This window comes from Panicum virgatum, chromosome 5K (assembly GCF_016808335.1).
Source record: "Panicum virgatum strain AP13 chromosome 5K, P.virgatum_v5, whole genome shotgun sequence".
NCBI classification, from domain to species: Eukaryota; Viridiplantae; Streptophyta; class Magnoliopsida; order Poales; family Poaceae; genus Panicum; species Panicum virgatum.
Window position 1 is genome coordinate 43926632 of NC_053140.1, and position 101177 is coordinate 44027808.

Below are 101177 nucleotides of genomic sequence, written 5' to 3' on the forward strand. Positions count from 1 at the left end.
CAGTACAATGCTTATGGGTCCGCCTACTGGGAGGTCGATGTCAGTCATGAGTAGTCGTGGGTCGGTCCAGTTGTGGGGGGTGGGGTTGATGTTTACCTATATGCCTATCGGAAGAAGTAGCGGTTTCGTGTCAGCTTAATTACCGTAGTCGTTGTCAGCTTAGATATGGTGTAGTTGGTTATGGAGTCCAAACTCATTACATTATGCTATCTGTGATGCTATAATCATTCCACCCGTGGTGCTATTTTCAATTCTCATGCTGCCTGTAATTCTACTCTGGTGCTGCCTGTGGTTGCCACTTGCTGCTGTTATGACGTCTGCTAGTTATTGTCTACCGTGATCGATCAGCTGGCATGCGATGGTGCCATTCTGTAGCTATATGATAGCATTGGCTTATTTTAGTTTTTTTTTTTGAGCCGAATTGGCTTATTTTAGTTGATCATGGTGCTGCCAGTTCTCTCAGTTTTTACTTTACTGCCTGAAGTTTTGGCAGACAATCCCACACACATATGCCTGAAATTTCGCATGGTCTATGTTGTTGGAGAATGCAAATGCTATGAATACTAGTAATAAGTATGAATATGATACGTCAATACGGTATGATGTTTAGATATCTATTGGTGTTTAAATATGATACGTAGCTCCAATCGGATCGGATCCATCCCCCTCAGGTATGTAAATGTAATATTGAATTGGATACCATATATATACCCAAAAAAATATCTACATACATGTCAGTACATATATATGAGATAAGATATTTGAATTAAGAGATACATATATACTCGACTCAATAGGCTCCAATGTTCCTCTTTTCTGAATGAACCAAAACAAAAATGATGTAAATGTTATAGCAATAGACAATGTTCCTCCTTTCTGAACATGTTCAATTGTATTCATTGAAATGACGGTCTAATGAAAAAGATCCACATGTACAGTTTTCTGAATATGTTCAATTATATTTTGGGTGGATGGCATATATAGATAGCATTTTCAGGATATTTTGGGTACGGTTTTCACATAACATGTGCCATCTCCGGCAAGTAGTTCTTAGGGCCAACCTTCTGCACAAAATACAAGCATGATAGATGAGCTGACTGCTACTAATTGCTGCTGCAACTGCTATGCTAGTGAACACAATTCAGATAGAGATACCTACCTGGATGCCTGCATACTGTCATTTGTACTATTCGATCTAATCATCTGTGGTGACAGTACTAGTTTTAACTCCTCATTCTAGATTGTTTTATCTGGAAGGAGCTCTGATCTCTGAGCAAACAATAACAACAACATAGCCTTTTTTTCCCCAAGCAAGTCGGGGTAGGCTAGAGATGAAACCCGAAAGAAATAAGTCCATGTTAGTCTGTAATACCACCACTAACAACAATTAAAATACATTTGCAAGAAAAATAGAATACTGATTTATGCCTCAGTGCAATACACAAGTTGACCCTTCAGTTAACTATGACCTCACCATTCCTAGCATTATCGTCCAAAAATGATCAGATGAACGATTATATGCATGTGCCTCTTCTCCCCACCATCATGATTGCAGAAACATGACAGGGCCACCAAATGATCAAAGATGGGTTAATATTACACCTCAAGTACAAAGGGTTTTCTGCAGGCTGCATCTATTGCTATTAGGCCTCAACCATTGCCAGAATGATACATCACAAGATGACCTAGCGATGGATTGAGTACCCTTACAATTTACGAACTGCAGACTCTAGTCAAATCCCTCCAATTAAAGTCGCATTCCAATGATAAATGCAATCCTAATAACAGGAATTCAAGCGGACAACCCCAAATTAGAGAATTGCAATCCTATATCTACAAATTAGGGTAAAAACACACGAACCTAATCTGAATTACCAGGAATGACCAACCTCAACACTGAACACAAATTGGCGACAGGGGAGGGGGGATCGAGGAACGAACCTAGCATAGCACCCGGTGAGCGATGGGCGGTAGCCGAGGTGGGGACGTCCTCACCTGCGCTTCCGTGGATCCGTCCTCCCTGATCTGTGAGGCTCGGAGGAATCATCCTCTCGCAGCCGGAGCCGCCGCCTTGGCCTCCTGGGCCTTCCGCAGCAGATCACCCCTGGCGCCGCGAGTCCGCCACCGCAGATGCCCCTGGGCCTTTCGCGAGTACGCCGCCGTCGCCGCCATCGCCTGATCCACGCGCCGCGACATGGTGGCCAGAGAAACCATGCTGGACAGGCGCGCGGAGGGGAGGGATGAGGGGATTTTATTGTAGGATGGCGCGAACCCTCGGCGGCAAAGGATTTCCGCGAGCACGCGCAGCGGATCCGTGCCTCCGTCGCCGAGCCGCATCGCCTCCGACAACGCTCGCGCTGCTCGTCGATATGCGTTGGAGCACGCGCCCGAGCCGGCGACGAGCGAGACGACAGCGGGGCTCTCTCTCCTAACTGCGCGCCGCGGGGGTTTTTTTTTTTGGCAAAAGCAAAATAGCGTCCCTGAACTTTTGCCAAAGGGTCAAATTGGCCCTGTACTTTTATTTGGGCTAGTTTAATCCTCCAGTTATTAAATTTGGGTTCAGTTATATCCCTCATCCAAATTGCTGTTAGTAACACTCGGACAATTGGAAAAGACCATTTGCCCTCCTTCCAGCGCCCCCTCCCCCATCGTCAAAAAAAAAAAGAAGGCACGGACGGAGGCATCTTATCAGCCCGTCGCCACCACGCCAGTTCGAAGGGCCTCCGCCGCTAGCTCCGAGGGCATCCACCGCCGCCAGCTCCGTGGGCCGCCGCCGCCGCCGCCAGATGGTAGGGGGCCGCCGGTAGCCCAGTCAGAAGCCGCCGGCCCTCCATCCTCGGCCACGCCACAGCACTCCATCCTCAGCCATGCCGCAGCTGGGGCCATCGTCGAGCTCCCGGTCGACAGGTCCGCCGAGGGGGAGAAGGTCGCCGCTGTTGTCATTGAGACAAGTGCAGGCCATCCCACCTCATCTGCGAGAGCAGTGGCGGACCCAGATTGTGAATGGAGCCTGGGCCAATACAAGGTAGCTGTCTGTTCTCGGCTCTGGAAGAACACAGGAATGATAGATTTTACAGCTAGTGTCTTGTGATTGTTGCTTCGGGAGCCCGGGCCGGTGCCCAGGGTCGCCGGGCCCTGGGTCTGCCCATGTGCGGGAGCAACCATCAATGTTACAGGCGGTCGTGCAACTGCAGAGATTAAATCTACTTCTACTGCACGAGGAGGACAGAAAAAATCAGGATGATAGCATCCTGTATTATTTGAGATCATGCATGTAGTGACTTCCAATTTGTAATGGCTTTGGTTTAAACATGAGACGAGTGTTTATTATCTCCTACTTTGAACATGAGACGTGTTTTATTATCAGGTAGTTTGAACATGAGACATGTAGTGACTTCTAATTCGTAATGGCTTTTATTGTTTTGTGAAAGTAATGTCTTTTATTTGATCATGAGATATTTCTTTTATTATCTGCTAATTTGTAATGGTCCCTGCATACGGATTATGGGAAGAAAAAGAAAAAAAATGCTAACATGTACATATATTGGGGTCCCTGCGTGACTGAACATGGAGACATGCATGACTGACGAGTGGCTAACGGTCCCTGCATACTTGATGCACCTGCTGGTTTTTAGCCTCTCCGTCCGGGGGAAGGGGGTGCTGGAAGGAGGGCAAATGGGTCTTTTTCCCATTGTCTGTCAGTTGATTTAACGGTGTTCTAACAACAGTTTGGATGAGGGATATAACTGAACTCAAGTTTGATAGTTGGAGGACTAAATTGGTTCAAATAAAAGTACATATACCAGCTGACCCTTTGCCAAAAGTTCAGAGACGATTTTGACTATTTTGCCTTTACAAAAATACTTTGCATGTCGACGGGTGGGCTGTGCGTTGTACATGCCCTTAATCAAACCTTTTGCTTAAGTTGTAATTAATTCAACCAGTTATAGAGGCCTGGAAGAGTGGACCATCGAGAAAAAAGTGGACCATTGAGAAGAAAGACAAGTAAGACCAATTTCAGTGGAAGTGTCATAAGAGTGTCATTGACATTAAATTTGCTAATATATATTAATAGTATGAGGAGAGAGAAGAGAGGAGTCTCATGAAATGTGAGAAGAGTGTCATCACTATGATACTCCACTGGCACAGTTCTTAAGATTCCACTCTAAGTAACTGTGTCGATAATACTCCCACTGAGACTGGCCTAATAAATCCTAAGGTTTAGAAATAGCCATAGTTCTTTTGTAAAAAGAAGAAGAATAGTTTTAGTTCTCGCCGTCCCGCCAGCGGCGGCTGTATCGAGTATATGAGTGAGAATTATTCTCCGTTCAGTCAATTGCAGCGACTCCTACTCTCGAATCCTTGTGTTCTTGGCTAGAATCCTCAATCTTTGTTTGCTGTCATTTCAGTTCCTGAAAATTAGCATCCAAAGTCATCGGTCCTCACACTACTATAAAAACGATTTGTAGCAACATTCCAATTTGTTTTAAGGGACGGACTAAAATGTCATCTGTTGCTACAAATAGAATGGAATTAATGTAGCATCCGATCGCCCCTAGATAAAGTATTTTTAGGGGTGGGTCACCTCCTCATCAGCTCCTAAAAACAGACGGCATTTTTAGGGGCGGTTCATGGCGTCACCCGCCCCTAAAAAGAGCATTTCTAGGGGCGGGTGAGGCCACGAACCGCCCCTAAAAATGGTGGCATTTGTAATGGAGGGTCATGGCCTCAATCGTCCCTACAAATGTATTTTTAGAGGCGGGTGATGGCATGATCCGCCCCTACAAATGGTTCCACGCAAAAAATTATAACTTTTTCAATGACCACGGATGAAGTCAAATTTTATGTCAAATTGTAGAGAATGATGAGATCTAAAACTTTGTAGTTGATATTTTTTCATTTGAAATCATCTAATGGTTCAAAAAAATATTATAAACTCTCTATAGTATCTCATATAATTCAAGTTAGACCATGTTTAGTTGGTGAAAAGTTGTTGGTTTTGGTACTGTAGTAGATTTCGTTGTTACTTGACAAATAATATCCAATTATGAACTAATTAGTCTTAAAAGATTCAACTCGTGCTAATCAGTTAGACTGTGGAATTAGTTATTTTTTAAACTGCATTTAATGCTCGATGCATGTGTCCGAACATTCGATGTGACGAGTACTGTAATTTTTTTTTGAAAACTAAGCAGGGCTTTATACTTCGAGGTTTTCGCAATCTTAACATTTATATACACTGAAATATATTTGTCATATTTTTTTATTCTATTGTTCACAATAACCATAGTGTAAAAGTTTCACATTTTTTAATTTATTTTGCTATATATATAAACAATTAAATGAATTTTCCGATAAAATAGAAAACTATTTTTAGGGGCGGGTGGTGGCATCACCCGCCCCTATAAATTAATTTCAGAATTAATATAAAAGAATAGCATACTCCATTGAGTCACAAGTGACTATGTAGTGTGGTGGTAAGGAAGGTACGCGCGAGGCTTGAGGTAGGCGGTTCGAACGGTTTACACAAATGTGCATATCTCGTCAAAAAAATGCACCTCGATAATAGAGGGGCTTCTGGTGGTGGCCGGTTAGTAGGAATAATTTTTCTTTTACTATTTTAGAGTTTTTTTTTCTAATTTTTTCATGTTCTAAAAAATGATTTGTAGGGGCGAGTCATGGGCTCACTCGTTGCTACAAATCGATTTGTAGTAACGGATCAAGGGCTCACCCGTTGCTACAAATTATTTGTAGGGGCGGTCATGTTACCCGTTCGTATAAATCCGATTTTTAGCTACGAAAATTAGAAGCGGGTAGCACATCTGTTCCTAAAAATAGGTTTTTACCTGTCCCTAAAAATATTTTTTTAATAGTGTCAGGAAGAGTACAAAATTCCACAGCTAATTCTTTGATTTCAATCCGATAGGCACCGTGGGAGATGGTTGCGGGTCACCCATGTTAAATTCCACCCTCCCACCTGGAAGCAAGGAAAACAACCCCAAAATTCCTGTTGTAGCGACGACAGGTACTCGCGCAAAGTTCTGGCGTCACTTCCGTGTATCGGGCTGCAGTAGAATTGATTCGCAGATCTGTCTGGGGAGAGCTTGCACAAACCAAATCTACTGGTGCAGAATACGGTGAATGTTGATGAACCTGAAGAAACTGCATGTCACAGCCGCTGAAGTGGATGGCATCGGCCGGACTGGATTCTTTAATGAAGGAAGAAGAGCATAATGACCTGGTTCAAGAATTTCGATAATCTTATGTTAAACTGAAGGTTCACTCCGATGGCTTTAGGGTTTAAGGTTCACTCCGATGGCCAGTGCAGCTTGAGAAATGCATGAACTTCCAACAGCAAAACGCCCAGACACCATATAACACAAGCAAAGCTTGTGCACAAGCTTTTGAATTGGACCAATTATAAAGTTAATACATAGCGTCATATATGAAAATAATCTATCTCAGACCTAATAACCTGCTAGGCATAAAAAAAGGGGGGCAAAATTTGCAGGTTATAATCTTCATACGCTTCATATGCTGCACTGAAGATTAGGTCAAGGTTTCATACTATATATATACCTAAATATATTAATGGCTGTGCAAACAAAACGGGTTGTCCCAGTCTTGTCACTTTCAACTGATCGATCACATTCTCGAGCATCTATTGAAGAACGTGAAGCTACCGAGCTCTTCTTATGCTATTGCGCCTGATCCCATCAAGAATTGAGACATCATCATGCAAGGTGAATGGTGCACTGAAAAATGAACCAAAAATACTTGGTTAGGACTTGGGAGCAAGACATGCTAATTTGGAGGGAGCAACAGTTTTGAATTTTGATAGACAGAGACATACCAGTTGAAGTCGAAACCTGCGAAATTTGAGTCCTCTGAAATCTCAATTTCTACCCTTGCTTTTTTGGATGCCTGCTCAACGATAAACGTGGTTACTACTTAAAAGACAACCAAAGATGTCCAGCACAAGTTATTACAATTAATCTTCTTGTTTAGTGTTATGACAGGAAGATACTATCAAAGGCGCAAGAAGAAAGAAAGGAAGGATACAGGGGCGCACGATGCAGGGGATTAGTTTCCTTGTAATCAAAATATTTAATTAGGAAGTACGATATTGTTTAGCTTAAATAGGAATTGGTATACTCGTGAGAACTTCAAGCAATGAATTAAGTCTAGCTTCCCCCTATCCCTGCTTCCCGTCTCCTTCCTCCATCAGCATCACGTTCGACCTTGCCGACGGCGCCCAAACGCCGGGGCCCGGGTCCTCGCCCTCCAACTTCACACGACTACACCCTTCGTCAAGTCCCTCCGTCCAATATCCCACCACGTGACAATCTGGTATCAGATTGCTCAGGTCCTTCGTCCATGGCCACCATGGACACCGTGTTGAAGGCGCTGGAAGACATGAAGACCACGATGACTCAGATGAACTCCACCATTGAAACCTTGGCACCGTTGGCCCTGAGTGTTGCCGATCTGGCGGCCCTGCCAGGCAAGGTTGCTGACCTGCAGAAGAGCATGCGTGATGCGGGAGATCAGCTCCAATCAGTCAGCGTCGCGGTCAAGCGGTTGGAATCCGGCGACCAGTCCTCAGGCTCAAGCAACCAGAATTACCGGCCGCCGCCGCTTCGGGACCCAAAGCAGAAAGGGGCCGCTGATGACGACGGCATCCTGCCGCCGCCGCCGTTCTCCTCGCCAACGATCCCACATGGATACCAGCAGCGCGTGGAGCAGTACGAGGATGATCCTTTCCTCAAACCCAAGATGTTGTTCCCGACATTCGACGGCATGGGCAATCCTCTCCCATGGTTGAACCGTTGTGAGTTGTACTTTCGGGGCCACAACACACCGGAACACCGCAAGGTCTGGATGGCATCTCTCCACATGAAAGAGGCAGCTCAGCTTTGGTACTACCACCTGGAGACGGTCAACGGGGAGCCTGAATGGCGGCGCTTCAAACACTTGCTGCATAGGCGTTTCAGCCCTGGTCTCACTGAATCGCCGCTGGGCGAGATGGCTACACTCCGCCGCACAGGGTCCGTGGAAGATTACTCCAGGCAGTTCATGTCGCTGGCATGTCGCGACGTTGAACTATCGGAGAAGCAGCAGGTCCAGCTTTTCACAACTGGCCTTACTAATCCGTTGAAGACGAACGTGGCTATCCACTCGCCGCAGACGTTGGACGAGGCCATCCGTCTCGCTCGAGCATATGAGCAGCGCCTTGTTCTAGAAATGGCCCAGGGCCGATATTAGAGTATATTTGGTAGTTGTAGATATATGTATCGTAGACTGCCATATGTATCCCGGGGAGTCTTGCCCCCCAAGTCATGTACTCTTATATATATATCGGCCGAAGCCTCAATGCAATACAATAATCCATCAATTACACCAATCTTATTATTCTACATGGTATCACGAGACTAGAGTTCCTAATCCTAGACCTAGCTTCCGCCGCCGCCGCCACCGCCGCGCGCCCCCGGGGAGATCCATCTCCGCCAGGGGCAGCATCCTCCTAGATGCGCGACCGGTCCCTCTGACCGCTGTGTTCGTCATCGTCCTCGAGTCTGCGGTGGATCCATCTGATCCCGCTGCCTGTCATCGTGTCGTCAAGCTCCAGCACATCGAAGACCTCATCGCTGTGCCGCCGGTCGCGCCCCTCCTTCACGCCGCTGGCTGGGCCCTCCCTTCCGCGCAGCCGTCGTGGTGGCGGCTGCACTCCTCGCCGCCGATGCAGCGCGCCACCGTGGTGGTGGCCGCACCCTTAGTCGTGGTGGAGGAGGCCTGGACGGGTCCTCTTCGCCGATGGCCGTCGCTCCGTCCTATCCGCGTCGCTCCACCGTCGCTTCGCCTGATCCGCGCCACCCCGTCGTCCGCCCACGGACCAGCGCCCTGTCGCCTTCCCGATCAGTTGCTGCTGTTGTTTTCTTATTCCCGATCTGTGATCGGGTTTGCGTCCCCATCGCCCACCGCCGTCGACTCGCGCATCATCGACATCGGCTTCGACAACACCGACTTCCTCATCTCCTTCGACTGTGTTGCCGGCGTGGCCTGCGGCGTAACCGGAACGTCTGCCTGTGCCGCGCCCCCTCGTCTGCACGTCGACCTACGTCGGCTCGTCTTCGCCCCGCACGCCGTCGGCCTGATCAACCGATCGCGCGAACCACCCTCCTGAGACGTTTGTCGTCTATCGCGCGATGCTTCGCCAAGCAAGAGGGCTGCCGCTGCGTCGCCTCCTCGGGCAGCAGCGTCGCCGCCTATCGTCGTCCTCGCCGTTGCATCTACATGCTGTCGACTCTATCGGTGCGCGTCTTTCCCGCATGGTCTTCGTCAAGCTGTACGAGTTCTTCGCCGTCTCCTTCGAGCTCCACCGCCCGTCATCCGGATCACTCGGCCTTGTGCTAGAAAGTCTGGATTCCCCTCATCGCTTCGTCTAGCAGAACTACGTCGCCAGCGTCGCCATCTCGTCCCCGACTACTTCGTCTACTCCAGCAACAGCAGGCGTTGGCACCTTCTACCTCGCCTTCTTCTGCGCCTGCGACCGCCATGGAGGCCTTCTATGCTGGTCCCCCTCGGCGACGGCGTCTGGTTGTGCATCCTCCCTTGCACGTCCGGTATTGGCAACACCGGTGCGTGCCCATCGTCCCCGATGCGTTCCCGAGCCTGGCAAACTCGGGCATGTGTCGCCCGATGGCCTGACTGCATCGACTTTGGCATTGCTCCCTCTACGATTGCCTCGACGCGTCGCCATCTTCGTCTCCGGCGTCTTCTCCATTACGCCACCACCATGGCGCCTCCTCGTGCGCCTGCGGCTTCATGTGCGGCTACCTCGTCTTCGGCAACTTCGACAGCTCTACGTCGACCACGGCTACTCTACGCACGGCATCTTCGACCATGGCTCCTTCAGCTCGGCTATCTCGACATCGGCACAAAGGGCTACCATCCGCATGAGTTACTCGCCGGTTTTCTCTCTAGTCGCAGCATCCGCACCACACCGACATTATGAATGCGGGGGGATGTTAGTCCGTTGGCTACTGCTTTCGGCTTCTTCTCCAGTCTCACCGTTTGCGGTGCTCCCGCTGTGACTGTCATATGTATCCCGGGGAGTCTTGCCCCCCAAGTCATGTACTCTTATATATACCGGCCGAAGCCTCAATGCAATACAACAATCCATCAATTACACCAATCTTATTATTCTACAGCCGAATGGGAGGCCGCCCTCTGTTCTGGCCGCCAGGACCGCAGGCTGCCGCTCCAGCCCAAGGGGCCATGTCGACGCCTCCCGCATCGTTGGCTGCGCGACCACCGGCTGCAGCTCTCATTGCCGCCCTACCACGTCGGCAACTCACCAACCGAGATGGTGCAGCGCCGGGCAAACGGCCTCTGCTTCAATTGCCCCGAGAAGTTTTTTGCGGGTCATAAGTGCAAGCAAGTTGCAGTCATCGAGATTGTGCCGGACACTACAGATTGGGATTATTCGGGCACCAGCAATGAAGATACAGAGTTACATTGCTTCTATGCTCCACCGGCCCCCCAGTCATCAGATGGACATACAACGTCCATCTCCCTCCATGCCTTGACCGGAATTGAGCCGCCTGACGTCCCAACTATGAAGGTTTGGGTGTTTTTGTGTTTCCGCCGCCTCACAGCTATTCTTGATTCTGGGTCATCCAAGACATTTATTAACACTCGCGTGGCGGAGGAATTGGGTATTCCATTGTACCCTGAGCAGGCCCTGCAGGTCACAGTCGGCAATGGGGACTAGGTGCGCAGTCCTGGGCGGCTAACAGACGTCCGTGGCAGGGTGGGGGTGACTACTTTTGGTTCGACTCCCATTCGCTGCCCATTGGGTCGTTGGACATGGTCATTGGCGTAAGCTGGGCGAGTCAGCTTGGCGATATTAGTTGGAATTTCAGTGAGCAGACATTTGGATTTCGTGTGGTTGAGAAGAGGATCATGTGGTGTGGCATCAATAAACGGGGACCTACATTTTTCGCTCCCTGTCCCCAGAAGCTGGCCAACTCCTACCTGAACTACTCATGGAATTTCAGGGCCTCTTCCTTGAACCACATGGCATGCCTCCACAGCGAGCGATTGAGCACAAAATTCGACTAAAACCCGGCACCGATGCAGTTGCGGTCCGGCCTTATCGCTATGCTCATCTTCAGAAGGACGAGCTGGAAAAACAGTGTGCGGATCTCCTCAAGCAAGGCATTATCCAGCCCAGTTCCTCGACATTTTCTTCGCCGGCCTTGTTGGTCCGAAAATCAGACAACTCCTGGCGCCTTTATATTGATTATCGGGCACTTAATGCTTGCACAGTGAAGGACAAATTTCCGAACCCAGTCGTAGAGGAGCTCTTGGATGAGCTGCGAGGCACCAAGTACTTCACCAAGCTGGATCTCCGGTCAGGGTACCATCAGGTGCGCATGTGTGCTGAGGACGTGGACAAGACCGCGTTCCGGACGCACCAAGGTTTATTTGAATTTTTGGTGATGCCTTTCGGCCTCACGAACGCGCCAGCAACCTTCCAGGCGTTGATGAACACGGTCTTGAAGCCGTTTTTGCGCCGTTTCGTGTTGGTTTTCTTCGACGACATTTTGATTTACAATAAATTTTGGGCTGAACACTTGTTGCATATCCAGGCAGTTTTTGAGGCGTTGCAGCAGCATGCTTTGTTTTTGAAGAAATCCAAGTACTCCTTTGGGGAAACATCTGTTGGTTATTTGGGGCACGTCATCTCTGCCCAAGGAGTCGCTATGGTTGAGAGCAAGGTCCGAGCAGTACTCACTTGGCCGGTTCCCAAATCAGTCCGAGCAGTCAGAGGTTTCCTCGGTCTTGCGGGATATTATCGGCGCTTCATCAAAGATTATGGGCTCATTGCAGCGCCACTCACCCGTTTGCTGAAGGAGAGTTTCCTATGGGATGATGCAGCTCTCGCAGCGTTCTGGGCGCTCCAAACAGCTTTGTCCACAGCGCCGGTTCTTCATCTACCAGATTTCAGCGCTCCTTTCATTGTGGAATGCGACGCCTCCGGATCATGGTTTGGAGCAGTTTTGCATCAGGGAAGTGGACCCATCGCTTTCTTCAGTCGGCCCATCGCACAGGGCCATGCTAAGCTCGCTGTGTACGAGAGGGAATTAATTGGGTTGGTTCAGGTTGTGAAGCATTGGCGGCCTTATCTCTGGGGCCGGGAATTCCTTGTCCGCACGGATCATCATAGCTTGAAGTTTTTGCTGGATCAACGCTTGTCTGCAATCCCTCAGCATCATTGGGCCGCCAAGCTGCTTGGGTATGATTTTCGCGTTGAGTACAAACCGGGCACAGCGAATATTGTAGCGGATGCATTATCACGCCGGGAGGGTCAGTCCGCGGAACTGACAGCTCTGTCTACACCTGAATTTTCATTTTTTGATAACTTACGTCAACAATTGGCGGCTGATGTTGATCTCGTGACCATTCGTGACAAGGCAGCTCGTGGGGAGGATGGCTGCTCAAGGATGGTAAGATTTTTGTGTCATCATCTTATGCTGCTGTCTCTTCATTGTTGGAGTTTGCGCATGGGATGGGCCATGAAGGTATTCAGAAGACACTTCACCGCCTGCTCAGATTTTTATATCCAAGGTGATCGTCGCCTGGTTCTCGACTTTGTCTGTAATTGCGAAGTTTGCCAGAGGAACAAGACCGAACATCTCCGGCCTGGGGTTTTATTGCAGCCGTTGGACATTCCATCGGCCGTGTGGGCTGATATAGCCATGGATTTCATAGAGGCTCTTCCCCGTGTTAATGGTAAGACCGTCATACTCACTGTGGTGCACAGATTTTCTAAGTATGCGCACTTCATTCCATTGAGTCATCCCTATATTGCGGCGTCAGTAGCCAAAGCTTTCTTTCATGATATTGTCCGTCTCCATGGTATGCCATCTTCCATCGTCAGTGATAGAGACCCGGTTTTCACCAGCACATTTTGGAAGGAGTTGTTTGCTTTGGTGGGTGTCCAACTCCATTTCACATCGGCCTTCCACCCTCAGTCAGAGGCCACTAACAAAATTATTGCAATGTACTTGCGCTGTTTGACTGGCGATCGACCACGTCAATGGGTCCGTTGGTTACCTTGGGCAGAATTTTGCTACAACTCATCCTATCAAGCTTCTCTGAAAACATCCCCTTTCCGCGTGGTTTATGGTCGTGATCCGCCAATTCTCCGGGCTTATGAGCAGGGTGAAGCCAGGCTTCCAGCAGTGGAACAGCAATTGCTTGAACGGGATGAGTTTTTGGCCGAGGTCAGGGATCAGCTTGAACAGGCGCAGCAATATGCCAAAGTACAGTATGATAAAAAGCATCGTGAGTTGTCATTTGAAGTAGGACAGTGGGTCTGGCTTCGACTGCTGCATAGACCGATTGCTTCTATGGGAGTACAAGGCAGAGGCAAGTTGGGGCCTCGTTATTTTGGCCCCTATAAGGTGACAGAACGAGTTGGTGAGGTGGCATACAGATTAGCACTTCTGGTGGGGGCTCGACTGCACAATGTTTTCCATGTTGGGTTAGAGCCCGTTTAGTTCCTAAAAATTTTCACGCGCTATAGTAACTTGCAACATTTGACCACTAATTTGGAGTATTAAATGTGGATAACTGACAAAACCCATTCCATAACCCCCAGGTGAAATCGCGAGACGAATCTAATGAACCTAATTATGCAATGATTAGACAATGTTGTGCTACAGTAACCAATCTCTAATGATAGATTAATTAGCCTTAATAGATTCGCCTCGCGATTTCCCGTCCATCCGTGTAATTAGTTTTATAATTAATCTATATTTAATACTTCTAATTAGTGGTCAAACGCCCCCAAAAATTTTTGCCCCAAAATTTTTTGGGAACTAAACGGCCCCTTACTGAAGCCATTTAGGGGCACAACGCCGGATGCTCCACCAGCCCTCCCTCCAGTTCAAAATGGGTGTGCTTGTCCACTTCCGGTAAAGGTGCTGCGGGGACACCTTGCCCGTGGTCGTTATGAAGTGCTGGTCCAATGGCTTGATCAAGATGCTGCTTCCGCTTCATGGATGTCTCTCGATGACTTTCGGCGCTCTTATCCTGAATTCTAGCTCGCGGACGAGCTGTTGCAATGGGGGGGGAGAGATGTTATGACGGGAAGATACTATCAAAGGCGCAAGAAGAAAGAAAGGAAGGATACAGGGGCACACGATGCAGGGGATTAGTTTCCTTGTAATCAAAATATTTAATTAGGAAGTACGATATTGTTTAGCTTAAATAGGAATTGGGGTACTCGTGAGAACTTCAAGCAATGAATGAAGTCTAGCTTCCCCCTATCCCTTCTTCCTGTCTCCTTCCTCCATCAGCATCACGTTCGACCTTGCCGACGGCGCCCAAACGCCGAGGCCCGGGTCCTCGCCCTCCAACTTCACACGACTACGCCCTTCGTCAAGTCCCTCCGTCCAATATCCCACCACGTGACATTTAGTAAACATGAGGGGTGAATCCTTTCAATTGTGTAACTCAAGGAGTTGTGTGCTACTAGACGCCACCAAGTAGCAGTGGGTATGTAATTTGCTTTGAGATGTGTTGAGAAGCAAAGTAAGAAGTATCAGATTCATCTCCTGCTTGGTGTGTTCTCGCGTGCGTTGTTTTTCACTGTGTATACTTGCGCTGGCATTTGTAAATCCTAACTTCTGAACAACACAAGTTACAACCATTTTAGATGACAAGATTGTACTGTTCCTATATATGAGATCATGCAATAAAATTGAAATAGTGACATAGTGTACCATCTAAAGTAGTACCTAATCACTAGTAGTTATACTAATCTGCATTTGAAAGGTAGCTGGTAGCATCTTTGCAGATACAAACAAGTCTAAACCAGACCATCCAACTCAACCATCTATAATGGAACATTTGAAACATGCAATGAAACAAGTCTGGACAAAACCATATAAGTCAACCATAGTTAGTAGAACACTTGAAACATGTACAATACTTACAGCCAGATGTTACAGCTGAGTTGCTAGTGACTTGGAGGCTATGATACGCGGATACTTCGCAAAACTCACGTACCGGTATCGGATACCCGTACTCCACGGATACTCCCGGATACGTATCCCGTAAGTATCGGACTATTTAGGTATTTTCAAATAATAAAAATAAATCAGATACTCGTGGGATACCTGTGGATACCTGTCCGATACCTTCAAACCCTAACAACACCACTCAATCGCTTCGTATAAAGGTCCTCCGTTCAGCTGTGCCACCCTCTCATCCCCACTCGCGCAGCCGCAGGCCCGCAGCAGCCTCGCACGGCTCCCTTGCTGTCACCGCCGCTCGGCCACCCGCCCACGCCTCCTCCTGCTCCTTTCCCGCTGCTCATCGCTCCCTTGCCGTCACTGCCGCCCGGCCACCCGCCCGTGCCTCCTCCTGCTCCTTCCCCATCGCTTGTCGCTCCCTTGCCGTCACCTCCGCCCGCCCGCCCGTGCCTTCTACTGCTCCAGCGGCTGCGCGGCCTGTCTAGACAGAGGCCCGCACATCTGTTAAAGCACTATTTAAGGTGGTGCTGCGCTGCTGGAGCTCGCCGCTGGCAGGCCGCCACGGCCGCCGGAGCGCTCCTCTAGCCCGCGCGGCCGCTTGAGAGGGAGAGGATGAGCCGCGGCCTCCGGAGAGGGAGAGGAGGAGCCGCGGCCGCCGGAGTTGGCCGCTACACAGAGAAAGAGAGAGAGAGAGAGAGTGCCGGAGGTTGGGGAAGAAGACGACCGACATCCATTCGTGGAACAGACGAACAGGTAAGATATGGTTGGTTCTTTTTTCCTTTGCCCCTTCCCTTTTCTAATAATTATAGAACATATGAATATATGAGTTTATGGTGCATTATAGTCCCTGGAACTTCTATTTTCTCATATTCTAGTTCCTGAAACTTTTATTTGTTTTTTTATATATATTGGCGTATCCCCGTATCCTTGTTTTTGGAAAAATGACATATCGGAGTATCCCCGTATCGCGTACCGGTATCCGTATCCGCGTATCCGGGCAACATAGCTTGGAGGGCAAGTATTTTCGACAGTTGCAGATCAAGAAAAATACCTTGACCAATAAGAATGGAAGGCAGATACCATTCGCACTCTCTGCTGGTCTCTGTAGTACCTGGTTGCGAAACTTGATATTCTGGAGGTCATCAAACTTGAAATACACAAAAAGGAATCATCAGACAATAATAACTACACCAGTTATAAAGAAGTGGCTATATCTCTGTACGGAAGCAAAGAAGAGGTATTGCTAGATTCGCAGACAACTTACCTGTTTTTCAATTTCCTGGAGAAGTTTCTTCTTGTTCTTAATCCTGGCTGTGAGTTCTTTGTGAGCCTCCTTTAAAATTGAACATGACAGCAATCATATCACAAATCATAATCAATTATTATTCATCTGTCTGAAAAGCATAAATACTGACCTCCAATTTCTTCATCTTTTCATATCTGAAATTAGAAAGGCCCGTCCACTTTATTTCCTTTTTGTCTTTTGCAATAACTCGTAGTGCAATTAGCATGCTAAAAACATCATACACTCTCCTCCTAATATTCTTATCATCAAACTACAAAGACAAATTTATTTTCTTTAGATCAACATGTTTTGGTGGGGAAAGTACACAAGCAGATCAGCTTAATATATGAAGTAACCTCTTGACCATTAAACGTCAACTTTAGCTCCGCACAAATTTCATCTGCAACCTGGAATGTACAATAACTAGTTGAGGTAGCTAACAACCCAAAATGGGAAAGAAAACATAATCACATTCGAGGGCTATGTATCAAGGGGGAAAAAAAACTTTACACTAAACTACCAATGTAATACGATGGAGATGCCTTTCAGCATTTATCAAAGAATTATCTTTTGATAACAATACTTTAGCAAACTACCAGTGTAATATTATTGTTACTACTGAATTTTTATATTCATTTGAGATTTGTTTCTGTTGGTGGCTTGTGTTGGGTTTTATCTATAGCCTACCCAACTTGCTTGGGACTCAATGGCTTTGTTCCTCTTTTTGTTGTTTGTAGCCTTCTTTATGAATCATGGTCCGTTACTATTAGTGAGAGTTTGAGGGACACACATAAGAGAATACCTCATTACAAGTAGTCCGTCCTTTGGTCTCAACTTTTTTAGAAACTGCAATGTCAAATCAAATGCTGATTACATCATAGTATCAGGTTGGCAAGTTAGTTTACATCGTGAAGATATGTTAAGCATAAAACATCTATGTTTGCTTCACGTTTATCCTATTCTATTATACTACCGCTTATGTCCAAGCTTGTAAACTGAAAGAACCCCAGTGGTTGAATAATGTTGCACATACAACATTTGCACCAAAAGATGCCTGCACCGCCCAACAAGGAATGCCCCATATGCAACCTCTACATAGTCAAAACATTCACCTGTATTATGCCCCAAGGAATAGAAATTATCCTGTTAACCACACTAACAAAACTTGTTTCAGCAGAATCGAATTAATTTCAGTGCTGAAATCTGCCCAAGAAAGTGACATTCACCAAAGAAGAATGCATATGCATCACACATGTGGAGGGCAGTAGCATCGACGCCAACCAAAGGGACACCAAATTTCAAGATGGAAAACCGTCCAAAGCAGTGTAGAAACAAGACCCAGGGCCTGTTTGGTTACCACACAAGCCACAAATGTGGCGCGCCACAGTTTTTGTGGCGGGACATGGCCACATGAGCAAGAACTGTGTTAGTACTTGGCAAGAAAATGAGTCATTGACAGTAGGGTCCCAGTGAAGAGAATGGCACGGCTAAGTTGTACCTGCCACGGTTGGTGTGGCTGCCTAAGGTGTACCATTGTGCGTGCCGGCCAAATCTTTTATATTCCCGTGGGATTACAACAAGTTATTCTCTAAAAAAAGACTAGAGGCTCACACACATCAAGATTTCACAATCTTTAAAGATGTAGGGGCTGCTAGCTTAGGGTTTAGATTTTTCCCATCACATGAGGACCATTTCGCACAATTCCAAACAGCTAGATCAATACCGGAGCAAGTAGAAAATTTGCTCCCCAGCGGTTACCCCTAACGCTCAATGTCACACTCCCACGCCCTCTATCAAGAACACAAGCCACAAATAGTCTTTCGGCGAGGCGAGGCGTCTCACCTATCTTGCTGCACTCGCGGAGCCCCCACCGGGCGATCCGCTGCGCCCCGGCCGTCTCCTTCCTCGCCTTATTGCTCTTATCGCCCTCCTCCTCCCTATCGGCCGCATTGCCGCCGCCGCCGCTGCATCAACAAAACCCCCAAACTCAAAACCCTCGCTTGAAGGCTGACACAAAAAGTTCGTCAAGGAATCCAAAGTGCGATACAGATTATGGTCGGTACCGTCTGGGAAGCGGAGGTAACCCGGCTCCATCGGCATCGCCGCAGGGGGCCGCCATTGCGGTGCGCTATCGTAGGGAGAGAGAAGCACAGAGTAAAGGCCTCTTTGGGACGGCTCGAGCTTCGGCTCCGTGCTACAGGAATTAATACTGTGCTCCACTGTAGCGATGAAAAAAAGAGCTCCGGCTCCTTGCTACATTTGCCTGGGCAGCAGGAGCAGCCGGAGCTGCATTTCGCTGGCTAGCCGAAGCCGGAGGGAGCCCGGCCAAACGGGGACTAAAAAGAGGTTTGGACAGCCTAGGACTAGTAGGAGTAGGAGGAGCAGGGGAGCGAGAGCGCTGGGTCGTACGGCAGTCCAAAGAATGGAGAGGTATATCTGGCCGTTGATTAAGCTTCATTGATTATTTCAAAACACTTTATTATCTTCCTTTTATTTTTTCCAATAAACACCTGCCATTAACTTTCTGCAGAAAATGAATTGTGCGATACCATAGTCCTTTTCTGTTCCCGAAGCCGTCCAGGTAAACCACAGTGAAACAATAGTCATTTTCCATACTAAAGAAGTACTTGAATCTATCTAACTATAGGAGTATTTGCATAAACGTCTCGATTTTGAAGCGCGTGGCCACGAACTGCAGCCATCTACAAATAGGGATTTTTTATTTACCCCACCAGCTAAATGAATTTCAATCGTTTACCATCTGTTGGGATATCACCTTCTACCCGTGATCGAAGGACCCGCGGACCAAAGACCAAGATCAGACCGAAGGATCAAATATAATTGAGAAAAGAGATGATGTCAGGCAACACAACTGGCTACAAGTAAAAAGTAGAATACATACACTCTTGCATAGATAGTTTATTAGAGCCTGAGTCGTATTTGTTCGCTATGATAGTTTGCGATGTATGAGAATATATGCCTTGTTCGGCTGGGAGATTCAGCCAGCCACAACAGTATTTTCCTCTCACGCCAAATCAGCCAGCCAGCCAGCCAGCCAACCAGCAGTATTTTCCTCTCACGCCAAATCAGCCAGCCAGCCGAACAAGGCAATAAAGTTGATCGATCTCTATCTCAATCTCTACTTTTTATTTATAATAAAAAAGCAAGCAATCAAAATCCTAACTCTAATCGAAACCCGAACGAATTAATCTGGATCCTAATCGGAACTGAACAAATCAGTCCCTGATCAAAATCTAGACAATCAATACAGCTCACCACACAGTTTGTACACTGAGTGAAAGAGCAAAAAAATTAGCAGTCTTACCTAGATCTGGATAAAATTTATATTACCCATAACAAGCTATGGACACTATGCTAGTGTATATAATTTCCATAGCCATACGCGGACATATTTTTCAGTAAAATTAAAGAGAGTCGCGCAGCCGGCCGGCAGCCGGTGCAACGAACGAGTCGAGTTGTTACGGGCACGTTCAGCTGCTGCGGGTCACTGTCTCATCACTGATTAAACCAATCCACCGCAAAAAATAAAATAAAAAAACAATCCACCGCGCCCGCGCGCAACTCCCGCCGCAGGTCGGTATCACAACCCAACAGCGGACGTCCACCGGTCCTTGGAAGAGGTCACAACCGGTGCCAACCGCCGCCAAGCCGTCGAGGCACCCAAGCTCCGCGCGACGTGACCGTGGAGCGGGATGCGCAGATCGAAGATCACCTGCCTGGCTCCTCCGGCTGTACTCTACTGAACTTGCCAGTAGCGCGCGCACACTGCACTTCCTCAGATCTGTCAAGGAATCGGTAAGCTGCACCAAGGGGAGACGCACGAACTAATAAACCTGTGGGCACAGTTCGTTGATGTGGCGTGTGTAACTTGGACAATTTACACGCGTAGTGAGAGTACTCGTGTTTTTCACAATCCACATGAACACGACCAGCAAAGCTATCTACATCGGTCGAGGGGCTCTGTCTCGTAACTTACACCAGCGATCCCCTTCATCCATCGGCGACGACCTGGCCGGACCTCGGCCGGGACCCCTCACCCGATCCGTGGCCGGCCGGCTCATCACGCGCGGTCCGCCGGTCAGGCCACGAACCCGAGGAAGCTGCAGAAACAGGAAGCCCCTTGCCTGTGTCAGAGTCTCAGAGATCGCGCAAAAAGAAAAAGGGAAAAAGGCCCCCTTGCCGCGGTGCGCGGGAGCACGCGGGACGGCACGCACCTGATGGGCCTGGCGACGGCGTGGCGCGGGGCGAAGAGCGCGCGGAGGAAGAGGCTGGCGCCGTGGAGGAGCACCACCACGCTGCTGCACCCCACCAGCAGGAGCTCCAGCATGCTTGCTGCTTGATGGCGCCCCCGCCCTGCTGTTGCCCCTGCCTGCCTGCCTTCTGCTCGGGTTCGCGTCGCGTGCGGCCGGCCCGTTCGCAAGGGAAGCTGGGGTCTGGTTGGGAATTTAGATGGCGTGGCCGTGCGGGCTGAAGGTTTTTTCCTTGGAAGCAAACCAAAACCGTCCGGCCGGGCGCAAGATTTCTTGCTTGCTTGCAGCCTCTCGATCCGCTTGCTCTTTGTCTAACAGGTGGGTGGGTAAGTACCGAGAGGGAGAGACCGGGGACGACAGGGACGGCCTGCTTTTCTCTGTTTCCTCTTCGCTATCATCTCATCTCAGCGCGGGGCCTGACGCTGATGCTGTCCCTTTCGGAGAACTAATTGGAGGTTTGGTTTATTGAAGCGCCCCGACCCGAAGATCAATGCTAAACCATATATTAATTACCGAATAAGGTCTCCGGCATAATACATGTTACATCAAATGGAGTCCAGAGTCATACAGAGCTTTATTTAACACGTACATGAGGAGTAAAGTGACAACACAAAGCTACACAGAACAACCATAGGATAACAACTAGCATAGCGACATGCAGGACTAGCTCTTCATCCATCACGGCTCCACTCGATCAGCTTGGGTGCGGACACGATCTACTTATAGTCTTCTGGCACAAAGTCAGAATCCTCTGGAGAAAAATCAACAAGGGTGAGTACAAAAGTACTCAGCAAGCTCCACCTCACCCTACGGGAGGGGAAATGACATGCACGACGCATAATAAGCACATTCTACTAATAATGCAGCTAATGGTATGCAACTCTTTCCGACACAACACACAATAGGTAGCTCACTAGTTGTCAGGACCACACCGTAGCCTGTCCATACCGTGGACACGGACCATTCGAATGGATTATACACTCTGCAGAGGTTGTACGCTTTACCCACACGCACTTCACCGTCCAGAGACGGCTCCGTCATAGCCGACACCCAGCCGTGGCTCAACCCCGACTAGTCGCCCCCAAACCCTCGGGTCTGGACCATTCCAGGTCTCTCCCCAAAACATATCCACCTCGGACGACTACCAGGTTAGCCAGTGGGATTAGGCTAAGGTTTGCCCATACAAACTCATGTGGTCGTACTGAAAGTAAGCTAGGTGAGATGTCAAAACAACTCGGTCCTTATGGTTCACCAGGGCAGCAACCATCCCTCAACATGTCAACTCGAGCCTACCACCACGGTAGCACTCACCTGCCAGTCTACCACCACGGTAGCGCCGGCTCCAGCATACCCAGCTGCCCTAGCCTCATCCAAAACCCTTCATATCCTAGTCTCAACTCTGGATATGCATAACTACTCATATGCATGTATGAGCACACTCAATCACTCAAGTACTGGTATATGTAATCGATCCTAGACCCAGGCTACAGCTAAACGTCCTCACATGGATGCAACCGCTCACGTAGGGGTCGATGAAACTTGCCTTCGCTTGCGTACGCGTCGGCGGCGGCGGCTTCCTGCTCGTGGTACCGGTCTTCTGGCTCCTTGGCGGGCTCCTCCTCGGTCACTCCGTGATCTATGAGCGAAAACGGCACAACCGGCAAACAAACACAAGCAAGCAATAAGCTCAAATGGAGACGAAAATAGGAGGAATAGATAGTATATGATTTGAGGAGAGTTTAGGAAAAAGAGTTACGTGAAAAGGAGTTGATATGAAGGAGATATTGAGTTTACAGTATTGATTGGTAGAATGATTTGGATTAAGTGCTCACGGCCTGGGGGTGTTTTGAGCCTTTATTAGTGGAGTTAATGGTCGGGGGAGCTGCCTGCCATCTCACCTTGGCGCGGAACAGCTCGAGGAAGAGGATCAATTGTTGGAGCTTCGTTTCGTGAGTGAGCTGGGCTCGGGAGGAGTGGTTCAGCTGGTGGAGCGAAGCGGCTCGGTGTGCTTGGGCTGGTGACGGGGCTCGTCACGGCCTTGCTCCTTTTATAGGCGAGGAGAGCAGCAGCGGTGTTGCGCAAGGACGGCGACGGCGTGGGCTGTGGCAGCTCGTCGTCAACGCAAATAGTGGCAGTGCTGAAGGCGCGAGCGTCGAGGCGGCAAAGCCGGCGAGGACGCTGCAGCGGCGTGGGCGAGGTGGGGACGCGGGAGTGGGCGGCACGGCGTGGTGCCGGCGGCAGTGCGCGGTCCCATCGTGGGGCCGGCGTGTCGCGCGTGCGCGAGTGAGAGCGAGCGGGTGAGGCGGTTCGGCGGAAAAAATCTCGGCCGGCACTGTGCGTGGCGACCCCGATCTTTAGGGAGGTGAGTGCTGCCATGACGGGTCTTTTCAAGGTCAATGGTGTGGGTATTCTGTGGCTTCCAGGGAATGATGAAGTTATGGCAAGGGAGGTTGGTGCTGTCATGATTGTCTGGGAATTATGGCATGATACGGTGACTTAAGAGACTTTTTATGGAAACGAGATGATTTTTGTCGTAGGTGTAAGCATGCGTATGCTGGTTACTGGAGGGAACGAATGTACTAATGCAAGGCAAGAGTATAAAATAGTTTACCTAATAGTTATGTAATACCTCGTATAACGTTAGTATTATTTTACGTTACTAGTTTAATTGCAACATAAGTTTTATTTTAGTGATTGTTGGAAATTGAGGTGGCCCTACTAAGTTGAGGATCTACACCAACTCACTTCAGAGTCGGTCAGCTTCTAGTTACTTAGTGTACCGGGTCCTTTTGACGGCAGAGCCGCCTTTTGCTTCCGGGAGGCAGAGCCTACCAACAGATGAAGCTGGCTTCCGGGTGGCAAAGCCAACCTTCGATGAAGCCCAGACCCTTTTGTGATCCCGGGTGGCAGAGCCAACCTTCGATGGATCACAACTTATACACTAAGTACTTAAATTTAACCGGAAGACTAACACTTATAAGACGCTTACCTTATTGAAGGAACAAAGGAACACACACCTAGCACACTCTACCTATGCTCACTTCTACCATGCCCTTGGATGTGTGTGGGATGGAGTGGAGTAGTATGCCATGGCAAGGGGTGGCACCCTCCTTATATAGGCACCCATACCCTCTTGGATGAGTGACACTTGTCACAATCTAGGAAGCTCCATACAAATATCTAAGTTCCCTACAAATATCTAATTCTAGAAAATTCTAAATTTTACCATGACAAGAAAATATCCAAGCTTCTTGTCTTCTTATGATTTTTGTGGAACATTCTAGAACCTTGTCATGGTGAACAAAATTACGCCATGGTTTATCCTTATTTTTATAGAACCTTCTAGAAGTTTACATTATAAATTTCAACACTCCCCCTTAATCATGATGAAAACTGGGATGTTACAAACCTACCCCACTTAGGTTGAATCTCGTCCCCGAGATTCAGCTTCACCACTAAAGAGACTGGGAAACTCGGCTCGGAGCGCGTCTTCTCTCTCCCAAGTTGCTTCTGCTTCCGAATGCCTGCTCCACTGAACTCGGCAAATCCTGACTTCTGAGTTGCGGGTTCTTCGCGTCACAGTGTCCAGAATTTTTACTGGTACCTCTTGATATCTGAGATCATCCTGTAGGTCGATTGTCTCTGGGGCCACTTGTTCTTCTGGTACTCGCAGGCACTTTCTGAGTTGGGACACATGGAATACATCGTGTACATCTGACATCTCTGCTGGCAACTGAAGTTTATAGGCTACCGCTCCCACTTTCTTGATAATTGGGAAAGGTCCAATGTAACGTGGAGCCAACTTTCCTCGTACCTAGAATCTGCGTGTGCCGCGAATTGGGGAAACTTTAAGGTACACATAGTCTCCAACTTCGAAGCTGAGAGTACGCCTTCTTTTATCGGCATAACTTTTCTGGCGGGATTGAGCTGCCTTTAGATTCTCTCTGATTTCTGCTATCTTGTCTTCTGCTTCTTTAATAAAATCTGGGCCCTCAATAATGCGGTCACCGATTTCGGTCCACATGAGAGGTGTGCGACACTTCCTCCCGTAGAGGGCTTCAAACGGCGACATCTTTAAGCTTGACTGGTAGCTGTTGTTGTAAGAGAACTCTGCATATGGCAAACTGTCTTCCCAATTTTTGCCATAAGTAAGAACACAGGCTCTTAGCATGTCTTCAAGGATCTGATTAACTCTTTCGGTCTGGCCATCAGTCTGAGGATGATAGGCTGAACTGAAGTCCAACTGTGTACCAAGTGCTTCATGTAACCTGCTCCAGAATCTCGAAGTGAATTGGGTGCCTCTATCTGACACAATCCTCTTAGGTACTCCATGCAACTTCACAATACGCTCAATATATAATTTGGCTAATCTATCACCTCCATAAGTGGTACGCACTGGGATGAAGTGTGCCACTTTAGTGAGTCGGTCAACAATCACCCAAACTGAGTCATGACCGCTCTGGGTTCTTGGTAGACCGGTGATAAAATCCATACTAACTTCATCCCACTTCCATACTGGGATCGGCAACGGCTGGAGTAATCCACTAGGCTTCTGATGCTCTGCCTTGACTCTTTTGCACACATCACAATGAGCGACGAATCGAGCGATATCTCCCTTCATACCATTCTACCAATACTTCTCCTTAAGGTCTAGGTACATTTTTGTAGTGCCAGGGTGAATGGAATAGGCTGAGTTATGGGCTTCATCCAAGATGGTCCTGCGGAAATGACCTTGCTTAGGCACACATAATCTCTTCTTGAACCACAAGACTCCATCTTTATCTACTCTGAAATCTGGGGCTTTGCCTTCACTGTTGCGATCTTTAATCCATACCAATCTTTTATCCTCCATCTGAGCTTCCTTTATCTGGTCATCCAGGACAGGATGGACACTAAGGTTATAGTTACAAGAGCGGCGTACAACCCTTAGGTTCAACTTCCTCATTTCTTCACTCAGCTCTGGGGCTTGTGTGACTAAGTGATGGCAATATGCTTTACGACTAAGCGCATCAGCCACCACATTAGCCTTTCCAGGGTGGTAATGAATTTCCAAATCATAGTCTTTGATCAACTCCAACCATCTTCTCTGTCTAAGGTTGAGGTCTGACTGGGTGAAAATGTACTTCAGGCTCTTGTGATCCGTGTAGATTTCACACTTATTCCCAATCAGATAATGTCTCCAAATCTTGAGGTCATGCACCACTGCAGCTAACTCCAAGTCATGGGTGGGGTAGTTCTGCTCATGTGCTCTCAACTGTCTTGAGGCATAAGCTACAACTCTTCCTTCTTGCATAAGCACACAACCCAATCCTTGTCGGGATGCGTCGCAATAAACGACAAAGCTCTTCTGATTATCTGGCAAGACTAGCACTGGGGCAGAAGTTAGTCGCCTCTTCAACTCTTGAAAGCTTCTCTCGCAAGCTTCAGACCAAACAAACTTCGTGTCCTTCCGAAGTAACTCAGTCATAGGCCGGGCTATCTTAGAGAAACCTTCGATGAATCTCCGGTAATAGCCGGCTAATCCCAAGAAACTCCTGATCTCCGAGGCTGATGTTGGTTGCTTCCATTCTGATACTGTCTTGACCTTTTCTGGGTCCACTTTAACACCTTCAGCTGTTAAGACATGACCCAGAAAACTGACTCTCTGCAACCAGAATTCACACTTGCTAAACTTGGCATACAACTGGTGTTTTCTGAGCTTTCCCAGCACAACTCTGAGATGTTGTCCATGCTCCTCAGCACTCTTAGAGTAGACCAGTATGTCATCTATGAATACCACGATAAACCGATCTAACTCCTCCATAAACACCTTATTCATGAGGGTCATGAAAAAGGCAGGGGCATTGGTCAGACCAAAAGGCATCACTGTGAACTCATACTGGCCATAACGGGTCCTGAAGGCTGTCTTGGAGATGTCCACAGCTCCAGCTCGAAGAATTCTTGGAGCTGTGTATTCCTAGCTCCAGAGATTTGTGGGGCTGAAGTTGTGTTTGTGTGTACTCAGCAAGTGTTTTAGTGATAATATAAAATATATATTAGGCAAATTTACTTTAGCTTACAACCTCAAATCTGTGATGGAGCTATTAGCTGGAGCCGTGCCAAACAGGATTTTAGTTTAAAACTATACTAGTGTTAATGAAGACACTATAAATTTTATTTTATAGTAAACCACAATGTGATAGCTGTTCATTAAGTTGGTAATTTTGAACCTATTTATCTGTAAGGGTCTTCTATGACCAGATACTTGGAGCAGCCATACATTTAATCCATTTCAAATGCTACTTTGTATGCAATGACCAAAGAGGCATAAAATCTTGTTAATAAGTAATAACTAATGAATAATGATATTAGACCATTATTACTGACATAAGAGGCCACTCATATCGTTAACATCATTAGTAGCAGAGTTGAAGGATTGGAAAACACAGTAATAATTGCAATGTTGATCTCTCTGTAGGATAACTGTTCTGAAATGAGGAAGCCCGATAAACTGATAAACTATTATGAAATGAAGTGACTAATAGTTAATTCAACACTGGTATGGCCTTAGATGAAGTTGTGCTGTTTTATCATTTTTCTGACACCCCAAATCCTAAATTTCATTTCTTATGTGATCCTCACTTTACTATACACAATAAGAATGTTGGGATTTTTTGGGCACTGTGGAGTGGGGGCATTTCTTATGTGATCTGCATATATGATAATTTTTTGGTTTCAAAACTAAAAACTTTGAAAGCTATTTGTATTTGATGGACAAAGTATCAGATTTGATTGTATCTTGGCAAAGTTTAAATTATTTTGATGAGATGAACTACTTTAGTAATGAATTTCTGACTTTTGCAGTGACATCACCAATGAATGGAATTTTGGAGAGAGTAGGACAGAAGGAAGGAGGTTCATCAATGACAGTGGATCAGATAATCAGTGTATTGAATGATCTGGAGTGCATTTCTACCACTAGGGACCCAGAACAATTCACTTTCGGTAAGACTTGTACTTAATTATTTGTTGTACATGAACTGGAGACTGGACTGTTGTATCACTCATACTTGAATTGTCTGGTTATCTGAATTCCTCTCTGCTTGAAACTTTAATGCATCAGTTTCTGTATCATTATTTGGTACATACTACCTTAAATCTGCTCTCAAAATTAACTAGCTTGTGATGTTGCTGACTAGCTGGTGGTTTTGACTTAACATGCTTGTTTACCTATGTAGCCTTTCTTGAACACTGATGTAATTCTTAATTTGGACTTCCACTAGGACTGTTGGCCCAAATGGATTTTTCATTTCACTCCAACCCACTAAGCCCAAAGGGCAGTCTTACATATATACAGACTCCGACTGCATATTCTAGGGTATATGCTACTAGGCGGCCACAGGAGGCCCGTAAAACCACCATGTGATCCCATCAATGGTCGAGATCACCCCGGGGAGGCTATACCTAGCCCTATCTAGTAATATAGATAGATACATAGATGCACATATGTGAGACTTATCTAACAATGACACTATCAGCCTTGACATTACAAGCTATTTATGTAAGATTTTTGCATGACAGTTGTGTGTTCCTTTGCAGATTTAAACAAATTGGTCGAGACATGTCGAAATGATGAGGTACGTGAATGCTTTACTGTTTCATCCTTTTATTGTTTAGGGTTACTCAAATATCCTTAAATCAAACCCATATTGGTTCCTCTTCTGTGCATATAGGTAGAGTCTCTTGTGAAAAAGAAACATGGGCAAGAAGCTTATACAATTTTTAGGTTATTACTGAAACAAGGTGGTCCAGTTGAGACTGATGAAGTAAGTAATTTTCTATGCTGAGGAAATTGCACTCTTTTGTATGTTTTCAGACGCACTTTATATGCGTCAATGATGCATTGATCTTCATTACGCTGGTGTGTTCATGTTTTTTTTTCACTCTGTTACAAACGTCAGTGCATGATGCTAGACTTCCATCGAAATTTGCAGATTACTGACAGGACAATTCTAGACAAGCAGATTGTTCACGAAACTTTATACAAACTTTGGAAGGATGAATACATAGATTCAGAGGTTTGTTGCATAAACTCTACACATGTAGCATTTCTTGCTTGGACAAGCTTTGCCTACTCCCATCCTTTTTACAATACTTTTGTCCCTTTACTTTGGAGTTGCTGCTTCAAAATAGTTTTCAGTTGAAGAAAATAACAGTTACTTATTGCAATGTTTTTGCTCTCTATCCCTACTTTAATGATGTGAAAGGGGTTGATGGTTTATTATGTCATTTAATAGGCCACATCTGGACATTTCCTGCTAACCTTCTCTTACTGACCTCTGGGTCTTTCTGAGTGGTAGTTGCGGAATAAATATTGCCAAATAGAATGAGTGGTTGGAATGAAGAAAATCTCAGACTGTCTTTTCTTCCCTATCTATTGAACATTGGTCTACTTATACATTGATGGATGCTACCAGACAGGCTACATTATCATCTTTAAAAATCTTCACACAGTGTGCACATGATTGGCACAATGGATGCTGTTAATGTGCATCTGCCAGTTGCGTGGGTGGGTGTTTGTGGTTGTGGTGGTTTAATTGAGCAGATTTTCATATTACATCCAAGATTATTTGAGATCCAAGGATACAAGGCGACCCTGGGTTTTCAGGGTCAGAAGAGGCAGAGAAAATGCCTTGACCAGGGTCCAACAACCAAGTGCTGAAGTAGTATTGAGTCCCATGGACTAGCCATTGCATCCCCAGGAGGCTCACTTCTGTGAATGTTGCTTGAAAACTCAACTTTTAACTCCTCAACCTACACGGAGACTTCTGCTAGCAACTATATTTAGCTAATCAATAATTTATGTAAATACAGATAATTTATATGTAAGTGATTTTACGCAACTGCCAGTTCCTAAAGCTGAAGGCTAGAATAGGAAAATTTTAGATGCTTATATTACCACTGTTCTTCATGCTTTTGTTTGCTCTAAATGATTTACTAGTCTAAGAGTCTTACAAAGTAACTATTCTTCTGGGAACATATCAGCCATACCACCATAGTGCTTGCCAAATATAATACCATTTTGTGGAGGGTTCAGTTTTTATTTTTATGGAGAAGAAGTTTCAGAATACTTCTACCTGATCGATATATTAAGCCAAGCATGGATTCAGCAGTGAAGACAATTGCTGAACTGTTACGCTTGCCAGTTGCCAAGCATTTAGTAAAGTAGTAGTGAGTTAAATATTTGTAAGCATATTGTTCTGTACTTTAAATGGTCACAACAAAAGAACTGCTCCTGCTGGGAATATAAGTCCATTATTTTTGCAGAGAGTCCCTTCTGCGGCATCAGGAACAGGAAATTCACACTTTCTTGTTTGGAGAGTGAAAAATACATATCGGGAACATTACATCGATCATCTTTATCATGCTGCTTTAAACTTGCGCCTGATGGCCAATTGCATGGCTGAACTACTTGAGGTTAGCTATTAATCATCTACGGCAATTACAATACTTACTTGTAGTAACTTGCCGTACTTGAAGCCGCATTCTTTAATAAAAAAAAAGGCAGACCCAATGCCAGGCGGCTCCCACTTGAGTGGGGTTCTGGGGAAGGGGTAACCGAAGCAAGCCTTACCCCTGCAAATATGCAGGAAGGCTGCTTCGAACCCAGGACCTGGTGCTCGGTGGGTGAGCTTCTCACCAACTGCACCAAGCCTGCCCTTCTAAAAGAAAAGGTGGCAGGGAGAATCGAACTGTGGTCTAAGCAATGGAAAAAGGCAACCTTGCCACTGCACTATTCGTTCGTTTTAAGCCGCATTCTTTAATCTAGAGTACAAATTGCAATGTAAGTTCCTAGGCTTGCATCCCATGTTTGCCATATCTTGTTGTCCAGAATTGATCTTGATGCAAAGTCAAACAATTTAGAGTACACTGGTGTGCACCTGAACCTCATACATTGCTCATTTCAGGGTACAAAGGATGAAACCAAACGTCAGATCAGAGAGAAGATTTTGACCCCTCTCACTAGACATGACGAATCCCTCATGATGTTCCATGATTTTTTATGACACAAGAACCCTGTTTTCAAGACGTCCGATTAATCGCGATTAATCGTCCTGGACGGTCCAGCAGTATCGTCCAGGGCCTCCGTCCAGGCCAGACCGTCCAGGAATCTGGACGTCCGATTAATCGTCGTCCAATCGCGATTAATCGGACGTCCAGGGTGTTTGAGCGTCCAGGCAGAGGAAATAAGAATGGGCTGCATCTGCTGAGGGAGTTGGGCCAAGCAAGCTGTAAGTTTTGGCCCAAGCCCATTAGGGTTTCTCTTATTGATATACTCCTCACTCCCTCAGCCTCTCTCTCTCTCCTCACTCACACAGTTCGGCAGCTCCCTCTCCTCCAGAGCTCCCTTCCGGTTCCCAGCTCCTCCTCCTCCTCCCTCCCGTCCAGCTGCCTCCCTCTCTTCCTTGCGGCTGCTGCTGCTGCAGGCAAGCAGGCCTGCAGATCTAGATCGACAAGATGAGCTCCTCCTCCTCAGGTCAGTCTCAGTCATCAGTCCTCGTTCAAGATTTGTGCTTTTCCAGTGTTTGAAGCTTCAAGATCTTTTTCTCTCTGTAGATCTAGTTCGACAGAGGCAGCGTGCAGTGGAACTGTGGAAGTGTACCTACCTGAGGAAGTTCAAGGAGAAGGAGAAGTTGGTTCCTCAGTTGCATCAACTGCTGCTGGTTCAGCAGCATCAACTGCTCCAGACATTGCATCTCTTGTTGAGAAGGCCTTAGCAAAACTGCCTCCAGAAATGGCTGCTGAAGCAAAAGATCCCAAGAGGAAGGCAAAGTCTCGAGACCCTGGATGGCAGTTTGGATGGTGGCCAGATATTGCAAAGAAGGACTCTGTGCAGTGCATTTTTTGTAAGACGATAACTCCTTCAGGAATCAGTAGGTTCAAACAACACCTTGCTGTGTTAATTTGCTTTGTTGATCACTTGATCACTTGATTGTCTTTTACCTGATTGCCTTGTTAATGTGCTTTATTTTTCTATATTTTCAGTTTGGCAGCAGCAGCCAGCAAGACAAGAAAGGGCTCTGCAGCAACCAGGTAAGTGGCCAACTGACCTATCTATAGCCTAGAAGATGTAGTATATAAGTGTGTGTGTGTGTATATATATGGTGTAATGTATGTATTGTTATAACTATAGTATATATATATATATATATATATTGTATATATGGTATATATAAGTTCCCCATATAGGGGACGACCAGGACGACCAGGGGACTCGTCCAGGGTCGATTAATCGTCCTGGACGACGATTAATCGTCCTGGACGTCCTGGACGGTCCCCAGGCGTCCAGACCCGTCCAGCCGTCTTGAAAACATGGCACAAGAACAGATGCTGGTATATCATATTTACACGCCGTACTGTGTAAACCTACTGAATATCGTAGCTTACCCGTTAGCATGTTTCTTCTCTCAGGCGGCCTGTCAGTCGAGCAACCTACACCAACCAAGGTTTCAGGAAGCCCACTGTGCTTGGACCATCCTGTCAGCTATTTCGGCACGAGCGCTTTTCTAGAGATAAAATGAAAGTGTCATGGTTCCAGCCGGCATAGCTTCCAGTTTGAAAGTGGAAATGAACAATCCCAACCATTTGGTTTAAACTCGAAACTTTTGTTCCGTCTGTCGGGTAAATTTGACGTGCATATGCTCCACCTGCTAATTGGACTCATTTGATATGCACCGACCCTGCCTTTCTTTTCACAACTCAACAGTCACGATGCCGAATCATGTTTCCTTTGGTGCGAAAAGCACTCGCTGACCCGAATCCTGCTCTTACCGGGCTGTCACCGATGATTGCAAGTGGATAATCAAGTTGCAATGGCTCGGATATTGCGCCATTTGTAACGGCCACCATCTCAATCGTCTGAACTGAGAGGTCGCGAACCGCGTGTGGCCATGCATGTACGACCACCAGACCATGGACTTCCTTCGAGACGTGCACTACCGTATCACGCCCATGTGCGTACCGGCGGTTTCCAGCTCAGGTACGCCGCCGTGTCAGGTCAACTGAAATTAGCTGGAGGCAAATACGGAGCCAGCCAACAACCGAAGCTACGAACCATCCATCCGCGGGGGAATGTTCGGCGGCGTACCAATCGGCGCATGCAAAGGCTGTCCGCAAGTCAGAAGTGTTCAGCGTACAAGACAAATGCCGTACGTACTTGGGTCCATGATTGTACTGTAATCCGCGCATCAATCCAGCATGCGCATGCTCTACACGATGGGAAGCAGCTGGATTTTTTTTATTTTCAACCTTTTTTATTAATATTTTAAGTTTAACCTGTATTAGGATTTTTTTCATGACATAGTCCGTTTGGTCGCGCCATCTCGCATGTCGCTACGGAAAGCCTCTGTAGCGCCAGTGCATGTGGCGTGACAGTGTTGCCACGCTGGCAGCCCGAGCCAGCGGTGTGCCGTGTCGGCGATGACATGGCCGTCCCTGTTGCGCCGCATGCACTGGCGCGACAAGCCTGTCGCGCCATGCGGGCTGGCGCGACAAGGCCAATGTCCTGGGCCCGCGCCGGCCTCTTGTCCCCCACCCTCCTTTTCTTTCCCTCACTCATCCCGACCAGAGCTGCTCCCAGGCGTCGCCGCCGGCTGCCGCCCCCCAGATCCCCCCCCCCAAATCCAGCGTTGGGGGAGTGGGGGGAAATATTCCCCACCCTTCCCCGAAGGTATTGCTCTTATTTTTTCCTCCTTTAACCATGCACATTTATAGATATTAGTGATTCTTGGTGATTAGGTTTTGGTTCTTGATTTGAGAAATAATGTCGTAATTGATAGTTTTGTCATGATTAGTGCTTTAGATGATGCGTAGATGGTACTCTGCTCTCGATTTGGACGTGAGGTAGTACGTGCATGTATCGATTAATATGATTTCTAGGATTGAGTAGTGGGGATGTTAATATGGGTTTTAGACATGGATACTAGGCACCGTGAAGAATTATTTTTGTAGATGATTTCTTTGTATAAGTGATGAAGGTACAAAGATTTCTTTTTTGTTGTAGATGGACGAATTAGTTCGGGTTTTTCACGGTGGTATGGTTAAGGAAAAATGGAGAGTTTGAGAATATGGTAGAGGATATCGAACTGTTGGATAGTCCTCCATTGTTAAAGGATTTGGTAGACCGGGTGGTTTCAAAACATTCATGTGGAATTGATGAAATATCTCTGAGGGGCAGATTTGATTGTGGTAAAGCTAGAGCACATTATGTTTTGATGACATTGGAATCGGAGATGCATTAGAGAAAGTACAAGGATATAGTAGCTCGTGCAAATATGGTTTGTTTGGAGGTGGTTGTTGAAATAACCAGTAGAACAAGATTAGAAGAACCAGTTGGGAGAGTAGATGAAATTCCATTTCATATTGAGAATATGACTCAAGAGTCAACCTTTGTAGAAGATGTCCCAAATCCCACTTGTGCTTCGGATTACGATATGGCAGTCGCATCCGATCATTTGGGGCCATATACCTTCGAGGCATAGGATGACACGGGTGCTGCAGATGATGATGATATTTTTTTTAGGTTCGGAGGATAGTGAATACGATAGTAGTGATGAAGACGACGATGATGAAGACAACGGGGAAGAAGAACGGGAGGGTAATGGTGTTGAGGCCCAAGTAGAGCAGGAAAATGATGCCGGCGATGGTGCCAACGCAATTGATGAGCAAAAAGGTGGAGATGAGGAGTCTAGGGATGGGTGAAGTGTTCCAAGAACATTCTCGGCGGTGAAGTGTTTGAATCCCCTTTCGGCTCTAATCAAGCTAGGTAGAGTAACATCCCTAGCCATATACACGGTCAAAAGCTTGTCCACAATCTCACGGTCACCCCACTTGTCACCACCAAGAGATTTGATTTGATTTGTGATTTTCTTCATGCGGTTGTACATCTCTTTCACGCCTTCATCCTTCATCCGGAATTTCACACCCAACTTCCACAACTTTCCAAAGATCCTTGTGGATTGCATTCATGTAACCGAACATCTTAGTTTTCCATTGATTATATCCGGTACCATCAAAGAAAGGTGGCTTGCCCATATGAATTGATGCATTGTGCTCACTAGGTAGAGAAAAAGTGTAATCATGAGCAACTCTTCGATAATCACCTTTGCCTTTTGATTTTGATGAGCTGCCCTTGTTTGAAGAGCGTGAGGCTCTTCTCTTGAAATCGGTGTCGGAGTCATCACTAGAATCAATGATAACTCGGGAGCTAGTCTTCTTCTTCTTTTGCTCCTTCTTATTTTTCCTCCATGCCTTCCACTCCTCATAAGACATCTCATCATCGGATGTCTCTTCTTCACTTTCTATTCCGCCATTCTTTTTCTTTCCCTTCTTGTTGTTGTTGGATGGCTCTACATTCTTGTCTTTGTCTCTTTTGTCACTAGGATCACCTTTTTCACCTTCATTAACCGGAATCTCTTGATTCTTTTCATCATCCGACATCTTGACCTCTCCGGACGGTTAAGCCCTTTGAATGGAGAGCCAAGCTCTGATACCAATTGAAAGGATCTTAAGATGCCTAGAGGGGGGTGAATAGGCAATCTACAATTTAAAAACACTTAACAAAAGAGTCAGACACAGACTAGCCCGGATACTCCGGGTATATTCCCGGATACTCCGGATTTGGTGGTCCGGACTATCCGGAGCTATATCCGGAGTCTCCGGGTTTGAACAACCTGAAACGAAACAGCAAGTATCTCTGCAAGAAAAGTAGATCGAGCTAGATAAAGAGTACCAGGGGTTTCTTAAGGTTGATATCCAACAAACGAAGTTCACTAGAAACTCGTGAGTGAGTAGATCGAGCTCAAACTCTAGAAAAGAAGTCTCACAAGCAAATGATAATGAAATCAAGTAAACTAAGACAAAGGAGACAAGTATTTGTTTCCCAAAGTTCACACCTGAAGGTGCTACGTCTCCGTTGAGGAAGAATTCGAGAGACGGTGCTCAAGAACCCCTATGCTCCTCTCCCAAGGGCGAGATCACCTCTCAAGCCCAAGGTTACTTACTATGGATTCCTCAGCGAGGAATGAAGATTACAAACTTCTTGTGCAGCTCACAATCTTGGTTGAGCAATCACAAGCACGCCTAGCCGTCTAGGAGCACAAGGCTCCAAGAGTAACAAACTTGAATCCGCGGGCTTGACCAAAACCAAGTGCTCAAGAGATGGAAATGGGGCTCACTAGCACTAATCCTTGCTCTTGCTTGCTTCTCACTCAAATCCCTCAAGGGAATCACTCAAGAATGAAGAAGGGAGAGTGAGGGAGCTCTTTTTGGCTTAGGTATGAGTTCTGTTCGTCCAAAGTGGCAAGAGAGAGGGCTGAAGGGGTATAGAGGGGGTATTTATAGTCTTCAGCCCAAAAATAGCCGTTGGGCGAAAGGGTACCCGGAGACTCCGGGTATATGCCCGGAGACTCCGGGCAACCCTGATTTTTCAGCCCGGAAACATCACCCGGACACTCCGGGCAATGAGGTCCGGAGTATCCGGCCCTATACCCGGAGTATCCGGGTAAGACAGGGAGAAACTTCGGTTTATGGCTCTTTTGAGTTGTTTTGTGGCTCACAATCGTTTGCATAGGTTCTCTTGAGCACAAGATCTAAATCAAAAACCCTTGAACCAAGTCCCTCTTGATAGTACGGCGTTCCTATACTCAAATTTCAAATTCAAAATCTAATTTCTTGAGTAAACTTGAACTTCGCTTTTTCATTTCCTTTTCGAGGGTCGTATATCGTCACTTGATTCACCTATACATGTTCACCACCTGCACACATGCTCAATTACACGATTAAATGCACATGTGTTTTGTCATTAACCACCAAAACCCACTTTAGGGTCTAGATCACTTTCACCCTCACAACGGAGTGTACAAGTATGTTTTACAAAGGGTGTTCTGGTGTTTTGCCCAATGTGCTGAAGCATTCCAACATTGCTGACATGTGATCCTCGTGGACGCCACATTCCTTACGGGTAAATATAAGGGGGCACTAATGATGGCCGTTGCCGTGGACCCTGATAGGCAACTAGTCCCTCTAGCATTTGCTTTGACCGAAGGAGAAAACAATGATAGCTGGTCTTGGTTTATGAAGCTAGTGTGGTGGTATGTGTTGGGCCCCTCCAGACAAATTTGTATGATATCTGACCGGCACCATGGTCTCCTAAACTGTGTTAAAGAGCACATGGATGGATTTCCACCTCTTGTGCATAGGTGGTGCATGCGACACTTTACAGCAAATATGTGGAGGCATCAGAAAAAGAAGGAACTAATTGAAAAACTAAAGTTGTTGTGTTCAGTGCGCACGGAGAAAGCTTTTGAAGAAAAACTTGCAGATTTAGAGAAGGACATGAATGAGAGGGCGAAGGAGTGGTTGAAAGGTGAAATGGTAGACAAGGACAAATGTGCTCTTGCTTATGATGAAGGGGGGTTGGCGGTACGGTATCATGACCACAAACAATGCTGAGTCAGTGAACAATATATTCAAAGGTATTCAATCAAGACCTGTTGCTGGCATTGTAGAGTTCTCTTTTGAAAAGTTGAACGAGTACTTCGTCGATAGATGGGGGAAAGCTCGGAGTTTGTTGGATAAGGGTCAACAGTGGGGGCTAATAGCGCATGAACACCTTGACGATGCCGAGAATAGATCGGTGAACCAACTTGCAGCGCCGTACGGGCCTGAGAGAATGATTTATGGTGTTAGAGGAGCAGGAGGTACAAATATAGGAGGTGAGAGTCACGGAGGACGCCATTACATAGTGGACCTCAGATCTGGAGAGTGCACTTGCATGACTCCACAATTGTTACACCTTCCATGCTCGCACCTAATAATAGCATGTAGGGCCCGCAGACTTTGTTCCAAAAGCCCCACTTACTTGAGTCCGTACTACGCTCGGTCGAACACAATCAAAATATGGGAGCCTAGTTTTGAACCTTACCTCGATCCGTCTCAATGGCCGGAGTACAAGGGAGTAGAGTACGTGCCGGATGCGTCACTGTTGAAACCTAAGAAAGGAAGGAGGCGAAAGAAAAGGCTCAAAGGTGATATGGATGAGGCGCAAGGTCGGGCTAGTGCAGACTACGGAACCGGTGACTTTGATGAGAACAAGAGCCAAAACCGTTGCTCCAAGTGCCATAGATTTTGTTCTTAGTGCAAATGTAAGAAGAAAAAGAAATCGAAACGGAAAAAAACGGCTGACCAAACCCTAAGTCGGAGAGGTAGACAAACAATAGGCCGAGAGGTACATTATATTGTGCATATTACGTGTTTGTAAAGTCATGTATCTTGAATTTAATATTATTTGTCTGAATATTGTTGGGACTAACGATGCTTTGTTTCTTCTATGCAGGATGGCTCATCCAATGTTCCCTCTCCTAGAGACCTTCTACGACTCCAAGCACCGCGCTCACGTACTAGCTGACGAGGGGGAAGTAAGTGGTCTTTATCAACTTATTAGTAGAGTTCTTTTGCAAATTGTCATTTATTAGTAGAGTTGTTTTATCATCCAATCCCTGAGATGGATGCACCCTATTTGTAAAACATTGCATACAACATTAACTCATACATACATATTGACACCCTATTTGTATGTTCCCATTTCAGGTGCTGTAGCCCCTACGTGCGCGTACTCACTCGCCTCTCCGGTGGGATGAGCGGTACGCGCCGTACCTTCGCTGGGCTGGGTTGCTGCCTCTGGCTCGAGTTGTGTGTGCTGGTCTGCCAGTGATGGATGCACCGCTTCTGACTGCTTTTGTTGACCGTTGGAAGCCGGAAACACAAACCTTCCATTTGCATTGCGGTGAAGTCTCCATCACTCTACAAGATGTGGCAATGATTCTTGGGCTGCCTCTGGAGGGAAATGCAGTCACTGACATCATATAGAGTGAGGGATGGAGAGATATGGTTGAGCAGCTGATTGGGGTTCGTCCACCAGAACCGCCAGAGGGAGTCAATGATAGGAAGACCTCAGGGGTGAGCTCGGCTTGGCTCAAGCAGAATTTCAACCATTGCCCCCAAGGAGCACCTGGGGAATTGGTAGAGGGCCATGCACGTGTTTGGTTGTGGCACCTCTTTGGAGGCTTCTTGTTTCCTGATGGTTCAGGCAACACTATATCATGGATGGTCCTTCCTATTCTTGGTCAGCAGTGGGAAAACATTACACAGTATAGCTGGGGGTCGGCCACACTTGCTTGGTTGTATCGACAACTTTGTGACGCATGTCGGTGGGTTGCTAGCGACTCGAACCTAGGAGGGTGTGCATACTTATTGCAAATTTGGATTTGGGAAAGGTTTCCAGTAGGTCGGCCCTACCGTGGAGAACTAGAGGTACGTATTACGATGTTTATGAAGGTTTGGTTAATGTCGCGAAAACTTGTTTTTTTAACACATTTGTGCTTTTTTTACAGCCTTGGCCGCACCATGACGAGCAATCGAGGCTGACAGTTGCTTATTGCTGGAAGAACGTGGGAGCTGTTAGAGGGGACCCTGCGCACCGCTACATGCACTACATGGATGACCTTGACTGTCTCACGCAAAATCAGGTAATGACTTGTGAAATACCTCCGAAGATGTACCAGACATGTTTTGTCCAAAGTAGTTGTCGTGATCACCCCTTTTGCAGATCTTTTGGACACCGTATGACAGAGACGAGCTCGAGCAGTTGGGCCTCAGCGACTTGTGCACACGAGATGAGGAATTATGGAGGAGTATTGTTCCTTTGATTTACTTCTTCACCATCGAGCTCCACCAGCCCCACCGCGTGAAGAGACAGTTCGGTAGACTGCAATACTTCCCCCCTGAAGCTATTTCGACCTCGCAAACTTTGCACAGGTGTCTGGTTTAATTTCCAACGCCCTTTGAATGACTATTGATTCACCACCGCGGCAACCCCTTATATTTCACAACCGTATTTGTGGCAGGATTGACAGGAAGAAAAGATACGCTAAAAATGACTGGCGTGTGAAACACGCGGTTCCTCTTGGACAGTGGGAGCAAAGGCAAAGGATGAACCCTGACTCTGGTCCGGCGCATAGGCACAATCATTACAAGGAGTATCTTCGTTGGCTACATTCAGTGTCAAGAGTTTCAATAAAACCTCCTCGGTCCACTGAACCTATAGAGGATCGCGAGGACACAGACGACGAAGATGACATCGTGGACGAGTATGATGAAATCACTCGCGCAGGAGTTCAGCCCGAGAGGGCCCCTTTGCAGAACTACATGGTATGACAAGCTCCTATAATTCCCTGTCGTACGTTGCAGTTGATGTTGCACTAACTGCTGTGTTTTAGGCACAACAACTCGGCCGCCTAGCTAACGAGGCCGGTGTCGCAATGGCACATGCAAGCCAAGGAGGAAATGGAGGGGGACACCTACGAGCGTTTGCCGAGGTTAGTTCTTTCGTACTAAATTGGAATACCTTCACATTCGGTTCAATATCTCGTAATAATCTTGGTTTTGCAAAACAGAGGGTCCGCCGGAGTTGCAAGCGGATGGCCGCAAAGCTAAATTGCATGGCTGCGCCGGACCAGGCTTTCGCACCTGGGGCACATGTTCCTGGAGGTTCTAGTGCGCATCACACCTCTTCGACCACAAGGACTCCAGTTCACTACGGCGCGGCGACGGCTAGAACTCCTTCGCGTTCGACATCGAGAACGAGCTCACGTGCCGCTTCTAGGGGAAAAGCTGTACAAGAGCCACATGACACGGACGAGTCCGACACGCAAAGCGACTCAAGAGATGAAGACCCGGACTTTGAGGTTCTTCGGATGTCACAGATGTTCGACGCTCATCCTGCCACGCAGACTCAGGGCGAATCCAGCCAGGTACATTTTACACTCATTCTTGACTGTATTTAGCAAAACAATATTGTTTCTTGCAGCACGAGTACGTACGAAAATGTGAAACGTGCAGGCCATGCAGACTTCGCACCCTCGACATCATCCACGTGACCGTTCCGATGTTGGTAGCGTCAATGTGTTGCCTACGGAGCCTGGACGAGCACGGAGGCACAACGACCCCTTCAGCCCACAGGAGCAACGTCATCGCCGCTGTTAGATGCTGTAGATGAAGGAGTAGCGACACCTTGTGTGCGTGTATCATTTGTGTTGACCTTGTCCAAACCTAGATACTTATTTTTGTGTGTCATGCACTCTTTGTATTCATGTTTATCTTGCACTATGAAACCTATGAATCGTGTTGACCTTGCACTATTCATGTGTTTGATGCAATGTTTGTAAGACTGTTGCACTCTAGCAATCTTTGTATTGACTATTAATGTGTTTGATGTAATGTATGAAACTTATGAACCACCGGCCAGCACTTGGTGCTTTCAGACAGCAGGCAGTTCTGCAGGGCGATTTGCTTTGCAGTCGCAGCTGGCAGTCGCAGCGAGGTTTCTTGGCTAAAACATTGACAAACCTGGGCTAATTGCTGTCGCGCCAACAAAACTGGCGCGACCAAACTGCACTGTCGCGCCCATGCAGATGGCACGTCAAAGCCTGACACAGATCTTATTCCCAGGTCTGTCGCGCCAACATCTCCGCTTGCCCAGAGTGGACTGTTTTCGCGAGTGGTTGGCGCGACAGAGGGCCTGTCGCGCCAACGACTCTGCATGCCCAGAGTGGGCTGTTTTCGCGAGTGCTTGGTGCGACAAAGGGCCTGTCGCGCCACTACAATTGGCGTGATAGGCCTCTTGTCGCGCCAACGACTCTGCATGCCCAGAGTGGGCAGTTTTCGCGAGTGTTTGGCGCGGCAGGCGCGACAACACTGCTATTGTGACTTCAACTACACTGCTATGTGTTGTTATTGAGCTTGAATGGTTGTTTGCTGTTTGCGGCAGTCTTCTCAGCTTTGCCCTGTTGGTCGTCAGTGCGCTTTTCAGTGTCTGATCATATCAAATTATTTCGCTTTGCACTGTTGATGGTTAGTGCGCTTTTCAGTGTCTGATCATATCAGGGAAACTTTTCAGTGTCTGATCATATCAAGGAAACTTTTCCGCTTTGCACTGTTGATGTTCAGTGCGTGTGACACCCCAGCCCAGGACTTAATAGGATTAATAGGATACTCATAAGAACAAGTTGCAACTTTTTTTCTGGAAGCCAGTCTTGAAAGAACTCCGAAGTTAAGCGTGCTTGACCCGGAGCAATTTCGGGATGGGTGACCGAGCGGGAAATACTTTCCGGGTGTGCACGAGCGATGACAAAGTGTGCAGAAAAGACATGTGTTGGTTTGTGAGGATAGTCTGTGTCCTACTTAAGCTGCCAGATGTAAGCGGGCCCGGCCTTGGAGAGGCGGGACGTTACAGAATGGTATCAGAGCCGACTCTCGCGGTTTCACAGGCACGTACGGGCATAAGTGTGGCGGAACCACCCAAAACTACTGGGCCCGGGTGCACTGATCTTTGTTGCTAAGCAACTCTGACCCAAATTGGCACTCACCGGTAGTTCCTCGAGTGAAGCCTCGATTAAAGCCACGCTATTCCAGGATCACCAGACAACACTCACACGAAGGTGAGCCCAGAGATTACAACACAGAACATTTCATACATCTCAGAGTGATTGCAGCGGAAAGGAAATTTATTACAAACCAGGTTCAGAATAGTATAGTACTACAGAGTTCCATCTACTCAAATTATTCCAGTCTCATTGTTCAGCGGAAGTAGTAAAAGATAACTAGCGAGATAACGTGACGCATCGATTAAGCCCGTACGAAAGCGTCACTCAGCGGGAGGGTGGTCAGCACCAGCTGAAGGGCCATCCCACTCTACAGACCAACCCAGAGGCAAGGTACACGGCCAAGTAAGGCTTGCAAACAGATCCTCGAAGTTAGTACCTGAAAAACAGTGCCACAAGCAAGGCTGAGTATACTAATACTCAGCAAGACTGACCCGTCTCCGGATATAACATAGTCCGATAACTAGACATGCAAGGCTTTTTGGTTGGTGGGGTTTGTTTTGCAAAAAAAAAATGCCGCTAAATGTTGATGCTTACTTTCAGGTTTTACTTAGCCATATTCTAGTTGGATTAACCATTCTAAAATTTGCAACTAACTCTACAAAATATGGTAGAGCAACCATTTAATCAACCAGCAGTATTATCATCATCATGTTCCACTTGTTACTCTGTGTGACCGAAAACTTTAAGCAATCTCATGCCGTGAGAGGCGGACGATTCTGAATCGAATTTCAACCTGGCTAGGGGAACCTAGACCACACGCATGGGGATCGACTTCGCTTCCGCCCACGCTACAGTTCCCCTTTCTTTCCAGTCCATGGATCCGGGTCACCCTCCCCGACTACAGAGCCCAACGTCTCTGTACCCGTACGTCGCGACAAAAATAAGACCTACTCTACTAGGAGGGTGAAGGGTCGTTCCACTCGCCGGTCCAATCAGGTACTTAAGCTTACCGATTAACATATTTCTCGGCATGTGGCTAGTACTTTCAAACGCTTAACGAAATGAGCCACACACCGCGACCTTAGCCATTTTTGACTACACCAGCGGGGTATCACAACTACACAACCCGCCCGTTGTCCTTATATTTCAGCAGGAATTAAAGTCAGTAAAATTCCTATTTGCTCGCGAGAGGCAGAAAACCCCTCGACTTCTACCGTACCTAATTAGCATGGCAACTAGTCGATGAAAAGATCCGGTATCAAACATAGGTACCTAGGGATCAAGCATCTAAGGTTTTAGATCAACGCCTAGAAAACTTAAATGCATAAAGAAACTATTACAACACATTAAGTAGATAAATGAATAATAACTTGAAAAATAGGGCATAATGCATCGGGGCTTGCCTTCTTGGGCACTGTCAGGCAGAAAAGCCTCTGGGGCTTGGCCCAGGTCTTGAGACAAGTTAGCACAGTTCAAATTGACCTCCTGATCCACACGAGAGTCCGCGGGCACCAACTCGTAGTCACCGTCCGCGAGATTGACCGCTTCTATATGCAATGCGAGATTATGAGTTATTCATGGATAACGACTTCTTTCCTTCACGATAAAGTTGTAGTTCAACAAAAGTTGATTTAGTGATGATTTCACATTTAATTTCATGGGCAGTCATTTATAGAGTAGTTTCTAATTTCACTTTTCTTCATAAAAGAGTTGTGTGGTTTGGTTCTCATTTTTATCATTATAACACCTAGCATGCTTTCATTATTTCATAATAACAAAACTACTAATGAGCTAGTGATGAACAACTAAGTAACACAGATCCAAACTTAAGCATGTATGGTATAAATTTCAGATTCTAACCATAAAGCAATTGCCACAACTATTTATGCAAGTGGAGTACTCCAGTTGCTTCACCTTTTTGCACAGAACGTTTGATATTGTTTCTGGTGCTACAAATTTTATGTAAGCATCTACCAAGCATCTACTTAGTACTGTAATTTATCCAGATTTTATTCACTTATACAGCAGAGGTGACAAAAAGAACAAAAACAGCAAGCCATTAACTAAGATTAATTATACAGAGAGTTACATTAGGGATATGGTTCTCAAATTCTTACCAGAGTCTATTCATAAGCAAAACATACTCCAGAAAAATTATCAAGCTTTATATCCACCAGATAAATTAGTTATACGATTAATTTAACATGAGTTAGCATAAATTTCTCACAGATCAAATGACCAGTAATGCATGTGAACTTTTTATTACAGACAGACCATACTCTACACAAGAACATGTCAAAATATCATGATGAGATATGGTGTATTTTACTCAGAACAAAAATGGTAAAACTAGCCATGAGATGCTAAGCATGATTTTTAACTAGAGAAAAACTCAGTAACTGCAGCTCAAAATTTTTAGGCAAGACCACAGAACTAAAGTTAGACTTCAGAAATAAAAATAGATTTTTCTGAGTAAAACAACTATATATAATGAATTAAGTTTATTACACAATCATAAAACATGGTATATAGAAATGAAACTCTAATAAATCTGAAAAAAAATTTAACAAGGTTTCAGTTACATATGTACGCTGTAAAAATTCCAGAGCAAGTTCATGTATATATCTTCCAGTATTAAATCTAGAAGGCCAACAATAGATTAGAGAATCTTGATTGTTCCAACAAGATAAATGTTAGGGTTGGGTGCCATATTTTTACTGTGATCTTAAAATTCCAGTAGTGATAACATATTAAAAAATCAAGGTCAGTTGTTGAGTAGAACTTCCTGAACATGGATAGGGTGATTTTCTTATTCTTTTTCCCAGATTAAATTTGGTTGCGTTTCTGCAGATGTGACTGTTACAAAATTTGTAGATCTTGTTACAAGGATTCCAGATCAGTTGATTTTACATTTTTACGATTTTTCTGTGATTTATTTTGCATTTTAGAAGTTTACTGCCATACACTGGAATTCTTGCAAACACACCCTTGAACGAAAAAAAGAAATTACAACGGGCCCTTCGCCGGCCTTCTCCGCCGTGGCATCTTGCCGGTGGTGTTCTGCTAGGCAGGGCTTACCGGGGCTGCCACAGGGAGGCGCGTGGGAGAGTAGAGATCGAGGAACACCTACCCTGGTCGGCGTTCGAGGGTTCGGTGCACGGAATCGAGCTCGTCGGCGTCAATGGCGGAGCGGATGTTCGGGTCGCCGGCGTTGTAGGTGAAGGAGGGCTCGGGGTAGGAGAACAGGGCGCGCACGAGCACCACGAGAGCTTGAGGATGCGCCTGGGGTAGCTGTCGTGCTCGGTCTCCCTCTAGGCTGACCGGTCCGCGGTGAGCCCGAGCTCGCCGGCGGCGGCGCAAAAGGGGAACGGCGTCGGGAAAGGGAGTGGGTTCGATTCCGCGCGGGTGGAGCTCAACTGGAGGGTGGAGAAGCTTGTGGGGTGGTCGGATGGAGCAATGCAGGGCTGGGGTGGCTGGTCCGCGCGAGCTAGATCTCGCCGGCCATGGCGGAGCGGCGGGAGGAGGAAGAAGGAGAAGAAGCCGCGCAACGGCGGGGCTCTGGGGGTCTTTATAAGCCAGAGAGCACCTGGGCGAGTGGGGTAGCGTCTGGGGGCGGTCGATTTGGCCCTGGGCGACTCGACGGCGAGCGGGCGGAGCGGGCAGCGGGCGCTGCGCATGGCGGGGGTGGCGTGGCGGCTCGGGGAAGTGTCTGGGACGTGTGTGCGCGTGGGGAGGTGCCAAGGGGCAAGCCAGGTGGCGCTGGAGGGTTCCCTGGTCCACTTGGCCACGGGCGCGCGGTGGACGAAGTCCACCGGCGGCGTACGGCGGGCGGCGGGAGAAACAGAGCACCGGGAGGAGAGAGATGGAGGTGAGGGTGTTTTTGTGATTTCTGAAAATCCAGGGACCTGCCGGTAAACTAAAAATATCTCCTACTTAGAGGGCTCAAATGAAAAAGTGTTGAATACCAATTTTGCATAACTTTTCAAGAACTACAACTTTCGTGTTATGCAAATTTTCATTTGAAACTCACATTTTGAACTATTTGTAAATTTGCAAACTTGCACAAAAGGGCTTTGATTTTACTTAGTTTTTTATTTGTTTTTGGCTGAAGTTCAATTGAGCACATGTCAATTGAAGTACCTCTCATGAGGCAACTAAAATTTTGTGCACATTTTTGAAGTGAAATTTGAGTAGCTTTTCACTCTTTTTCCTTTCTCCTTTAATTTCTTTTGTTTACTATGACTTTTATTTGACCCCTTCTTTTTGAATTAATTTCCCCCATTTTTCTTTTAAGTTTAAATGGGGTACAATGATTGTATTTAAGTGTACTGACACCTGAGGTGTCACAATAAGTGTGCGGGCATGAGCACGGGCGCGTGGGGGCGCAGATGCCACCGGCATGTGCACGGGCGCGTGGCGGGTCAGTGCACGGGCATCTGGGATGCGCCGTTGTCATTGGACGCACGGATGTGGCACAAGTAGAGTTAAAAAAACCGACCGGAACCGGTCCGGTTACTACGGTAACTGGTCTAATCGGTCCGGACCGGTTCCAGTTTGGGCCGGTTTGAAACCGGCCAAATACAAAATTCAAATTTGAATTCAAAAAATGAAAAATTCCTAAAAATACTTCAAGTTGCGACAAATCTAATGGTGTCAAATTTTTTCAAATATTCGTTCATTTAGTATACTTTGCGAGTATTTGAAATTAAACCAAAAAAGAAAAGCGTGCATACAAAAGTATACAAATACAATGTAAAACATGTTATACATTGTATTAATGTAAAAATAGTACAAAAGAGGGTTGGAGGGTTCATTTAGGCTAAAACATGTTATACAAATATTCAAATTTTGAACTAAAGTCGGTTTTTTTTCAACTCCCCGGTTCCCACTCAAACCGGACCGGTTACCGGTCAAACCGGTCCGGTTTACCAATGGAAACCGGTTGAACTAACATTTTGAATTGGAATTTGAATTTGATCGGTTTTTACCGATTTCCGGTCAAACCGAACCGGTAAACCGGAACCGGACCCTGCCGGTTTCAGGGTACCGGTCGGAGAAAAAAAAAACCCTGGGCACAGGGACCATTGGCACTGGACGCACGAACGTGGCACATGGGCTGCTAGCACTGGACGTACGGGACGTGGCCAAGAGAGGACGTTCCTAGCTTGGGATTGACCGACGGGGACGACGGTCTCTTAAGGGGTGAGTATGTGACACCCCAACCCAGGACTTAATAGGATTAATAGGATACTCATAAGAACAAGTTGCAACTTTTTTCCGGAAGCCGGTCTCGAAAGAACTCCGAAGTTAAGCGTGCTTGACCCGGAGCAATTTCAGGATGGGTGACCGACCGGGAAATACTTCCCGGGTGCGCACGAGTGAGGACAAAGTGTGCAGAAAAAACATGTGTTGGTTTGTGAGGATAGTCTGTGTCCTAGTTAAGCTGCCAGATGTAAGTGGGCCCGGCCTCGGGGAGGCGGGACGTTACAGTGCACTACTAGTAATAGCCTTTTCAGTCATGCATCATATCTACTACAGCTACAGATAGCCTTTTCAGTAATGTCCACCATGCCAGGATCGAGGTGTGTCCTAGGTTTAATATATAAATATCTCGGCCATGTCGTTCACGCTGAATATTGTAAGCAGCCAGCAAAACCAAAACAAAGACAAACCATGTCATGGATGCAAGGGCTGATCGATCCGCCTTCTCTGCACCCAAACTTAGAAGTGAGAACCAGAGTATTCTACGGTGCGCACAATGCCCTTCCAGTAGAATTCTGGCCGCCATGCCACCATGGAGATAATGCTGTTGTACAGGTCTACGAGCATTTTGGTGATGCCGGAAGACGGTTCTTCCGTTGCCCTTACTATGAGGTTTTCATATGTTTCACCTATTTCTTGTATGTAAATTTATGATGAAATGTTAACATCTAACTCTTTGTAATTGAATGTAGACTAGTGATTGTGGGTTTACTTATTGGATTGATGGCCCTATGGAATTTCATGTCCAAGAATACATACGTCACCTGCACGTACTGAACCAGCAAAAGGGCATAGAGATCAATATGAAGCATGATCAAATCAACCAACTTTTACATGAGAATCAAGAACATGCCCATCGCCTCAACAACATTGAGGCGGAGAAGTCGACGATGGCCGAGCGCATCACTCAACTGGAAGAAGAGCTGCGCCAGGAGCGTGCCAATAACTTGACGCGGCGCTTCATGCCACCGACAGTTTCGGGACGGCGAAACTATTATGGTTAGAGAAGATGCATCTCTATTTGCAATGCAACAATCTTATAGGTGTCATCTATCGTTCTAGTTCTCTAGTTGACACTAAGCGCATCTACTATTCTATATTCGCTTTTGGAACATCATGTATCGTTCTAGTAATCTCTCTCAATGTTGAAGGTGTCATGTACTTTTCGATGCAATTCTAAATTATGTACCCATCTAAGTTGTAATCCTCAATTATGATATCTGTATCCATCTATCATGCAATATTAAATCTAAAAGTTGTAGTTCACAAATTCGAGATCACCCTGCATTGCATCACGAATGAAATAAAATATAGTCCTAATTTAACAACCATACAAAGTCCATTACACAAACAATATAGTCCATTACACAAACGAGATACTTAACTAAAGTCTCTAACACATAAGTCTTGTACGCGAAATTACAGTCTGAAACTCAAACAAAGTCCATTAAACAAATAACATAGAATGAATACGATACATCCTAATCCGAGTCGCAGTCTGCAAGCAACTCGTCCTCACCCCAATCATCATCTTCATTGCCCACCCAATTAGGAATGTCAACTGCTTTTTCTTTCCTGTCGGACTGGTGATCCTGGGCAGGTAAATCTCCTACAAGTGCCTTCATTGCCTCCATTTGAGTAGCTCTAACACCCAAAACCTCCATGCTCGCGGATGGCACATCCTTCTCAACGTTGGACACCTTGTGTGGCAGATCGGCAACTAGGGCCTGCATTGCCTCCATCTGAGCCTCTGAGCTAACTCCCCCATCTTTTCCATTTCTTCCATCCTCTTGTTAGCCTCCAATTTCTGAAAATATTCTTCCCATGAACCCTTTGGGTATTTAGCTTCCGGATCAATAGTAAAACCTTTCTTCGCTCTTTCCTCCCTTAACCTCTGCCTCTCCATCTCCTCCTCCTCCTTCTTCTTCTCATAATTTGCCAAAAGCTCCCTGCCAGTGAGGGGCCGTGGGTACTTGCTTCGGTTCCTCCTCCAATAAACAATGCAATCCTCAAGAGTTGCCTTTTCTGCTGCCTTCTTTCCATACTCACGCCGTAGGTCTTGGAGTACAGGCCCTGATAGAAATGACTCAAGGGGCAAAGTAACTTGGTAATCCTTCCTTATCTTCAGTTTTCTATTTAAAGTGTCTCAAGATTTTCAAGGCTCTTTTGTTCTGCCCAATTGCAACATTAGCTCATACCGGCCTTCGAACCACTCCCAATCACATGTCCTTTCCTCCTAAAAAATTATTCAGAGCCAAATATTCAAAAATGTTAATATATCAAGTACTAGCACAATCACAGAATCATAAAGAGTTTCAACTTTCTGGTTAATATATGAACCCAATACTCTCCGTAGCTATTGCCACAGTAATACCCGTAGCCAAGCTCAAAAGGAACTACGCCTTTTGTGGGCAGAATACCACACTTGCATCGAAGACTAGGAGTAGTTGTACATAGCCATGGCTTCTTCCCACTCTCAAAATCTCGCACTTCCTCTTCTGTGGGCCAATGAGATCTCGGACCATAAATATACTCGTTGAAGTCACTTGCCGGCCATCCATCCTGCATGGCACATAACATTAGCCACATAATTACAGCAAAATTATAGAATCAATGCTACGTTACATGACACTTACACTAGTCTTTAGCGAGCATCTAAAAAAGGGAGTGAACTTTGGAGGGACACCAATATTAGGCCTTTGAAGCTTGGCAAGAACACCGCAATGACATTTGGGAAGATTGTTCACACGATATATAGCAGCTTCTTGCTTCTCTTCCTCTGTCATCGGTGGTGGATTTGGTGGCGGAGGCACCCTTCGTCTAAACTCATTGTATGGCCATGACTCTGAGGGATAATAAGGGAACAGCCGGATTCTATGGTCGAACTTATCCGGACCATCGATCCACTGAAAGAAAAAGCAGTGGCAAGAATTCATTAAATCATTCCACTTGCATATGTAGAACGCTCTACCGGCGGTTTTGGGATGCCTCGATTGCTTCGCTACTGCCAACTGATTGCCCGGTTCACACCGACAGAATGGAACTGGAAGGGCAGGAGGGACTGGGGCATCCTCATCACACTCGGATGGGTACTGTCCACCACCAAGCAGCTTGTACCGGGCATTGCTCATTGCCATGTCTACTGTAGCTACATAAATTCCATTGCCATGTGAAATAAACGTAATACTTGAGGAAACAAAGTATATGCAAATTATTGACAATATACCAGCATGCAAAATATAATATGTACATTCATAAAACTATGGAATAAAATTGCATGTAACTCATATTAACCTTTCCACTACTCAATCCTACAAATTATATTAATCGAGTCATGCAAGTAATTCATCACGACAAAATCGCGAGCAGAGTACCATCTTCGTATCACCTAAACCTCCAATCATAGTTATACTAACAACAACACTACTATTTCTCAAATCAAGAACCTAACCCTAATCATAAAAAACCACCAATAACTAATAATGCACACGGTTAAAGGAAGAGAAAATGGGAGCAATACCTTCGGAGAATGGTGGAGAGCGTTTCCCCCCTCAAAACGCCGGATTTGGGGGGGGGGATCCGGGGGTCGGCGGCGGACCCCTGGAGGAGCTGTGGTCGGGGAGGAGGAGGGAAAGAAAGGGAGGGTGGGGGAGAAGGGGCATGCGCGGGCCCAGGACATTGGCCTTGTCGCGCCAGTGCATACGGCGCGACAGGGACGGCCACGTCATCGCCCCCGTGGTGCAGCGCTGGCTTGGGCCGCTAGCGTGGCCACCCTGTCGCGCCACATGCACTGGCGCGACAGTGGCTAACTGTCGCACCGGTGCAAGTGGCGCGACCAAACGGGTTACGCCTTGTAAATAAAAATCAATACGGGTTAAATTTAAAATATTAATAAAAAAAGGTTAAAAATAAAAAAAAATCAAACAGTTGTCTTTGGCATGGCCCTTTCCGTGCGCCAATGTTAGAGGTCACACGCTAATGCGGTCGTAGAAGGCTTGCTGGTGGTCTGGAGGAGCCTCCCTCGCCGACACCCGTCGCACTGCCGGTTTAGGGTTTCGGGCTTGCCGGGTTAGGTACCTAGGTTGTCGGGATCCTGAGCAGTCGGACTTATAGAGGATCGTTGGTAGGTTGCCAGACCTGTGGTGGGTCGGTTAAGATGGCGGCGAGGTGCGGGTGCCGCCCGCCAAGGCGGTGGCGGATGGCGGGCTAGGAGGATTGGTGGCGCGGGGGGGAGGGGGGTGGGGGTTGGCCAGAGTTGGAGGAGGAGGAGCGTGCGCGGCGGAGTTGGAGGGTGGCGGCGTAGGCGCCAGAGCCGGCGGGCAGCGGTGGAGGTAGGGGAGCTTGGCTAGTGGGACGACAATGGAGCCGGGCGATGGCAGTAGAGGCAAGGGAGCAATGCCAGCTCATATACGGCCCACGGTGGAGGTGGGGAAGCCTTCTGCGAGGCTCCTTCCAATCACAGCTCTGACTAGAAATAGTCTCCTTTCAATGCGTCAAATAGATGTCAATATGGATCCAACGGAGCATACATCAAACTTTATGAAAGTACATGTACTTCCAAGTGGCTTCTAAAAATCACCAATTGCTAACCCATCTCAACCTTGAATTCCCTGTTTCGAGGCTAAATGTCAGTTTCGTAACACAGATAATCCGGAGCGGATGAAGTGGTATGCAGCTGTAAAAGTCCCTTGCTGAGCAGTTCTCTTCTGAATTCTGAGGTGAGCATGTACGTTCTCTGCGGTTGTTGGCAAAGTTGGATGTCTCTCGAGTCTTGAAGCGAAGGCTCCACCGCTGGCCGAACGGCGACGAGCTGCGCCTGCTGCTGCGACAGCTTGCTGTAACATTGCAGTACAAGCAATCCTCCGTGACAATCAAAAAAGAAAAAGCAATCCTCTATGCAGACATCCTCCGTCTGCCGCCCCGAGAAAGGTGAAGCAATGTCAGTCAGCTTCAGCATATCACCAGGGATGCTCGGATTTGTGTATGATCACCGCAGACTCGCAAGGCAGACGTGCAACCTCTGGTGATGCCTCTAAGCCTAACCTACAAATGAAAGAAAATAATAGAGGTCACGGAATCCTTTTGATTGGCTGAATGCAATGCAGATCATAGTAGGAGAAGCACCGGTTACTCATGATTGGAATTCGGAAGACCCTTAACCTGTCTGCAGAATTCGTAGAGGCTTCGCGCGCTACTCTACTCCTCCCTGTGGATGGGCTCTGGGGCAGCACCGAACACGCATGTGGTGGTGTCACACCCTGCGCCCCCTGACGCGCCACGGTCGATGGACGGTGAGCTGGAGCCCAGGGCACCAATGGGCACCACGCTCTCCGATCCCCTGGGGTCCGCGTCCGTCCCAGCAGCCATGTGACGTGACAGCATATTTGACTGAGGGTGTGTTTAGATTCCCAAACTTCTCCAAATTTTCCAAATTTTTCATCACATTGAAACATTAAATATAACAAATGACTCATACATGGAGTACTAAATATAGTTAAATAAAAAAACTAATTGCATAGTTTTGATGTACGTTGCGAGACGAATTTTTTGAACCCTAGTTAAGTCATGGTAGGACAATATTTACCGCAAACAAACGAAAAGTGCTACAGTGTGCTACAGTGTCCGATGTGACATTTTCTACCCAGTTTCTAGGGATCTAAACACAGCCTGAGACGTAAACACAAAAAAAACGTTACATTGAATGTTTCGATACATACATGGAGTACTAAATGAAGTCTATTTACAAAATTTTTTGCATAGATGGGCTGTAAATCGCGAGACGAATCTAATGAGCCTACGTAATCCATGATTTGCAACAGTAATGCTACAGTACCATCCGCTAATTATTAATTAATTATGGATTAATTAGCATCATTAGATTCGTCTCGCGATTTACAACCCATCTGTACAAAAAGTTATGTAAATAGAATTCATTTAGTACTTCAAATTAGTAAGATTCTATCGCAAAAATTTTTTTACAAAACATTTAAACACGATGTGGCCTTGCTTCGCTTGGCTTCCTCCCCCGCTCAAAAGAAAAGAAAAAAAACTCGATCCCCAACACGCAGCTGCGGACAAATTTCAAGCCTCCCAGTCCCCCTCCGAGACGTCGCTTTTATCGTGTCCCGAGACTCCCGACCGGCATGATCCCGTTCCCGCGTAGGAACTGGGATTCGGACGCCGCCGCCCGCGCCCGGACTCATGTTACTCCCCCGTCATCCGTCATCCTCCCGTTCGGCTTGGGCATGGAATACAGTTGGTAGCCAGAATCGGAGTTGTGCGGTTGGGGGGGGGGGGGGGGGGGGTCTAAATGATTTGGACGTAGCAACCGCTGACTGTTCCGGGCCAATCAGTAGGGTGGCGTCGCGTCTCGTGAACATGCACGGTCGTATTGGCTCGCACTGATTGCACGCTGGATGGATGATGCGTTTGTTTATCTGACGGCCTTGTGTGAGGGCTTGGATCATGTGAGCCCCTCTATCCATGGCCTGAGGGTCATGAGGTCATGCACGTACTCTTGTTGAGGAGTAGAATCCGCCATGCGCGCGACGATAATGATGTGGCAGAGAGAACCGAGAGCTGCGGAACGAGCCGGATGGACACGCCGGAGTACGGGTCCGCGGAGCACAACGAGCTTGTGAATTTGAGCCCCGACAGCGCGACAGGGAAACAGACAGCCCGGCAAGGGGGTCACCAGTCCCGTGCTGGCGTCCCGAACCCCAGCAGCCATGAGGACGAGAGGGCCAGAGGGGGGAGCACAAGTCCCGAGGCGCGCCCGTGGCCTGAGGCGCTGCTCGAGGGCCTGCTGCGTGCGGTGGTGCTGCCGATGCCGAGGGAGAGGGACATCCCCGCCGGCGCCGGGCGCCGGCAGCCTGGGTCTGGGTGGCTGGCCCTCGCGCGCCCGCGGCACATGGGCAACCAGCCAGAGAGCCAAACCGCCCCCGGACCCGCGCCGCGCGTGCGAGCTCCGGCACATCGATGCCTCGCGGACCAACGCCCCGCCGCGCCGGAGGCCCCCGCCGGCCTCGGCCGCCGCGGTTGGAACCGGCGGTGGAGGAAGAGGCCCATGCATGACGCGCGTTGCTGGGTGGTGCGGGGGGCTGGGATGACACGATCCCCGTGTGACCGTGACGAGGACGCCCTTTTTGTCATTAATCGACGCCACTACTGCGCTTCACATTTCAATAATCCAGCTTGCTTGCGCTGGTCGTGTGCGTACACACAAAGGGCTGCGTGCCGCTGGCTTCTTCTGTTTTCCCACCTCCGGCCGCGCTGCGTCAGCCATTGCCATGACGATTTCTGCATGCGTACGTTTCCCTCCTCGATCTTTTTTTTTTTGAGAAAATACCTCCTCGATCTTCCCCTGGACATCCCGAAAGCCACTCTAGACGTCGCATTCCCTCTAATATTAGAGCATCTTCGGCAGATCATCTCTCGTACCTTAAATATTTTCTCTCCATTACCAATAATACTTTTGCATTACTCATAGGATAGAACAGAGAAAGAAAATCATCTACATATGAACAAGATGGAGGTGTATTTTGGTAATCACCATAATATTTTGGTACTGATGATGGAATTAGTAATTCGCTCCGGATCCAGAGGCAGGCTCTGCTCTCCTGGATGATGGAGCAGATTAATACGACGATATCGATCGCACAGTACGCTTAATAAGTATGAGGGGGGCGGTCAACGGCATGTACGAATCCACACGACAGGACCACCCCTCTAGCTAAGTGCTGTCACGATAACATTGATGATCACGGACTCTAGTAAGTACAGAGCACGGAGCTGGACATGCTAACCAACCAGGTCGTCGTCCTCCCGCCTGCGCTCTTCAATTCGTACATTCCCTTACACGCGTACGCGCCCGCCCCGAACGAAACGCGTTGACCTGCTCGAGTTAGTTGGCTTAATTACTCCTAGTTAGTTAATTAATCACCGCAGGTCCGTCGAGCCAGCCAAGCCAACGAACGGGTGCTCGTACGTACGTTAACCATGTTCAACCTTCCGCGGAGCCGAAAACGCTCGCTCAGGCAGGGAGAGCGACGACTTTTGCCGGCGATCATTTGGGCCAGAGGGCTACGGCTCGTGTCGTGCATGTGGCTTACGCGCGGCTGCCCGGAGCGGTGCGCCGCCGCGTTCAGCGCCGGGCATTAGGGGGCGCCGCCAACCTAACCACGCGCGTATACATTATCTAACCCGCCGCGGCGGTTGCTGCTGCTGTACAGCGCACACAGGCGTGGACAATGGACATTATCTCGCGCGCGCCGCCGCCGGCCGCAAGCTGGTCTGCGACGACGACGACGACGAGCCCTCCGGAGTAGCAGAACGTGGCCGACGGCAAAATTCCAACCCGGCCGGGCCGGGGTATAATTGTTGAAGGCTTCAGGTTCAGGCTACATCGGAGAGAGACCTAGGAGCACTAGTTTAAGCACAGGTGTCCGCTACGTGCATCCAGTTGGTACTCGCACGGTTTCTAGTAGCTGACTAGTAGCTGGGCATAGATGCAGCAGGATAAGCTGATCAGGGACTTTAATTTGTTTGTAGCTTTGCATAGAGGAAATTCACCGCCAAAAATCAATAATCATAGTACAAATTAAAGCAGACACAGGAGCCATTTGGGAGGGCTTCTTAGGAGGATGGAGCTAGAGCTGGAGCAGACGGAGCCATATTTTCTGGCTCCACCGGCTCCGTCTGTCCACCCATAAATAGGGTTTCATCCGGCTCTTCCAAAACGACCCGCAGAAGCTGCCGACGGAGCAGCCCGTTTAGACCACCCGCAGGAGCTGCTGATGGAGCAGCCCGTTTAGTGCGGCACAAGGATCCGCACCAAGCAGACCCTCCCCGGAAGAAGTCTTCTGCAATTGTTCTTTTTTTTTCTTTTAAAAAACAGGAATACCGTCGTGACGCCGTACACCTTCTCTCTCATTACGCGACACCTAAATCAGGTTCATCGAAGTGCACAACCCAAGCCGGCAGGCACCTGTGCCTGCGCACATTATGGCGCATAGGCCCGCACCTGCACTCCTCGGCTCTACTCCACACTCCACTCCACTACGCATGCGTATCATCCGAACGAACGAGACGGCAGCGCTGCAACCCATTCTTGGCCCGGCCGGCCCCCATTTGTTGCGTGCCGGCAACGCGGAGGGGTCCGGAAACGGGAAAAAATCCCGAAAACCGGCGGTTACCGGACGGGAAGTGAAACCCTGGTCCCGACACGGCCAGCACAGCCGCGAAAGAAAGAGGGAAACGAAGAACACGCCGCCGTGGATGCGATCGTACAGTGTAGAGCTGTCTATTTTCGGCTTCATATGTACGGCTTTCTGAGGAGTGTGGGTGAAGTTGCTTCGAAGCTTTTGGAAGCAGGGTTTAAAAAACCGGTGGTACTGTTCAAAACCGGAACAGTAACACAAAAAAATTACTTTTGTATTTTTAGATTTAGAAGCCTAAAATATAAAAAACCGGATCCGGTTTTTCATCTCGGACCGGACCGGAAACGGAAAAAATCCCGAAAACCGGCGGTTACCGGACGGGAAGTGAAACCCTGTTTGGAAGTAACGCAGCAGTCACATCTTTTGGTCTGGCGTGCGTGCGTGCCGCAAGAATGTGACATCAACCCGTTTTGTTCTAATTTGGAGCGGGTCAGGTTCAGGTCGTAAGTGACAAAAACCCACAAATTGCGTTGATGGGGAGATGTACATGTAGCGAAATGATGAAGTGATCATGCTGCAGCGCCTTACACGCATCTACTGGTGATGACACGTTATCGGGGGGAAGCATTAACTTTGGATAATGCTCGGATGCTTATTGTTGTTTCTTTCTGGTCTACTACATGAAACTCCAGCTGACAATAAATAATTAATTACAAGGGAAATTGAAAATGAGTTTGCCATGTGCAGGGGAAAAAAGCGCAGCACAAGCACGATAAATGAACTTCAAAAGTAGGAGTAACTCGTGTAACATACTCCCTCCGTTTCAAATTGTAAGTTATTCTAATTTTTTTGAAGACTTAAAATATTTTAAATTTGATTAAATTTATACAATAAAATACTAATATTTGTGGTACCAAATAAGTATAATTAGATTCTTCTATAAATATACTTTCATAACATCTCTATTTGGTGCTATAAAACTTTATAATTTTTTCTATATTTTTGGTCAAACATAAAAATAGTTTGACTCTCTAAAAAAATTGAAATAACTTAAAATTTAAAATGGAAGTATTTTTCTTTTATTTAAAGCAAATCACGTAACCGTGTAACATACTTTAAGCGGATTGAGATTCAGCGACATTGCCACGGTAATATTCCCGTGACATTGAGTCACTGCCATATGGAACCCACATGAGCCCGGAAAATATGAGTCCCACATGTCTGTGACTCAATGTCACAGGAGTGTCACCGTGACAATGTCTCTGAATCTGCATCCACTTTAAGCACCCATTAGGATTCGCCGTTTCCAACAGTTGGGAAACCGTCCTAACACCCAATCGATCCCAGACAAAGGTGAGGCAAGGCACTGGTAGCAGGTCATAAGCTACAAGCAACTTGATCCGAAACAGAAGCATCGGCAGCTCGATCGGCTCAGGGCAGGTGAGCAGTGGTTACCAGAAATGACCCGATCTGCGATACTGCTCGGCCCTCGTTGTCCCTTGTCATTACACCGGTTGGTCACCTCGAGCTTGACCGCACGCAGTCTACCACTCAGACGACTGTCCAAACACCATCGCCGGTACTACTTTGCATCGGGTTGTTTTCGTCAGAAGACTTACCCCTGCTTCATTTTTGGGGTCGCCAATTTTTTTGCTTTTTGATAAAACGGTGTGGCCAAATTGGGCCGATGATTCAAAGAGTTGTTTCATAACTTTATTTTGCAATATGACTGACGTCATGCGCTCTTCGCCCACTCTTCATCACAAGAACAGTGCACATTGAAGCAACCAACCTACGGACCACAAGGTGTACCGAAGTGTACCTCACTCTTCATCCCAAAAAAGTAGGCACGTTAAAATTGTGGCGGCACATGATGAAGTCTCGTCTCGTACCGGACGGAAAGACGGTCAACAGCCTTTCAGGCGGGCCACGGTCGCGGCCGTGGCCACCTTCGCGGGGGCTTTGACCCGCGCCGAGCGAGCACCCGCAGCGGCGGCCAGCGTGGCGCGCACAAGCACCAGGCGCCGCACCAGGCGCGTCACACCCACCCACGGCCACGGCCACAGAGCCAGCCAAGCCAACAGCGCCAAGCGCGGCAGGTGCCCGCCCTGGTCTCTTGCCGCTGCACAGCACAGCCTATGCGCCCAGGCCCAGTAAAAAACCAATTCCCTCCATGCCATCAAAATTTTAACTAATTTTTTGATTGCCATTGATCCTACATGTCATAGACACGAAAAAAAATCCCTTCAATACTATTTAGTGGTATTCAAAGAATTGACGAAAATTTTAATGGCATTCAATAAATTAACTCTAAAATGAACTAGCGAACCGCCTCCGCCCCGCAAGATAAATACGCGCTCCGAGGCCGCGCGCACACTCAGCCCGAAACGCGAGCACAATCAAAGCCTGACCACCACGGCACCACCACCATTGCCGCCGCCGCCGCCGGAGCAGCAGCGCTCGCAATGGCAGCTCGTCTTGCTTAAGCGTCGAGGAGCGAGGAGCTAGGAGCGCGCATTGGCGCCGCCGGCGCGGGCGCGAGCTGTTGCGCCACGTGCGACCGCGCGACGCCGATCGCCGGCGCGCATTGCGTCCGCGGGGTGGGTTGGCTGGCCGCCAATCTCGCTAGCCAGCGGCGCCGCCGAGGAGCGGAGCGGCGCCCCCGCAAATGGCGGGCCGCCGAATGACGCTGCCGCTGCTGGTGCTGCTGCTGGCGGCCGTGTTCTTGGCCGCCGCCGCCGCCGCCGCTGGCAGCAACAGCAAGTCCTCGGCGGTGTTCGAACTGATCCACCGGGAGCAGCCGACCTGGACGGAGCTGGCGCGCAATGACCGGGAGCGCATGGCGTTCATCTCCTCGCCCGGGCGCCGCCGCGCCGCGGAGACGGGCACGGCCAGGGCCACGCCCAGCAAGGCCGCGCCCGCGTCCGAGGCCTTCGCGATGCCGCTCTCCTCGGGCGCCTACACGGGCACCGGCCAGTACTTCGTCCGCTTCCGCGTGGGCACGCCCGCGCAGCCGTTCCTGCTCGTGGCCGACACCGGCAGCGACCTGACCTGGGTCAAGTGCCTCCGCCCCGCCGCGGCCGGCGAGCCCGCCTTCGACGGCGGCTACGGCTCCCCGCTCCCGGCGCCGGCCGACTCCTCCCCGCTCCCGGCGCCGTCGTCGTCCTCCTCCCCGCCGCCGCACGGGCGCGTGTTCCGGCCGGACGACTCCCGGACGTGGGCGCCCATCCCGTGCTCCTCCGACACCTGCACGGCGTCCCTGCCCTTCTCCCTCGCCGCCTGCCCCACCCCCGGCAGCCCCTGCGCCTACGACTACCGGTGAGTCCCCTGCCACCACCACGCGCTCCGCGTTCCAATCCAATCCAATCCAATCCGTTCCGTTCCCCCTCGTAACATAAGCAGAGCCTTGAACCCCGTTGCTTTACTTATAGTAGTCCTCTAAACCTCTGCCGGCGTTAATGGCGGTCTCCGTCGATGGGTCGTCGAACCCATCATCGGCTGATCTGGGGGTGTGGGGGCGTGCGTGGTTAATTCGGCACTGGCATTGATGAGATGCGAGGAGCAGCAGCAGCAGCAGCTCCTGCCGCGGCAGCCAGCAATTAGTGGCTGCCTTGTTGGTTGGTGGGTGAGTGAGAGCCGCCCGGGAGATCTCGCGAATGCAAATGCGAGGCCGGGGCGGCGGCAACGGCGAGGCAGCCCGGGGTGGGCATCGGGGGGCGCGTGTTCAATGCGGCACAGCTTCCGCCTCGCCAGCGCCTCGCCGCGGCAGGATGCCACTGTAGCACTGTGCTCTTCTTGTGATTGGGGCGGGTCAGTGTCACGCGATGCCAGCCGGAGCCGAGCCTTCTTGCTGATCACGACTCCGGCCAGTTTCGAGGGGATTCGGTGGGGGTGGGGTGGACGACGATTTCGTTGCACTGAGCAAGCAGGTCCAATGCTTCTTGCCATCCCTTCTTTTCCAGTCACGGAGGCGCGGCGACGGCGAGGCACGGAGCCGTCGTGCCTCCAGCGCCCTTCTCACCAGAAAGCAGAGGGACTCCAAAGCAGAGGAACCCCCGGGCAAGCAATGACCCTGACGGCTGACGCCATGCCGACGCCGACCTCCTCACCCCGATCGATCGATCTCAGAGGCGCGCCTCGGCGTCCCGATAGCGATAAGCGTCATGTTACGTGCACGCGCGCGCGCATGTGCGCTGGATCCTAGCTCCAGAAAAGGACGCCCATGGCGGGCGGGGGTGCGCATCTCGTGGGCATCGATGATGTGTCGCTGGCTCGCTGCTGCCTGACCTGCCCCTGTTCGCGGGAGGTCGCCGAGCGCTGGCCGTTTGCGGAGAGGCGTTCGTGTCTGGCCTTGGCGCTTGCTGGTGCCGACCTGCCTGCCGTGTCCTGCCACCACCGGCGCCGCAGGGAGGCGAGCGAGCGAGTGGCGCCGCGAACATGGCGGGGTGGCAGCGGCAGCGTGCCTGCCTGCCGCCGCCCGCCGCAGTAGCCACGCTCCGCGCCTGCTCCGTCATGTGCGCGGCGGATTGGGGCGTACTCCATCCCCGCGCCATCGGCGGCCGTTTCAGCTTGTCAGGACATTGAACATATTCCTAGGCACACAAGGGGGGTCAGTGGAAATATCTCGGCCGCATCTGCGACCAGATTTTTTTTATCCCCCTTCTAGTTTTCGCTTCTCGCTGCCGCCATTGCCATTGCCCTTGCCCAAAACCCTCGCCAATTCGCCATGGCGCCCGCCCGCCCGCCAAACAGCCAGCCAAGCCGCTGCCCTGCCTGCAGCGCCGGTACAAAACGCTTCGGGATTCCACGGGTTCGTTGGGGGGTTCATGTGGAGTGCACAGCAAGATGTCTCGCCGCATCTGCGTGGCCAGGACATCCTGGTCTCGTCATGTTCCTCTGCCTGCCAAGCTTTGCACCTGACCTGATCATCATCGACAATCAAGTGCCGGCCTGCCGTCTGAAAAAAATGTTTTTTTTTCCTTCGATATGTCGATGCTGCTTCGATTTCATTAGCATCGTTGCCTTATCTGCCACCACTAGTAGTCTAGTACCTACCGGTAGCACAGGGTGCCCTGTTTCGGCAAAATACCATGTACCCATGTACTTGGGGAAACAGGGAGGGCGCCAAGCGTCACCGATCAGGCTGGCCGGAGCATGCCCGGGCCACGTTATCTTCCCGCCAGTCAAAGCTCCTTGTGGCTGGCCGGATTGTTTACCTGATCCTCCAGTTCAAATGCACTGTGCTAGTGAGCAAAAAAAAACTTGGCGTTCAGTGGTATGATCGAGCGGCTACGATGGATGGTTGCCGTCGATCGCTGTCGCTCTGCCGAGATAAGCAGTGTAAGGCTGCTAAATCTGGCTGGCGCTGAGACCACACAGATGGTCCTTCCATTTCTTGGATCCTTTGCCCTCACACAGACACAGTTCGTGAAATGAAAAGACAAGCGAGCGTCCGTTTAAAAAAAAAAAAGACACGCGAGCACCTCTCTCCTTGTTCCTGCCGTTTTAATGATTGGGCTCGAGAGGGCCTGCACCTGCTGAACGCGAGAGCAGGCAGTAGTAGCTTGCAAGCCAGCCAATCAGCCATGGCCCTGGCGCAAGTTGATAGCAGGATACTGCATGCCGCACAGATACGTACGAACGGTACTGTGTGCAGTTTTTGTTGTTGGAAAATTGTACAGCTTTTGTTCTTGGTCAAACCTTGTAGTGCTAGCATGCATTCAGGAGATGTTTCGATAGGCGTACACGCAGCTAAACCAAGTAATTTTTTAGCTGCAATTTGCAAATAAGAAAAAAAATCTTTGTTTATAGTCGGAGCAGATGAGGATTCACCGAGATAAGATAGAAGTGGCGGCTAGAAGAGAAGAGTTCGATCGATCCTCGAATCGCGCCATGTGCCTGCCCATTGCATGCGGCGGCTGACCGCCACGTAAACGCCTCGCAGGTACAAGGACGGGTCGGCGGCGCGCGGCACGGTGGGCACCGACTCGGCGACCATCTCGCTGTCGGGGCGCGGCGCGGCGGCGGCCAGCAGCAGCAGGAGGAGGCAGCGGCGGGCCAAGCTGCGGGGCGTCGTGCTGGGCTGCACCACCTCCTACACCGGCGACAGCTTCGTGGCCTCCGACGGCGTGCTCAGCCTCGGCTACAGCAACATCTCCTTCGCGTCCCGCGCCGCAGGCCGCTTCGGCGGGCGCTTCTCCTACTGCCTCGTCGACCACCTCGCCTCGCGGAACGCCACCAGCTACCTCACCTTCGGCCGCAACCCGGCCCTGTCGCCGGCCGCCGCCAGGACCGCCTGCGCGGGGGCGCCGGCGGCGGCGGTGCCCGGCGCCAGGCAGACGCCGCTGCTGCTCGACCACCGGCTGCGCCCGTTCTACGCCGTCACCGTCAACGGCATCTCCGTCGACGGGGAGCTCCTCCGGATCCCGCGCCTCGTCTGGGACATCGAGAAGGGCGGCGGCACCATCCTCGACTCGGGCACGAGCCTCACGGTGCTGGCCAGCCCGGCGTACCGGGTCGTGGCGGCGGCGCTGAGCAAGAAGCTCGCCGGGCTGCCCCGGGTGGCCATGGACCCGTTCGAGTACTGCTACAACTGGACGTCGCCGTCGACGGGCGAGGACCTGGCCGTGCCCGTGCCGGACCTGGCCTTCCACCTCGCGGGGGCGGCGCGCCTGCAGCCGCCGGCCAAGAGCTACGTGATCGACGCGGCGCCCGGCGTGAAGTGCATCGGCGTGCAGGAGGGGGAGTGGCCCGGGGTGTCCGTCATCGGCAACATCCTGCAGCAGGAGCACCTGTGGGAGTTCGATATCAAGAACCGACGGCTCAGATTTATGAGGTCGCGGTGCACGCAATGATTGGGCCCGCGGTGATCCGTCGTTCTTCCCCTCCACTTCTTCAATTTTTTACCCCATGGGGTGGTGATCTTGCTGATTCTTTTTCCTTTTTTTTCTTTACCCTTGCTCAGATACTAATGCAATGAGAAATGTACCTTCTTGCAATGCAAAAGTGATAAGCTGTAATCAGTTTTCTTTTTTCCTTTTCCACACCCCGTTGCTCATCTCATTCCGGTGAATATATGTTCAGAGTTCATTTCTTCCACTTTTGTTCCTTATACAGCTGTACTATCTCATCAAGTTCTACAAGATTTTACCTTTTCACAGTGAAATGTAACCACATTAAAATTTAAAATACAATCACGATTGGATCTCAAAACTGCAACCGAAGAGCTAAATTTGAGTATTGCGTCCAAGCCAAGGCAACACGTTCAAGTTACTTTCACATTCAGACTAGGCATACTGCATAAATCTGGAAAAGGCCTTTCCTTCCCATCAGCTTTAAGAATAATGGAAATTGATTAATTCTTAATTCACAAGTAAATGGGTTTCTGCACACATGTCTTGCCAAGCAAATCAAGAGATAACGCATAGACAACAACACATGTTAAAACAGCTCATTCCAAGGAGTATTTTTTTTTACAGGAAACTGTAACAGCACAGTGGTCCTATTAACACACAAGCCCAAAGGCCAATAACTTTCCAGCATCCAGAGCCCAACGAGTCAAAACACAAGGCCTTCGCAGCCCCGCGAAGAAAGCGAAGGAGCCGACCGGCTAACCAGCGGAGAGTCCACGGCCCAACCGGAGCCACCGAGGAGGGAGGAATGGAAGCCGCCGGCGCAGGCTCGCCGCCCTCGCAGCCGCCGGCGCCGCACCCGGCGGTGGCTCCGCTGGCGTTCCTTCTGGGCAAGTGGCGCGGGGAAGGAGAGGGCAGCTTCCCGACAATCTCCTCCTTCCGCTACGGCGAGGAGCTCCTGTTCTCGCACCACCCCTCCAAGGTAGCTGCCCCTCGCGAGAAATCTTCCCTTTTGGTCGCCCAAATCTTAGATGTTTTCCTTTGAATTGCTGGATTGGTGGTGGGTGGGGTGCAGCCGGTGATCTCGTACACGCAGAAGACATGGAAGGCGGCGTCCGGCGAGCCGATGCACGCCGAGAGCGGGTACTGGCGGCTCCGCCCCGACGGTTCCGTCGAGGTGGTCATCGCGCAGAGCACGGGCCTCGCCGAGGTCCAGGTGAGATCCTAGTGCCAATTAGTTTCTTCTCTCGAAGCGTAGCTGGGGTGTGCACTTTTGGGGCCAGTTCTAATTTGATTCAAGGGTACCCTTGATTCAATGTTTGTTCGGCAATCTGCATATATAGTGAACTACTGCAAATTCTGCACCCACCGGCTGACCGGCATCTCAAGAATGATTTGTGCTGCTGTGCCAAGAAATACATGAAACTAGCTGCACCACTGAAATTAGTAATGGATCAGCATTTGCCGGCAGAAGTTTATGCTATTCCTGCATTATGGGAAATTTGTATTGTTGGCGTCACATGGAAATGAGTACGAATACCATTGTACTAGCAAAACTGTACTTTTCTGCTTAGGAAATGTTATGCTGCTACCAGGCAACAGAATAGGAGTGGATGGAAGTGTGAGATAGCACAAACTCAGATAGTCAAGGAACAACTGATGCTTCGAGTGCAAAGTAGCTACAGCTAATAATCATCCCTTGGGCTCTTGACACTTGTTGATAAATTAAGTGCATAAATTCACTTTATAGTTGTTCTCGTTTAAATTTAAATCTGTCCTGCCTGCTCATATGATATCTCAGATTGTAGAATCCATCAGACAGGGCTAGCTGAAAGCTATGTTCTTTTCTGGAAATTTGTATCTATTCATATTTCTAAAGTGACGTGTGTTTGATTTTGAGCCACGTTTTCGTATTTCTAAAATTGCAGAAGGGTTCATATGATGCTGAAAAGAAAACGGTGACACTCCAAAGCGAACTTGTAGGCAATGCGTCAAAGGTACTGGCTCACTGGATAGCTATTTGTTCCTTGTTATCCTTCATTTATAGTACATTTTCATGTCATAGCCTAGAAAAAATATAACATGATACAGAATATTTCAAGGTTCTATATTGATAAGCCAGCTACTCATGAATTTTACACCAAGAAATCCATCTTTACTCACGAAAGTCTACTTTTTATATTTCTGCACTCCATGGTGGATGCTCTTTGTGTTCATGAATTATGCAAGTATAGCTTGATTGGTCCATCCCTATCCCCTAGTTCAGTCTGATTTTGAATTGCTATTTTGAACTTCTGTGGTTTGATTGCATCACCTTCACACATTATCCTGAGCTGGATCTACTTAAAGATGGTACAATTCTGAATTACATGGGGTCACATCTGATTCTGATGAGTGATGACCTTAAAACCCACTGGATAAATGAAAGCAGATGTCGTCTCTACTAATACTGCTTAATTTTGCCAGGTGAAGCAGATCACAAGAGCTTTTCAAGTATCAGATGGGGAGCTCTCCTATGTCGTTCAGATGGCAACAATCACAACTAGTCTACAGCCACATCTCAAGGCCCTTCTCAAAAAGATTTGAAGATGGCTGCCATGCCAATCTGCTATATAGCGAGGCCTCTGCTCTACCAAGAGGGTGGTTGTCCCATTCTCCCCATTCTGATGTTTGATTCAAAGTGGAATGAGTTGATTCAAAGTTCAATAAGCTCTTAGAAGTTAGAAACCTAACATCAACAGTCATATCACCCCATTCTGATGTTTCATTCAAGGGTTAATTGGATCTGTGACCCTTGATTGATTGAAAGTGGAATGAGATGATCCATCATTCCGTTAACAAGCTTGAGCCCCAGCGATTCATTTTGATAAGTAAACATTTCAAAGTGTTTCAGCGAATGTTTTGAGTTCAATAAACCGCTTAACAATGAGGGGGAGCAGATGAATTGAAGTGGCCCATGTTTCACTGAACCGAGGCAAAAGTTCAAACGTGCTGTGCATTCCCACGCCGCCTCTTTCAACGCGTGGCAATCAAGTAGGGCGTGCTTCAGCCAAGATCTACAGAACAGAACCACCACACAACTAAGAGCTTGGGCTCTCGTCAATTTCGGAAACATGCAGCAAAAGAAAGTTGGCCAAAGAGTAGCAAACTGGAGATAAGAACCATGAGGAAATTCTACATCATGAATGGATCAAGACAGGTCAACTTTGCAACAGCAACGAAGTACAAATTTTAGCACCATAATTTTTGATATCCTTAAGCATAACCAGAATATTCATGAATGTTCTTAGGCCAAACAGCCATATGTCTTAGACGGTACAAAAAGCACAGGACTACTGCAGAGAAGAGCTCCGATTATGCTTCAGTCTGCTCCCTCAAGCGACGGATTGTGCTCCTGACGGTGACTGCACTAGCAGTGCTGCAAACACAAACAGAAGAATTATGACATTTGCAACAATGTATGGTTTATTACAGGAGGAAAAAAAAAAGTCCAATAATGGGTTCCAATTCCAAGATCAAAGTAAGAAGAGAGTACATACTTCATGGTGTAAGCACCACCAGCCTTAACCTTCCCGCAGTCCTTGCATCCCCAGATTCCAACTGCTTTCCTTTTCACAGCAAACTGGAAGGAGAACAAAGAAAGAAAGCATTAGGGCAAACTTGTTAACATACTTCACTTCTAAATCTCGAATATAAAGTGCTCGCCAAACTTAAACATCCTGCAAACCATTCAAATATGGTACCAAACAAACAAAATTGACAATAAATAATTTAAACCAGGCCACTTTCAAGGGATCAAATCACTTTAGTCAAGTTTTCACTCTAGTTGGCCCTTCAAAAATGATAAATCAACATATTTAGCACAAGATGCTTTCATGAGCTATAGTCTATTGTTCAATCTAGTTGTGATGATAACACGTACACAATACTCATAAATAAAGACTGCAGTAAATTGATACAGAACGGCAAACAGCAACCTGACATACCTTTCCACAGAACTCGCAGAAGTACTTGGAGTGCTGAGACACCTCCATCTTCTTGATTTGCTTACGCAAGCTAGCACCATACCTAGTTCCTACAACATTGTAATTTGCAAGGGTTAGCTCCAGAAAATCCTAGAAGCATGGCAAGGATATAGGTCATATTTTATTATCACGTACCATATTTGCCGACGATTCCGGCCTTCTTGGTGCGCTTCGTCTGCATAGGCATTCCAGAAAACAACAAATTAGACTTATGAACTATCTTCAATGCAGTGTATAACTACTACAAGTGCAGTACAGAAGAATTGAGACAAGCTACTGGTGCTGATTCATGATACCATCAAGTAAAATGAACACACACAACGGTTGACAATTCTAATATTAGATATGCTAATGTTTTCCACTGGCAACCAATGCAAAACAATCCATTGCTGAATTCTATCTGGCAGAAAAAATGCAATCTACTTGTCCAGGTAACACAGGCAACCCAAAGGCCAAGAACTCAGATGATTCCAAAGAAAACATTTGAAAGCTGTGAATATGAGGTATTCATATCCATGGCTTGAACATAGGACTAGAAGTCACTGTAATGGTACCAGGTATGAAGGATTTCTTGCAGAACCAAAACATTTGGCCAAAATGGACAAAGATCACCACCACCGTGTTGCAGACTGTGTAACATTAGACCTACAACAGTTCGCACTAGTGACCCTTTAGTAGCAGGTGCTTCGTGCCTTCCCTGCACAGAAGGCAGATTCCATCCGATCGCCCTATATTATGACAACCAAAGTGCGTCCTCTACCCACCAACGGCTGTTGCACATAACCCAGTAGCTCGATAACAACACTGCTCTACATCGAAGCATTTAATACCGGCAATCAATTACGTGCAGGTTCAAGAGGATCGTGAAAACATAGCTAGTGCTCCAAGTATTTGAAACTCAAATCACATCTCAAACCCCAAAAAGAGTAGTCTAGCTAACTCATCCTATAACTGCACATCAAACTGCAGGCAAACTACGATCCTTAGCGCCCACGAACGATCTCGCAAGACACATCCTGCTAAGCAGCATATAACCACGCATCACCCGGAGAGCTACACGGATTACAGCATGCCCCGGATCTACGATGGCAAACACGCCGAAGGCACAGGACTTAGGCATGGGGGAGGAGATGAGGGGAGGAGACAAATGGCGTACCATCGCGGCGACGGGGCGGAGTCGTCTGCGGCGACGGGGCGCGGGGCGGCGGCGGCGCGGGTGCGGGTAGGGCTCGAGGTGGAGGCACGAGAGAGATGTTATATAGCGGGGCTAGGGTTTCGCGGATGTATATATGGATCGGGCCCTCGGACTTTTGTACGTTCAAATCGGCCCATTGATAGGCATCTGGGACTATTGGGCTGAGTTTGGGCCTCCCACTCTGGGCTCCCAGAGTCCGTCCACCAGACCAAGCGCAAATTGCTGAGCTTCTCCAAAGTCCGAACTAGTCTCCTCCGTCAGCATCCCTAAAAAAAAAGTCTCCTCCGTCAGCGCCCGTGTTCTAAAAAAAAAAAGGGCAGCGTGTTCCAACTTGCAAAGGACCGAGAAAAAGAACAGAGAGGGAAGATTAAGACGATGGTAATGCGACTTGATTACTTGAACCACCGTCACGGCCTCGTTGATGGAAGGAACAGCATCTTGGCTGGCTTATCGAGTAACGACGACGATTAGCGGCATTACATTATCAATAGCTGGACATTGATCTCACACGCTGAGAACACCGTGGAGGCCTAACCCACCGATAAAACAATGCCGCTGCCGTGATTGGTGCCCAATGAAGAAGCTAGCTGACGGAGACCGACGACCATCGCCGCAGTGCTCCCCACACACACACGTGCTTAAACGCAACCTGCTCATTGGCAGTTGCCGCACGCTAATCAGCAGTGGTTCCGCCGGGTTTTCCCGGGCCTTATACTAGTATGCTTAATAGGGCTCGATAGAAGTCGAGTGATAATTTTGTCACTCGCGAGATATAGGGTGTTTTTATATTACAGTATATGAATTATTATATTCAAGATGGAAGGTATGGTATGGGAGACCGGATGGGAGAAGGTGTAGCCCCATCTGTGTCGATTAAGGACCGTTCCGTTGTCGGCTGTGCTGATCGGGGATTGAATTGTACTAGCCGCATGCCGGGAGTAGGAGGTAGTCGAAACCGGTAAGCCGAGTACTGCTTTGCTTCGAAAGTACAGGAACCCGCACCCAACTCCTGAGGCGAGTCGAATTGGGATGCATATGTTTATTTTTGATGGTCTCACGTTGAGCTCGGCTGACCATATATCGTTGGGCTGGTTCTTGTAGTTCGAGGCGGGGAGAGGAAAGGTTGGTGCGTGGGGTCCGACGGGGCTTTTGCGTGCCATGTTGGTTAGGTCCACCTTGCAAGGTTAAATCGGATCGATTCACCGTGTCACGCGGTTATGAGAGCCTTGATCTATTGGTCACATCGTAGAAAGGAAATGGAATAAAAATGAGATGAGATGCAATGACGGTTGATATTATTTAATTAATGGTTTGCTCATCTTGCTTGTTGTAGCTTTGCAGATCCTAGATGGTTAGTAAATTTATTGATATAATTAGAAGCTAAAACTGGGAAAATAAGGACTCACTTCTAGTGCTTTTCTGCAAAATCAACCACCAGCCACAAAGCCTTGCATGTCTAGATATGTGGGCTAAGTTATACCCACTGGTCGGGTAAGTCTTGCTGAGTATTAGTTGCTCAGGGTTTGTTGTTTACCCTATTTCAAATATAGGAGCTAACTAGGTTTCACATCGGTGGGTTCCATGTGGCGCCTTGTCTTCACTGTAGCATCACTGTTGCAAATCATGGATTAAGTAGGCTCATTAGATTCGTCTCGCGATTTACAGCCCAACCATGCAAAAAGTTTTATAAATAGACTTCACTTAGCACTTCAAATTAGTAAGATTCCTTTTTACTTTAATGTGTTTATAGTTTTTTTATGTTTATGGGGTAGGAACTAGGACCTTACACTATACACCACGACGGAGAGATAGGACAGTTGTGGCTCGTCCGTGTGAGACATCGAAATTTATTCTGGGGACACAGCTCTGGTCAAATGGCCAGGATTAAAGCTGCGTGGTGCTGAAAGGACTCTGCCTCTGCACGTTTGCTTCAAGAACCCGATGCTCGTGTGCTAGCCAAGCAAGTCGTCAGTCCAGGCCGCTCCAGAATCCGTTGCAGCAAGTAACGGACACCTCACACCCGGCCGGCCCTTTCGGTTCGATCTGATGTGCAGGTGGCGGCACGGCACCGCAGATTGAGCCGAGCGAGCTGCTCTTAATTACTTTGCACATCGCCGTCGCGTGGCCAGCGGCGGCGGGCACGCTACGGCTTGCCGAGAAGGGGACAGGCGAAGGCGTCCCTCCGGTCACGAAGGAAGACGCCGTCGCCGGACGCCGGGCGTGGGAGGTTAGTTGGGGAACGGAGCACGACGCGCCGCCGAGACCTGTCGTTGGACCAAGCGGGGGCGTCCGGCCGGCAGATCCATGGCTCGGTTCGAGCTGGCAGTGGGGCACGCGTGTTGTGTTGGTGTCTTTCGGAAATCCTTGCAGTATAGACGACGAACTTCTTTTGGAAAGTAATGTGTCGTGATTCGTAAGGTCGTAAGGATAAATAAAAGGGTAATGACGTGCAGTTCCTGTTCTTTTTTTCTACATTTTTTATTCGACCATTTATAGTACTATTACATGCCTAGGCGCAGAATTGAACTGCTACAGTATCAAAAAAATGCTGCTCGTGCGGTGTACTCTTGCTTTGGTAGCACTGGTTCAAGGACCACGGCAAAAAAAAAAAAGGCTGTAGCCCGGTGAATTTTGTACGCAGTTCCAAGGAGCTTTGTGTTTGTTGGGTCGACTCGTTCAAGGCATCAACCGACAAAACAAGTTGGGCGAAGAGGCTCAAAGGCCGCCCGGGAGACCAGCGTTTGGCCATGACCTGACCTGGCGTAGTGTAGTGTAGGGCATCCTTTTGCCATTGTCAAAGTACAGCGGGCGGTGACATCACGGCGACTGGCGACATGAGCGCATCCATGTAGGTCCCAAGGAGAGAGATAGATAAATTCCCTTGGGAATTTCCATTTCCCCAAGGAGAGGTGATGGCCATGGTACCCTGCTTGGCCGACGGGACAAAATATATTCCGCTACAATAAAGGCGAAAAGAAATTGCAAGGGAAGATGCTGTGCACTGTTCTTTTAATTCTTTTTTAGAAAATAGAACTCTTTTGTTAAGGCACACCTCACGGGAGAAAGACGCCTCGGAAAAGTTACATGTATTTTCCTTGAAAGAAAAAGGCAAGGCTATACATATCGCAATTTTTTTTGGGGGTCTCAGAGGTGGGACAAAGTAAGAACCAAGAAGTGATCAAAGTTTTTAAGAACGGATGGTCTCTGGGAGCCCTTGGAGAAAACAATACAACTTGAAACTAAGGATCTTCTATCGCCGAGTTTTCTTTCTGCAGATGTCAAATCAGATGGGCGAAAATAGCCTTCAGCACTTTATTTTTCTCTCTCTCTTTGTGGTTCCTTTTCCCTTGCCCTTTCTCTCGATGCTAGTGGAGCATCACGCAAAATGCTTCCCATCGTACGTGTCTACTCACCACCAGGTGCCTTTTCTGGCATCGAAAGGTGGCAAAGCTTCTCCTTTGTAAAAATAATAATGGCAGTGTGGGTGACCATTGCACCTCCCTTTTTATAAATTCAGCAAGTACATGCTGCTTGAAGCCTCCAGATTAAGAATTCAGCAATAATTTTCATACTCACATGCTTGCCTCTTTCTTACATGTATTTCTCTTCTCAAATCTACCCAATGACAGTAAGTAAAAATTGTGCCTACAAATACAAGGGCAACCTTTTGCAAAAAAAAAAAACAAGCGCAACCATGGTGATAGGCGCCTGAAAAGTTTCTCTAGACATTTGGTGCTCGTCAAGATATATTTTTTCAATCATTGTAAAAATTCTCATATTTTTTCTAAAGAAAAGCACCGTTTCCGCAGAGTCATTTGCACGCTGTTGCTGCGAAATTGTCAATCAGTTATCGACACCCATCCTCACATTCTTATTACCTCCTCCTTGCGTTTCCACATATCCCCCAATGAAACAAGTACAAGGTTCCTGCAAACGCATCGGCCACCGTGGTGAAATAGGCACCTGAAAGTTCCATCTAGACACCTGGTGCTCATAAAAAGATCTAAAAAAAACAGTATCGTTTCTGCAGAGAGTCATTTGCACGCTGCTGCTGCTGAATTGTCAATCAGCGATTGGCAGCCGCTGGTGACTGATCGAGCCGCGAAAAACACAAATTCCAAAAATATAAGAAATCTGTGATTAGACCAGTGTAACCTCAATTATAGCTCTGGAAAGGAAGCCATTTAGTTTTTTTAGTTACTCGCGCCGTGTAGCATCTAGCATGGAGCAAAGCATGGGCTCACCGCCGCCCTATCTTCTTTCCCTCGGGAGAGGATCCGCCCGCCGACCGTTGGTGGTCCCGTTCTCCCATCGCCTGCAAGCGGCCACCGATTCTTTCTAGCCCGTCCCTTGCTCGCCGCACCGGCGATCGTCGCCACACCCGCAGGCCAACTTGCACCGCCGCCCCGCCCTGCTCCACGCCTGGCACCCAATTCTCCGCACCATCCGGCTCCGCTCTGCAGCGTCAGTACCACGCTCTGTTTATATTAAGGCCAAGTTTGATTCCCTAGGGTTTAAAATAAACTTCTGTCATATTTGGATGCTAATTACGGTATTAAATATAGATTAATAATAAAATAAATCATATAATTTCTGAACTAATTCGCGAGATGAATCTATTAAACTTAATTAGTTCATAATTAGCTCATGCGATGCTACAATATATATGTGTTAATCATAAAATAATTAGACTTAATAGATTAGTCTCTTGGATAAACCTAATTGTTATCGAAATATTCGATGCCACAGGGCTTATTTTAAGTTCTTAGAATACAAACAATGCTTAAGCAAACCCTGCTCGATTTTTTTTTCGAGCATCAAATCGGAATCCCCCTCGCGCAGATTATTTTGGTGGGATGTGCTCGGCGTTTCGAAGGCATGGAGCCATCGGGCACCTGAGTTTTTGTTGGTCTAGGGTCGTTCGCTCTTCATCATCTCTCTCAACCTTGACGAGTGATTCCTCGATGAGCTAGTTTGGAGTTTGAGGTTGATAGGAAATGGCGTCGACATGGGCATGAAGGATGTTGCCGCAGACAGAGATGGGCTGACCTTGCCCGCGGTGGCGGAGCGTGAGGTAAATTAGGGAGCTGGGGCAATTTGAACTGTACCTTGTGAAAAACCAGAAGGAACAGGGCTCTTGCATGCGGTGCATCGAGCCAGCCAATTTCGCAAAGGGCAGGAGACGGAGGGGCACGGGGTAGCCCAGCTTCACCTCCACTATGTGTTCGCCAGTGCTTGCCCTCCACTCCACTTTCTTCAACTAATACTGTACTAGCTAGTAGAATTTTTTAGAAAGAGAGATCATACACCTTGTATGTCTACCCGGAGCAATTATGTTCGATCCACATCATTCACTCATTTTTTTATTATTGTTCTTTTTCTATATCTTGTTCAATGTTTTTACCATCATGTTCGTGTAGTAACGCTAGACTGTTTTATCATATTTAATTAAGTTGTCATATTTTATTGGACCTACTACGCAACTAGAAATGATGCATGACGTTTTACCATAATTTTATTCGCCGTCGATGTACGATAAAAATGAAAGCTAGGAAATTTCATATGGGATTCATACGATGAACCAAAAATCCTTTTCAAAAGGGACTTCTTTCAGATTTATCTGTCTCATGTAAAATGAACTAAAATTCATCCGTTCCTATTCGCCCGTGCCACATTGCTTCAGTTGCAGCTGCTATCACGCACGCAGAGGATCCTACTCCTGCCATGTGGGATACAAAGGGGCAATTTATTAAAAAAAACAAAAATATATATACTAGCATCCTGAACACTACTCTCACAATGAAACCTGCAGGCAAGTAAGAGCCTGTTTGGCAGAGCTCCGGCTCCTCCAAAAATGGCTCCGGCTCCTCTGGTGGAACGGCTTCTCTGATGGAGTTGGAGCCATTTTGAAAAATGTTTGGCAAAACGGCTTCACCTGCTGTATTGAGGTTGTAAAATGTCTAACTTGCCCTCTCTTTTCCCCCCCTTTTTGATTTTTTCTCTCCCTTTTCTTTTTTCCCCCACGCCTTATCTTCTCCACCCACCTCCCTCCTGCCGCCCACACCTCCTGGTCCTCCTCGCGCAGGCCGCCGGCCGCCGCAGCGAGCTTCGGCCCCACCGGCCGCCGCCCCTCCTCCCTTCCGGCGGCCTGCCCCACCTCCCCTTCGCCGGCGATCTGGGCTCTCTCCGCCCGCCTCGGGCTGCCCCGCCGCCGGCCGCGAGCTCCCTCCGCCGCCTCCCTGCTCCATGCGCCTCCGTCCGCCTCGGGGAACCCGCCGCCGCGAGTTTCCTCCATCGCAGGCCGCCTCGGGGACCCGCCGCCGCGACCTCCCTCCGCCGGCCGCCCCGCCACCGCGAGGTCCCTACGCCGCCGTCCTCCCCGCTGGGCCGCCTAAAGTAGGCCGTCTCGCGGTGGTGCGGCACGCCGCCGCGAGCGCTGCGCTACTGCCCCGTCCGCCTCCGCGTGCGCCGAGCCTTGCTCCCACCGTCCACTTCCCTCGGAGGACAAGAGTGTCAACGGACAGCAGGTGCCGTGTGGAGCTACCTTTTCCCGGCTCCGCCTCGTGCGTGGAAGCCACGAGGGGCTTCAGGTGCAGCTCCCGACGTAGAGCGGCTGCGAAATCACCGTTTGGCAGGACTCCGGCTGGAGCCGGTTTTGGAGCCGGAGCCGGAGCCGGAGCCTTACAAGAGCGCCTAAACACAGCGCACACCGGCACACCGCCGTCTCGCGAACCAAAAGTTCAAAACCGCACCCCGAAAATCGCCATCCACCGGAAAAAGCCTCCACCCAATACCCCCCTCGCCGAAACTCGCCGCCGCCTCCAGCCGCCTCGCCTTCCGCCTCCGCACCGGCGCACCGGCTCCGCCGCCGCCGCCATCGCCCAGGCCTTCGCGTGCCGCACCTCTCTTCGTTGGCTGCCGGCCTCCGCGGTACCAACCAACTTCCCTGCTGTTCGCCAGTTCGCACGCACCGAACCCCGGGCCATGTCTTTACTGATGCCTCGTTTTTCTCGCCCTGCAGCGGCGGCCGGAGCAGGCTAGGGTACCGGCGGCCCCCGGCCCCCTTCTCGGTCGAGCTGGAGGACACGCGCAGCAGCCCCGGGTTCTTCTGCGGCGAGCTGTGGTGTGGCCTCATGGAGCCCAAGGGCGAGCCGGGCCAGAAGCGTATCCTTCCTTGTCATCTCGCGCCCCGTCCAGCGAGAGGAGAGGGGGATCCGATGGATGGATTTCGTGGCGTTCATGTGTTTGCTGTTGGTGCTTTTGCGTGCTTTCTGTTGGATCAATAAAATTTCTGGAACTGTTTTGATGTGGAGTGCTGGAGAATTTTGGCGTTCCCCTTGCTATTGAACTTCATTGTTGCCCTCCTAAAATGCTTTTGCGTTAGTCCGGCTTCTGGGAAACAAAGAAGAGGAGCATCTCAACCCGGGGGTGCCCTATTGGATCACCGTTTGCAAGAACTTATCGCCGAATTGTCTGTGCAGTTTTTTCTTTTTCATGACCTAGCTCTGTAGAATTTTGATCAAAACTTTTGATCCGTTTTAAATTTGATCTTGACAGTTGACATTACTGAGCCTTTCGGTTCCATTTGTTATCATTACCAGTTCAGTAATATATACTATTATTAGGTGCCCTTCATTATTGGGGTTTGAGAGATAGTGAGAGCTGAGCCAACTCCCATTTATCTGACAGGTACACCAATAATATGGTGCCTGCACTGAAGGATTCCGGTATATTGTTTAGGCTAGTGGTGCATGTATCAGTCCCTCAAATCTAGCTCAATCGGAGTTCCCTTGCTGCCCTTGTTTGTGATATAGAAATTAAATTATCTGTACTTTAATCAATTTATTTGTATATTTATTTTTAGATCTGTCCACACGATGAGTTGATGGAGGACAATTATTAACTGCACAATATCAGCCTGGTGTTATGTTTGTGGGTCATTATGGTGTGGTTGGCTTATTTTATTGGCCACTCGTGGACAATGACCCTTAGAAGTATATATTCTGTTTGCAACCCTTGACTTTTCTATCATCCAGCTATCGAAGAAGCAATGGACAGCTTGAAGATTGATGCTAGCACGAAGGCAAGCAATGTCAACTTGGTGAGATTCTCATTCCTATACACAATAATCTTGCTTATCTTAGCGTATAAGGAATGCCTTTATTTTCTTCTGTGCCCTGTGGTTGGTTAGTTGTGCTATATCTACCATCTTGTTGATGCCTTTCATCTTCAACCCTTGTAGCCTGCTAAGAAAGACGCAAGTTCTTCTGATGCAGTATCTTGCATTTCCTCGGGCGATGCAGCTAGTACTGTGAAGGAAAGCGAAATGAACCAAGAAGCTTCTACTGGGGACCAAGGGATGTATTACTACGGGTATTACTATCCTGGTGCGTAAACCAGTATCATGATCTGAAGATAAAAAAAAACAATGTCCATTCATTTGGCAATTTGATTTTTTGTGCAGGCTCATATGGAGGATGGGATGAAAATGGCTACTTTGTTGGTTATAATGGTCTAGAGATGCACCCAGCAGTAAGTTATAATAATTTTGTACTCCCTCAATCCCAAATTACAATTCATTTTGGCCTTTTTAGATACATAGTTTTTGCTATGCATCTAGACATAGTGTAGAACTGTAGATCTAGGTGCATATCAAAATATATGTATCTAGAAAAGCTGAAACAAATTGTAATTTGGGACAGAGGTAGTACTTCATAAAGTGTTAGATATGCCTTTCCTATAGCTGTCACTAGTGGTCCTATCTAAATCAAAACAGTGGTGCACTTTGTGCGTCTCTATGGTGCTGTGGTGGTACCAAGAAGCTTTGCACCTGTTGGCTGTCATCTTTTATTTGCCATGTTTGGGAAAGTGGCCTACTATTTTTTGAATGCCCTTTATTTATTCTTCTATTGTTGTCCTTGTTCCAAAAATCTCTATGCAAGTTGTGTTAAATATTTTTTTTAATCTTTATGCCAGTTGCCATTTCACTACATGTGTTCATGACCTCATGACTCGTGTTGTAGTGCTCGAGATAAATAAAGCTGAATCATTGCCGGTGAATGGGTATACCTATTAGTGAGGATTCGTCTTTTTAGTTGCGGGCATGCTGTACAAGAATTTATGGTCAAGGTCCTTGTATATACTTCAAATTGATCTTAAACGATGAAGTGTAAATTATGAAAGTGATGTTTGGATGAATTGTTGCTGTATTTGAGTTCCTTATCATCTATTTTAGTAGTGCCCTCATTTCTAGCTTGAAGGTTTTTTGAAGCTGTTAAAGCTGACAGAATGCAAGGGAACTTCTTTTACATCTGCTTCATGTTCCATTTCAGGTTGTTCAAGGTGATAACGGGTCATATTTGTGCTATCTCCCAGGGTATGAAAATGGATATGCTTCTTATAGTCCGGTTGTTCCTGGTGGCGTTACTAGTGCGGATGGTCAATATGTCAGCAAAGAGCCATATTATCCTACTGCAATTCCAATGCCAGATCCCAGCACACCTGGCATTTTTGCTCAACCAATTGCTTATGGACCTGAACTAGTCCCTGCATACTCATGGGACCCTTCTTTTGTTCTTCTGGATGGGGTTCAGGGACATCCAGTTGGTGTGCATCAAACAAATTATGCTGCAAGACCAAAGCATTCTTCTAATAAGCATGGTGTTCCTTCTTCCAAAGCTGCCCGCAGTGCAAAAGCTGCTCCAGAAACTATCAAGGGATCATCATCGGCTCTAGAACCTTTACCAAATTCTGCTAATAGCAACCCATTATCAAAGGGTGCAAATAAGGTATTTGAAAATTCCTATAAGGCATAGATCTTGGCTCTTGACCCATAAAGGTGGGAAACTTAATTTGACATACTTGATCTCATGCTAGGCATCTGGTGCTTCCATAACAAAAGGATATCTTCCATCTAGCAAGTTTGTGACACATAATAATAACCAAGGAAAAAGCAGTGTTTATCAAAACAAAGGCATCAATGTGAAAGAAAGTGGTAGAAGCTGGACCAACAGTGACAAGCTTAAGACAAGAAGTAAGCTAAATGGACATGGTGATTCTGACATATCTAATGAGAATAGCCACACTGATGACTCAAGACACAGTTTAAGCCCTCGAGGTGATGCTGTTGGATTGTCAAGTACTGGAGATGCTAACAATACCATACCTTCACCTGTCGCAATAAGCAAAAATGCATATAATCTTCCAGATTTTGTTACAAAGTATGAGCAAGCTCTATTCTTTGTAATTAAATCTTACAGCGAAGACGATATTCACAAGAGTATCAAGTACAATGTCTGGGCAAGTACTCCTAATGGAAATAAAAGACTTGACAATGCCTATAGACTTGCACAGGAAAGGATGGCAGAAAAAGGAACTAAATGTCCTGTTTTCCTTTTCTTCTCTGTAAGTTACATACTACTAATTGTTCCTAGGGAATTATTTTCTCATAACATCACCATGAATCTCAGAGTGGTGCATTTCCCTGTGGTATCCAGACCTTGGTTCTAATTCAGTGTAGCTGACTGTTGTTCTGGCACTCAATTTCACATAGGAACTGCATAACAGGAAGGCATTTTATTTTCTAATTTTTCTATTTCCTTTAAAATAACAGAAAATATAGTAAATATTGCACAAGTAGATGCCATTTGGTTTCTTTGTTCCATGTTGCTTTAGACTTTTGTTGCAGTAATCATTACAGGTTTCTCCAACCTTATGATTAAACTATCTGATAAAACTTTTAGTGGCAAATAATGAGTTGCATATCTGAGCGCCCCCTTTATGAGAAGGGCAACATTTATTTTCCTTTTGACCTGTTATATTAACCAATAAATTGTTATGGTCAGGTTAATGCCAGTGGTCAGTTTTGTGGTGTGGCTGAGATGGTTGGTGCAGTAGATTTTAACAGGAACATGAACTTCTGGCAACAGGACAAGTGGAATGGTTTCTTTTCAGTAAAATGGCACATTATCAAGGATGTGCCTAATCCACAATTTCGCCACATAATTTTGGAGAATAATGAGAACAAACCTGTGACAAATAGCAGGGACACACAAGAGGTATGCCTTCCAATATCTAAAAAGAGTTTCTTGGGTTTTTTTTTATAGGTTAGAGAGCTTTGTAAGTTATTTTTTTTTGTTTCATGAGAACATGTCAAGAAATTCGTGTGTATAAGATTTCATGCTACTGCCCATGTGGTTGCTGTTGAAACAACCTTGTAAGTTATTTTTTTTTGTTTCGTGAGAAATGTCAAGAAATTCGTGTGTATTAGATTTCATGCTACTGCCCATGTGGTTCTCCTTGCTGTTGAAACAACCAATCCTATTTGTGCTCTGCATGATGAATGACTCATTTGCTTCTATGATCTGAATGATAGTCCTTCATTATCACTTTCTCTTGATTCTGCTTTTTGTATAAAATGAATGACAATATTTTTATAAGCATCACAGCCTCTTTTAGTTTTTTTTTCTGTTTTCTTCTTTGGTTTCTCTGTTTCATTAATCAGTTATGGTGTTCTATTCTAGTTTAAATATGTTTTTCTCGTACTATAAAAATGATATTTTACTTTATTTTAACCTGTATAATCATGTATGCATTTCCAATTCAGGTCAAATTTCCACAAGGTACAGAGATGTTGAACATTTTCAAGAACTTCTCATGTAAAACATCAATATTGGACGACTTTGACTTCTACGAAAATCGGCAGAAAGTAATGCAGGACAGAAGGGGCAAGCCACTTGCTTCATCATTTGATCACCCATTGGTATGTACTCCACAGTACAAACTCCATATATATCACTACATTTATCCTCTCTGTTTGTATGGCTCTATTATCTGTTCATATGCATTTTGTGACAATAAAGCAAATGGTTTTACCTGTTCAATAAAAATGGCAATGCTATACCTCATGGGTTATGATTGATGGAAGGGTATTGCAATTAAGATCGGCTGGCTTGTGGTGACAGAAGATTTTAGTTCCATATGTTATTCTCTGCAATAATAGTAATTTGTCATCTGCATTAACATTGACAAAAGGTGGTCATTTGTTCTCATTGATGTTTATTCTCTGTGCAGGCAAAAGCTGAAATATCTGCAGAAATTAAAAAGCAAACACAATTGATAAGTGGCACACAGCTTGATAGAACTAAGAGTAATGAGGGGCAGGGCAGTACTGTTGGTATGGCACCTGATACAACCAAGAAAAATGAGGAGCAGAGCAACAATGTTGCAGAAGTACTTGATGTTGTCCAGAGTAATAAGGAGCTACCCAGCAAGGTTGCAACAGAAGGATGATGACTGTTTGAGCTACTTGATCTGGGGAAAATGAGATAGCCTCTGAAATTGACTTCAACCTGAAACGATAAGTTTGATGTGCGTAATGTCGAAAAACAATCATTCTGCAAGGTTCTTTTCCATTTTCTCATGCCAGCGGAAAAGGAAAAAGGTGAAGCCATGAAACTGTTTTCCCACGAGAAACATTCGATGACTGGGAAAAAGGTTCCGGGACATTTGGTTCAGGCCCTCAGTGCCCAGGCATTAGAGCGCCCTCCTTGTCTATTTTTTCATCTGGGAGGGCACTTTCTTTTCTTCTGTTGAATCTTTTTCTCCTCCTTCCTATTAAGCTGCTAAGGTTTTGCCAAGGAATTTGTGCTGTGGTTCAAAGAAGCTAGTTTGCCTCACGGCCGGGTGTTTCTTAGGGTATGTTGATGTGTGGGTTGCCCTCTAGAATGTGGCATATGTTGGATGTTTTCTTTTAGAATCCGTGTCCTTGTTCTAAAAAAACTGACATAGAAAAGGGGGAAAAAAAGGAAAAAAGGGGTATACTGTGAGAGATTAGGAATTGCTTGCTAGAATTACAATGGCTTCATATTGTGTTACTGTTTCTTCCATTATCAAGAAAAGGGACAAAAAGAATTGAAAAGGCGTTGATGTGCGCAGCCCGTTACGGGCCTTTCATTCTCGCTTAGTTCTTTCTGGGCGAATTGGGTGTTTGATTCAGACGTCTGTGGCTGGCCTTCGTCGCGTCGTGATGGGTGGATATGTATAAAGCTGCCGCGCACTTTCCTGAATGATTTCGACGGATTGTGTACTGACATCCAGTCCTTTCGGAAAGGGACTTGCTATCTGATTCTGCGTACAGGTGGCGTATTGTATAAAGAATTAAAGATCACTTCATCAGTGTTACTGTCTTTTGTAGTGCTGAGAAGTGAGAAAACTTTTATTCTATGATTCAGTTTGCTATGGGGTAGTGCGGCCTTTTCTGAGTCGTCTGTTTGCTTTCTCTCCCGTCTGAAACACGAAGAGTTTGGTGTTGCAGCCCTCACATTGCTCAATCTGAGAAGCGCTAGCTTCATTTGCCTGCTTACCGCTTACGTTGTGGAACTTATTTTACAATCGGAGTCTTTGGCAGAACGGATTCACACGATTCCTCTTCTTCTTTTTAAGGCAATGCTTCTGTTGTTTTTCCCAGTCTTCACTCTTCACTCGAAGTACAGCCGGGAAGAATCAGTTAAAAGAAACGCGCGGTTTCTTTTGTCTAAGTTGGCCAAAGTTGGGCTAAGTGACAATTTGATCGCCGAAACTGTTAACTTGAAATCAGTCAATAGGATAAGGTGTCAGCCCAGCCCATCGTGCGGGCTGCAAACTCCAAATCCATCGCCTGAAGAAAAATCAGTTGGCCTTGGGGCATTTTCTTTCGCATATTTGGCCTAACAATGCAGTGTGGCTGTTAGTGCATTCTATTTCCGGCCACCGATTCGCATTAAATTTTTTCGTACAGTTGGTCTGTGGGCTTGCATGCAACATGGTGGATTTATTTTTCTTGCACGGAATCCAATGTGGGAGATGTTAGGCGAATCATGTGCATGCACAGCTTGCATGCAGCACGCATAATTTATTTTCTTTCTCACTGCATGTTTATTTTTATGAGAACATGCAAGCTGCAACATGCCAGACGGTATGATCTTTTTTCTTCTCATTTATTTTAATTTTCTTTCTATGCTGTCCTTCACTGTTTTCATTTTTTACTTTTAGTCTTTCCGTGGATAATATTTTTGGCATGTATCATATCTTTATTTTTTTCTCCCCTTTTATTTTATTTTTCTTCTTCTTTTCTAATATTTTTATTTTCTATCTTTCTTTTTCTTTCATTATTTTTTTTTATTTTTTGAAGGATCGATGATAGGGATCGATGAAGTAACTAGGCTTATACACATGCATACATGATGATGCTGCCTATCGCTAACAAGATGTTTTCTTTTGCTTGCTAGCTGATTGCTACGTGCTGTACAAGGCAATGGAAGGTTCACATTTATAAGCGATTCATACTCAATGTCTACTAATTTATTTGTATTGTAGAGTTAATAGTTGATGTGTTAAATAATTTATTTATTTTATATACTATTTATTTAGCATGTGTGCATATGCTTATAGGAATACTTTCTGCAATGTATTTGTTTTTTCTTCATGTAAAATTATCTGTCTGCGTGTAAATAATCTGTTTGAAATGCTAAATTATTTGTTCTCTATGTAGAGTAAATTGTTCGGGGATGTTGATCTATTTGTTCGTGATATTCATTTTCATTATTTAGCCTATACAATTAAATGTTCGTGATATTTAATATTTTGTTCGTGGTACATTATTATTTGTTCGTTATGTTTAATTTTTTGTTCGTAAAAATATTTATTTGTTTGTATTGTTAAAATATTTGTTCCCCGTAGTTGAAACTAATTTTTTAATATTTAAAAAATATATTTTTAAAAAAATATGCAAACATAGGCAAGTGTGGTCTTATTTTGAAGATGTTGTCATAAGAAAGATAATGATGTAATTAAAATTTAATTTGGATGCTCGGTTTAATAGTTATAACTTTTTTAATCTTAGATTAGTTGTCTATTTTTGCATGCATAGATGCTCTTCTATTTAACCGGTGGTATACCCACAAATTTGATTGGATCTGCACGTGAAAATTGATAACGAGGCTTAATTGCAAACCAATCAATCCCCACACTCGGTCCAGCAGTCCAGCGGTGGGAAACAGTCCACTTTAGGCGATGGTTACCGTAATCATCACCTGAAGCGATGTATAGCCGCGTCCGGGGGAGGGGGAGGAACAGGGTCTATCTCCTATTTATGGGCCTGAACCTGAACGATTTAGAACCGGCGATCCCCCGAAACCAAAGAAAGAATTTCAGCCTTCGGGTATGTATGTTGTTAACTCTTCGGACCAAAAAAAAAAAAAAAACTCTTCGGACCAAAACTAGTGGCAAATCTGAGAATGCTTGGCTTGCGTTGGTTTGTCCACAGCCATCTGTTACTAAGTTGATAGAAGGAACAAGTTGATTGTCGGTGAACTTTTGGATTGTGAAACAACGTCCACAGGCGCATTCTCTGTCACTATATACACGTACGAGGTCTCTGAAAATAAACGCGATTTTTCTTAGCTTCAACTGAACTACGCCCCCCCTTCCCCGTGCCTCGGTTTCAGTCCAAGTCCCAACAAAGTCGAGCGGTCGGCGGTGCACATCAGCAGGCCACGCCAGCAACAGCAGCAATGTAATGTACACGGATGAGGACGAGGATGAATGGGTGATGACGTTTTGCCGATTAAGAAAAACTTTCGTGGCGCGCCCTCGGGCACAAAAACCACGCGACGCGAGCGTCGCAAACTCCTCGGCGAGGCTGCGCGCGTCAGCTGATGGATGCTTCTCCCGTGTCTCATTCCCGTCCCGTCGGCGCCACGCGCGCGCGCTCGATCGCGGCCTCGAAGCCGGGACGTGACAAGGGCGACGACGAGCTCCCTGTCCCTGGTCCCTCGGTCTTGGGCTCCTGGCGCTGCTGCTCCTCGCCGGCTCGTCCCACGGCACTTAGGTGGACAAGCACCCTCCTAATTTTTTTAAACTGCGTCCGCCAGTGGCCGTAAGTATAGCATCCAGGCCAGATATCCTCCGAGAATTTGATCTTTTGCCAAGTTTTGCCACTTGGGCAGCCCACGTAACCCTTTTCCAAAAACATTAGGGCTATTTGTGCTGTACTTAAAAATCTGTTCTATTACTAGCTGCTCCCACAGCAGATCCCGACCATCACACATTCACACTATAGATGAGTGGTTCTGTAATCATCAAAACTGCTCCAAATGCAATATATATGCCATGTGTGTGAGTTAAATAATTCGGATGGGCCATTTATGAACTTACTAAAGGACAAGCCGTATAGGAATAGTAGCTAAACAAGTTTTAAAAGGACCAGCCTCTAGCGAGGACAAGACGCTCTTCATGTGCATTTTTGGATTGTCGAGTTTGAGACATCAGATAGATCACATGGCCTTTTGGTTGAGATACAAGACTGCAATTTCCTTTAACGACAAACAAGATCACTGTTTTCCTTTGAGGTAATGGCCTAGGCACCTAATGGATTAGAAGAAACATATTACAAATTTTATGCGTCTTATTTTAGAATAGTAGTGACAGTGTACCTAGCCGTGTAGATATACTAGTAGTTTTTTTTTTGATAGGAGATATACTAGCAGTTGAACTCTACATACCTATAGATAAGACTAGCGAAAGCAACAATCGACTTCAGTTGCAGCAACCAGGAGTCTCTAGCTTACCGAGTGGAAACTTCACAAAATCTTTTGATTTTACTAATCAACATGGGAAAATACCAAGGAAAAACAGATATATATTCGTCAGAGTAGTATACATCCGGCCACAAAAATTATATTTTGGATTGCATGCATTCACCGCTTTTTTAAAATCAAACCATCAATCTCCTTTTGAATTTCTTTTATTTAACTTTTAAAGTAAGGCTGTGCAGTTAGATTGTCTCCTCAAAATAACATCACAAATATGCTACATTTTACAAATATTCTGATATTAGTGCTTAGCGGTCAAAGTAATGTGTTGGTGGCTTTGCTTATGTCAAAAGCTGACACTCTCTTTTATGACAAGACTCGAGTACCATTTAAAATTTAACCCCAAAGCACAAAAATGCCGCAGAAAACAGAAAAGAAAATTTTTACGTGTCAACCATAACTTTGTACCTTTTCATCCCTTCCCTTCCCTTCCCTTCCACTTTTGACTTACCGTCATATTTCCTCTCATCTTAGTTACTCTCAGTATATATTGAATTTAAACATCAGTACAGAGGTATAGTTGAGAATATAAATCATTCTTTTTTTAATAAAATAAAGTAAGCCAATGAACATTCAAGTTTTTTTTTGCTAAACTTGTAGTTCCCGACGGTCAAATAACGAAAGTCCGTTGCAAAGTTGAGGGGCCAAAAATCAAAGTTCCGAATTATCTAAGATCATCATGACAACACTATCACCTATACTCCTTACCATTGGTGAATGCTGATCAGTTTGCCTTGCCATCATTCACCTCAAGCTTTGAGGTTTATTGAAGTACTATAGCTGCAATGATCTAGTGCACCAGCACAACCAAGCAAGAAGGCCGGCGAGAGGATGCACACGAATTTGCCGAGAGCAATAACAAAACATATCACTGGAAAATTAATTAAACCCCATCCAAACAAACGTGCCCCCGTTTATTCCGCTCCCACTATTTGCTTGATCCCCCCCATTACCCACGAAAAGTTCGTAATCGCCTCGCCTCCCCTTTAAAAAGAGCAGCTAATCTCACGCAAATCACCCGCACTCATCTCACTTAAATACTCCCCACCACCGCACAAACGCCCAACGCTCACAACCAAATTCCCTCGCCAATGCCCACCACCACCATTGCCACTCCATCCTCGCTTCTCGACATGCCGGCGCCGTCGTCGTTGGACGCCACCGCCAATGGCGCGGCGAGGCGGCGGCGGCGGCTGCTGCTGCTGCTGTGCGCCAACTACGCCGCGCTGCTCGGCGGCTCGGTGGCGTCGAGCCTGCTGTCCCGGTACTACTTCGCGCACGGCGGGCACAGCCGGTGGGTGGCCACGCTAGTGCAGTCGGTCGGGTTCCCGGTCCTGCTGATGCCCGTCTACGCCGGCCGGCCGGCGGCGCAGCCCCGGCCGTTCGCGTGGTTCACGCGGCGGTTGCTCGCCGCGTGCGTCCTCATCGGCGTGCTCATGGGCGTCAACAACCTGCTCTTCTCCTACAGCTCCTCGTACCTGCCCGTGTCCACCTCGTCGCTGCTGCTGTCCACGCAGCTGGCCTTCACGCTCGTGCTCGCCGCCGCCATCGTGCGCCACCCGCTCACCTTCTCTAACCTCAATGCCGTCGTGCTCCTCACGCTCAGCTCCGTGCTGCTCGCGCTCCGGTCGTCCGACTCGGGCGAGCGCCCCGACGGCGGGAGCAGGGCGAGGTACCTGGTCGGCTTCGCGGTCACGCTCGGCGCCGCAGGGCTCTTCGCCGCCTACCTGCCGGTGATGGAGCTGGTGTACCGGAGGGCCGTATCCGGCGGGTTCCGCATGGCGGTGGAGGTTCAGGTGATCATGCAGGCGGCGGCGACCGCCCTGGCGGTGGCCGGGCTGGCCGCGGCCGGCGGGTGGCGGGAGGAGATGGCGCGCTGGGACCTGTCGCCGGCCGCGTACTGGGCGGTGGTGGCCGCGCTGGTGGTGACGTGGCAGGCGTGCTTCATGGGCACCGCGGGCATGGTGTACCTCACGTCGTCGCTGCACAGCGGCGTGTGCATGACCGCCGTGCTGACCGCCAACGTGGTCGGCGGCGTGGTCGTGTTCCGCGACCCGTTCGGGTCGGAGAAGGCCGTGGCCACGGTGCTCTGCGTCTGGGGCTTCTCCTCCTACCTGTACGGGGAGTACAGCACGCAGCAGAAGGCGCAGGAAGGCGACGGCAAGGTGGCGGCCGCGTCCACCACCGGAGGCGGCGCGGACAAGAGCGACGCAAGTGGTGGCGTGGGAGGAGGAGGAGGTGCAGTTGAAACAGTTTGATCGAGAGCTCACTGGCCCTTTTCATTTCTAGAGCACATCGTATATATGAAACGTGGAAATGTGAAGAGGAGGAGAATATTGTGGGGAGGAGGAATGGAGGATCATGCTCATGAAGGGTACATCCGATCCATTAATTGCACAATGCATGCAACATAAACTAGGCATGCAGGGCACAAGAGTCAAATGCTGTGTACATACTACAGTGTTGAACAGTTCATGAGAGAGAGAAAGGTCGTGGTGGTGTTTTGGTGCTTACTTGTTTGTAAGGTTTAAGGTTTAGTAGTGTGGCCATGGAATGGATAGATGGATGGATGAATGGAGCGGTAGCCAGTAGTGGGTTATATACAAATGTTACAAGTACTGCTCCTGTGATGTAGCATAACCAGAGTGATCAACCTAATGAACTGAACTAAGCTTAGTCCTTGACTCAAACTATTCGGTCTCATGTTGTACAGTACTTGTGCATGTGAGCAGTTTATACAGCATAACAAATAATTTATGGCTATGCTTATGCATTATTTGGTTATTTTTGTGAACACCTAAATGATTGTTCATTGTTGGGATGATATTAACCTACTAATTACTATATTTAAAATAACATCTGCTCAAATAGCCTTTTTAAAATGTAGTATATATATATCTTGTAACCCATATATATATATATATATATATATATATATATATATATATATGAGTTTTCATATGAACCGTCTACAGTGCAGTTTACTCAAAAATGTAATTTAATTTTGAAATCAAAGTCTCCGTTGTTTTACTTTTAGGAATCTGCAATAGTTGCACAACTATTATTCACACGAGCAAATTCAAATTTTTATTTAACATTGCTATAGACCCTCACATGACTGCTTAATTTCACATATATTCTTCACATAAAACATGTCGTGTGACATGAGAGTGAGGATAACTCTTTGAGGTATACATCATCATCATCTGGGTGCTCACCAAAGTGGATTGAATCAATTACATAACATCCAAATGTTAAATATATGGCTTATTGGTTGTCCAACTCCATATTAGAAAATGCGGGTGAAGAAAGGGATAGGCGTGAAGCTGTACTGTTTTTTTTTCCTGAGGGGAATAATCATCCTCTGAGATTTAAGTCCACACAAATGAAGGTGGACTATATAGTGCTCATACAGTTAATACTTTACTCACTCAGCCAATCATGCTTCGAGTTATTGGGGTTTGAGAATGCCTCGTGGCAATCATGAAACGGAAAAGCAGAAGCAACACAAAAAGAGAGAGAGAGAGAAAGGCCGATCAAGTGAAGTTGACATTAGCCTATGAATGATGTTACAACTGCAGCAAAATGGCAATTGATGCACGAACATGTGTTTTTATAATAGCAATTGTGCTTGAATAGTGATCATGGTGTATAAAACTAGGTATTGTGTGCATTGTTTAGCTCAGTTGACATGAAGAGAGAGAACAATTTGATATAGGAAAAGTAGCGCTTAGCTACTTGTGGCAAAGGAGAGATGTATGGCTTTTGTTAGAAAGAAAATGTCGAGCCGAGCCAGAATGATGTGTGATGTGGGTGGGAAGTTAGCTTGGTGGTTATGATGTTGGTTCATCATTTTTGTACTAATCAACTTGAAGCGGCGGCAGTGTTATAAACTAATCTCTGGCAGTTACAATAGCACAAACTTTCTACAGAAGACGTGGGTGCACAATAGTACTAATTGCTGAATTTTTTTTAGCTTCGTGTAAAGATTAACTCCTCGATATTGCTGGACTAAGAATGCACCAATCTTTCTGAATGTATTTTCTAAATTTTATTGGATGTCTAGGACGCTACCTAGGGTTAGGAAGGCCACCCATAAAAAAGGAACACGCCAAGTTTGCCAACCCTATCGTGACCTAAAAGGTTGCAACCTTTGTATACTCTGAGGAGCTGTATTAGCAACTCCAAGAGACTCTCTATATCTTTTCTCATTATTAGGAAATAGATATTTTGATAGAAAAATATCTTCCAACTGCTTCTCTAAATGGTTATCGAAATATAGTCATCCTCCATTCCGGATTTCTCGCTAGCCAAAGATAGATAACAAAATGGCTTTCTAGAGTGTACACAAGATATAGAGAGTGGAAACATATAGAAAGTGATTTTTATGCAGAAAGTTCTCCAAATGATAGTATAGAGAGTGAAATTTAGAAAGATTCTTGAAGATGCTCACTAAATAACGTCTAAAGGTACGATGAACAAGACATTTCCTTCATGTGAGCATTGTCTCAAGATAGAAGAGTAAAGTTTCAGAGTAGAAGTGATTTGCAACACAAAATGGAGATAGAAAGAACTGGAAAGATAATAGAGAGGTTATGGCCGGCATGTACTATCGCTAAAAGAATAATTAGTCTTAAATAAAACTCCTACTAAGTTGGATATTTGAACCAAGATATATAGATAGGTTCTACCATAAGGGATCTAACCAATTGAGCTACATGCTTAATTCACACTTGACAATTGATTCACAAAATATGAGATGCATGACTGAGTTCAGAACATCGTAATTCAAGAGCTGCATTGATCCTAAAATTTTGAAATAAACAATGTTTACACTTTTTTTTTTCTAGTGTGGCCAGATTTATGACGGTATAGGTTGATTGAAGCCAGTGTAGACACATAGAGTAAGTGCATTATATTAAAAGACAAACTAGGTTTAGGATGATCACAACATGAACCATACCTAATGTTCTAGGTAAAATAATCTTTTTTGAGATGCTCTGGAATATTTGAACGGCTGACGTGCTCCACCTTGACACACTTTCAATATTTACCTCAGTACCATGTCCCCACCATTATCGAGTCCTTCTTTCTAGCAGTGCTGTCCATCCATATGTTGCCAATTGCCATCATCTAAGATTAATGGCTTCCATTGGATGAGAGAACATACTCCTCAGTCCCAAAAAGACTACATTCTTTTAGAAATTTCAGACACATTACCCATTCTAAGAAATGATCTTGTTACTCCTAATTACTATAGCAATTGTGATTGAAAACCGTATTATTTATTTGATTTTATAGATCCGCACTAAATGCATATGCACTAGAACTAGAAAAAATAGAATATACTATAGGCGTTTGATTGTCTCTACGCACACTTTTGTATACAATTTTTATCTAGTACTTGATATTGCTTTAATTAGATGGATCTTACTATAAGCTAAACTAACTCTTTGTGGGATGAATTGTAAAGTCTAAAATAACAGTCTTAGTGAGTATATAATTATATATCGAGACAACTGGAAGGGAGATATAGCCCCAATTTCACCTTTAATTTTAATGTTCATGAAAATTATTCTGATAACGATTTCCCTTATTAATTTGTTATGGGATGCTCAGAAATCTGAAAAAGTGAGAATGCTTGTGTGGTGAGCAAGTACTTGGCCGAAGAGCTTTATTCCCCACTGCTTGTGTGGATATGATCTTCATAAAGAAATTAAATAATAACACACCTTTCAAAAATGCATATGAAGTGCATTACATATAACCTACTAAAATTTAACAATTTTCGTCTGTGGCTACTCAACCCTTGTTACTATTCACTACTAGAAATAACGCCTTAGGCACCAGTTGAAGAGGTGCTTAGGCACCGGTTTTACAACCGGTACCCCCAAACCGAGACCATTGGCCTCACTCTAGGACACCGGGTTTTTCACCAGGTGCCTTAGACATCCATTGATACCGGTTGGAAAGATCAATCGGTACCAAAGCATTTTTGGCAAACAAAAAATATAAAAGCAGGCATCCTGCTGCCGGCGCTCGGGTCCGGAGCTTCGCCTCGTAGCCGTCGCCGCCGCTTCTGCTGCCGCGCTCGGGCCCGGAGCTCCGCCGCCGAGATCCGCCCTCCTCCCTTGGCCGCCGATATCCGCCCTCCTCTCTTGGCCGTCGCCGCTCCTGCTGCCGCGCTTGGGCCCGCTCAAGCAACCGGGAGGAGGGGAGAGAGAGGAGACAACGTGGCGTGTGCATACGTTGAGGTTGTCGGGGAAGAAGGCCGGGGCGAGGACGCGGCGGTGGAGCGCCCACTTGTCGCTGTGGAGGCTGACGAGGCCGTCGCCCTCGAGCTGCCGGACCACGGGGTGCGCCTCGTAGCGGTCGAACGCGTCCGTGCGCGTCAGGAGGATCTCGCGCACCAGCTCCGGGTCCGCCACCGTCAGCCGCGGCATCGGCCCGAACCAGATCAGGAACATCGGCCCTGCACCGCCGCCATTAATCGATCGATCGATCACCACTCCGGAGCTGGACAAGCAAGCGAATCGTTCGTTACCGTAGATCTTCCTCCAGTAGTGGTAGAAGGCGAGCACCCGGGGGAGCGCGTCGTGCGAGTCCGGCGGCGACATGGGCTTGGCGGCGGCCTCCGCCATGAACGCGACCATCTCCGTGACACAGCCGAGGAGGAGCCGGTACGGCGGGCCCCGCACGCCCTGCCGCGCGAAGTGCGCCTCCAGCCGCCGCGGGCGCCACCAGAGCGAGTCCGCCACTGCCGCTCCGCCGTCGGGGGTAGGCCGCTCCTCGGCCCTGCCCCTCCGCCGCCGGCCCATGCGTGGCGGCGAACTCCAGGAGGCGGCGCGGGTGCTCGCCGGTGCAAGGAGGAGGGGAGGGGGCAGAGCAGGGGAGGGGCCGAAGCAAGGAGGGGCGGCGTGCGTGGGAGAGAGAGGGAGGAAGGAGAGAGTGACCGGGGGGAGAGATGAGAGCTCATCAGGTGCCGACAGTGAGGGAATTTAAAATTTCGCGAGTTGGGAGCACAAGTACCTAACGCATGTATTGGCACCGGGTCATGATTTTACCCGTTGCTAATGTCTGCTCTATGATTTTACCCGTTGCTAATGTCTGCTCTAAAGTCACTGGGTCGTGCCATTACCCGGTGTCATTCATGCATAGTCTAATTGGAACCGGCTCATGGTATTAACCGGTACCTTTGATATTCAATTTTTACCGGTTTCTGACGCGGCGCAACTTTCCGGCGCTTGGCGCAGGCCAAAAGTACCATCTATTGCTACAACCGGTACCAATGTCTAGTATCAGTACCGGTTGCAATATGAGCTGGTAATTTTGGCTTGGACCTTTGGGTTGTTTTCCGGTAGTGATTTTTATCAATAAAAAACCTTGTTACTACTATAGGGAAGCATTGATACTTGTTTATTAGTTGCTTCTGCTAGCGTTTAGTGTATAAGTGAACACTGCTCGTATGTGCCACAAAAGCCTCGAAACAGGCACAAAAGGCAGGCCTAGGGATGACGCCGCCACGAGAATTTGCAGAAATGGACAGCCTCCCTATGTCAAAAAAAGGCCGACTCACTTTGCATTCCAAGTGTGTACTCGCTCACACACGCGCGCATGATAAGGAATTAGTGGTGGGGCCAGCACCAGGTCTTATATAGCATTGACAAATTAAGGGGATGCTCATGAGCTGATTGGTGGCTGGCCTAATCAGGGCAAAAAGATGGCAATTTGTGGGAACATTTTGACTATGCACACTCATGTTGCCCAAGAAATAAGAAAGCCACATCACTCCTGGAATGCTATGTATGTACTTGTGATCCATTTCTCAACGGTTGCCAAGATGATCTGCCTTGTCTCTTTCTATTATACTAGACAGTTGAAGCCTGCCAATATATATTTGTCGTCTCATGTGTATGCCTTGTCACTGTTAGAGTTCTTCTAGCTTCTTGGTGATTCCTGCTCAGTGAAAGGTACCTTAGTTTGTTGACGATATTCACTGACGATCTCTAGTTACCTATAACAACGAAAATTCACCTCAGGGTCTCATATATGGGTTATTAATCATTATTTATCATCCTTAATTTTACTTTAAGTAGTCCCTCGCAAAAAAAAGATTTACTTTAAAGCAGCCCAGCGGCAACCTTTTGCAGATTTGTCAATGCATGTCTGATACGAGAAGAGCTCTTCGGTGGTAGTTATCCATCTTGAGAAAGCTACTAGTTGTTTTTCGCATACAAAGAGCCAGCGCACACGCGTGCTTGTGGCACTAGTATAGTCAGCACTTATCCTACTGTTTCTGAATAGTGCATACACGTTGGAGTGGAAGATGGAAAGCAAAATGTGAAGCTATAGCTAGCTAGCTACATCAGGCTCATGCTTGCGGCCAGTTGCCATTATATATATATATATATATATATATATATATATATATATATATATATATATATATATATATATATATATATATATATATATATATATGTTGTCTACTCTACAAATGGTTATACAAACCAATGAACCATCACATCATATATACTACGAACCCGCCACTGGTGAGTTGGTTCTCACTAAAATAAGTGGGCATACACTTATTATTATTCGTTCAGAATATATTCTTATCTTTAGAATGTGAAGCTGAAAATTTTAGGTTTAGTTCTAGGAGCCTCGCAATGCGGGCGGTTAGACGATCACAAGTTACCAGCATCATTTTTAATTTCCTAAACCATTTTCTCTCATATAGCTAGGCAGAGTCAGAATTCAGAAACAAAATTAGAACTGTTGAAGTATTCAAAACAATTGAACACAAATGATCATAAATAACTCGGAGGCCTAACCTAAACTTCAATTAAGCATGGTCTCGGTGTTGCACATATAACATATAAATATATGTTCCTACTATATATGTGCAACTTACAATTCATTGACCGTGTATATATATATATATATATATATATATATATATATATTCTTTTCATACAAATGCATAAAACGTACACACGGGCTTGCCGCATTGGATGACTAGCATATAACCTTTGGTAACAAAACACTTTAACCAAATAAAAAAAATTCGCATTCCCAAGTTAATATGGTACGGCATGTGTACCTAAATTTTGATAAAAAGATATGTTTCTCTCTTCTATTATAATATTTGTTATTTTTATTGTACTCAGTCCCTGATCTATTGGGAGTTTCCATAACCATTTTTCACCCCTATATCCATATATATTGACGTGGCTATAGTTTACTTCTCTCTTTTCTGTCTGTTGTGTTGTATGATTTTGAGAGCAGAACGTGACCTGTGTGTGATGCCAGCTTCCTCCTCTCATCGCTGTCGAATCTCTCGAATTCCATAGCAGTTGAATGTGGATCTTAACCTACCGATGCAAGGAAGTCCACCATATGATGGTGAACCCCAAATAAATCCGTACAGAAGGTGCTAGCTGTCCTGCTCATCATAGATCTTAGTGATAATGCGTTAAATTCTTTTATTACAAGTGCTTGTGATTGTAAGATGATGGCGAGTAGCTATGGGCAGAACTTTACATTAATTTGTAATACTTTGTTCACTACGGGACACATGCGCTTTGCCGAGTGTCCCAAACACTCGGCAAAGGCCATTTTCCACTCGGCGAAGGCAAACCGCACACGGCAAAAAAAAGTGACGGCGAAGTCATCTTTGCTGAGTGTTTTTTTTCGGGCACTCGGCAAAACTTTGCCGTGTGCTGGTACGCTCTTGGCAAAATAAAGCACAGAGGCGGGCGCAGTGACGGTTAATTGACACTTCTCCGAGTGCCAAATGGAAGACACTCAGCAAAGGCACTGGCTTTGCCGAGTGCCAGATCTGTGGCACTCGACAAACTTTCAAACTTTGCCGAGTGCCTTTGCATTTGTACTCGGCGAAACCAAGGTTTTTGCCGAGTGCTTTTACCTTGGCACTCGGCAAAGTGACCATTTTTCAGGTTGCTGGAAAATTGATTTGCCGAGTGCCAAGGTAAAAGCACTCGGCAACCTGAAAAATGGTCACTTTGCCGAGTGCCAAGATAAAAGCACTCGGCATCTATGTGATTTCTGGTAGTGGTTGATATAAATATTTTCTGAAGGAAATCTACACGGGCGAAAGAAAAGGGTATCTAGCTAGGATTTTCTCCTTATATATAGTTGGAATCATGGTCTCCATCAGGCATATCGTCATTACTGATTTAGAGGTTACCCATGCCCACAGCTGCTATAATAATAAATTCTCCGGTTGCTTGCATGCTCTTTATTTAATATGGTGAGGTTACTAATTAAGTCTAATCAACTGTTCACAGCAATAATGTGGCCTCAGAAAGAAAATTTACCATTCACTGCAATGCAAGTTAGATTAGGCCAGTCTCAGTGGGAGTTTCATGATCGAGGAGTCTCATAGGCATTAAATATCATGTCACATCAATAAAATTACTGACATGGCAAGATTATTATAAGAAGAGAGGAGGGGGAGTTTTATGAGATGTGAGAGGAGTTTCGTCGTAATGAAACCCATCCGGCATAATTATCTAATTTTCAGTCTTGGTAACTGTGTCATCAAACTGTGCAATGAGACGGCCTATATACATATAGTGAACCTAATAAATTGCTCTCATAGGAGCAAGGTTAACAATAGAGGCAAATGTTTGCATTGGCTATAAGTTATTACAGCTAAGCTACACAATAGTTAGTCTTCTATTTATCTACTAAATTTCTGTATTATTATATGCTTCTATTATCTTTTCTATTCCCCCTCACATACATCTCTATTGGGACTCACTACTACGCCCGTGCCCACAGCTTGTTGCTTATATGAGAGCCAAACTCCCTTCTCTGAGAATATTTCACCAATTGGCTTACATACAAAAATATTGATTAGCTTGGCTATACGCCAATTGTTGTACCTGCTCTAACCACGCACATAAAAATTATAGAGCAACCAGTCAAGCATGATCCTGACAGCATGCATGTCTAGCTTAATGGCTATAGTTTATTGTTGCATTGGTATGTACCCGCTGATCTTAGCCTATACAGAAGTACTGCAAATCGACACAGCAGTATTGTACAAACAACAACTCTGATGGCATTATTGGTTCATCAGCGCAGCCTGATATTTGTGTAGTGCATGATGACGCAGCGATGAGCTAGCTGAAGCTTAATGGCGAATGGATCGATCACCAGCGCGCAATTTCCAGCTGATCGACAGGGCCGGCCGCGCACGCAATGACAGCGCCACCTCCCATAAAAATTTCGCCGTCGTCCAACCAACCAACCAACCACCGCCGCCGCCGTGACCCTCGCTCGATCGAGGCCTCACCTGCTGCCCAAGCTTTTTCTAGGACGAATCATCCAGCGACCCTTCCTGCTTACCAAACGCGATCGTCCATAAGCAAGATCGCTAATTGCACGGCAGATAGAGCTAAACAAGGAGACAAACAAGAAGAACCTTATTTAGTCTAGTATGATTGGATGCTTCTGTCGCTTCTTAATTTGGATAATATGATGCATACGACCGAGAGTGGATGCAAGTGGCAGTAATGTTAATTTGTTGCATGGAATAAGAATATACTCCTCTCCATCCTAAATCATTAGTTATTTTTAACTTTTCTATGTGAATAGTTTTTGTTATGCATCTAGACATAGATGCATAGTAAATTTTATGTATCTAGAAAAATCAAAATGACTAATAATTTGGGACGTAGGGAATATTATGCTATTGGTATGCTTCTTCGTTCTCGCAATGCACTAGGATATATATATATGCATAGATTGGCACAGTAACTTTAGAGTCAACTGCGCTAAAAGAGACATTCTCGACCTTTCCTAAATTAGCTTTTGCACAACAGTAGATGCTCATATATATCGATCGACCAGCAGCCAACTTGGCATTTTTAGTAATGAAGATTCTTCGGGCGCATTGGAGGGCTCAAGTTTTCAGTTTTGACAGCCTAGCAAGTGCTCTCACAAGCAAGGTCACAAAACTGTCAACCGAGAACAAAGTTCAGGGTCAAGCGCCTTTGAAATTATGATCATCGTCAGCAACTTTGTTTCAAAAATTTACTACTCCTTAATTATCTTGACATATGCGCTCACTGCATGTTAAGAAACTTTATAATCTGTAAACATATTTCCACTGAAAATAGTGGTAAAATAAAGCTGAATTTCATAGCAGGCCACATCATTGTCAAAGATATACTGACCGAGGGAGTATGTACTACCGCTAGAACGACAGCATTCATAATTTATTCAGTCTATTCATGTCTATTTTAATTTGTAGAGATTTATTGTTTGAGTTTACTCAGCTGTGCCGAAAAAAGATTGAGCAATGGCTACTAATCGAGCCAGCTGGTTAGCACTTAGCACTAAGCACATGTTCTGTGTCGTTCCTTATCTTCTCCCCGGAATAATATCTCTAGAGTATTAGAAACAGTTGTACTTGTACTGGATGAACATGACTGTATCATATGTAGCCAAAATATTCTCCAAACAACTTATTATACAATATACACACACCTGAAAATTTCATGTGTGCAGACATAGCACAAATAATTAAAGCACTCTACGCACACTACAACGCATCACAATCGCCCCATAATGGCCAGTGGCCACTAGAATCGCACAAGGGGAAAAGATGGTCATAAACACAACACAGCAATGCCCAATCGTTGTCGTGGGAATCTCGCACAATAAGCAGAGGGGGAAAGAACAAGGAAAAGCCAGCGGAATTGCACCACCACAACGAGCAAGAACAAACTAAAAGGCCCATCAAATAAAACTCTTGTCTCTGCGGAAAGGAAGGCTTTCCATAATACGCAGATCCCATATGCCCGAGACGGCACAGCAGCATCGCTGCGGTCAAGCCATGCATGCATCCACTAGCCGCACTACCCGGCGGCCATCTCCGGATCCCCGTGTCGTCCCGGAGCACCAGCGCGAGCGAGAGCTCGACACATCACCGGCCAGAAACAAACAAACAAACAAACAAACCGGGCGATCCCTTTCTCTTGCCGGTACGATCGATCGATACGATCCGGCCTCCGGCAGCAGCAGATACGGTCTCTCTAGTCTATGGCGCAGTATAATACTACTGCTGGCGCATTACTCGCTGTCAATGATGCTCGCTGTCAAGGACTAATTGCGCAAATTAAACGAAGACATCGAGCAAGCAACTGGGGGCGGGCATCTCTTTTCAGCGAAAGCGAGACGTTCGATCGAGCGGCAACCGATTGGAGGAATAAGCGCGGCAATCATGGCGCCGGAGTTGGTCAGAGAAGCAACAGTTCACTCTCGCTGGCTCTCCGTCTCTCTCTCTCTCGATCTGCCATCGACGACGTAATCGATGGGCGCCAAAAAGGACACTTCTGTCGTCTGCAGATGGGCGCCTAGTTAAAATATGTGATCCGCTAGCTGCTGCATCTGAATAAACTAGCTAGTCGAGATCGATCAGCTCCCGCGATGGAAAAAAGCGGGGGTCAAAGACGAGCGGGGGGCGGGAATCCTATGCGCTCGATCGCTGGGATTAGGTTAATAAGTTATCAGAGCCGCCACTAGGCGCGCGATACGAATTGTACGGAAGCGCCGGGCGCAAATCCTATCCTAAATTCCTGCCCGGAAGGATAGGGCCGGCTAGCAGCTAGCAGCTAGCAGCTAGCTTTGCACGCACGCGCGCGCGGCGTTAGCCTGATGCGCTTCCTGCACCTGCACACGCGCGCCATTTTGGAAGGGAAAGCCGAATCATCATGCTGTCGAACGCACACAAGCTCAAACGAATCAGATAGCCGCAGCTCAACATATGGAGGATCAGGATTCAGGATGGCGGTGTCAGATTTGGTGAGAGATCTTGTAAGCATGAGCGAGGATGGGGTTCTATCTTGATTACCCTTTAACCGTACACTGCGAGACAGCATCATTGTGTTAGCTATAACCTACTGGCTGGAATGGATTGCAGGCGTTGCAGCTGTGATGTGGTTAGTGTCCCGCGCACTGTCGACTAATCGCGGTCTGACGAGGCTCGAGTTGACAAGCAGCTCTCATGGGCTATATATATAGCCTATAGCCAAACCAAACCTCTCTCATCCCATCCACGGGATCCAGCCCACAGTTACAAGCACGGCGCCACACCAGGGCCTAATTTTTTTTTTTGAGGAAAGGGCCTAATAATACCTGCCTGACGCCTCCACCTGTTTTTGCTCCGATCCAAAGGACTGGCCCAGATGCCGGCCTGCTCCAAAGCCCCAGCCCAACCCCACCCCGACGCCACTCGCAACTGACGCGCCACGGGCATTGCCGAAACTTTTTCATTTCTATATTTAAAAATATAAAAAATTTCAAAAATATATGCCTGTTTCGAAAATTTTCAAAAATGGGTGCCTGTCGCCCGGTGGCCGGGCGACAGAATCTATCTGTAAATTTTTTATTTACAGATAGATCCCTGGGAGGAGAACAGGAGCAGCAGGGGAGGCCTGTCGCCCGGCCAATGGGCGACAGGGGCTGTCGCCCAGCCCATAGGCGATAGGAGGGCTACTTAATGTGCTACTGAATGGGTGGGCCATGATTGGTGCTCAGGCCTATGCTCTTGGACTGGGCACCGTCGCAAGGGCTCTGTTTGGTTTGTTGTAGCATGAGTAGCATAAAAATTTTGACCAATAATTAGGGGTACTAAATAAAGGCAATTTGTAAAACTAACTCCACAACCCTGCACTACTTCGCGAGACGAACCTAATGAGGCCTTTGACCGCACGATTAGAGGGTGGTTACTGTAACATCACTGTAGCCAATCATCGATTAATTACTGTCATTAGATTCGTCGTGAAAAATTACACCCATCTGTGAAAAGGTTTTGCAAATAAACTTCGTTTAATACTCCATGCATGTGAGATTCTTTTTTCGAAAATTGTGCGTGCTACTCATGCTATGCAACCAAACAGAGCCAAGTTCGACTCGTCCTTCAAGTCTTCTCTAGCAGGGCCCACGCATCGGTTCATGGGCAGGGGGGCACATGCTGTAGCTTTCTTGTGCTACAACTTCCCTAGAATAGTGTAGTGTACCTCCGTGCACCGAGGATCTCGGGGGCTGTTGATGTCTTTGCGCCCATGTTGGGTAATACGAAATGTAGTTGTTGCGGATTTAGGTGTCACTAGTATCTTTATGTCCATAGTTTATAATTTTTTGTTATGTCTAGAAAAATAAATAAAATAAAGATATGAAAATTTATGCCGTGTTTGGTTAAGGCTGGAAAAAAATTCACGAAAACTTTTTGGCCCTTTGACCACTAATTTAGAGTATTAAATGAAGTCTAATTACAAAACCACCTCCACAACCCCCCGTGTAAATCGCGAGACGAATCTAACGAGGACTTTGACCGCGTAATTAGAGGATGGTTACTGTAGCATCAATGTAGCAAATCATCAATTAATTACTGTCATTAGATTCATCTCAAAAAGTTACATCCGTTCCTGAAAAGGTTTTGCAAATAGACTACATTTAGTACTCCATGCGGAAGTTCGTCTTTTTGTGAAATCTTGATTTGACCCATAGCCAAACGCGGCGAATATATCTTCGGCACGTGATAAGAAATGTATGAACATTTTTTTTTCTAGAAATGTAGTTCATAGAAGTATATTTTCCCTCTGTTCTATGGATGAACATTTTTTTTCTAGAAGTATAATGCAATGGTGTCACTAGTATCTTTATGTCCATAATTTCTAGAAATGTTGTAGCACAAGAAAGCTACAGCATGTCCCCCCCCATTTTGCTTTTCTTCCACACCGATGCAGCGTCCTTCAAGCTGCCCATGTACCGATGCGTGGGCCCTGCCAGTGAAGACTTGAAGGACGGGTCAGTCTTGCGACGGTGCCCAGTCTAAGAGCAGAGCCCTGAGCAACAATCATGGCCCACCCATTCAGTAGCGATGTTTACCATTCAGTAGCCCCTGTCGCCCGTGGGATGGGCGACAGCCCCCAGTCGCCCGTGAGCTAGGCGACAGGCCCCCTTGCTGCGACTGTTCTCCTCCAAGGACTTATCT

At 47.0% G+C, this 101177-nt stretch overlaps 9 protein-coding genes and 2 long non-coding RNA genes across 13 annotated transcripts; 7 read left to right on the top strand and 4 right to left on the bottom strand.

The window, feature by feature from the left end:
• Positions 1-758: 758 nt before the first annotated feature.
• On the bottom strand, positions 759-2487 carry LOC120707608. Its single transcript, XR_005689045.1, has 2 exons — positions 1160-2487; positions 759-1064 (listed from the first exon to the last, which is right to left on the bottom strand). It is a non-coding gene; the product is annotated as an uncharacterized LOC120707608 (long non-coding RNA).
• A 3879-nt stretch (positions 2488-6366) lies between these two features.
• Positions 6367-19511, bottom strand: LOC120707609 (transcription factor-like protein DPB). Its single transcript, XM_039992538.1, has 9 exons — positions 18396-19511; positions 18175-18296; positions 17135-17178; positions 16689-16739; positions 16463-16603; positions 16312-16380; positions 16099-16194; positions 6854-6924; positions 6367-6755 (listed from the first exon to the last, which is right to left on the bottom strand). Exons 1-9 carry the CDS (start codon positions 18449-18451, stop codon positions 6680-6682), a joined length of 726 nt encoding a protein of 241 aa, XP_039848472.1. The 5' UTR covers positions 18452-19511; the 3' UTR covers positions 6367-6679.
• Positions 19512-20178: 667 nt separating this feature from the next.
• Positions 20179-21729, bottom strand: LOC120710135. Its single transcript, XM_039995800.1, has 3 exons — positions 21691-21729; positions 20568-20914; positions 20179-20453 (listed from the first exon to the last, which is right to left on the bottom strand). The coding sequence occupies exons 1-3, from the start codon at positions 21727-21729 to the stop codon at positions 20432-20434; spliced, it is 408 nt and encodes a 135-aa protein (XP_039851734.1). The 3' UTR covers positions 20179-20431.
• Positions 21730-26547: 4818 nt separating this feature from the next.
• Positions 26548-30655, top strand: LOC120707611. Of its 2 annotated transcripts, XM_039992540.1 has the most exons (7): positions 26597-27587; positions 28182-28219; positions 28316-28408; positions 28577-28660; positions 29910-30059; positions 30233-30426; positions 30551-30655. In XM_039992540.1, the coding sequence occupies exons 1-6, from the start codon at positions 27353-27355 to the stop codon at positions 30404-30406; spliced, it is 774 nt and encodes a 257-aa protein (XP_039848474.1). In that variant the 5' UTR covers positions 26597-27352; the 3' UTR covers positions 30407-30426; positions 30551-30655. The 2 variants fall into 2 exon arrangements, with proteins under 2 accessions (XP_039848475.1, XP_039848474.1); XM_039992541.1 differs by lacking the exon at positions 28316-28408 and having other exon boundaries at positions 26548-27587.
• A 584-nt stretch (positions 30656-31239) lies between these two features.
• LOC120707612 lies at positions 31240-31680 on the top strand. Its single transcript, XR_005689046.1, has 2 exons — positions 31240-31516; positions 31629-31680. It is a non-coding gene; the product is annotated as an uncharacterized LOC120707612 (long non-coding RNA).
• Positions 31681-31955: 275 nt separating this feature from the next.
• LOC120707610 (serine/threonine-protein phosphatase 7 long form homolog) lies at positions 31956-40775 on the top strand. Its single transcript, XM_039992539.1, has 10 exons — positions 31956-31976; positions 32055-32264; positions 37978-38059; positions 38232-38954; positions 39035-39169; positions 39250-39458; positions 39548-39851; positions 39920-40018; positions 40097-40453; positions 40542-40775. The coding sequence occupies exons 4-10, from the start codon at positions 38529-38531 to the stop codon at positions 40683-40685; spliced, it is 1674 nt and encodes a 557-aa protein (XP_039848473.1). The 5' UTR covers positions 31956-31976; positions 32055-32264; positions 37978-38059; positions 38232-38528; the 3' UTR covers positions 40686-40775.
• An 18065-nt stretch (positions 40776-58840) lies between these two features.
• Positions 58841-63600, top strand: LOC120707613 (aspartic proteinase NANA, chloroplast-like). Its single transcript, XM_039992542.1, has 2 exons — positions 58841-59763; positions 62390-63600. The coding sequence occupies exons 1-2, from the start codon at positions 59114-59116 to the stop codon at positions 63297-63299; spliced, it is 1560 nt and encodes a 519-aa protein (XP_039848476.1). The 5' UTR covers positions 58841-59113; the 3' UTR covers positions 63300-63600.
• Positions 63601-64002: 402 nt separating this feature from the next.
• On the top strand, positions 64003-66245 carry LOC120707615 (UPF0678 fatty acid-binding protein-like protein At1g79260). The gene is made up of 4 exons (XM_039992543.1): positions 64003-64278; positions 64372-64512; positions 65225-65293; positions 65763-66245. Exons 1-4 carry the CDS (start codon positions 64105-64107, stop codon positions 65880-65882), a joined length of 504 nt encoding a protein of 167 aa, XP_039848477.1. The 5' UTR covers positions 64003-64104; the 3' UTR covers positions 65883-66245.
• Positions 66246-66445: 200 nt separating this feature from the next.
• Positions 66446-68591, bottom strand: LOC120707616 (60S ribosomal protein L37a-1). Of its 2 annotated transcripts, XM_039992545.1 has the most exons (5): positions 68478-68591; positions 67457-67496; positions 67283-67371; positions 66836-66918; positions 66446-66714 (listed from the first exon to the last, which is right to left on the bottom strand). In XM_039992545.1, the coding sequence occupies exons 1-5, from the start codon at positions 68478-68480 to the stop codon at positions 66651-66653; spliced, it is 279 nt and encodes a 92-aa protein (XP_039848479.1). In that variant the 5' UTR covers positions 68481-68591; the 3' UTR covers positions 66446-66650. The 2 variants fall into 2 exon arrangements, with proteins under 2 accessions (XP_039848479.1, XP_039848478.1); XM_039992544.1 differs by lacking the exon at positions 68478-68591 and having other exon boundaries at positions 67457-67523.
• Positions 68592-75037: 6446 nt separating this feature from the next.
• LOC120707617 (YTH domain-containing protein ECT2-like) lies at positions 75038-81435 on the top strand. Its single transcript, XM_039992546.1, has 10 exons — positions 75038-75446; positions 75538-75680; positions 76553-76617; positions 76759-76903; positions 76981-77048; positions 77849-78304; positions 78393-78920; positions 79361-79573; positions 80122-80277; positions 80589-81435. Exons 2-10 carry the CDS (start codon positions 75650-75652, stop codon positions 80805-80807), a joined length of 1881 nt encoding a protein of 626 aa, XP_039848480.1. The 5' UTR covers positions 75038-75446; positions 75538-75649; the 3' UTR covers positions 80808-81435.
• A 4712-nt stretch (positions 81436-86147) lies between these two features.
• On the top strand, positions 86148-87837 carry LOC120707618 (probable purine permease 4). The gene has a single exon (XM_039992548.1). The coding sequence runs from the start codon at positions 86239-86241 to the stop codon at positions 87403-87405; it is 1167 nt and encodes a 388-aa protein (XP_039848482.1). The 5' UTR covers positions 86148-86238; the 3' UTR covers positions 87406-87837.
• Positions 87838-101177: the final 13340 nt, after the last annotated feature.

Coding starts and splice junctions, on each gene's coding strand:
- LOC120707610 (XM_039992539.1), top strand. CDS start 38,529: ATGGTTGAGCAGCTGATTGGGGTTCGTCCACCAGAACCGCCAGAGGGA. Junction 39,459..39,547: donor ACCTCGCAAACTTTGCACAG/GTGTCTGGTTTA, acceptor TATTTGTGGCAG/GATTGACAGGAAGAAAAGAT. Junction 39,852..39,919: donor CCCCTTTGCAGAACTACATG/GTATGACAAGCT, acceptor GCTGTGTTTTAG/GCACAACAACTCGGCCGCCT.
- LOC120710135 (XM_039995800.1), bottom strand. CDS start 21,729: ATGTTTTGGGGAGAGACCTGGAATGGTCCAGACCCGAGG. Junction 20,915..21,690: donor GGAATGGTCCAGACCCGAGG/GTTTGGGGGCGA, acceptor CCCACCTGTTAG/ACAAAGAGCAAGCGGATCGA. Junction 20,454..20,567: donor GCCGTCGCCAGGCCCATCAG/GTGCGTGCCGTC, acceptor CTGTTTCTGCAG/CTTCCTCGGGTTCGTGGCCT.
- LOC120707613 (XM_039992542.1), top strand. CDS start 59,114: ATGGCGGGCCGCCGAATGACGCTGCCGCTGCTGGTGCTGCTGCTGGCG. Junction 59,764..62,389: donor CCCTGCGCCTACGACTACCG/GTGAGTCCCCTG, acceptor AACGCCTCGCAG/GTACAAGGACGGGTCGGCGG.
- LOC120707611 (XM_039992540.1), top strand. CDS start 27,353: ATGGACAAAGTATCAGATTTGATTGTATCTTGGCAAAGTTTAAATTAT. Junction 28,220..28,315: donor AGACATGTCGAAATGATGAG/GTACGTGAATGC, acceptor CTGTGCATATAG/GTAGAGTCTCTTGTGAAAAA. Junction 30,060..30,232: donor GCATGGCTGAACTACTTGAG/GTTAGCTATTAA, acceptor GCAAATATGCAG/GAAGGCTGCTTCGAACCCAG.
- LOC120707609 (XM_039992538.1), bottom strand. CDS start 18,451: ATGGCGGCCCCCTGCGGCGATGCCGATGGAGCCGGGTTACCTCCGCTT. Junction 17,179..18,174: donor CCGCGAGTGCAGCAAGATAG/GTGAGACGCCTC, acceptor TTGACATTGCAG/TTTCTAAAAAAGTTGAGACC. Junction 16,604..16,688: donor TGACGTTTAATGGTCAAGAG/GTTACTTCATAT, acceptor TTGTCTTTGTAG/TTTGATGATAAGAATATTAG.
- LOC120707615 (XM_039992543.1), top strand. CDS start 64,105: ATGGAAGCCGCCGGCGCAGGCTCGCCGCCCTCGCAGCCGCCGGCGCCG. Junction 64,279..64,371: donor TCTCGCACCACCCCTCCAAG/GTAGCTGCCCCT, acceptor GGTGGGGTGCAG/CCGGTGATCTCGTACACGCA. Junction 64,513..65,224: donor CGGGCCTCGCCGAGGTCCAG/GTGAGATCCTAG, acceptor CTAAAATTGCAG/AAGGGTTCATATGATGCTGA.
- LOC120707616 (XM_039992544.1), bottom strand. CDS start 67,508: ATGCCTATGCAGACGAAGCGCACCAAGAAGGCCGGAATCGTCGGCAAA. Junction 67,372..67,456: donor CGGAATCGTCGGCAAATATG/GTACGTGATAAT, acceptor ACAATGTTGTAG/GAACTAGGTATGGTGCTAGC. Junction 66,919..67,282: donor TCTGCGAGTTCTGTGGAAAG/GTATGTCAGGTT, acceptor TTCTCCTTCCAG/TTTGCTGTGAAAAGGAAAGC.
- LOC120707618 (XM_039992548.1), top strand. CDS start 86,239: ATGCCCACCACCACCATTGCCACTCCATCCTCGCTTCTCGACATGCCG.
- LOC120707617 (XM_039992546.1), top strand. CDS start 75,650: ATGGAGCCCAAGGGCGAGCCGGGCCAGAAGC. Junction 75,681..76,552: donor GGGCGAGCCGGGCCAGAAGC/GTATCCTTCCTT, acceptor TCTATCATCCAG/CTATCGAAGAAGCAATGGAC. Junction 77,049..77,848: donor GTCTAGAGATGCACCCAGCA/GTAAGTTATAAT, acceptor GTTCCATTTCAG/GTTGTTCAAGGTGATAACGG.